Source organism: Notamacropus eugenii, chromosome 5, assembly GCF_028372415.1.
Source record: "Notamacropus eugenii isolate mMacEug1 chromosome 5, mMacEug1.pri_v2, whole genome shotgun sequence".
Lineage (NCBI taxonomy): Eukaryota > Metazoa > Chordata > Mammalia > Diprotodontia > Macropodidae > Notamacropus > Notamacropus eugenii.
Window position 1 is genome coordinate 342,065,604 of NC_092876.1, and position 125,511 is coordinate 342,191,114.

General features: G+C 38.1%; 1 protein-coding gene and 1 pseudogene across 1 annotated transcript; both read right to left on the reverse strand.

Moving 5' to 3' along the window:
• Positions 1 to 20,016: 20,016 nt before the first annotated feature.
• On the reverse strand, positions 20,017 to 101,077 carry LOC140506522 (protein mono-ADP-ribosyltransferase PARP14-like). Its single transcript, XM_072613794.1, has 17 exons — positions 100,757 to 101,077; positions 85,449 to 85,579; positions 82,816 to 82,849; positions 81,982 to 82,230; positions 79,797 to 80,033; positions 68,703 to 70,981; positions 65,090 to 65,323; positions 62,703 to 62,924; positions 59,821 to 59,899; positions 59,068 to 59,217; positions 50,130 to 50,192; positions 48,327 to 48,494; positions 44,092 to 44,298; positions 43,393 to 43,992; positions 40,216 to 40,349; positions 26,968 to 27,142; positions 20,017 to 24,238 (listed from the first exon to the last, which is right to left on the reverse strand). The coding sequence occupies exons 1-17, from the start codon at positions 100,944 to 100,946 to the stop codon at positions 23,949 to 23,951; spliced, it is 5,442 nt and encodes a 1,813-aa protein (XP_072469895.1). The 5' UTR covers positions 100,947 to 101,077; the 3' UTR covers positions 20,017 to 23,948.
• Positions 53,965 to 59,060, reverse strand: LOC140506524 (polyadenylate-binding protein-interacting protein 1 pseudogene; annotated as a pseudogene).
• Positions 101,078 to 125,511: the final 24,434 nt, after the last annotated feature.

Genomic DNA, 125,511 nt, shown 5'->3' on the forward strand with positions numbered 1-125,511 from the left:
TGCAAAGGCCTTGGTTTTGGATCTTTTCTTGTAATTCTTGTGAATTAATTTTAGGAAGGTTTTGTGATAAATAGTAAACCTTTTAAGGAAGGGAAAATATTTTTACAAAGAAATGTTTTGTAAAAATCTTTCGATTTTTATAAGACCTACAGAACTTGTATTTGTAATCTGATTTGTAATAACTTAATACTGAAATTTGTATTCAAACCTGTGAATCCTGCTTATATGGAGGTTTTATGAAGGTGGAAAGATTAGGGACAAGATAAGGAAGACTCCTGGATAGTGGGAAGTTCTGTGGTATTTTTTCTAAGACAAACAGCCTCCTGGCAGTCTCCTCATTCACGTTCAAAGTTCAGTCATTATTACATAGGGAATCCTTAATGGAACATAACTGAACTCAGAGTTGCCCAGACAGGTCTGGAAAAAAATGTTGACTCTTTACTATTGTCAAAGGAAAGGAGGGGCGCTAGCCCAACCTTGGGCCTCTAAGGCTGGAAAAACCCAGAAACATCACCCAAGTGGCAGGAGGCTACAAGGAAGCACCTTAGACTTGGGTCAACTTATTTGGTTAAAGTTCCTGCCTCTATGTAACGTGTATCCAGCAACATTGAAGTATATCAAATTGGTAAACTTTTGCATATGGAGTTCCTACACAAGGAACTGATTTTTTGCCAATGATCTACAGTGATTGGCTATTAGGACAAATTTAAGATTTAAGGTGTAAGTCCTGGTAAAATTTTTGATGAGTGAAACTTGCCATCTTCACTTTTGTTTAACTCCTTGCTAAACCTCAGGCCTGCTGCTTTTGCATCAATAAAGTTCCCAATGTCTACAGAGAAGGTCTAAGTGAATTCATTCACATTTTGAACTAGTTCTTCCATCTCTCTCTTCAACATAATGTTAGTTGGACTCCTATGACCTTCTCCTATCCATTGGGATAAGAGATAAGTGCTCTTTTCTTCGTTCTTTTCTCCAGACATTTCAGCTCCTACTTCTCCCCATCAGTGAGACCCCTGGAGCGCCCAGACACTGCCAGCAGCATCTGTAGCTCTGTTGACTTCTGGGTGGTCAGTTGAATTTGGATACTCGTATAAGGGGACTCCCTTGTGCTGGGAGTCGTGTTTTTTTCTCCCCTCTTCCTGGAATGCTGGGAAAAGAGGTGAGAGGCTGCTGGACAACTGCTTGGAGGGGAATTCAGGGAAGAGATCTTAAGGAAAAGCAGCTAGTGTTCTATCATAACATAGACTGACCTCAATATAATCTAGAAAAGTAATTTGTGAGGGGGATTTCTAAACAAAACAGTAGGAAATTTGTTCTCCAAAACTAAAAGAAAATGCACCTTGCTGTGCCTGAGCAGACTTTTTACCCTATGTTGTTCCCCCTGCACCTTGTTTTAACCTGTATTGTTCCTTTCCCTCCTCCTCCATGGGACAGTGGGGGAGATGAATAGGTGGACCTCTGTGCATGCTTTGCTTTGGGAGCCCCAGCCCCCCAGTTTCAGGGTCTCTGTACCCTGTGGGCCTCTGTACCTGGTTTACTGCCTAGATGTAAGCCTTCTCTCTGTCCCTACCCTTCTCTTCCCCTTCCTGAGGGATATGCATTTTCTGATCTAAGTCTCAAAAGTAAAAGAGACAACAAACTACAGATCCTCTCCAGACAAGACTGGAAGGCTGTGGGTTTAGTGGTTGGAGGACATGGACATGGATGGCAACTTTTAGGATACCAACCACTGCCATTGAGGTCACCAAATGGCTTGCCTCTCTCCACTCCAGACTCAGTTGGCACTGCATTCTGCACCCCATACTGATCACCTTACCCAACCTATTCTGGCCCCTGAAGTGGACTCTTCACCCCTGTTCAGCAGCAAACAGTTACTGAAGACAATGACCTTTGCCCCTTTTCCCTGAAAGAATTCTCCTACCTAGTGGTTGAGTGGGGAAATGATGTCTGATAGAAACAGTGCCCTAAGAGTTAAAATAATATTGATTGACTTTATGAAGTCTTTGGTGCCTTAAAGTCACCCCTTACCACAAAACTTGCTTTTGTCCTGGACCACATAATTCCTGGTCCCCATGCTTCATCCATGGGTGAACATAAAATTCCCTGTCCCCACCCCTCATCCTGGGGAATGGGATTTCCTTATCTTGTATCATTCATAGTCCTCATCCAGTGCCTTTAACTTGCAAAACTTCATCATCTTGCAAGACTTACCCTAGATCTCCATTCCCTACAAGGAAACCCTAAAATCATCCTATAAAATCGTCCTTTTCATATATCGCTGCCTCTGTTTAGCTCCTTGCTAAATCTCAGGTCCGCTGCTTTTGCCCCAATAAAGCTCCAATGGCCACAGAAAATAAGGAAAGAAGAAACTTGTCATCTGACATAAAAGCCTCTGGGACTATATTGTGTTCTGCTAGTCAGAAAAGAATGTGACTGTTACAGGTAGAGGTTTGCCTGAAGGGAAAATTCTGGCCTTAGCCTGGGATGGGATCCCTCTAGCTCATTTTTTCCTGTTGTGTTCCTCTGAAAAGGAATGTTTTCCCATCTGACTATTCCTGAGTCTGGCTACAAGGTGGAGATGATATCTAATTAGGTCCTTGCTTTTCATCTTTATGGCATGTTTCTGTAACCAAAGCAGGTAGTTTAAGATGTGATCACAAGGCAAGTACTGGAATCTTGACGGTTTCAATCAAATAATTGGGTAAACTAGTACTCTTGTATAGTGTCATGAAAGATAAAATCCCTGGAATAGGACATTCTTTCTAAATGTTATGGGAATTATTAGATAAAGGAAAGGAAATAAAAGGGTAAATGTGAGGTTGAATCATTGTTCCATAGAACAAGAGTGGTACTTAAAATTAACTGTAATAAATGTGTATCTGTATGAAATTGTAGAGATTAGGGGTGGTTGGGACCCCCAAATAGTGATATCCTGAGTCCTGCTTGAATGAATTCAACGCACACCTTGTTTCAGCCACAGAAAATCAGTTTATTAAAGTTTTTCGATATTGGGTAGACTCTTAAGGAATCTGAGCATTTGTAATGCCAGAGGGCAGATTGAACCTTAAGCCTTTATAATGCTGGTGTAAACAGGCCAGATTAAGTCTGAGCACTTTCATGGAAACAAGATGGATTTTGTTTACAGAGGGACTGGTGGAAGAGTCCAGGGGTAGCAGAGTGGTCTGGGGGTTCCAGGGATGATTGTGATGGGAGTGGACAGTAGCCTGGAGAATTGGGTTGATAGGATTAAGGGTGGGAAGGAGAAAAGTGATTTGGATATAGTGATAAGGAAAAGCTTATGGGCCTCAAAAGAGCCAGATCAAGTGGGTAAATCCAAGAAACTTTCAAGGTGAAGTTTTCCAGGGTTCCTTAGACAAATGAGATTAAAACTCTTTTGGGGTAAGGGAAAAAGGTCCTGCTTGGGCCCATGCTCCATTGGAATAAGGTCCTAGCAGGTTTCAAAGTAATGTGAGGATAATTGAGTGTTAATATAATTGACTGAATTAATTACTGAGACTAAATGAGAGACATCTTATGTTTGGGGAAAAGAATTCAGTATAAGTTTCTTAGAGGGAGGTAATCTCTCGTAAAATTTTGCAGATATAAATCTATTAGAACAATGACATGATTTTAATGGCAAGTTTATTAGGTAATTTTACCTAATAAAGTTAGGTAGATGTTGTTTCCCTGCTATGTTGCTACTCTTCATGGCTAATTCCTATAACCAAAAGCTTTGTAAGCATAATACCACATCTCTTAAATAACAGATTGGTAGGGGAACATCTGAGGTTATGATGTAACTCTGAGATTAAGCTACTAGGCTAAGGATTTTGGACCAACAACAATAAGTTAAGGTCATTTAATTCTTAGTTATAGTATGGAGGCAATCAGGTCAAGTGCTTGTAAAAACAACAAATCATTTTGTTACTTTTATCAGCCTTGTTACAATTAGCTAATGGTAAAGGAAGAATGCCTTGTGGTTTACTTTGTAAATGAGTTAAAAGAAGTATAACATGACCAGAAGTTGGAATTGTTTGAAGAATTGATATGCAATGTGTTAAAAAAAATAATTACTTATTATATTTGTGTATGTACTATAGCCTGTTATTGATCCCCTAGTGAAATCTCATCCTCCTGATGGGGGAATGAATGGTGAATTAATTTAAAATGTAAAAACTGTGTTCGAATGTGAATTTCTTAAGCATGACAATTGGCCAAAGTTCCAATTTTGATTTTGTAAGAATGATAAGGGTATACTGCTTAGGAATGGTAATCAAATTGTGTCAAGGTCAGTTTGACAGGAGAATGGACATCTGTATTTCTACGGAAATATAAAGGGAAGAAGATGCTGTTCTAGAAGTGGCTTTGAACAAGCATTCAAAGCAGAAAAATTCATCAGATGATGTTCCTTCCCAGATTGCTGTATGAGGTGAAACTTTGAAATGGACAATTCATTGATTTTCCTTATTCTTTCTAGTCTCTGTATCTGTACTTAAAAGAAGAGGACTGCCCCTTGTAATTTGTTAATGTGTCTATCAATTTCCCTCCCCTCCCATATTTACTTAAAGGGGAGATAGATGAATGAAAGAATTCAGATGGGAAGGAAAATGAGGAGGTATTAATTGAATTTAGGTGTGAAAACATAAATTTTTATAAGAAAATGAGGTAGTTTGTGGGAAACAAATAAGGAATTTTGTATCCACACCGTTAAAACTCTCAGCTTTCAGTGATAGCAGTTAATCAAAGTTGTGACCTACTATGGTTAGGTAAAACTTCAGAAACTTGTGCTCAGGCTTGTGCTATTTGAGGGAAAGCTGAACAGAGAGGAAAATATGAAGACAAATAGTCAGGAGGTTTCCCCAGGTCAATAGATGGTGTGGCAGGAAGACCAAACTTGGAACAGTATAAAGGGTTTGCATTGGTCTGAACAAATTGTAGTCTTCCTGTGGCCTTCCTTGGGAGCTCTCCATTCATTTTTTGAGGGGAGGTGGGAGGAATGAACATAAAAATTAATAAAGTTTTCCTGATTTCTCAAGTATTGTTCCTTGTTTAAAGTGAGCATTTTTCTCACAGTTGGGGGTTTGTTGGTCTCATTTCTCACAAGTGGTCTTTGTATTCATTAGAGTTCTTAAGTCTTTTCAGAGTTGTTTTTTCTTTACAATGTTTCTGATCTTGAGCAAATTGTTGTAGTTATGGTCTCATTAGCTCTAAAAATGCAGGAGTCTCTGAAATAGTCTCTTTTTTGTTTCTTATGACATAATCATATTCCATTACATTAATACTGAGATATTTTTGTGTGCATTTGTAATGTATGGTACTTTAATAAACCAAAGTTTGTTCACTTATTTTCCAGTTATCTAAGAAATAATCTAAACCACCCCTTTAAGATTTTAGTTCTTTTTTTTTCTCCCAGGTTCTTGTGATCCTTTCCTGCCCCCTCTCCTCCCTTTTCCATTCCCAATTCAATCAATGTTTGTTTTTCTTTTTCACATAGAAATTTACTTAGTTTCAATTTTCAATGTTCACTTTCACAAAATTTTTAATTTCAAAATTTCTTCCCATTTCCTCCATCCTCCCCACCCCAGGACAGCACATATTCTGATTACATTTTCCTCCAATCTGCTAGGGGAGGACCCTGCTCCCTTCTCACCCAGAAAAGAAAGTTTTTTCAATGACCTTTGAAGTGTCTTTGGAGTTTGTGGCTGGAGGGATCTGACAACTACCACTGCTGCTGAGGATATCACCCCAGAGGCCTATTCTGGTCCTGTCCTTACTGCGACACATGGCCAAGGCATGGCTGGGCTTTGTGGGCTGTGCTCTGCTCTGCACTCCATGCGATGGACTTTTTCTGTCAGCCTTCCAGGCTACCTTGGGCTGGAAATCTCTTTCACTCTGCCATTTTGTGGCTTTTGCTGCTCTAGAATTTGTTTAGAGTCATTTTGTACAAGTATTTTATGAGCTGTGTAGGAAGAACTAGAGTATGACGAACTTCCTACTCTGTCATCTTGACTCCACTCCCCAGAAGCCAAATCTAATGAAAATAAGGCTCACTTATTCCCTCTCATCTTCCTCCTCTTCCTCTCCATTGTTAAAGCTCTTTCTTGGCTCTTTTATGTGAGATGATTTACTACATTCTGCCTCTCCCTTTCTCTTTCTCTTAGTATATTCCTCTCTAAACTTAATTCTACTCTTTAGATTTCATTCCTTCATATTCAGTTCACCCTGTGCCTTCTGTTTCAGTCTTTTTCTCTCCCTCTGTCTCTCTCTTTCACTCCACACACATACACACACACACACACACACACACACACACACACACACACACACACACACACACACACACACTCTAACTATTCCAATACTGGAAAAGATGTCATGAGTTAAAAATATACTCTTTCCATGTAGGAATATAAACAGTTCAACTTGAATAAGTCCCTTATGGTTTCTCCTGTTTACTTTTTCATGGTTCTCTTGATTCTTATATTTGAAAGTTAAATTTTCTATTCAGCACTTGTCTTTTCAAAGAAATTGCTTAGAAGTCCTCTGTTTCATGGAATTTCCATTTTTTCCTCCTGAAGTACAATTCTAAGTTTTCCAGGGTAGGTGATTCATGGTTTTCATCCAATCTCCTTTGATCTCTGGAATATCATATTCCAGGCCCTCTGATTCCTTATTGTAGAAGTTTCTAAGTCTTGTATTATCCTAGTCGTGTTTCTACAACACTTGAGTTGTTTCTTCCTGGCTGCTAGTAATATTTTCTCCTTGACATGGTAACTCTGGAATTTGGCTACAATATTCCTAGGACTTTTCGTTTTGAGATCTTTTTCAGGAGGAGATTGGTGGCTTTTTCCATTTCTATTTTGCTTTCTGATTTTAGAATATCAGGACAGATTTCCTTGATAGTTTCATGAAAGATAATATCTAAACTCTTTCTTATCATGGCTTTCAGGAAGTCCAATAATTTTAAAATTATCTCTCCTTGATCCATCTTTCTTGTCCTTTGTTTCTCCAGTGAGATTCTTCACATTGTCTTCAAATTTTTCATTCTTTTGATTTTGCTTAATAATTTCTGTTTTCTCATCAAGTCATTAGCTTCCATTTGCTCCATTCTAACTTTTAAGGAACTATTTACTTCACCGAGCTTTTCAACCTCTTTTTCACTTTTGCCCCTTTTGTTTTTTAAGGCATTATTCTCCTTATTGGCTTTTGGACCTCTTTTGACATTTGGGTTAGTCTAATTTTTTTTGAAATTTTTTTATTATTTTATTTGTTTTGAGTGTTCTACAATAACTTCCACATATCTTAGATATTTCTCCTCCCTCTTCGTTTTCACTCCACCTCCCTGCTCCTTTCTTGAGACAATATACAGTTTAATATAACTTCTACACACACATTCCTATTAAATGCATTTTCACCTTAATCATGTTGCATAGAAGAATTAAAATGAATGGAAAAAAACATAAAAAAAAAAATCAAAATATAATACAAATGAAAACAATCTGCTTCCTTCTGAGATTGAATTCCATAGTTCTTTCCCTGGATGTGGAAGGCATTTTGCCTTAAGAGACCATTTGGAATTATCTAAGTCCTTACATTGCAATGAAGTGCTAAGTCTACTGGAAAAAATTTTTGAGGGGTGGAGCCAAGATGGCGCAGTAGAAAGACACACATATGCTAGGTCCGAACCCACAGCCCATAAAATATCTGTAAAAAAGAACTCCCAACAAATTCTGGAACAGCAGAAGCCACAGAACAACGGAGTGGAGGAGATTTGTATTCCAGAGAGCCCTGAAAACCTGACTTGAAAGGTCCATCATGCACCAGACCCGGAGCAGAGCCCAGGACTGCCTTGGCTGTGCAGCACCGAGAGGAGAAGATCTGAGCAGGCTTCAGGGACAGAATCTCCAGCAGCCACGCAGTTCCCTCCACCCACAGGTGACAAGAGTCAGTTAGAAGGTCTCTTTGGCTGGTCGAGAGGGGAGTGGGGTGTCCCCATAACTCAGGCCCCCTTGGGAGGCAGCAGTGGAAGCAGTGGCAGACAGGGGCTCCTCAAGTAGGCAGGAGCCAGGATCCATTGTTGAAGGTCTCCACATAAACCCCCGATGGAACTAAGCCCGTGTGACAGCCCTGCCCCCACCTTAGGACCTGAACTTGATCTCACACTGAATAGCAGCCCCACCCCAACCAAAGCCCTGAGGCTGGGAAGCAGCATTTGAATCTCAGACCCAAAGTTCTGGCCGGACAGATCTGGAGGCAAGGTGGTGGTGGAAAGAAAACTCAGAAGTCAAGTCACTGGATGCAAAAATGCCCAGAAAAGGGAAAAAAAATAAGACTATAGAAGGTTACTTTCTTGGTGAACAGAAAATTCCTCCCTTCCTTTCTGATGAGGAAGAACAATGCTTACCATCAGGGAAAGACACAGAAATCATGACTTCTGTATGCCACACATCCAAAATAAATATAACATGGGCTCAGGCCATGGAAGAGCTCAAAAAGGATTTTGAAAATCAAGTTAGAGAGGTGGAGGAAAAACTGGGAAGAGAAATGAGAGACATGCAAGTAAAGCATGAAAAACAAGTCAACACCCTGCTAAAGGAGACCCAAAAAAATGCTGAAGAAAATAACACCTTGAAAAATAGGCTAACTCAATTGGCAAAAGAGGTTCAAAAAGCCAATGAGGAGAAGAATGCTTTCAAAAGCAGAATTAGCCAAATGGAAAAGGAGGTTCAAAAGCTCACTGAAGAAAACAGTTCTTTCAAAATTAGAATGGAACAGATGGAGGCCAATGACTTTATGAGAAACCAAGAAATCACAAAACAAAACCAAAAGAATGAAAAGATGGAAGATAATGTGAAATATCTCATTGGAAAAACAACTGACCTGGAAAACAGATCCAGGAGAGACAATTTAAAAATTATGTGCCTACCTGAAAGCCATGATCAAAAAAAGAGCCTAGACATTATCTTTCATGAAATTATTAAGGAAAACCGGCCTGAGATTCTAGAACCAGAGGGCAAAATAAGTATTCAAGGAATCCACAGATTACCGCCTGAAAGAGATCCAAAAAGGGAAACTCCTAGGAACATTGTGGCCAAATTCCAGAGTTCCCAGGTCAAGGAGAAAATATTGTAAGCAGCTAGAAAGAAACAATTCAAGTATTGTGGAAATACAATCAGGATAACACAAGATCTAGCAGCTTCTACATTAAGGGATAGAAGGGCATGGAATAGGATATTCCAGAAGTCAAAGGAACTAGGACTAAAACCAAGAATCACCTACCCAGCAAAAGTGAGTATAATACTTCAGGGAAAAAATTGGTCTTTCAATGAAATAGAGGACTTTCAAGCATTCTTGATGAAAAGACCAGAGCTGAAAAGAAAATTTGACTTTCAAACACAAGAATGAAGAGAAGCATGAAAAGGTAAACAGCAAAGAGAAGCCTACTAAAGGGACTTACTAAAGTTGAACTGTTTACATTCCTACATGGAAAGACAATATTTGTAACTCTTGAAACTATTCAGTATCTGGGTACTGGGTGGGATTACACACACACACATAGAGACAGAGTGCACAGAGTGAATTGAAGAGGATGGGATCATATCTTAACAAAATGAAATCAAGTAGTGAGAGAGAAATATATGGGAGGAGAAAGGGAGAAATGGAATGGGGCAAATTATCTCTCATAAAAGAGGCAAGCAAAAGACTTATTATTGGAGGGAAAGAGAGGGGAGGTGAGAGAAAAACATGAAGTTTGCTCTCATCACATTCCACTAAAGGAAGGAATAAAATGCACACTCATTTTGGTATGAAAACCTATTTTACAATACAGGAAAGTGGGGGATAAGGGGATAAGCAGGGTGGGGGGGAGGATGGAAGGGAGGGAATGGGGAGGAGGGAGCAATTTGAGGTCAACACTCATGGGGAAGTACAGGATCAAAAGAGAGAATAGAAGTAATGGGGGACAGGATAGGATGGAGGGAAATATAATTAGTCTTATACAACACGACTCTTATGGAAGTCATTTTCAAAACTACACAGATTTGGCCTATATTGAATTGCTTGCCTTCCAAAGGGAAGGGGTGGGGAGGGAGGGAGGAAGAGAAGTTGGAACTCAGAGTTTTGGGAACAACTATCGAGTACTGTTCTTGCCACTAGGAAATTAGAAATACAGGTAAAGGGGTATAGAAAGTTATTTGGACCTACAGGACAAAAGAGAAGATGGAGACAAGGGCAGAGAGGGATGATAGAAGAGAGGGCAGATTGGTGATAGGGGCAATTAGAATGCTCGGTGTTTTGTGGGGGAGGGGACAAAAGGGGAGAAAATTTGGAACCCAAAATTTTGTGAAAATGAATGTTAAAAGTTAAATAAATTTTAAAAAATGAAAAAATAAAATAAAAAAATTCTTGCACACTGTGGTTGTTGCTGTGTACAAAGTTCTCAATGTTCTACTCCTTTCACTTAGCATCAGTTCATATAAGTCTTTCCAGGCCTCTGTTAAGTTTTTCTGTTCATCATTTCTTACAGCACAATAATATTTCATTATATTCATATACCACAATTTAGTCAGCCATTCTCCAAAGCTACTGACTTGATTTTTCATCATTTTCTTGCATCACTCTCATTTCTCTTCCCAATTTTTCCTCTATTTCTGTAACAGAAGAAACCCAACATACACAGGGCTGCCTTCTACCAGGTTCTTAGATCTGCATTCAAGAAATGAAAGGCAATTTTTGAGGGGTAACTATCACTTTAATGTAATACATGTATCAATCATTGAACCAAGGACATGTATCATTAACCTATTTCAAGGGAGTTAGCACCCGAACTTCAAAGACAATACTGAGAAATTAAAGATCAACAGACATGGCTTTCTCTGCTTGAATTCAACAGATAGTTGCATCCCAACTATCTGACCACACTTTCCAGGGAGGAAATCATGCATCTGCATTCTCAAACCTGGGGGGAGGCAGGGAGCTCCTTGGAGGCTTCTTGCCCTTACTTGGTCAAACAAACACTCTTAGAAAAACCAAGCCCCAAAGTTAAACCTCACCTTCAGAGTATTTATACAATTTTTAGAGCCAGAAGGCATCACATGCTTTTTGAGAACCAGTGCCTCATTAACAAAAGCTATGGACTTTGTTGCAAATCTTCCCAGGCCAGACAATGGGTGGGAAAGATCCTCCCCAGTCATATTTAAATAGAGGCATTGTTTTTCTTAATTATACTAAAAAAAATAGGAAAAGATCCTATTTTATTTGCAATTACAACTTCTGTTACTTGTTTATCAAAATCATCTTTGAGCTCTTCCATGGCCTGATACTAATTGATATTTTTCTTGGAGCCTCTAGATGCAGGAGCTTTGACTTTTTTGTTTACTTCTGGTTGTATGTTTTGATCTTCCTCATCCTCAAGGATATAAGAAAAAAAAATTTCGTTTTCTTTTAATAAACTTTGATTCAAGGATTTTATTTTGTTTTTTTAATGTTTATTTACTTATTTTTGGTAATTCATTTCCACAAAATTTTGAGGCCTACATTTTCTCTCAATCTCTCCCCTCTCCCCAACCACAAACACCAGGCATTCTAATTACCCCTTCCCTCAATATGATCTCCCTTCTATCACACCCTTTCCTTCCCTTATCCTCATCTTCTCTCTTTTCTTTCAGGGCAAGGTAGATTTCTATACATCATTATCTGTATTTCTTATTTCCCAGTTGTATACAAAAATAATTCTCAGCATTTGTTCCTAAAACTTGGAATTCCAACTTCTCTTCCTTCTTCCCTCACCATCCATTTCCATTGAGAAAGCAAGTAATTCAATATAGGCTACATATGTTTAGTTTTGCAAAAGACTTCTATAATAGTCATGTTGTGTAAAACTAACCATATTTCCCTCCATCCTATCCTGCCCCTCATTCACTCTATTCTCTCTTTGACCTTGTCCCTCCCCAGAAGTGTTTACTTTTATTTACTCCCTCCTCCCATTTACCCTCCCTTCTATCATCCCCCCCCCCACTTATTCCAATAGTGTAAGGTAGACTTTTCTACCAAATTGAGTGAGCATATTATTACCTCCTTAAGCCAAATGTGATGAGAGTAAGCTTCACTTTTTCCCTCTCACCTTCTCCCTTTTCTCCTCCATTGAAAAAGCTTTTTTTTGTCTCTTTTATGAGAGATAATTTGCACCATTCCATTTCTCCTTTTCTCCTCCCAATATATTCCTCTCTCACCCCTTTATTTTATTTTTCTGGATATCATCCCTTCTTATTCAGATCATCTGTGCTCTCTCTGTATATATATGTATATATATATAAATATGTGCGTGTATTTGTGTGTGTGTGTGTGTGTGTGTGTGTGTGTAATCCCTCCAACTTCCCAAATTCTGAGAAATGTTTCAAGAGTTACAAATATTATCTTTCCATGTAGGAATGTAAACAGTTCAACTTTAGAAAGTCCCTTATGATAACTTTTTCCTGTTTAACTTTTCATGGTTTTCTCGATTCTTATGTTGGAAAGTCAAATTTTCTATTTAGTCCTGCTCTTTTTATCAAGAATGCTTGAAAGTCCTCCATTTCATTGAATGTAAACCCTAACCCTAACCCTAAATGCATTTTTCCCCTGCAGTTTTATGCTCACTTTTTTCTAGGTAGGTGATCCTTGGTTTTAATCCTAGTTCCTTTGACTTCTGGAATATCATATTCCAAATCATTTGATCCCTTAATGTAAAAATGTCAAGATATTGTGTTATCCTGATTGTATTTCTACGATACTCAAATTGTTTCTTTCTGTCTGCTTGCAATGTTCTCTCCTTGATCTGGGAACTCTGAAATTTGGATACAATATTCTTAGGAGTTTCTCTTTTTGGATCTTTTACAGGAGGTGGTCTGTGGATTCTTTCAATGCTTATTTTGCCCTCTGGTTCTAGAATATCAGGGCAGTTTTCCTTGATAATTTCATGAAAGGTGATGTCTAGGCTTTTTTTTTGATGATGGTGTTCAAATTGTCCTGTAATTTTTATGTTGTCTCTCCTGGATCTATTCTCCAAGTTAGTTGTTTTTCCAAAGACATATTTCATATTATCTAATATTTTTTAATTTTTTTTGGCTTTGTTTTATAATTTCTTGGTTTCTCATAAAGTCCTTAGATTCCATCTGCTCCATTCTAATTTTTAAAGAACTATTTTCTTCAGTGAGCTTTTGAATCTCCTTTTCCGTTTGGCTAATTCTGCTTTTTAAAGCATTCTTCTCCTTATTGGCTTTTTTAACCTTTTTTCAATTGAGTTAGCCTATTTTAAAGGTGTTATTTTCTTCAGCATTTTTTAGGTCTCCTTTAGCAACTTGTTGATGCACTTTTCATGATTTTCTTATATATCTCTCATTTCTCTTCTCAATTTTTCCTCCACATTCTTACTTCACTTTTAAAATCCTTTTTGAGCTCTTCTATGGCCTGAGACCACTGCATGTTTCTTTTGGATATTGTCTTCTCTGATGGTAAGCATTGTTCCTCCTCATTCAAAAGGATGAAAGAAAATACCTGCTCACCAAGAAAGTAGCCTTCTATAGTCTTATTTTCTTCCCTTTTTGGGGCATTTTTCCAGCCAATTACTTGAATTTTGAGTCTTTAGTCAAGGGGCAGGTATACTCTGGGGACCTATATGTTCTCAGTTCCTCCAAGGTGGCACAATAAAGGAAGAGGAGTTTCCTCCTCCCCTGGCCTGAGTTCTGATCTGGCAGCAACCAGAAGCATGCTATTGTGCCCATGATCTGACAGCAGGGTTCCCTCTCCAGAGTCACCCCAAGCTCCACTGCCAGCACTCTTCTGCAACCCAGGATAGCCACTAAGGACTGAGATTCAGATCAGCCCCTCAATTCCCCCATGGTCTTTAAGTGGAGAGCTCCAAAAATTGCCACTGTCTTTGCAGTGGCTTCTGCTGGTGGCTCCAGACTGCATTCACTCCTCACTCAGGTGAAAGAGATTTCTCATTGACCTTTGAACATACCTTTGGTGTTTGTGGGTTAAGCAGTCTGGTAACTGCTGCTGCTGCTGGTGCCTTGAAGCCTGCTTCAGTCCTGTCCCTGCTGTGCAGCTTGGCCCACGCTGGGTTGTGCTCCACTCCTCTCCCAGTGTGATAGATATTTCCTGTCAGCCTTCCAGGCTCTGTTGGGCTGGAAATCTCTTTATCTCTTTCAATTTGTGCCTTCTGCTGCTCTAGAATTGGTTTAGTGTCCTTTTTTATAGGTATTTGTCTATGGTGCCTTTTAGCAGGATATAGTTTCCTTCCTTATCTCTTTTGATTAGATCTATTTCTGCTTTTGATTTGTCTGGGATTAGGATTGCTATCCCTGCTTTTCTTACATCAGCTGAAGTACAACATATTCTGCTCAAACCTTTGACCTTTACCCTGTGTGTATCTCCCTGTTTCAAATGTGTTTCTTGTAAACAACATACTGTTAGATTATGACATCTAATCCATTCTGGTATCTGTCTCTGTTTTATGGGAGAGTTCATAACATTCACATTCACACTTATGATTATAATCTGTGTATTTCCCTCCATCTTATTTCCCACTGTTTATGCTCTTAGTTCTCCCATCTCTCTTTCCCTCCTCAATAGTTTTCACTTTTCACCACCACCTGTGCAGTCTTCCCTTCCTCCTTTTAGCCCCCCTCCCTTTTACTCCCCTTCACATTTACTGCTTCTTCCCTCCTGTTTAGCTTCCCCTCCCCTTTCTTCCCCCTTCCCCTCCACAGCCTATAGAGCTAGTTACTTTATTGTTCCCTCCTTGAACCAAATCAGATGAGAGTACCTCTCAAACAATGCTCATCTCCCTCCCCTCTTTCCATCTACTACAATTTTGTACTTCTTCCTGTGATGTAATTTACCATTTTCTTCTTTCTCCTTTTCATACCTCCTGTTACAACTCCTTCACATGCTTAAATCTTATTTTTATCATCACATCATTTACTTTATACCCATTCCCTCTATGTATATTCCTTTTATATTTCATAACAGATGTGCATTTCTCAAGATTAAGAGGTATCATCTTCCCTTATAGGGAGGTAAACTATTTGACCAAATTGAGTAAAGAGCTTTTTGAAGTTTTGTTCCCCTTTTTTACCTTTATATGGCTCCCTTGTGACCTGTGTTTGAAGATCGAATTTTCTATTAAGTGCTGGTGTTTTTGTCAGGAAGGTCTAGAAATCCCTTATTCATTGTATGACCATCTCCTTGCCTGAAATGTTATGCTGAACTTTGCTGGGTAGTTGATCACTGGTTGTAGTCCCAGCTCCTTTGCCTTACAGAATATTGGATTCCAATTCCTGCAGTCTTTTAATGTAAAAGCAGCCAGGTGCTGTGTGATCCTGACTGTAGCTCCTCAATATTTGAATGCTTTCTTTCAGACTGCCTGCAGTATTTTCTCCTTCACTTGATAGTTCTGGAATTTGGCAATGATATTTCTTGGGGTTCTAAATTTGGGATTCCTTTTGGGAGGTGAGCAGTGGATTCTTTCAATGACTATTTTGCCCTCTGGATCTAGCACATCTGGGCAGTTTTCCTTGATGATTGCTGGAAGTTATTGTCCAGACTCTTTTTTTTTTCATTGTGGCCTTCTGGCAGGCTAATAATTCTTAAATTTTCTCTCCTGGATCTATTTTCCAGGACACTTGTTTTTCCAGTTAGATATTTTATGTTTTCTTCTATGTTTTCATTCTTTAGATTTTGTTTAACTGATTCTTGCTGTCTCATAGAGTCATTAGTTTCTACTTCCTCAATTCTAATTTTTATCATTGTTTTCTTCAGTTAACTTTTGCATCTCCTTTTCCATCTCTCCAATTGTTCCTTTTAAGGAGTTATTTTCTTCAGTTAATTTTTGTACTTTCTTTTGCATTTGTCCAATTTCCTGTTTGAAAGAGGTGTTCTCATCAGTGAATTCTTTTTTCATATTTTTAAAATCATTGGCCAGTTTTTCTTCTATTTCCTTCTTCAGCTGTTCCAGGAGAGCTATTTGTGCATGCAAGCATTTCATAGTCCCTTCTGAAGTTTCATATCGAAGTACAGTCTTACTGATGACTTCTTTGGTATTTGTGTTTTGGTCTTTGTCCCCATAGAAAGAGTCTATGGTTTTTTTGCTCTTGTTTTGCTTTTTTCTCACTCATGATGGTGATTGTTTGCTGTGACTTCTGGTTCTTTTAGTTAGAAGCTGCAGAACTTGGTGTTGATCTGACTGGTGTGAAAAAGCTAAGAGCAGGTGTCCTTTTATCTTTTCGTTTTGTGTTTCCATGATCAACCCTGAGGTTAGCTTGTTAAGTGCGGGGGAGGGATGGTCTGGTCATAGGAGATCTCTTCAGCTGATCTGAGGCAAAGGCAAGCTTAGGGGATGCTGATCTCAGTTGCCCTATTGTCTTCCCAGTTCCCCTGGAGTGCTGAGGCACCCCTGGATTCTAGTGTGAGTTACCACCCCTCCTGGGGCTCCTCTCCTTGCACTGAGGCTCACCTGGGTGCTAGTGTGAATTTCCACCCCTCTGGGAGCTCCTCTCCTAGTGCCTGGGTAGTAGTGTGAATTTCTACCATCCTGGGTCCCCTCTCCTTCCTGTTCACCTCTGCCCCAGTAGAAGGAATCCCCCTTAGCTACTTTTCTAGCCTCAGGTGTCATGAGACTATTTGCCCCCACTGCTGTTTCCACTGATCCAGGATTTTTCTGGGGAAATATTTTATGGTTCTTTTGAGGTCATCAAGGAGGAAGGAGAGAGCATTTGCTGATCACTCCACCATCCTGGCTCTTGGAAATTCAAGTAGGTGACTTACAGAAGTTTATCTGTGGACAGAAAGTCTCCGGAGCTGCTGTGGCTGAAATCTGGGGCTCAGTGGATGTCACTAGCTCAGCTCTGTTGGTCTCTCACCCTGCGCTGTTGCTCTGCCGGTTCCACCTGCAGCTGCCTCAAGTCTCCCTTGGGCCCTCCCGCTCCATTGTGATGGACACCCTGTGCTGTGTGCTGTGGGCTCACCCCTGTGGAACAGATCCTTCCCATCGACCTTCCAGTCTGTCCTGGGCTGTAAATCTGCCACAGTCTGTCTCCTATTGGATTCTGCACCTCCAAAATTTGGTCAGATTCTCTTTTTAGGGGTATCTGAAGGAGTTTGCCTAAGAGCTTAGATGAGTCCTTGCTCTCACTCCACCATCTTGGCTCAGCCCCCTACTTATTTCTTTATTGAACTATATATATTTCCATTTCTTGTTTTTTTCCCCCCTTTTTTGGGTATTTTCCCAACCAGTTACTTGACTTTTGGGTCCTTAGTCAGGAGTAGGGTATACTCTGGGAATCTCTAAGATCTCAGTTCCTCCAATGTGGCACAATCAAGTATGTACACTAGTCTGGAAGCCGGAAGAGATTATTGTGCCCAGAATCTTAGCAGTTACCTCTCCACAGCCACCTGGCCTCCAGTTCTGCCAAGCTGGCACTGGGGGGCTGGGATTCAGTCAAGCTGTGGGGGCAGGGCTGCCATTCAGTGTGAGATAAAGACCAGCTGCCTCAAGGCCTCCATACAGGGCTGAGGTAAGACTCAGCTCTTCAGTGCCCCCAGGGGTTTTTAAGCTCCAGAATGGGCTGTACGGGCTGCTGTCCAGCCTCTGTGGCCACTGCCTGCTGCCGGAGCTATGGGAAGGCCCTTTTCCCTTCCTGGCCAACTGAAAAACCTCTGTCACTGACCTTTGGCACCTGTGGGTTGAGGGATCTGAGGATGAGCTACTGTGACTGGAGATTCCGCCCCCAAGGTATCCTCCTTCCAGAGTCCTGTCGCACCATGCCGCCAAGGCTGGGTTGGGCTCTGCACTCTGCTCCGCGTCTAATGGAAGCAATGTTTTCTGTGGGCCTTTCAGGTCACTCTGGTCTGGAAATTTCCTCCACTCTGTTGTTCTTCACTTCTGCTGTTCCAAAAATTTGTTGATAGTCTCTCTCTACAGGTGTTTTATGGGCTGTGTGGAGGCAGCCTCCGTATGCATGTCTTTCTACTCCTCCATCTTGGCTCTGCCCTATATTTCCATTTCTATATTAAACTTTTCTTTGTCAGTGAGTTTTATCTGAAGCCCATTCTCCACTCCTTCGTCATGTATATATTCTTTCCACACACTCTACTTATAAGAAATTGCAAAGTCTACTCCCTTCTTCCTTTCTACACTAATGCATACACACACACACTCAGACTCTGTAATTTCTTTCTCTGGATGTGGATAGCATTTTCCATCATCTATCAAAGTCATTCATCAAACAGTGTGGCTGTAATTGTGTACAATATTCTCTTAGTACTGCTCACTTCATTCAGCATCAGTTCATGTGTGTCTTTCCCGGTGTCTCTGAAGTCTGCTTGCTCATGATTTCTTAAAGCACAATTATATTCCATTACATTCATATACTGCAACCTGTTCAGTCATTCCCCAGTTGATGGACATTCCCTCAATTTCCAGTTCTTGCCCACCACAGAAAGACTGATTATAAATATTTTTGTACATGTGGGTTCTTTCCGCTTTTGTTTGATCTCTTTCAGAATCAGCCCTACAAGTGTTATTGCAGGGTCAAAGGGTATGCACATTTTCATATCCCTTCAGGCATAGCTCCACTTTGCTCTCCAAAATGGCTGAATCAGTTCACAACTCCTCTAACAATGCATCAGTGTTTCAATTTCCCCATATCTTCTCTAGCATTTATAATATTACTTTGTTCTCATGTTAGCCAATCTGACAGTTGTGATGTCATTCCTAAGTGTTGTTTTGATTTGTATTTCTCTAGTCAATAATGATTTAGAGCATTTTGTTCATATGAGTATAGATATCTTTAATTTCTTCCTTTGAAATCTGTCTGTTCATACCCATTGACCATTTCTCAGTTGGGGAATGACTTCTCTTATTGTATAATTGACTCAGTTCTGTATATATTTTAGAAATGAGTCCTTTATCAGAGACATTGTTTGTAAAAATCCTTTCCCAATTTCCAATTTCCCTCCTAATCTTGGTTGCATTGATTTCGTTTGTTCAAAAACTTTTCAATTTAATGTAATCAAAATGATCCATTTTGCATTTCATAATCGCTCTCTCTTGTTTGGGAATTTTTTTGTAGTGCATTCAGATTTGTTAATTTACAGTCCAGCTCTCCTCTTCTGAATATGAAAAAAAGGAACCACATTCTGTAGGAACATATGGATTCCATCCTTCAATTTTTCGTTAAACTTTTTAATGACTAAAATCTATACAGAGTATTAAAATCAAACTTTAGGAATTATTAAAGACCAAAAATCACTTCAGTTATGTAAAACAAACAAATTTTGAAATGTGAGAAATCTTCTTTGGTATTGTAATGACTCACATAATGCAATAGCACCTTTGTCTTTCCAGACACAACTCTGTGATGGAGAAATGATCTCAGAGAGAGGGGATCAATGACTTCTCTGAAATGATCAAATTCAATTCAGTCATTTTTTAATATTTTCCCACTCTCTGTGACCCTATTTAGGGTTTTCTTGGCAAAGACCCCAGAGTGGTTTTCCATTTCCTTCTCTAGTTCATTTTACAGATGAGGAAACTGAGGCAAACAAGGCTGAGCGACTTTCCCAGTATCACATAATTAATACATGTGTGATTCAGAGTTAAACTCAGGAAGATAAGTCTTCCTGATTCCAGGCCTGGCACCTTATCCTTTCTGTCACCTAGCTGCCCCTATGACTACAACAAAATAAAGTATAGATTTAAATTGTAAAACAACCTCACAACAATTGAAAATGAATATCCAGCATTACAAAGAACAAGAATATCCTCAGAGAAAAATATGTAAACCCTCCCTTCTCATCTCACTTCTTTTTGGAGATTAAGAGTCCACAGACATGATATATTATTTTCAGATGTTTATATAGCATTGGCTTTTGCTGAATTTTTTCTCATCTTCCCTTTTTCTCTTTAAAAACATTATTTGTTATATGATATTGCTTTCTGGGAGGGAAGGAAAGGAATGCAGGAAGACATTCTGGTAGTATACAAAAATATCAAAAATTTATTTCGATTAGAAATCCATCCTCCAAGCCCTTTTGCATGACTCTCTTCATTGATGAGGATTGTTTAATATTCCATGTTTTGTGAGGGGCAGAGTTGGCAAGAACTTAGGGGAGAAAGTAGATCCTCTCTTCTGGCTTCCAGCTTCAATAGAGGAGACAAAGGGTGCTAGACTTGATTCAGGTCTTTGAAGAAAGAGAAAGACTCTGGGATGAAGTCAGCATGTAGAGGAGCCAGCACTCTTGATGATGTTCATAACCCCACATTGCTACACTGGAGACTTTGGAGAATTTTTCCTTAAACATATCTGAGACTCTTGATTGATCTGTGTTGTCTTGCTCCCACTGGGAGCACATTACTTGTTCTAATTCTGATCTTTGTTTTGTAATTGACACACACACTTTCTGCTGGTTTCCAGTAGATGGAATGGCAGAAAGCAATGTCACCAGAGAAGAGAAAATGGGGAAATATGATAACTACTGGGTGGGTCCTTTGACAAGAAATCTTCCCTTTTTTATCATGTAATTTGACATTAAATTAAAAATATGACTTGAGATCATTGACAAGATGGAAGAAATCAGTTCCTTTGGGGGCCATCCCTGAGCTGAGCTGGGGTTTAGCTCTTGATTATTTTTTTTAAACAACAGTTGAATAGATGATCTCTAAGATCCTATCTATCTCTATCTTGTAGGATCTAAGGGCATGTGTGCTTGATGGAAGTGAAGTAAATCTTTACAATTTCAAGCCAGTGGGACCAATTTCAGAGACACATCAGTGTTGCTCCCTCCCTGGGTAGTCTGGTAACGAGTACACTCTCCCTAGCTTGCACTGTCCCTAAAGTTTGTCAATGGCATCTCATTTTCTGTATTTTTTTTCAATTTTACTTTCAGTTCTGAATTATCTCTTCTTTCTGATCCCCAACTCCGTGAGAAGACAAGAAAAACAAGAAACTATTACGAATATGCATATTCATACAAGATAAATTCTTGCATTAGCCATGTCAAAAGAAGAAAGGATGAAAGAGAGGAAAATATGTTTCATTTTGTGATCTGAGACCATCAGCTCTCTATCTGGAAGTGGATAGCATGTTTCATTTTGAGTCATTTAAAACTGTGATTGGCTATTGTATTAATCAAAGTTTACATTCTTTCAAAACTGATTATCTTAAAAATACTGCTATTATATTAATTTTTGTGTTGATTCTGATCATTTTATATTGCCAACCTTCCCAGGTTTTTCTGAAACCATCCCCTTTATCTTATCCTAGAGCACAATAGTATCCTAGCACATTTTTATACGGTAACATGTTTAGACATTGTCCAATTGATTAGCAGGTCATCAATTTCAAATTTTTTGCCACCACAAATATACATAAACACACATGTGCATGTATATATATTATACACAGACATGTATATTTACATGTTCAGACACACATACATCTATTTATATATTTATATACACATGTATACATACATACAGAAGCACACACTCTACAGCTTTGTCTTTGTTGTTGTTGTTGCTGTTCTCTTTGAGATCCAGACTTAGTAATGGTATGATGGGTGAAAGAGTATGCAAATTTTTAATAGCCCTGTAAGTGTAGTTCCAAATTGTTCTCTAGAATGGTTAGCCTAGTTCACAACTATACCAAAAGTGCATTAGTGTACTTACATTTTGACTTTCCCTCTAACATTTATCAATTTCCTTTTCTGTCATGTTAGCCCATCTGATAGGTGTAAGGTGATATTTCAGAATTGCTTAAATTCCTCTAATTATTAGTGATTTAGACCATTTTAAATATGGATATTGACATTGGATTTCTTCCTCTGAAAACTATCCATTCTTATTCTTTGACCACTTATCAATTGGGTAACTGAGTCTTTTTCTTGTAATTTTGCTCAATTCTCCATAAAGGTCTCCATGAGACCTTTATGAGAGAAATTTTCTGCAAAGATTTTCCCTGTTTTCTGCTTGTCTTGTAATTTTAGCTAATTTAGTTTTGCCTGTACAAAATCTTTTTACTTTATTGTAAACAAAATGATCCATTTTTACCTTCTATGAACCTCTTTATCTCAACTGGTCTTTAACTCTTCACCTATCCATAGATTTAACACATCATTTCTTTCATGCTCCACTGATTTGCTTATGATGTCACTCTTTGTATCTAAATTGTATACCTATTTTGAGTTTATCTTGCAATGTGATTTGAGAAGTGGTAGAAGGGATGCTACTAGCAGCTGCTGGGCAGATGTTAGACCAATAACACCAGCAAACAGGAGGACTCCTAACACAGGTTTTGATCTGCTTTTCCAAAGGAAAGACAGTGTCAAAGGGAGTAGTAATCTTACTTTAATTAAACAATGAGAAAGATATATAAGTAGACAGAAATGAAGATCCAAGAAAGAATCCAATAGACAGGGCTCCAAATGTCTAAACAAAGTAATAGATACATATATAATAACCAGACCTGGAAGCAACAATATCTGGATTCATAAAGCCAGGGATACCCTTAACAATGTCTATTCAAAGTCTAGTCTGGCAAAATCAGAAAGAAATGTTCTTTCCATGAGTGAGCCCCAAAGTAAGATACCAGTTTCCTGATATATATACTTTTCAACTAATAGGCTCAGAGCCAGAAGGCATCACAACCTAGTGCCTAACTGGCTCATTGCCAAATGGTGTGAGAGCCTATGAGACTCAGCATGAAATGTGTCACAGATGTGAATTGGGCTGGAGTTCAAAGCTGCAAGATATCCACAATTAAAATAAATTTGTACTCTCACACCTAGGAACAGAGCTCCTATTCCAAGGAAAAAAGGGAACTCATGTGGTTACATAGGCCTAGAAATGACCAAGGAAGATTTTATATTCCCTAAACCTTTCAGAAGTTTCTCCACACCCGATTGCCACAAGTCTACTTTCCAGTTTTCTCAAAAGTTTTCTTGAATAATGAATTCTTGTTTCTTCAACTGGATCTTTGGGTTTATCAATCCCAGGCAATCACACTCATTTTCTTTTGTATATTATGTAGCTAATATGGTCCACTTATGAAAATCTCTGTTTCTTATCTAGTGCCAAATTGTTTTTCATGATTACAGTTCTGTAGTATAGTTTGAGATCTGGACCTGCTAACCTTTCCCCCAACTCCACCCCCTCCACTGTTATTCTCTAAATCAACCTGAAAATGAACTCTTATATTTAAAGGATTTGGTGGAATCTTTTCTAAAACCAGTCTGTTCATCATTTCTTATATCACATTAATGCTCCATTACAATGATGTACCATAACTTGTTTAGTCATTCTCCAGTTGCTGGGCATCCCCTCAATTTCCATTTCTTTACCACCACCAGCTGTTATAAATATTTTTGTACAAATATGTTCTTTCCCCCTTCTAAAATTCTTTTTGGGATACAAACTTGTATTGGTATTCCTGGAACAAATGGTATACACAGTTTTATAGTCCTTTGGTACAGTTCCAGATGGCTCTCTGGAACAGTTGAATCAGTTCACAACTAAACCGAGTGCAATTATTGTCCCAATTTTCCCACATCCCTTTGAAAATTTATCATTTTCCTTTTCTGTCATATTAGCCAAACTGATGGGTGTGAGGTTTTAATTCAGAGTTGTTTTAACTTGTATTTTTGTAATCAATTATGCTTTTGAGCATTTTTTTCATATAACTATAAATAACTGTTCTTCATTTGAAAACTGTAAGTTCATTTCCTTTGATCATTTATCAATTGGGGAATGAACAGAAGATGTAGAAATTAAAAATTTCACTGATTATAATGCAAAAAATACTAATTGTGGCAACACAAAAAAACATTGTGACCTAAAAAAATGTACTAAATCCTAAAACATGCTTCAGATAAGTACCTATACAATATGTCTTGGATGAGAAACCAAAATGTTATTTTCTGAAAGTAATGAGGTATTCTGGATAAGCCTGATTATCATAAAATATGACAAATAAGCTTGGATTTGTCACATTATCAGTGACACTGTCATATAGAACAATAGCACCTTGAGATGGCTTTCTTGGAGGGACAATGAATGATTGATTTCCACGAGTATAATCACCAGTAAGTACTCGCACATAATACATATGCTTCTTCCCATTGATATCTGGCTTGGAGTAGGTATCATGAGCTGAATATGAGGCATCGATAGCAAAATAAGTTCCTTTTCCCCACACGGCAGCTGTGAAAAAAGAAGAAAACATTTTAACAAAAGTAAGATTATGGAATGTGTATTTTTATACCATTTATTATGCCTGGACTCATGACCAAAGGAATAAAATCTTATTTCATTTTGTGGGGATGTTTTCTTCACAGTCATCACATTTAATCTTCCATTTTAATCCATAATCATATTTTTATGTAACATCCTTCCTTACTAAATTCCTTAAAGTGTGAGTCTTTGCCTTATTTAATCATTGCATTCCCCTGCTCTAAGAATTTACAAAAATCACTTCTCTAATAAATGTTTATTAAGTTGAATTCAGAATCTCCCTCATTAAGCTAATACCACTTTATAAGCTATCTAAGAGTCACTTTATACAAGCAAAACCTTTTATATAGACAATAACTACAACCAAGTAAGCAAAATCAATATAGTGAGTCAAGAAATCTCTAGTCCACCTCAAGCCTGGCAGTTGACAAGCATTTATTAAGCACTTATTATGTGTCAGACACGGTGTTAAGCGTGGGTATAAAGAGAGAGGCAGAACCATGGTGCCTGTCTTTAAGGAACTCACATTCTCATAAAAAAGATGGCATGCCAACAGTGATATACAAGATATATAAGAAATCAATGGAAGGGATTCTCAGAGGGGAGACCACAGTGGTAGGGAAGACTTCCTGCAGAATGTGTTATTTAGCTGGGCTCTGAAGGAGGTTTGAGAAGCCAGTTGGCAGAGGTAAGGAGTGAGAACATTTGAGGCATGGGGGATAGTTAGTGCAAAGACCCAGAAGTGGGAGATAGAATACAGTGTGTGAGGAATAGCAAGGAAGCCAGTGGAGCTGGTCTGGTAAGTGTGTAAAGTATGCAAAGACTGCAAAGATAGAGAAAAGCTAGGTTGTAAAGGCCTTTAAATGCACCAAAATATTTCATATTCAATTCTGGAGAAAACAGGGAGGCACTAATATTCACTGAACTTAGGAGTGGCATTGTTGGCTCTGAGGTTTATGGAAATCACTTTGATGGCTGAGAGGAGGATGGACTGAAGTGGATAGAAGCTTGAGGCAGGTAGATGAGAAGGCTACTGCAACTCTCCAGGAGTGTGTGATGAAGGCTTGACTTGGGGTGTTGGTTGTGTGAGTGAAGAGAGGGGAATATAGATGAGAGGTGTGAAAGCAGAAACATGACTTGGCAACAGATTAGATATGTGGGGCAGTATCATACTGTCAAAATGAAAGGACACAGCCTTCCTTTCTGTTGAAGGTTTAGAAATAGGCTATGTTGGTGAATGTAAGGTTTGTTTCAGGGTATTTGTTGCATCACAATTAAATAAAATATATTGATCAATTTTTATTAATTTAGCTTTCCAAATAGTTATTCACATAATGCAAAGAGAATTGACAATTCCTGTGAAATGGACACAAACAGAAAAATATACCTCACAGAAGTCCCTTAATTTACCACTGCAATTAAATCCCCTTTAGGTTCATATTATTGTGTATTTTAGTTACAACCTAACAATTGTTCATACTTTCTAGGTTTGATGATATTTTGGAGATGTGGGATGGTGTAGTGGATAAGAACAGGGGATATGGAGTAAAAGTACACCTGGTTTCAAATCCTGATGCAGAAATTTTCCACCTATGATCCTCAGAAAGCTCCTGAACTTCTCTGTAGTCCTATTTTTTCAAAAGTAAAATGAAGGGGCCAGACCAATTTGAAGATCCCTTCTAGCCCTGAATCTGTAAGTCTCTGATCACTCCTCTCTATCATGAAGATCACAACCCATCCATCCTCATTCTTTTCAACTCATGTTCATATCCTCCTCTTTGATGACCAGGTGACACATGCTTTTTATCCCCACCATATGTCTCTCTTTACACATGTGTCTCATCCACTCTCTTTTGAGTCTCCCATGATTTTGATTGCTTGGAGATTACTGTGTTCCATTATTTACAGCCATATATTATCAGGAAAAGGTTATTGAAGAAAAAAAAGTGTGTGTGTGTGTGTGTGTGTGTGTATGTGTGTGTGTGCATGCATGTATAGACACATGTACACTTCCTTAGGAAACCTAAAAGTGCTCTGTGATGGAATCTTGTTCATTTTTGGACTAAACTCCTTCTTACTCACCTATAGTTCCTACCTCAGATTTCTGATTTGATGGACTACCTCAATGGATGGAGACAACACAATCATCCATGTTAACCTGGCTGCACTACTTTCAAACTTCTCTGACTAACTTCTCCACCATGTCCCAGGAAGCTCATTATTGGAATAACCTCATCCTCCTGTAAGATCTCATCACTCTAGGAACTCCACCTCATTAGTACCCTCTGACTCCCTGGTTGGAAGTCGTGGGTGGGTAGGGGTGTCATAAACTTTGAATATCCACTTAAGGAGGGAGCTGAAGTAAAACATCTCATTTCTCACATAGCTCCACCATGTTCGGTCTTCTCCTGCTTTTCTATTCATGCCCTTTACAATTTCCATTTTGATTTATTTTTCTCCATTAGATTGTATGCTTCTTGAGGGCAGGGGCTGTTACTTCTGTGAGTGTATTTTTATCCCTAATGCTTAGCACAGTGCCTGATGTGTAGTATGTGCTTCATAAATGTTGATTGATTAGAAAAGAAAGCAGATTCCATGTTGACACACTTTAAAGTGTTCAGGTGGTGTGATATGAAAGTCACACTTCACCTTTGAACTTTTAGAAGCATTGCTTCAAAAATCACTGCTGCTTTACTTACCATTTTTCCCAGCATAACTGCGATTAAAACCATGGCTATTGACATGGGACACTGAGTCAATATCCGTCCCATGGAAAAGGCATCTTTCATTTTCTGTGTGTTTGTTTTGGTCATCCATGAATATTTTCTTGGTCATATAGAAATTCCAAAGTCTTATGTTCTGTATCCTCTGAATCTATAAATTACAAAAGGAAAATCACTTTGGAAATGAGCACAGTGTTAGGCATGATATACTCATGGAAGTGAATTAAAAAATGATCAATTCATAGGAATCCATTTTAGATTTTGTGTAGGGCAGTTTTTCTTTGAGTATTAAATAATGAAAATCAAGTTCAGTGCTATCTATTTTATTTTCCAGACATATTCATATATCCAGACAACTTTGTAAATCTAGAGTTTTGTATGATTAAGCTTAGAAAAGAAATATTCCATTTTTTGGCCACTTTCTTGAAATTATGGTTTGTTTTGAATTGCACATCCGATGTCTTTAATATAGGGCACTCCTGGTGAGGATCCTAATCAACACAGATGGGCATTTGCTTGGGAACACAAAGCTGTAGAGAGTTGCTTGGAGCCCTGAAAGGTCAAATGACTTGCCTGGATTTATACAGTCCATAGGTGTGAGAGGCTTAGTTTGAAACCAAGACTTCTTGACTCCATAGCAAGTTATCTGTCCATTACTCTATCTCTCATTGTCATTTTCAAGTTGAATAGTTTTTTAGCTCTTTTCTGATAAACAACATTTTGTAAAGGTTGGGAAAACGTATCCATCTTTTCCCACCCTGAAAATACACACAATCTCTCTCTCTCTCTCTCTCTCTCTCTCTCTTTCTCTCTCTCTTTCTCTCTCACATACACACACACACACACACACACACACACACACACACACACACATACACACAGTGACATGTAATTACTGTGCTCCAAAAGTTCAAAGACAAACCTTGAACACTATCCTAATGTACAAATGCTTATTTATTTTTTATTATAAATAGTATTTTTTTCCCGTTAGATGTACAATTTTCAACATTCATTTTTTTATAAGATTCTTAAGTTCCAAATTTTTCTCTTTCCCTACCTCCTCTTTTACCTCCCTCTTTCCCATGATGGCAAGCCGTTAAATATGTAATACGTGTGCATTCATGTAAAACATATTTCCACTGAGAATGCCTTTTTAAAACAGTTTGGCCTAGGCCTATGATCATGACTCATTGCATTTAAGTTTGTTAACAGATCTCAGGAGAGCTAGGGTCTATGACAATGGCTCACCCATCATAGCTACCAGTTCTAATATCTTACTATTTTTTTCTCTTTCTTTGAGTTAAAAGATAATTGAGGGACCACCATTTTGAGTTTGACAATAAGTTAGACATGAGTTAGAACAGAAACAGATTCTGTCTTTGATCAATAGAAAATAAGACATAGTAAGCATTTTTAGACAAAGAATACTTCACTGGGCAGTGCAAATTTTATAACAGCAGGTCATTTTAATTATATTTCTGCTAATTTCTGTTAATATTCAGTATTGCACTAAAATTTTAAGGAAAATTGAATTGCTTTTTAATATAAAAGGAAAATACTAACTTCTAATAAAAGTTTGGTATTTTTGTCTTTATTATTGTCTCTTTTTTCATATTTAAGGCATTGATGAGGGGGAGCAGGGCTGATTTCTATTTGTAACTATTTGGACTATAACACACATATGGTGCCAAAGATATCACATATATACAAGATCGAAAATAATTATCAAGAATTAGCAGTCTTGCTAACATTTTTGTTCATTTGCATGATAGGACATTTTGATGAGCTGACATTTGGAAATCTCTTTTGTCTTTTTCTTTATCCTAATTCTGCCCCTAATTTGTTCCATTGATACAAGGAGAGTCCAAAACAATGGAAAACATAAGAAACAGGGAGGGTAGATTTCTGGTTCCAGGAGCCAAGATGGCATAGTGATCAGTAAACATTCTCTCCCTCCCCTTGTTGACCTTGACCAACATAGAGATTATTTCCCAGGGAAAAACCCTGGAACAGTGGAATCAGCAGAAGGGGTAAATAGACTCTTAGACTAGGAGGTTAGAAAGACCACTAAGGAGGGTTCCTCTTGCTGTGGCCAAAGATGATGAGTGCAGGATCAGAGGTGTCACAGACAGTCCCACCTCAACAAACTGAGTGAAGATACTGAACCCCAGGATGTTGAAGCTAGCAACTGCCAACACCAGGATTGCAGGTGTGCCTCAGCATCCCAGTGGAATAGAGAAGACACTAGCACAGAAAGCTGAGCTTGCTCATGATGTAGCTCAGCAGTGGAGCCTCCAACATCCAGACCACCCCTCCTCCACCCTTAACAAGTTACCTTCAGGGTAACTGTAGGGAAACCCAAAAAGATTTAACCTGGCCTCTGCTTTCAAACACTAGCCAATTCCACACCAGTTAAGCCACCTCATTTCATTTCTAGTTGAAAGAACCAGAGCCCACAACAAACAAAGCCTCAAGTTTTAGCCACAAGAACTCTGGGACACACCTCCCTGTGCCACAGATGCAGAGATCTATCTTAAAAGCCAGGAAAAGAGTTACTATCATAAGTAAAAATCAAAGAAAAGAAAAGACCATAGAATCTTTCTATGGGGATAAGGACAAAAACACAAATGCCAAAGAAGTCAACATTGAGACTGTATTCCCATCTGAAACTTCAGAAGGGAGTATGAACTGGGTCAGAAGAACAAAGAGCCTTCTTGGAAGAGCTCTGGAAGAATTTTAAAACCCAAATTAGAGAAATAGAAGAAAAAATGACCAATTATTTTAAAAAATATGAAAAAAGAAATGACAGAAGAATTTAAAAGGAAAATTGGACAAATGGAAAAAGAAGTACAAAACCTAACTGGAGAAAATAACTACTTTAAAAGAAAAATTGGACAGATGGAAAAGGAGATGCAAAAGTTAACTGAAGAAAACAATTTCATAAAAAAAATAGCAACAAGCAAGTAGAAACTAATGAATCTATGAGACATTAAGAATCAGGGAAACAGAATCTGAAGAATGAAAAGATAGAAGAAAATGTAAAATGTCTAATTGGAAAACAAATGACCTGGAAAATAGATCCAGGAGAGAAAATTTACCAGAAAGCCATGATGAAAAAAAGAGCCTGGACAATATCATCCGAGAAATCATCAAGCAAACTTGCCCAGAAGTCCTAAATCCAGAGGGCAAAATAGTCATCAAAAAAATCCACCATTCACCTCCTGAAAGGGATCCCAAACTAAAAACACCAAGGAATATTGGTGCTCAATTCCAGAACTATGAAATGAAGGAGAAAATACTACTGGCAACCAGAAAGAAATAATTCACATATCAAGGAGCTACAGTCAGGATCACACAGGACCTTGCAGCTTCTACATTAAAAGACTGAAGGAATTGGAATATGATATTTTGTAAGGCAAAGGAGCTTGCACTAAAACCAAGGATTAATTACCCAGCAAAGTTGAGCATAATATTTCAGGCAAGCAGATGGACATTCAATGAAATAAGAGATTGCCAGACCTTCCTGATGAAAAGGCCAGAATTCAAGAGAAAATCTGATATTCAAACACAGGTCTCAAGAGAGGCATAAGAAGGAAAACTGTGGGAATAAAAATTGTTACACAATATAGGCAAAGTGTCTATATCCCTATAAGTGAAGATGATTATTGTTAATCTTGAGAATTGTGTGTTTATTATGAAATGTAAAAGGGAAAGACAGATAGAATGAGTGGCTATAAATTAATTGATGTGGTGGTAACGAATGTGATTTAAGGTGCAAAGCCATTGTAAAGGGGATGAGAAAAGGAAGAGGCAGAAAAAAATAAATTTCATCACATGAAAAAGCACAAAAATATATTATAGTAGAGGGAAAGAGGTGAGGGAGATGAGTATTTTTGAGTGGTGCTCTCATCTGATTGGATTCAGGAAGGGTACAACAAACTTGTTTAAGTGTAGAAATAGAAGTAACTCTATAGGCAATAGGAGGGGAAGGAGGAAAGAAAAGGGAGGGGAAGCCAAAAGTGAGGCAAGAAGTAGCAAGGGAAAAAGGGGATTAAAAGGGAGGGTGACTGAAAAAAAGGGAGGGAAGACTGAAGGAGGCAGTGGTCAAAAATTCAAACTCTATTGGTGAGGGGAAGGGAGAAGGGAGCACTAAAAGCATAAACAAGGGGAAAGGAGATTGAGGGAAAGACACAAGTAGTAATCATAACTGTGCCTGTGAATGGGATGAATTCTCCCATAAAATGGAGATGGATAGCAGAATGGATAAAAACCATAATCCAACAATATGTTGTTTACAAGAAACACATTTGAAAAGGGAAAATACACAGAGGGTAAATGTAAAAGGCTGGAGCAAAATTTATTGTGCTACAACTGATGTAAAAAAAGCAGGGGTAGCAATTCCAATCTTAGACAAAGCAAAAGCAGAAATATATCTAATCAAAAGAGATAAGGAGGGACACTATACTGTGCTACAAAGCACTGTGGACAAAGAAGCAATTTCATTATTAAATATATATGTTCCAAGTGGTATAGCATCCATGTTCTTATAGGAGAAGTTAAGGGAGCTATAGGAAGGCATAGAGAGCAAAACCATACTAGTGGCGGACCCCAACCTCCCCCTCTCTGAACTTGATAAATCTAAACATAAAATAATCAAGAAAGAAGTTAAGGATGTGAAAAGAACTCTAGGTAAGCTAGATATGATTGATCTCTGGAGAAAACTGAATGGGAATAGAAAGAAATACACCTTTTTCTCAGCGGTATGTGGCACATCAGCATAAAATTCAATTTCATCTGCCTTCATACTCAGCCAGGAATCCCGCATTTGTCTAAGCTTTGCTTGTACTTTGCTTTAGATGGAATTAAATGTTGCCTTCTTAGAGTTGGATGAACTGTCCTGCTGGTAAATCCTGTGAAGTTTTCATTTTTCATTTAGCAACTTCTTCATTTCCTCAACATATTCATCAAACCAGTCTTGGTGTTTGCAAGTGTTCTGACCCAGATGAGCAAATGCGGAGTTGTACACCAAATCTCTGAGAGCTGCCCACTCCTTTTCTGCCACTGTTGCCAGCTGTGTGTTGGCTCAATTTTTCCTTCAAGTCAACAGCAAACTGTTTACACTCAGAGAAGAACTCTAATTTTTTGACATTATTTCTTCTGGCAGTCTTTTTGCCTTGAGGGCAGCACTTTTGATTAATGAGAATATTTAGCTTAGAAAGGATAAGCCTATGATGAGTCCAGCACTCTGCACCACACATTGCCTTTGTCACTCGTACATCTTGTCTGTCTCCTTACAATCACATAATCTACTAGATGCCAGTGTTTGCTGTGAAGGGGCATCCATGAAGTTTTATTGAGTTTAGGTAAACAGAAGACAATGTTGGTGATGAGAAGGTCATGCAATGCACAAGTCTTCAACAATAAATAACCATTGCTGTTGCTGTTTCCAACTCCAGCCCTCTCCAGGACTCCCTTCCAAGTCTGGTAGTCTGAGCCTACTCTAGCATTAAAGTCATCCAGAATTATAAGCTTGTCCTCTTTTGGCCCACTGACAATAAGGGTCTCTTGGTCTTCATAGAATTTTTCTTTGACTTCATCAGGGTTTGTCATGGTGGGAGTATAGGTACTGATGATGATGGCATGGCATTTTCCTGCAAGAGGCAATCGTATTGTCATGAGCCTATCGTTCACTCCTTTTGGCAGGCATACCAGCTTGCTGATTAGAGTAGTTTTGATTGCAAAACTCACATCAGCTTTGCAGCATGCCCCTTCACTGCACCCACTCCAGAAAAAAGTGTATTCAGCTCCACCTTCAGTATGCTGGCCTTCATTTGCCAACTTTGTTTCACCCAGGGCTGCTATTTGGATGTGATACTTGTTGAGTTCTCTTGCAACAAGAGCAGTTTGACTTTCAGGTCTACTGGATTTTGTGCTGTCTATCAGTGTGTGAACGTTCCATGTGCTGATAGTGAGTGGAATCATCTTTGCAGATGTTTTCGTACATTTTTTTGTGTTTCGACTGCATAGTGGGATTCCCCGCCTGCTGTGGTAATCAGGTCTGGATTGGGTAAGCAGGCAATGTTTAGGGCACCTTTTCTAGCCCCCTTCCTCACACCAGGAGGTGAGCAGTGCGATCCTTGAAAGGCTGCTCAGACATCCAGGGGGCTGTGGAGTTCCACTGCTGCTTCCAATGCGAAACGACCCTATGTCATGGGCCGCCTGTGTGCAGGGTCATGACTACAGCTCCCAGTGTAACCTCACCTGCTGCTTCACCACTTGCCTGTAGCCACAGGACTTTGAGGCATAATGGGAAATGGTATGGGTGATGTCTTTTGATTCGTGTGTTAATTGGATTTAAGTGAGGCAGAGTTAGACAAAGTTGTCAGCCTCACTCTCTCCTCCAGAGTCATCATAGTCCAGTGGCAGGACAGAGTCAAAATGACTGGCGATGGCTCAAGCCAACTTGGTGTCTTTGGTGACTAACCAAGCTCTAAACGCTCCACATCGCCTGCTTCATCTGCCTTCATAGTCATTGGAACAAATTGTTGTCATCTGCCCTTTCCACCAGATAAAGTCTTCACATGTTTGAAGTAGACAGCCCCCTAACTCACCAATGGGTTTGAGAACTCTTGGTTACCTTCAACCTGGTTTGAACCATATGCTGAAACAGTTTACCAGGGTGTGGTTGCTATGCATGATGCAGTTTCTTGGAACCACAGGTGAGAGTTAGGTGGAACAGGTGGACACCAAAAGTGGAAAGAACCCTCAAAAGGGCTTGGCAGCCATCAAACCAAAAGTACTGGTCTCCCTGAACACACCCTACACCCCTATGGGACATCACAACTACTCAGTGCTGATGGAGCCACATTGATTAGTGATAAGGACATGATCCTAGAGAGATGGGCTGAACACTTCCATAATGTTCTCAACAGACTGTCATCAATCAATGCTGAGACCATTGACCATTTACCTCAGGTTGAGGTAAATCCCTCCTTAGCTGAATTTCCAACAGAAGAAGAGGTAAAGAGGGCCATTAGTCTCCTTTCATGTGGCAAAGACCTGGTGCTGAATCTATTCCAGCTGAGATTTACAACTTAGTGAGACCATTGCTTACAGAAAAGCTGAATGAAATTTTCCAGGTTATATGGCAAGAGGAGGTTATCCACCAGGAGTTCAAGGATGCCTCCATTTTCCATCTGTCTAAGGGTAAAGGGAATAGATTGTCCTGTGACAATCACAGGGGGATCTCTCTCTTAGTCATTGCTGGCAATATTCTTGCTAGGGTCCTCCTTAATAGAGTGATCCTTCACCTGGAAGATGGGCATATACCTGAGAGCCTATGTGGCTTCAGAAAGGGCCAAGCAATAGTCAATATGATGTTTTCTGCCCAACTATTCCAGGAGAAATTCCAGGAGTAGAACAAAGGTCTATACACAATGTTTGTAGATCTGACCAAGGCCTTTGACACTGTTAGTCATGAGGGCTTATGGAAAATTGTGCCAAAATTTGGTTGCCCAAATAAATTCATCAGCACTGTACATCAATTTCATGATGGCATGCTTGCCCTGGTTCTGGATAGTGGACAATGCTCTCACGCCTTCCCAGTCATCAATGGACAGAAACAGGGCTGTTTGCTTGCTCCCATGCTTTTTACCAAGATGTTTTCAACCATGTTGTCAAATGCTTTCAATGAGGATGAACACAACATCAAGGTCAGCTATGGTACTGATGATAAATTTTTCCATTTGAAAAGGTTACAAGTCAAGACCAAAATGGAGGGAGTGTTGGTGCATGGTTTTCTATTTGCAGATGATTGTGCACTCAGTGCAGCCTATGAAGCTGAGATACAACAAACTATGAATCAATTCTCTACTGCATATACTAATTTTGGACTAATAATTTGCACCAAAAAAAAACCAAACCCGAAAACAGATGCTCCATCAGCCACCACCACACCATCCATATGTGGAAACATTGGTTACAACTACTGGAGAAGTTTTGAATGCTGTGGATAAGTTCACCTACCTAGGTAGTGTACATTTCAGGGATGTTCACATTGACAGCAAAGTTGATGCACCCATTGACAGAGCTAGCTCAGTGTTTGGAAGGCTCCAAAGAAAGATTTCGGAGAGAAGAGGTATTAGACTGACTACCAAATTGAAGGTGTACAGAGCTGTTGTGCCCACCTCCTTGTTATATGCTTGTGAAATATGAACAGTCTACCAGCGCCATGCCAGGAAACTGAATTGTTTCCATTTGAGCTGTGTTAGGAAGATTCTGAGGATCACCTGGCCAGCTAAGGTACCAGACACTGAAGTCTTCACTCGAGCTGAACTACCAAGTATTCAAATTATGCTTCAGAGAGCACAACTCCAAAGGGTTGGCCACATTTTTTGAATGCAAAATGTATGCTTCACAAAACGACTATTTTATGGAGAACTTGCATGGGGCAGGTGATGACACGGTGGCCAGAAGAAACAACACAAGGACACTCTCAAGGTCAGTCTCATGAATGTTGGATTTGACTGTGCAACATGGGAGACACTGGCACAGGACTGCTCAGCATGGCGTGCCCACGTAAGAAAAGGTGCTGTACACTTTGAGGAAAGCAGAATTGAGAAAACACAAAGCAAACATAGGGTGTGCAAATTTGGGATATCCAACTCAAATATTTACATGGACTATTTGTGCCGAACCTGCGGTAGCGCATTCCAACAGCCTGACACACTGAAATTTCACTTTTCAATGGTGATATCATTTTGGTCCTCTTCAAAGATGAAGGACAACAACCAACCAACCAACAGGGCACATATACAAAAACTGACCATATGCTAGGCCACAAAAACCTCACAATCCAGTGCAGAAAGGGAGAGATACTCAATGCGTCCTTCTCAGTTCATAATGCAATAAAAGCTATATGTAATCAAAGACCATGGAAACATAAACCAAAAACTAATTGGAAAGTAAACAATCTAATCCTAAAGAATGAGTGGGTTAAACAACAAATCACAGAAACAATCAACAACTTCATTCAAGAGAATGACAATAATGAGACAACCTGCCAAATTTTATGGGATACTGCAAAAGCAGTTCTCAGGGGGAGTTTTATATCTTTGAGTTCCTACATGAATCAAATAGAGAAAGAGGAGATCAACAAATTGGGCATGCTGCTGAAAAAACTCGAAAAAAGAACGAATTGAAAATCCCCAAGTAAATGCCAAATTAGAAATACTGAAAATGAAAGGAGAGAATAATAAAATTGAAAATAAGAAAACTATTCAACTAATAAATAAAACTAGGATCTGGTTTTATGAAAAAATAGCAAAATTACTAAACATGGGGTCAATTTGATTTAAAAAAAGAAAGAAGAAAACCAAATTACCAATGTGAAAAGTGAAAAGGGTGAACTCACCTTCAATGAGGAGAAAATGAAAATAATAAGAAGAAATGACATTGCCTAATATATGCACAGAAATTCAACAATCTAAGTGTGATGGATGAATATTTAAAAAAGTACAAATTGTCCAGACTAACAGAAGAGGATGTTGAATACTTAAATAACCCCATCACAGAAAAAGAAATTGAACGTGCCATCAATGAACTCCCTAGGAAACAATCTTCAGGGTCAGATGGACTCAGAAGTGAGTTCTATCAAAAATGTAAAGAAGAGTTAATCCCAATATTAAATAAACTATTTGGGAAAATTGAGGAAGAAGGGATCCTCCCAAATTCTTTTTATGACACAAATACAGTTTTGATACCTAAACCAGGAAGAGTGAGAACAGAGAAAGAAAATTACAGACCAATTTCTCTAATGCACATAGATGTAAAAAATTTAAATAAGATTTTATCACAAAGAATACAGCAACTAATCATCAGAATAATACATTAAGATCAGGTAGGATTTATACCAGGAATGCAAAACTAGTTCAATATTAGGAAAACTATTAACATTATTGAGCATATCAACAACAAAACTAACAGAAAACACATGATTATCTAAAAAGATGCAGAAAAAGTTTTTGACAGAACACAACACCCATTCCTATTGAAAACATGGGAGAACACAGGAATAAATAGAACTTTCCATAAAATAATAAGCACTATCTAACCAAAACCTTCAGCAAGCATTATATGCAATGGGGACAAGCTAGATGCATTTCTAATAAGATCAGGGGTGAAACAAAGATGTCCATTATCACTCCTATAATTTAGTATGTTACTAGAAATATTAGCTGTAGCAATAAGAAAAGAAAAATAATTGAAGGAATTAGAATAGGCAAAGAAGAAACTAAACTATCACTCTTTGCAGATGATTTGATGATATACTTAGAGAATCCCAGAGATTCAAGTAAAAAACTACTTGAAATAATAAACAACTTTGGCTAAGTCGCAGGTTACAAAATAAATCCACACAAATCTTCTGCATTTCTGTATATTATTATCAAATCCCAACAGCAAGAGATAGAAAGAGAAGTCCCATTTACAGCTACAGTAGACACCATAAAACATTTGGAAGTCTACCTGCCAAAACAAATCCAGAGACTGTATGAACACAATTACAAAACACTGTTCACACAAATAAATTCAGATCTAAGTAAGTGGAAAAACATCAGTTGCTCATGGATGGGCCAAGCCAGTATAATAGAAATGACAATTCTAACTAAATTAATTTACTTATTCAGTGCCATGCCAATCAAACTATCAGAGAATTATTTTCTATATATAGAAAAAGTAATATCAAAATTCATCTGGAAGAACAAAAGGTCCAGAATATCAGGGGAACTAATGAAAAGAAATGCTAGGGAAGGTGGCCTAGATCTACCAGATCTCAAATTGTATTATAAAGGAGCAATTATCAAAACCACTTGGTACTGGCTAAGATACAGCAAGATAGACCAGTGAAATGGATTAGGTACCCAAGACACAGTAGTCAATGAATATAGCGATCTACTGTTTGATAAATCCATGCACCCCAGCTTCTGGGTTAAGAACTCACTGTTCAGCAAAAATTGCTGGGAAATCTGGATAACTGTATGGCAGCAACAAGGCATACATCAATGCCTGACACCGTATACAAGAATAAAGCCCAAATTGGTACATGATTTAAGTATAAAGACTCATTATATAAACAAATTAGTGAAGCAAGGAATAGCGTATTTATCAGATGTATGGACAAGGGAAGAATTTTTGACTAAACAAGAGATAAAAAACATTATGAAGTGCAAAATGGATAATTTTGATTACATTAAATTGAAAAGTTTTTGCATAAACAAACCCAATGCAATCAAGATCACAAGGCAAGCAGAAAACTGGGAAATAAATTTTGCAACTACTGTCTGTGATAAAGGCCTCCTTTCTAAAATATATAGAGAACTGAGTCAAATGTACAAGAATACATGTCATTCCTCAATTGATAAATTGTCAAACGATATGAACAGGCAGTTTTCAGAGGAAGAACTTAAAGATATCTATAGTCATATGGAATTTGACTGCAGAATGTAGAAGATCATTTTTTTTGTATTATGTTTCAGTTTGTTTTATGACTTCTTCCATTCAATTCTTCTATGCAACATGACTAATGGGAAAGTGTAGAAAGTAGGAATGTATGCGTTGAAACTATGTAAAATTGTATGTCATATCAGTAAGGGAGGGGCAGGGAGGGGAACAAATCTGAATTATATGGAAGTGATTGTAGATCTCTGAAAATAAATAGAAAATTTAAAAAAATAAAAATGTTCGAAAAAAAGAAATAGATTTCCATAAAAAAAGAAATTTTCAAGGAAAACTGCCCTGATATTCTAGACCAGAGGGTAAAGGGGAAAACAGAATTCACCAATCACCTGCTGAGATTCCAAAAGAAAAAATCCTAGGAATATTATATCAAAATGCCAGATTTCCCAGGTCAAGGAAAAATAATTTGAAGCAGCCAGAAAGAAACCATTCAAGTATTGTGGACACAGAAATCAGGATAACAAAAGACTTAGCAGGTTCTACACTAAGGCATTGAAGGGCTTGGAAAATGACATTCTGGAGGTCAAAGGAGATCAAAGAATCATCTACCCAGCAAAACTGAGTATAATACTTCAAGGAAACAATGGTTATTCAAAGAAATAGAGGACTTTCAAGTATTCTTGATGAAAAGGCCAGAGATGAATAGACAATTTGACTTTCAAATACAATAGTCAAGAGGAACATGAAAAGGTAAATAAGAAAAAGAAATCCAAAGGGACTGATTTAAGTTGAACTCTTCACATTCCTACATGGAAAGATGGAATTTGTAACTCGTGAGAACTTTCTCAGTATTAGAGTAGTTGGAGGGAATATAGTTCGAGTGGAAAGTGGTAAAAAAGATACAAATGGGGGAGGGGTAATCAGAAGCAAATACTTTTGCGGTGGGACAGGGTCAAAGGAAAGAATACAATGAAAGGCGGGCAAGAAAGGATGGAGGGAAATATAGTTAGTCTTTCACAACATGACTATTATGGAAGTGTTTTGTATCAGGATACATGTATAACCTAGACCAAATTGCTTGCTTTGTTAGTGAGGAAGGGTGGGGAGGAAAGAAGGGAGAGAATGTGGGACACAAAGTTTTAAAAATGAATGTGAGTATGGAGCCAAGATGGTGGAGTAGAAGGATAGACCTACTCTAACTCTACCCCCATATCCCATATAGTACATGTAAAAAATTACTCTAAAGAAATTCTAGAGAAGCAGAAGCCACAAAGCGACAGTGTGAAAGCGATTTCCAGTCCAAGACAGCCTGGAAAGCTAACAGGAAAGGTCTATTGCACAGAGGTCAGAGCAGAGTGCAGCCCAGGCTTGGTCACATGGCATGGCACAGAAAGGAATGGAGCAGGCTTCAGGGCATAGAATCACAGGCATCCACTGCGGTTCCCAAATTCATCAACCCAGAAATGCTGTTGTAGTTAACCTGTAAAATCAGGTGAATGGTAGTGCCATCAACAATTATAGAAATGTTGGAAAAAAGGGATGGTTTGGGAAGAAAGACAATGAATTCTGTTTTGGAGGCATTGCATTTGAGAAGCCTATGGGATATACAGCTGGAAACATCCAGTGTTGAGTGTTGAGGCCAACTAGCATACAGGAGATGATTTCCAACTAGATATATATGTGTCAGAGAGAAGAACATTGGTGAGGGCTAGAGATAGTACTGAGGAATGGAAGATTAGTAGTCAAGGCAATGATAAAGAGTAGGTTTACCTTCTCTATTGTATAGTTAACACATGTCTGACAAAACTGGTCTTTCACTTTCTCGTATTCTTCATGTCCTGGAGGTAAATCCACCAAAAGAAGGTCCTGGTCTTTCATGTCATCCCAGTGATTAGGGACCTCAACTGAAAGACAAATATTTGGCGATTAATAATTTCCTCCCACATGGAAGGATAGGATTATGTAATCTAAATTCCTAGGGCTCTCTGAAAAGCAGAATAACATCTGAATTCTTATGCATTCTCTTAATGCTAGGTTTTGAGAAATCAATTCAACTTAAGAAACATTAATTAAGCATTGATTACATGAAAGATATTGTGCTATTAAGTAAAAAAACTATATACTCATGTGACCTTTTGAGTATGTATTGACTTGTTCTGCTCACCCTGCCATCAATATAACACGTGAGTGATGAACAAAGTAATATATCAAATACAGTACAAATCTATTATTTTATTTATAACATCATAAAGATTGTATCCCACCTATAACTTAGTCTGAGAGTTGTCTTGGTACACTTCATTGACCTACCCAAAATCACACAGCTTGCAAGTGTCTGAAACAGGATTTGTATCTATGTCTTCCTATTTCTATCTCTCTCTACTATACTCTGCTGCCTCTCATCATTCAATTATTTCCATCAACTATTTTAAATCAAATTGTGTGACTTGCTACTTTATTTTAAAAACATTAGCATATACAATTTATCTAGAGTTCATCTTCCCCAAATATTTACCATGACTAGAGCTCTGGGTCTGAAATCAGGAAGATCTGAGTTCAAATTCAGCCTTAGATATTTATGAGTTTTGAGTTTCTGAGTCAATCACTTAATGTCTGTTTGCCTCAACTTTCCCAACTGTAAAATAGGAATAATAATGGCATTTCCATTCCAGGATTGTTGTGAAAATCAAGTGAGATGTTGGTAGAGCTTAAACAGTGTCTGACACATAGTAGGCAATTAGAAATATTTGTTTCTTTCCCTCTTCCACATCAGTTCTTGGATTCATGACAGTTAAATAGAATATGCAGCAATGTAATGGGTAAGGCTGGTAAGAAGGAAGCTGTTTTCTCTGTTTTATGTTGCCCATCTCTCTTTGTTTTGGCTGGTTCCTTAGATCAAATTATGTTAGTTGAATCTTCCTGGATGGTTTAGTCCTTCATGGTCAAGATCACTCTTTCACCTGTCTGTAATATTTTCTGGGGTAGTCTACTAAGCTGCAAGCTCCTTGAAGGCAGAGACTGTCTTTAGCTTCTTTCTGCATCCTTGGAGCTTAGTCCAGTGCCTTGCATGTAGTAGGAATAGAATAAAATTTTACTGATTGATAATAGACTCCTTTGATAATCTGAAAGAAACTATACATCCCTTCTCAGAATAATATTTCTACATGACTACAAAAAAAATACAAAATTACAAGGGAAAGGAATTACATTGAAATATAGTGATCAACATATTTTTAAAACTAAGTTCATAGATATCAGTGTAAGATCCCCTGCTCTAGGAAATGGGGCTGGAGTTCTGGATCTGTTTTTAACTTGTGGATGGGGCCTTCTGGAGAAGGATTCTTGTCATTCTCACTCTTGGATCATTTGCCTTTCCTGACCTGTTTCTCTAATTTTCTTTCTGACTTTTTTTTCTCAATCACTTCTTTTCCTAGATTCTAGCATTCAGATGATTTTTGCAACCAGGATTCACTCTCCACGAACTAAAGCATAAGTTATCCCAGGAAAGGGCCAACCTCAGGCAACACTTTCAAATATCTCCTGACAGGGACCAAAGATTTAGCAAGAGACCTCAAGGCATTTAGGCTAAAAACCTCATTTTTTGTAGAGAAAACTAAAGGAAAGGGGATGTAAGTAACTATGTTCAGACATGTAATAAGAAGTAGCAGCATTTGAACCCAGTTTGTTTGACTCCAGGTCTAGTGATCTTTGGAGGGCACTGCATTACCTCCCACAGAGTCACACTCCCCTTGTACAGCCTCATTCTCCTGCCACCTCTTTATCTATCCAGCCAACAGCGTGATCACGCTGCTCTTCCTGTCTCTCTTTCAAAGCTTGTCTTCTGGAAAAAAATCTGATGAACTCAGTCCTGCCCCTGTGTTCTGCTCTATATTTTGGTTGCCAGAGCTAAAATCTTGATCTTTATAGGTTCTTCCAGAAGAAATCTGTCTCCATGGTTATCAACAAAGCTGATTCAAGTTAAGAAGAACTGAGCAGAAACTAGATTACAAAGTTAAAATTAATTGATAATGTCTTTGGGGGGAGAGTTATACATTCAGAACTTTACTAGGGTGTAAACATCTGAAAAGATTACAGTTTTATTCCTCTCAAAAGGTGTCTGTATTTTATTAAGGTGCGAAGTTTTATGTCTGAGGAATGATTCAAAATGGATGACAGGCTGGAGGGGAAGGTTTAGGGGGTTTTGTTTTCAGTCCAAATCAGGGCTGTCAAACCCCAATAGAAATTAGGCTCACTAAACTACACATAAAGAACCCTGCAGGCCATGTATTGATTTAGAAAACCACATAACAAAATTATCTATGTTTATGGATTTTTGTTTATTTTGCTAAATATTTTTCAATTACATTTTAATCTGGTACTGGGAACTTGGTAATATGTTAGATACTTCTGCACAAGTGCCCCAAACTTCAGTACAGACAGAAGAAATGCTCATTTGGTTCTGAGAGAGAGGGAGAGTTGGGAAATAATGAAAGAGAGAAAGAGAGAGAAAGAAACTACAGAGTTCGGACATTTTCACTGTGTCCCCCAAACCTTCATTTCTCTTCCTTCTCATCCCTGCCTACCAATTTCCCTGGCTTCCTCCAAGTTCAGCTAACATCCCATCTTCCTTAGGAAGTCTTTATGAATTCACCTAAATTCTAGTGATTTCTCTCTGCTGATTATCTCCATTTTGTCCATTTTAACATGTTAGCTTTTTATTTTCATATTGCCACCCCACCAGATTTTTAGCTTTTTGAGAATAGAAACTATGTTTTACCTTTCTTTGTACCCCTCAGAGGCTTAGCACAGTACCTGTGCACATAGTAGGTGCTTGATAAATGTTTATTGACTTAATGACAGAGACTGGGAAAGGGAAAATTGAGAGAAGTGGGGGCATGGGAGGGAAGAAAGATAATGTTAAAAGAAATAAAGCAAAGCTGAACCTACCGTCAGGTATTTTGGTACGACGAACAGGGTATCTGTGTCCCTTTCCATTGGTAGCAAAGTTAGAGTTAAAGTCCACTGTGTAGTTTTCATTCTCAATTTTAACAACAATATTATTTTTTTTCCCTTTCCTTGCATCCTCTAAATGCAGATTAGCTATTTTGTCAAAAGGCTTGAAAATGCCGTTGTCATTATATTCCCATGTGATGGTTCTACTGAGCTCCTCAGCCTTAGAGTCTTCATCCATACGTAACTGTGTTCTCTTGATCATGACTTGAATTTCCCGGGAAGCCTCAAACACATCTTTGCTAGTTCCTGTGACCTCTATTTGAGACCCTCCAGGTTTCACATCAATGGTGATATTTAATCTATTTTGCAACTCATTGAGTTTATCGTATTCTTTTTCACCAAAGTTTTGGATGGGCTCTTCCGAGAAAGTACAATTTTGGTGTTCGCTTAAAATGAAATCTTTTATCCAAGAGATAGTGCTTTCAACGTTCTCCTTGCTTTCACCACACACCTGGAAAGTTGCTGATTTTTTAATTTTTTCCAATACCAAAGTATCTTGTTTTTTTGGAGGCTGGCTTGCAGGACTGAAAAGTGCTTTAAAAGTAAATGATAACATCATGAGAAATTACCCATAAAAGTTTTCAAGATAAATCACATAAGGCACATGAATATTAAAGAAAATGTACAGCTTACATTTTATCTTAGAAAACAGAGAGGTTGAGGTTTGTGGCTGAGATCTTACTCTTTTTTTCATAGCATCATGAAATACTTCCAGTAGCTGTGGCAAGAAGAGGACCACTTTCACTTTTTTCACTGACTGGCCAGGTCCTTTCTGTGCAAAATGTTCAACAGCATCAGTTATAGATTCAGCAACATTAGTAGGGTCTTGTCTGGCCTGTCCTGAAAAAACAAATTAAAAAATGGTAAGAACAACAATAAATAACATCTTGCCTTTTCTTTTAGTCTCCCCCTGCCTCAAAGCACTATTTAAAACTTGGTAGGTTTGATTCTTAATGGATAAATGCTCCTTCCACCAAATCGGTCATCACTATTGGATTCACTGTCAGTTTCTCAAATATTGTGGACTAAGCTCCCTCTCTTCTGGGTCCTATAGAAAACTACATTCTTGCCTTTTGGAAGCCTATAGCTCAATTAGCAATGGCTACAGGAAACTGAATGGTTCAAAGTCAGAACTTGGCAGTTCCCTGCAGTCAGATGCTCATTTCATGTCCCACCCTCTTAGGTAAGTAGTCTTTTGGTTGTCAGTAAATTGTCCTACCCTGTGAACTCTGAAAACCATGTAGAAAATTTATGAAGAAGAGAAAATGCCCAATGGGTTGAACCTCTGCAATGCATTTTAATGACAGGACATAAAATTTCTTTGCATTAGTTTAGTATAAATAATTGGTATTTTGGCCATTCAGTTATGCAAGATTCTTTGGGAGATACATATCCAACAGTCTGAAATGCATTTTTATGGGCCAGGTACTGGGGGTATACGTTTGCAAATGAAACAGCATTTGTTTTCAGGGCATTTCTGTGTTACTTAGGAAAATGTCAAGTAAAATAGATATGCAAATATAAAATACATACAGTGCAAATAATATAGTTTTGAGTTTTATAATGTGCTTTGTGAAATTGTTTAATTTTTCTCATCTCAACAGCTCTTGGAAGTAGGTGGTATCATTACCTTCATTTTTAAAAAGAGGAAACTGAGGAAGATGCAGACTGAGGTGGAATATGAACTCAAGTTTTCATGAATCCAAGCCCAGAGATCTATCCCTTGTGACACCTAGCTGTAACTGATCTGGAGGGAGAGTACTAATGCCAGGAGAGAACAGGCAAGGTCTTGGGCAGATAATATCACTTGAATTGAGACAATGGAAGCTAGGGATTCTAGAAAGCACAGGAGAGGAGGGAGGGGAGAGAATTCTAGACATGATCATAGCCTGTAAAAGGGTATAGAGGAGAAATTATTATGTGTGGGGGCCAATAGGTAGGTTACATTTACATAAAATGTATGAAGAGCAAATCATTTTATACAGATAGACTGAAGCTAGACTGTAAAGTCCTTTAAGTGCCAAATGAGGGATTAGTATTTTATCCTAGAGTTAATAGGACCACCAAGGTTTTTTGAATGGGGAAGCAAAATGTTTGTATCATTATCATAGATCATAATATTTAGAATATCAATTGGTCAGTTGTGTTGAAAATGGATTGAGGAGAGGAGAGGCTGGATATGGGAAGATTAGTTTGAAAGCTAGTGCTGTGATTCAGGTGAGAAGTGTGGGGACCTGACTTTGGGTGAGGATTATGAGAGAGAAAGGAACAAATATCAGAGATGCTATAGAGATAAGATCAATTAGATAAGTGTCAAGGTTTACATTTGAGTTTTACAAAATCCATAGTACATGATGGGGAAGGTTTAGCTATACAGCATTTCAAAAGTATCTAGTTTGAACAGAATACAAGTTCAATACGAGGGAACAGGGTCATAGGAGCTGAAAACAAAACCAAAAAGTCAATCTTAGGTATTGATAGAGGAGGAAGTCAGGCAATTATCAAGCACCCACTTTGTGCCAGGCATTGTGCTAAGCGCCAGATATCAGCAAAGCGGTTGCTAGGTGATGCAGTAAGCATGACCTTGGGCAAGAAAATTAATTCCAATCACCTCACGAAAGAAAGAGAAAAATAGAAAGAAAAAGACATAGAAATGAAGAGAGGTTAAGGGAGTGTTCTGTTCTCAAAGAGACCACAAACTAATAACGTGCAAATAACTATGTAGACATAAACAATATACAGAATAAATTGGAGGAAATAAGAGCAGTAAGAACTAAATATTAAGAGGGATTAGGAGAGGCTTTTATTTAGACGATGAGATTTTAGTTTGGGGAGCCAGAGAGATGAGGAGGGAGAGCATTGTAGGCATGGGAGTCAGCGAAAATGCCTGCAGTCTGGAGATGGCTTGTCTTGTTTAACCAACAGGTAGACAAATATCACTGGATCATAGAGTTCATGACGGGGTATGAAGTGTAAGAAGACTGGAAAGATAAGGGTGGGGCAGGTTATGAAGGCATTTAATATCTCTGACAACTGAGTGGGAAGAGACTTGTGGGATGTCTCCTTTTCTCTGATCATTTATTATTTGAATAATGAAGGTCACCTCTTTATCAGAGACTGGAGGAAAGGAGGAAACAGGGATGGTGAAGTCCAGAAGTTGTCAGAAGACCAGAGTAAAAGAGGGAGCTCGTTGCAGCTGGTCTTGATTCTTTCTGTAAAGTAGGAGAGAAGATCCTCAGCTCAGAGAGAGAGGGGGAAAAGATACCATGAGAGGGCTAACAAACAGAGGAAAGATCTGAATGGCTGCTGTGATGAGTGAGAAAAAGAATCTTTTCAGGAGGAATAATAGGACTACATTCCTCCAGAGAAGTCCCCATTGAGGCTGGATACCATAAATTTGTGGTGAGCACAATTGTGTGATAGCATTCTTCTTGGTTCAAAAGCAGGTAAGGAGGAAAGGAGGAGGCAGAAGATGGCAGCGATACAGGTTGGAGTGATCCATGGCAAGGCACAATTGTTACCAGGGAGTTACAGGGGAGTTGAAAGTAGAAGATGGTGGAAAGTTCAACTGCTTCACCCACCAAATTTATCCTCTAAGGGTTATATCAATAAATGTCCAAAAATCATAGATTTTTATGAACAAATCAAGTGTCAAATATTTGCCCTTCCCACAAGCCGTTATCACCAGAGAGGAAGACTTGTATGAAATGACACAGAGAAAAGCTAGCTGAGCTTGAACAACTAGATACACTGTGCCAATTAAAAAGTAATTAAAGTCTACCCAGGGAACCCACAAAACTCTGCTCAATTATAACCTCAATCTCAGCACCATACTGTCTTACTGTCACTTCCTGGTAACAACTGATAAACACTTTTTCTAGGAATGTACTCTGTTGGGGGATTGCTTGTGTGTACGCTGGAAAGTGCTTATTGTGCACAAAAAAACTTTCAATTTTTAAAAAAACTTTAAATGCAAAATCGTTATTATCTTTGTTATCAACATTTTTTTCAAAAGAATAAAGAGTATCCTAGGGCCATACATAGGAAAAATTGCAGGAAGAAAAGAAGGCCATCTGAAATACTAGTGTAGGAATCCGCGTATGAGGTGATGAGGGACTGGGTAATTGACAGGAAGAGTTGAATATGAGGAGGTGAATCTTTTTATTATTATTACTTGCTTTCAGGCAAGTTCCTCATCTTCTGTAGGTCTTAGCGAAAGATCATGAAATTAGTCTAGAATTACATAATCTCTTCTCACTATAAAAAGTCTATAATTCAAGGATAAGTTCAATATGTTACCTGAAAAGCTTTAGGTGGCACTAAATGGAATTGTCTGATAAAGGAGAGATTAGACTAGGGCTGAAGGTGTTCACAGGTTGGAGCTGCTGATTGACAAGTCACCTGCATGGAGGTAGACACTGAAAATGAGAATGAATGAGTGAATCATCTAAAAGGGTAAATATGTGAGGGACAAAGAGTGAAGAGGAGGAAGCCAAGAAGTTAAATCAGAGAAATGACAGAAAAGGAAAGGAGGCAAAAGAAGAGATAGTGAAACAGACTGAGAAATGGATTGATTTATTTTCTTTCCATTTTTTCTGTCTCTCTTTCTCACCTTCATCTTCATCCCTAAGTCTTACTGTTTACCAATTTATCTTTCTCTCTTTTTCTTTTTGCTTATTCATAGCTTAAGACTAGAGGCAAATCACAACAGTGGCCATAATCACCATGGTACCCAGAGTGAAAAACCATTGCCAAGACCTAAAATAGATGAACATCACTGCCATCACTCTCATATAGAGTTGACTTAAATGATAATCTTTATCAGTCGATATGTAATCTAGATGATATTCTGATAGGAGGCTACAAACCTGTTCCAATGGCTGGGAGGGAAATGGACATATATTTCATTTGTTCACATTTCTTCAGGACTTCAGAGAGGCTGTTCTTGACATCATTTCCCCCAATAACATGAATTATTTTCTTGCACCTTAGATTTCCACCCTGTGTTACTATAAAATTTTTGGGATGATTCGCAGCTAGAGAACAGAAGACATAAAGGTATGAAACATTAGCTAAACAGAAACTTTTGGACAATTGAGGATATAGGATAATTTATTTAGGTAAGAAGGGCATGAAACCAACAATCTCAGTTTGCATAGCTCCTTTGATTATCTAATATTCTTAGTGAATCTCAAAGATGAAAGATACCTTAGGAGTCAGTAAAATACTGTCCCATGCATAAACACCTTTAAAAGCATCATGGACATAATTATCCACCCTCTACTTAAATATTTCTAGAGATGGAAGGCCAACTAAGTTATAAAGTAATCCATTTCTTTTCTTGCTTTTTTTTTTATCAGTTCCAATATGGTATACTAGAGGGAGTGTTGCCTTTGGAGTCAAGGGATCTAGTTACAAATCCCACCTGTGGTACTTATCACCTGTGGCTCTTTGGGCAAATCACTGAACCTCTCTGGGCCTCAGGTTAGTCATCTGGACATAACAGGTGGTGGACAAGATGGGCTTTGAGGTTCCTTCCAGTGCTAAGTCCAGAATTTTATGATCAATTAGTTTTCCTTAAAAATCTAGTAAATGTACTGTGGCATAGTGGAAAGAACAATGACTTTAGAATCAGAAAACTTAGCCTCAATTACTGCTTATGCCATAACTTTGGGCAAGTCATTTAGCCTTTCTGGGTCTCAGTTTATTTATATGTTAAAATGAAGGAGTTGGACTAGGTGACTAGTATTATTTGCTCTATATCTAAATCTATGACCCTATAGTCACAGTCATAGTCAATAAGCTGGCTACAGTGAAGTGTATCTACCAAGACAGCCATTGCCCTCAAGGAACTCACAATCTAACAGTGTGAACTTCTTCCCATTGGTCCAAGCTTTTCCCTCTTGTAGGATGTGGAGTCACATCCCTCTTCCACACAAGAAGACTTCAAATACCCAAAGACAATGACCATGCCATATCCCACTCCTAAGTTTTCTCAAGGTAGAGTTTAAAGCATGAGAGGCGATCTGGGGAGGGCTGTGACAGGGCTCTGAGTAATTTGGTCACTATAGATATCTCCTGGGCTCACTTGTATTAAGATTTCATAATTACCCTCAAAAAATTAGTTTGTGTTTTTCTGCTATACTTCCCAAGCAACACCCAAACACATCTCCAGACCAATTAAGTTTGTTGATTTGTTAATAGAAAAGAAGTCTGTTATTCAGTTTTGATATTATGGTACCAACATGGACAACTGGAATTGACAAGACTTTTCTTGCCTCTTCATACTGACTTTAAATATTTATATTGTTGTAGAACATGAGACTATTATAATGTCTGATGCCTTTTGAGGTAACAATCTATAGAGACAATGCCTTTAACCCCCAAGAAGAGTCTCTAATGGTGAAAGTTTTAGATACTGTTAGATACTAGGTTGCTAGGGGAAATGGGAGACAGAGGGAGCCTTGTGGGTGTCAGTGGTTGTTGCCTACTATAGTCTTGCTCATGTTTTAAAGGAAAATTATTATAAGCCAACCTTGAGGACCCCTCTCCCATGGAACACTGGCTCTCAAAGGATTTCCGACTTGTTTCCAACCCATCTCACATCCTCTCACTACCAGTTATTTCACTTGCACTGAATTATGGCTACAACAGAAGCATTCTTACTATACCTAATGCAGCACACTCTGACTCCACATCTGGCCCAGCAGCTTCTAAAATGGCTTTGGAAACCCCTAGAAAAAAGAGATGAATATGAATGACATTTGATACATTCAGATCCCATGAGTTCTTTCTCTGGAGGTGGATAGCGGGAGATGTTCTTGTCAAGCACTTAAAAGTAAACAGAAAAACCATTTCATGAGATTCTTGGTCACTTTATACTGCAGTGCATATAATAACTCTTTTCAAAGAGAATCACTGTTGAAATAATTGAAGTTTATGCTCCAGCATACACAGGAGAGAAAATAAGGTTTACAGAGAACACCCAAAAATGTTCAGTTCACATAAATACAGAAATTACACATAACACAGTAAATGAGAGTGAAGATCCAAAAAGATTTTGGCACATAGTACGCTGGGCATATGAATGAATGAAAAAGTATTTATTAATCACTTATTATATGTCAAGCACTATAGTAAATTGGGAATGTAAAAAGAAAATTAAGATCATCTCTGCCCTGAAGAAGTTTATATTCTTTTTTTTTTTTTAAAAAAAAAGACTTACATGATTTTAATGAATAAATGCTTATTTAATTGAATAATTTCTCTGGTTCATTGTGTTTATTTTACCCCTTGTAAGGTTATATACTCAGTTTTGTTAGGTAAGTTATTCAGGATTGTATTCCTAGACACTTTGGCTCCTACAGCATCATATTCTATGCCCTTGAATCCTTTAGGGTGATAGCTCCTAAACCTTATGTGATCCAAACTTTGACTTCACTGTATTTTGATTTTCTTTTTGTTTTTGGATGCTTGCAGTATTTTCTCCTTGACCCAGGATATCTGAATTTTGGCTATAACATACCTCAGAGTTTTCATTTTGCAACTCCTTTTAGGATAAGTGGATGTTTTTAAATTTCTACTTTGCTCTCTGCTCCAAGATATCTGGGCAGTTTTCTTTAATAATTTCTTGAAATACTATGCTAAGGCTCTTCCTCTCTATGCATGGCTTTCTGGCAGACAAATAATTCTTAAATCATCTCTCTTTGTTCTACTTTTCAGGTAGGTTGGTTTTTCCTGAGAGAGTTGACATGTTATTCTTTCTGATAATTTTTTGACTATTTTTCATTTTTTCTTAATGTCTTATGGAATCATTAGCTGCCACTTGATAATCAATTTTTTTAGAAGTTAAGAAGTTTAAGAGCTTTCTTCAGTGACGTTTTGTACCTCTTTTAGCATTTGGTCAATTCTGACTTTTAAGAAATTATTTTCTTCAATATTTTTGTACCTCTTTTTCCAAGTTGTTAATTCTCTCTTCATAATTTTCTTCCATAACTCTCATTTCATTTCCCACTTTTTCCTCTATCACTCATTTAATTTTTAAAATAATTGTTTTTGCCTTAAAAAAACCCTGTCTTAACGTTTTCTATGAATTCTTATTGATCTTTCATCCAATCTGTATTGTTTTTTTTAATTTGAGGCTTTTTTTGTAAATGCTTTCAAGTCATTGTATTCTTCTGAATTTGTGTCTTGAGCTTTCCTGTCACCTTAATAGCTTTTTACAATTCATATTTTTTATTTTTTCTTCAGCCTTCTTCTTGATCTTGGGCTTTGTGTTAGAACTGGTACCTCTTTACCTCGGGGAGGGGAGAATGACTGACCTGAACTTTTGTTTTTTATGTCCTGCTATTGCTTTCACAGCTCATTATGAGGGCTCAGAATGATGTGATCTTCAGAATGATGTGATCCAACCTGCCTTCTTTGTGCTCTTGTCTTTACTCAGGTAGCATTACTGCTGCTTTTTCATGCTTTGTTAATGGGGGACAAAGCTGCTAGATGACACTGAACCCTGGGCTTAGTCCTAGTACAGAAGTGCCCTTATGTCCTGTTCTCCCCAGATGTTCACTTGCCTTTACTGTTCCTGGATACTGGGTTGTTCCCCACCACTGCTTCCATAGTCACAGCAGATGCCACTGCCACTGTCTGGTGTTCCTTGCACTGTTCTCCACTCCTGGTCAGCCTCAAACCCAGTATCTGTGGACCTCTCTTTCTATTTTTTTATGCTACTCTGGGTTGGAAAAATGGCTCATGAATTTTTCTCAGATTTTCCACCCAGATTTTGAAATATTTTCTATTGTCATTTTAGCAGATATTTGGAGGGAACATTGGCAGTTATGACCTCCCACTTCACTATCTTGACTCTACTCTTCAAATTAAATAATTTTTCCAAATCTTACCTGAGTTTTAAGAACTTTAAATTTTTTATTATGTGCTTAATCATCAAAACCCCAAGCATTTCCATATACACAGAAGAATTCAAAAAAGACATTCATGTAATATTGGTCACAAAAAAACCAACCCAACAACAAGGTTCTGATAAGTTTCATACATCACTTTTGAATCTGCCTTTCTTGTCTATGCTTCCTTCTGTAATGACTTCTGTACTGTTTGGCATGCTTTAAAAAAGTTTCATTGGTCATCTTTTTTTCTTTTCTACTTTTTCTCTCTCTTCCCTTCCTCCCTACCTTCCCTTTTCTTTTCCTTGATCAGGATGTTTGTTTTATATGTATTTACATCTAACCTGTTGTAATATATATTAACTATCCCTACCCTACTTTCTCAATTGGATTTTATGTTTTTTTTTCTGTCCCAAACCCTGTTTCTATGTGTGTTCAAACCTCTTTTCTTTCTCTCTCATAAAAATGAGGTTCATATGATGCTCACATATTCCTACTCCTGCCTCTGTATTTGTGGATTTTTTCCCTTCATCTCATGTAACTTACTTATTTGGAATAGCAAGTTCCATTCCATCCTTCCTATTATCAGCACCACTGTCTTCCTCTTACCCTCCCTTCTTTTTCTCCACTCAAAGCTCTCAGAATAGAACCAAAAGCCCACCCCAAATCTGCTTTTCTCATTGAATTCTTATTACTATACTCTTTAGAGCTGTTGAGTTCCTGAAGAGACACTTGTTTCTTCTCCATCATTACAATATTAGCACTGCGTTATCATATAGCTCCTCCTAATTGCCCAAATGAATTTATGTTTTTAAGTTTTTCCTGAGTCTTGTGCTTGCATGTCAAACTTCCTACTCAGTTCTAGGCCTTTCATCAGAAATGCCTGAAAGTCTTTTGTTCCATTAAAGGTAATTTTTTTTTCTTCTTATAGGATTTTCGGGATAAGTTATTCTTATTATAAGTACTTAGCTTTTGCCTTTAGGAATTTTGTATTCCATACTCTACTTTTGTTTTTAGTAAATGCTTCCAGGTCTTGTGTGATCCTTAGTGTGGTCCTTTGGTACTTGAATTGATTCTTTTTGGATGTTTACTTGCAATATTTTTTCCTCTGTGAAGTGCTAGATTTTGGCGATGGCAATCCTGGTACTTTTTGTATTTCTTACAGGATGAAATCAATGGATTTTTTTCTGCCTTTTTTTGATCTTTGATTATAATGCAAGTGGGCAACTTATATTTATGATTTGTTGAAATGTAATATAGACTTTTTCTTTCATCAAGTGATTCAGGAAGTCCAGTGATTCTTTCTTTGACTTGTTTCCCAACTCTGTCATTTTTCATCGCAGACATCACATGTATTTTTAAATTTAAAAAGTAATCTAATACTTGCTACTTGATGGAATAATTGACTTCTATTTGATCTATTCTAATTTCCAGGAAGTCTGCTACTTGAAAAAAGATTGCCATTTTCAGTTCTAAGTTATTTATTCCCCTGCCAATTCTTTCCTCCAGAGTTTTTTAACTTTTACTTCTTGCTTCATTTCTTCTTGAATGTTGTCCTTGTGGAAAATGCATTCCCTTCCCCACCCCACCCCCCCTTAAGTCTCTCCTTGCAGTTTTCTTGACATTCCTCACTACTAGGCTCGATTTGGGGACATGTTCAGATCTATAACAAATCTTTATTTTAGTGGAAATGTTCTTCAGTTTGTTCTCTCTAGCCTTAGTTCCTGAATTGGGGCTTTGTGGAAAGTTTTGCCTTCTAAAACATTTTTGAGTGGGGATAATGACTCTGCTTAGTTTTACCCTGGATCACCTGGATTCCTCAGTTAACCTCCACCTAGATTTTAGAGTTCAGAGCAATAGATCTTCAGGACACCCTCTGGCATCTCAGAACTCAATTCTCAGTGTCTGCACCAGGATGAAAGTCATCTGGTTAGAAAATATTCTAATAAGTTGAAATTTCATAAAGATAAATGGGAAGGCTTACATGGATTCAAAGAAATCACCTTCACATGTACCAGATGAGATCAGCTTCATAGCAATGTGTTCTGAAAAATTTCTTTGAGTTTTAGGAGATATCAAGATCATTATGAAACTACTATCTCAACCAAAATGGTTAAAGTGATTTGTTTCATTAGAAAAATGTGGGAGTATGATATGGAGGAAGAAGGAGATGATAGTTCTGAGATTCCCTGCTCTGACCAAACTAAATCTGGAATATTGTGTTCAGTCAATGATGATACATTTTGGGAAGAATGGTCATAAACTAGAGAAGACCCACAGGAGGTTAATTTAAACTTGACATTGGGTGAAACTGTGTAATAATCAGTGCTCTCCAAGAGTAGAATGGGATGCTCTATGAAGTGCTGGTTTCCTATCAAGTGAATGGCTGCTTGTCAGGTATATGATAGAGGGGATTCTATTCAGTGGCATGTTGAAATACTTGACCTGAGGTGACTTCCAGTTCTGAAATTCTATTATCCTATGACCTAGCACAACGTCTTTCACATACTCCAATACTAAGTGTGATCACTTGAGAAAATTCTTGACACCCTCTTACCTTAATCTTTTAAGGTATTTGGATCTTACATCTAGGACTGGAAAGGATCTCAGGGACCATCTAGACCAATCCCTTCATTTTACAGATGAGGACACTGAGGCTTATAGTAACTAAATGTTGTCTCTAAACATGTAGAGGTAATGTTAGAAGTAGGATTTGAGGGCCATATGTTTCAGGAATTAAATTTCTACAGTGGGAGAAAGTCTGGGACAACCTGCATCAGTGGATCCAGAGTAAAAAGCAGGACCAGGAGAACAATATATACAAGGCAATAACATTACAGAGACAACTTTGAAGTATAATCAATGCTGTGGGCAACCATGATGCCAGAGGGACATTGAAGAAGCATGCTATGACTTCCTGACAGACAGGTGATGAACTTAACATGCAAAATAAAAGATATATTTTTGTGGACATGGACCATATGGAGAGTTGTTTTTCTTGAAGGTGCATATTTCATATACAGGTTTCTAAAAAGATTTGTGTGTAGAGAAAGAGGGAGAAAAAAAGAAAAGAAACAAAAAGACAGAAAAAGTGGCATTGAAGCATTTTTTATATTGCATAGAAAATAACAAAAGAAGACCAGAAAGTATCACAGACAAGTAGAATACTTTGAAAGTCACATATTGAGATTGTTATATACTTGAACAGAAAAGCAGTTGTATACAAGAGAAGTTCAAATTTTTGTGTACAGTGCTCTTTTTTTTATTTAAAGAAAATCAAATTCTACTTTATTTAAGTTTTTTAACTGATATGCTCAACCAATAGTCAGAAAATTGAGTCAGAACGCTAACTGCAATAAGTGGAACAAATAAATGTTCCAAATATGGTACAGTGCATTACTAATAGCAACACATAACTTTTTAAAAACCTGTATAAAAATATTCTATCATCCTAAGTAGTAATTTGTTTGCATATGTAACATTAGTTGAGAATGGTTGCAAACTTAGAAGGCTTAAGCTCTTTTCATGATTATGACTCATCTTTGAGAACCAATTTTTTAGTAGATACTTAAATCTAAAATTTTATTAAATAAAAGGTTGCTACACTTATATAGTAATGTATAAGCTAAAGTTTATTTTTTATCAAGGAAGTCAGTATTTTATTAAGACAAGCTTCAAATCAGCAAAAGTTTCCTTAAATATGTCACATACTTCAAATAAATTTTCTTGCAGCCAAAGTCATCCATAATATGTACATAATAAACCACACACACATAATTTAAGTTATAGGAAATAAGTTTACTTATTTTGGGCAGATATTGTTAACTTAAAGTAGCATTCATCATTAACTTAACCTTAACTTTGTATAAATGAGATATGTTTCCTTTCTTACTTCTGTTTTGCTAATCACCATATCTCAGTGGCCTAATCAATCTAATATCATTTTACTGAATTTTAATGTTTTCTCTTATCCTCTGATTCTAAGCAAAATTGTTCATTAGCTTCTTGTGTTTCTAGGTCTATCGCATCAACAATGTCATCCAAGTATGAATCTCCAGCCTCTGATAATAAGTCTGTTCCATTTTCTTTATAATCTGGGAAGAAATTCTCTCCCTAATGTCACTCCTCAAAGTTTTCTTGAAAATCACGATCAACAGCCATAAAAGGAATGCCAGCAGATGTATAAAATAGTGTTAGTCCATATATAAAACAATTAGGATCATTTTCAGGTGTTAATTCTCTATATGTGAAAATAGCATGAATTCTACCCTAGTTACTTGACCAGAGTTCTACTAGCTTCATAACCAATTCTATTATAACTCTGCTGCAGTTTACTTCTAGGATAATCTTTCTAATTCTCTGAACCATTTCTTCCATCTCTGTCTTTCCCTTTTCCTTCCATGCATCTTCCAAAACTCATCCTGTCAGCCTCAGTAGTTTTACTGGACAGGTTAAATTGTTGCCCATGGGATTAGAAAAAAGGACAATCAGCAACTGCGAAAGAGCAACCTGAAAAATTTCTGCTCTTGCGACCTGCCCCTTTGTTCCCTTCATCTCTAGGTTAAGGTAAAGTTCACCCAAGTAGTACAAAAGAATGACATAATTTTCTGGCAGCTTCCTCCTCTTTGGCAGCCCGATCTTTGTGGTCACACTCTCTGCATCTTTTAAGTAGTAACTGCCAGAAATGTCTACTTTGTGGACTAAAGGTTAGATGAATAGACAAATAATTATACAATTCTGCCTATTTTTAAAAGATGTGTGGCACTATTGTGGACGGTTGGAAGATGAGTTCCACGAGGTCTTATAAAGTATCAACAATAGTGACCCAGTTATTAAGAGTTTCTTTAAATTGATAAATTTCAGTTTCAAAACTTCCTGGTTGTTCTGAAAAGTGATTTAAACACTCCTTTATGTATTCTCTAAGGATAGAATTAACCATCACATACATCTTTGTAGGAAAAATCTGTATAATTAGAAGTAAAACCTGATGGAGAAAATTCAGGGCATTTGAAGATGAATTTGAGATTAGTCTAGGTGCTACAACCACCTGGGGTTTAGTCATTGTTGAGGTACCTGGAAGATTTTATCTTGTGAACTAGGTGGAGCCCTCTTAGGCTTTGGACATTCTGCAGGAGACTTGCCTGGTCTCCAAAACATACTTACAATAGAAGAAAAAATGTGAACATGGGTATGGCATTAAACACAGATCAAATTTTCCAGAAAATATTTTAGGCTGCTAGGTGCCACAGTGGATAAAATAGAGGACTGGGAGACTGAGCTAGAATCCTGCATCAGACACTGCCCAAATGTAAAACCCTGGACTAATCACTTAACTTCTCTGGGTCTCAGTTTCCTTGTATGTAACAATAGCACCAACTATACAGGGTAGTTGTAAGGATTAAGTGAATTAGCATAACTAAAGTGTCTTACAATCCTTAAAGTGTTATGTAAATGCAAGTTATTGTTATTATTATAATCACAGTCTTTTACTGCACTTGAAGAGATAGCTGCCTTTACAGCTAAGAGGTCAAAGAATAGGAACAGGCAGTTTTCAAAAGAAAAAATGCTAGTTTTGAACAAACATAATAAAGAACACTAAAATATGAAAGAATACATTAGCAATGATCAAAGTGTCAGGTCAAAGGTTTCTTTTCACACTTAAAAACTGAAAAGATGACAAAAGATGAGAATAATCAATGTTGAAAGATGGGAATAATTAATGCTGGAAGGGCTAAAGCAAGATAGGCCCACTGATGCATTGTTTGTGGATTATCATTTGGTGGAGACATCCTGAAAAGTATTTTGAAACTGCAGTTTTTTAAAACAAACCTGACTCAAATTTCTATATGCTTTGACCCAATGATTCTGTTGCTAGACATATATCGCAGTGGAGTCAGTTACAAAAAGAAAGGTTGCATAAGCACAAAAAATTTCCTGCAGCACTTTCTGTGGCAGCAGAGCACCAGAAACAAAGTAGATTGCCATTGACTGGGGGATGCAGTATATGAATGCCATAGAGTATTACTGTGCTACAAGAAACTCTTAATATGAAAAGTATAGAGGAGCATGAGAAGACATAAACTGATACAAAATGAAGTAAGCAGAGCTGGGTAAACAATATACATAATGAATACAACAATATAAATGGCAAAGACAAAAATAGCATCAAAATAATCAAAATTTTGGGGCTGCTAAATGATGATGATCAATGTTGGCTCGAAGGAATAGATATGAGGTGACATCTCTCACCCTCTTTTTGCAGAGGTGGGGGGCCATGGATTAGAAACACTGCATATAATGTCAGATTTTTTCAATATTATTAGTTTTACTAAACTTTTTTCCACTTTAAAATTTTTTTACTATACGAATATTTCTTTCAGAAAAGGTGAAGAGAAGGCTATAAGAGAACATTTTGGTGATGTTAAAAGATATAATAAATAATTATTTTTGAGAAAGAAGAAACAAATAGTTTCTACCATCAAAGAGCTACCAGATAGAAGCAAGGCAAATGCAGAAGTGTGGAGATCAGCTATGTATGTTACTCTGGTCTAAGAGGGACTATGTGTAGGAGTTTGGGTCCTTGGGCCCAGTCATATACACTACTAGTATGTGCCAGTCCCCCATTACACTGCATGACTATTAGAGATTCATGATACATCACATTATAATTACGTTAGTCATTATATTGGTGTAAATTATTCAAACAAAATACCTTGTTTGAGGACAAATGTCTTGTTTGTTGAGTTTACAATAACATCAGACTCTTCCTTAGTGATGTCCCCAGAAGCAACCTGGAAGGTAAGGGATCCAATCTTCCTTTCATATACTCCCAATTCAGGGCTAGAAATAGTGTCAAGTAAATCTAAAGAGAAAAATAAGAACTCAAGGACCAAATATGACTTTGTGACTACGATTATCAGATTCCATTGTATGCCTCTCTCTTTCTCTTCCCTCTTCCCTTTAAAATAATCTCTCTACTTTTTCAAATACTCTTATGTTTAAAAGCTCTGGGTGAAAAATAGTTTAAAATAGCATAAAAGTCATACATAACACTAATTACATAACCAAACTGGATGAGCTATAAACATCTAGCTGGTTAAGTCTCCATTAATCTATATGGAAATGATTTTGACCAGTCTGAGAAAAATATTGGTCTCATTCCATATCATTCAATAAAATGGCTTCACACCAGATAACTTGATCTGACTCATGATTGATAAAAATCATTAGCGCTTAGCATAGAGCCTGGCACACAATAAGCACTTAATTTTAAAATGCTTGATTTATCTAACCATCATCTATATATCTAGTATTTCATATGATTAGAAATATTATACATGGTTTTATATCTTCCTATTACTTCTCTATTTTTAATACAAACAATCATGTTTGTCTGCATTTTGACTACCACTAAATTATTAGTAAACAATGGTAAAAAATTTTTAAGAAAATGACTTTACTAGACCTTGCATATCCCTGGTGTTGGAAACTCTGCCACTGCTAGTATTTCCATCAGTATATTTAGTGAATTCTCTTTCAAATGCCTGGAAAAAGAAATGCACCTACTGAATGTAGCAATTCTCAGTATAAATATGAATGAGATTTTTTAGAGAAGCATAGGCACCATGAAAATAAGGACATATCTCTATGGCTGGTGATTACAATGACACATTCCCAAGAGAAATTTCATTTCTGAAAGCTCATATAAAAAGCCCTAAAGGATGCTAGCAGTTAAGGAGCAGAGTCAGAATTTTATTCCAAAGTGTGCTGCAATAGAAGTGAAAAGATCTGACCTAGATTTGTGGCTTTTTGGCTTACTTCCTGTGTGATCTTTGACAAAGCACTTAACATCTTTGGGCTTCAAATTCATAATTTATAAAATGAAGAGTTGGACTAGACGACCTCCAATGACCCTTCTAGCTCTAAATCTATGATCATATAATTCAAAGATCATACATAAATCTTTAAGGAAGACTTAGAACATTTTTTTTGTATGGTTGTTAATAGGTTGGATTTCTTCCTTTCAGAAAATTCTTTCAGAAATGCTTGTTCAAATTCTGTGAACATTTAGTCATTACGTTCTTATTTATTTGGCTACCTTACTTGTATAGTATGGATATGACACTTTCATCAGAGACATTTATGGGAAAGTTTTATTTTTAAATTTTAACTAGTGCTGTCTTTGATTATACAAACTTTTTATTTTTATGTACTCAAATATGTGCGTTCTTTCTTCCATGGTTTTGAGCTTTTCCTCTAATTATAGTGGGGACAGTATTTTATTCATTGTACCTCTAATTTATTTATGATGTACCTTCTATATCTGCCATGTATCAATTTAGAACTTTTCTCTGTGTGTGGTATGAGAGGCAGTTCTTAAACTGATTTTGACCAAATTATTTTCTAATAGTCTGAGCAATTTTTGTTAAGTAGTGAGGCCTAATCCTAGTAGTTAAGACCTTTAGGTTTGTTGGTTTGTTGAACTACTGTATTTGTCTGTTTTTATATATATTGCATATGTCATCTGTTCTATTGGTCAATCTCTCTCTCTGTCTCTCTCTCTCTCTCTCTCTCTCTCTCTGTGTTTCCCTCTCTGTGTCTCTCTGTCTCTGTGTGTCTGTCTGTGTGTCTCTCTGTTTGTCTCTCTCTCGGTGGTTGTTGTTTCTGTGGTATGCAACTCTTTGTGACCTGATTTAGGGTTTTCTAAGCAAAGACCATTTCCTTCTACAATTCATTTTACAGATGAGAAGCTAACACTCAGGAGGGCTAAGTGACTTTTCCAGGATCACTCAGCTGGGAAGTGTCTGAGGCTAGATTTGTATTCATGAAGATTGATCTTCCTGATTCCAAGCCCAGTGCTCTATCCACTGCACCACTGTGATGATAATTTCAGGTTAATGGTGGATTAGAAGAAGAGTTAAAGATCTTCCCCACCCATTAACAGGCCTCAATACCTTTTGCTAATTTCTGTAGAGGCACTGGGTCAGAAGGCCGTGCCCCCTGACTCTGAAAAGTGTACAAATCTTCTGAGGTGATGTTGTATTTTGGGGCTGTTTTTGGAAGAAGGTTCCTGTGTCAGATGAGACTCTGGAAAGCCTCTAAGGAGACCCTTGGCTTTGAAAATCCAGATAGTGCTTTTCTCTCTGGTTACTACGTATGCATGGTCAGACAGTTGGATCTGTCTATTGATCTGTGATGTATATATTGTTCAATGTCAGGCGGCTGAAATCCCTGTCTGTTGATCTTTATCTCTCTGTATTTTCTCTGAAGTTCAGGGTGCTGACTTTTTCCCCTGAACTAAGTGAATGATACATGTGCTTGATTAAAGTGATTGCTGACACCTCAAAAGTTGCTTTCCTTGCAGAAAAGCAAATCTAAGAAACTATGATAGCAGGTCATCCTGTGCATGGCAGGGTGCTTGCTTTTAAAACCACTTAACTGCTCTGATCTTTTAACCAGTACCCAACAGTTTTGGTGATAGTGCTTTGATTCCTAGTTCAAATTCTGGTGCTGCTAAAGCTCTATTCTTCTGTTTTCTTCATTATCTTCCTTGAAATGAATTTTGTTAGTATTTTTCCCAAGTTCTATAAACTAATCCTTTTAGAGACTTCTTGGTTAACCACTGACCAAGCAAATAAATTTAAGGACTATGCTAATTTTCATTATATAGCCTCAGCGTACTCATGGATAGTTAATATTTTTCCAATTACTTAGACCTGTCTCTATTTCTCTAAAGGGTATACATTTTATTAATATAGTTCCTCTGTGTGACTTGATAGGTCAAACTGTCAAATATTTTACATAAGCTGTAGTCATTCTGAATGAAATTTCTCTTCTAGCGTGAAAGAAGGGTATTTGATAGGTAGTGTTTTCAAAGTGGATTTTTATATGCATGTGTTTATGTATATGAAAATGCATGTACATATATGTGTATACACATATTTATATACACATGTTTATACAAGATAACAATGTATATACTACATTTATACATATACACATTATATGCATTCATATATGTATTTATATATAAAATAGAGACATATATAAACACACATTCAAAATACTTTTCTATCCTGAAGCAGTTATAAGGTAGTGTTTCCATAAATTCCTCCATCTTTCCACATATTTATGTATAAATACTCACATACATATTATATGTATAACAAATATATTTTTATCTATGTATCTTATAAATACCATCTCTTAAGTCTTCTACCATCTCTTAGCCTTCAAGAGAAAAAGAGCATATACATTGATAGGTTGAAAACACATTTTTTAATTTTGCTAGAGGCATAGATTTAAAATCTTTTTGGCAACTGAATTCCAAGAAAATTCCACTATTACCTGAATGTTGTTAATATCACTGGGATGCAACAGAAAGCACACTTCTTTTAGCTTCTTCAAAGACGCTGAATTACTTAATTTGAACACCTGGGAAAGGATTAATTCTGCAAAAATGGTTTTTGGAAATCTCAAATTTCCTGTTCCAATTGCTGGAAAAGTGATTGATGTTAAAGATAGGGAGGCAGTGGTTAACAGGCATTCAGTGATAATGTCTTCCATGATCTGAAAAATAGCAAATATTTTCATGTAAATCAGATACTAGCATAAGAAATGGGGGATGCTGCCAAAGGAGAATTAGGTGTGCTCTCATGCCTGAAAGGACACTCAACTGTCAATTGGTCTTTAGGGGTGTGTAAGTGTTGGAGAATGACACATGTAATAGCTAGTGATAAGAGGAAGAAGAGAGAAATAGAACTTTTAATAACTCTGACTTAACTCGTTTTCTTACTGCTTTTGTGAAGAACTAAAGGAGTTAGAAGGGAAAAGGAAGAAAGAAGAAAGAATGGTTCAGAGCAGCCACCTCAGAGGACTGACTTAGTGGTGAGCTCCATCTATTACTGCTTAACTGACAAAAATATCTGACAGATAAGATATATATGATTGAGATTCATAAATTCCTTCAGTCTAAACAGAAGACAAAAATATGAGAGAAAAACCCAAAACCTTCAAAAGAAACAGTTGAATGATAGAAATGTGTCCTACCTAGATGCAGGGAAGAGCCTGCACACTACCTTCTGAGACCACTACTTCAACTTATGTAATAGTGAGAGGTAGTGATGGTGGTGCCTGTCTCACATCAACAGGAAAAAAATGAAAAACAAAACAAAACAAAGAAACAATAAATTCATTGGCTCTGAAAGAAGCCACAATGTGCTGCCTTTCCATCTGCCCATCTGCTTAATTTTGGTACAGAAAGCAAGGAAAAAGATTTCATGATGGTTTCATGAATTCTTCTTCAAGAAGAAACAGAGTGGGACCAAAGTGAATCTAGTTATCAGAATTAAGTCTGAATCTGTTCCAAGGTTCTGATGAACTAGAAAATGCAGTTAGTCAGAGTGACTTTTGTGTGTGTGTGTGTGTGTGTGTGTGTGTGTGTGTTTATGTGCATGTTTAAAATATTTTATTTATTGAATGAACAATTTTAAATACATGCAAATAAACAAGTGTTAAAAACCTGGAGAAAAAAGAAATAGAATAATTGAGGAAAATTCAAAGTACCCTCCAGAGAACTCCAAAGGTTTTGAAGGTGAGAGGAGTACAAAATTAGGAATAAATTAAAACTCCAAAAAGCTGTATGCCCACATCACTGACTCTGCCATTCTCCTCATAGCTCATATGCCCTTCTTTCCTTCATGTAATATGACCAATACCAATAGTACAGTTATTACTACAAATAGCTTATGACTTTATGTTCTTTACGGTTATTGACAGAGTTAATTTCATTGCTGTATATACAACAATGATGGATTCTCCTGTGACTGCTAGTTTGAGTTCCAAAGACACATTTAAGCCATGATGATGCTGAAATAAAATTATGCATGCCTCCAAATTGGCTGGAGATAGCATCATAATAATGATGATGACGATGGTGATGATGATAACAAGAAGAAATGATTATAATGATTACATTTTGTAGCACTTATGGTATGCCAGGAACTGTGCTAAGTGTTTTACAAATCTTAATTTCATTTGATTCTCACAACAACCCAGGGAGGTAGGTGCTATTATTAATCCTTAACTTATGGATGAGGGAACTGAGACAGGTATAGATTCAGTGACTTGTCCAGGGTCAAATAGCTAGTATGGATCAGGAGTCAGAGCAGAACTCTGGTCTTTCTAACTCCAGGCACAGCATTCTCTCTCCATTGCAATACTTAGCTGCCAACTCTTCTGCTTTCATTGAAAGCTATTCATAATCCAACTGCAGGGTATATTTCTAAGCTTACTGGATATGATACCCTTTCATATACTCTGTAGCCAAACCAGACTACTGTCTGTTCCTTGTGAATGACAATAAATCTCTCACTTCCATGACTTTGCACAGGCTGCCTCTTCATGCGTGGTGTACACCCTTAGCTCATCTCCATTTCAAGGAATCCTTAGCTCCCTTCAAAATTCAGCTCAAATGCCACCTTCTGTGTGAGGCATTCTTGGGCCTTTGCTGCTGGTTCCCCTTCGTCTCCAAATTACTTTCTATTTTCTTTCTTTACACTTTCTGTTTACTTACACACATACATGTGTATTACATTCTCCTGATAGAATGTAAACATGTGAGGGCAAGGACTGTCTAATATTTGTCGTTGTATTCCCAGCATCCAGCACAATATCTGGCATACAGTGGGTGCTTAATAAATGCTTGTTGATTGAGAGCTTTAACATTTCTCTACCTTTTGTGATTTCCCTGCTCCATTATCCCAGGCAGGAGCCACCACATGGAGCACAAATTTGCAGCCCAGATTATAGCCTTTTGTCAGGAGAACATGGCCTGTTTTCACTGATGTTTCTCCAAATGTACTTAATTCTTCCTGGAGTTCTGAGCCAGCTTTCCTCAATAAGGCCAAAGAAAGTGGCCCATTGTCAAGACGAAGATCCAAAGAGATGGAATTTACAATAACATCTGTCTAAAATAAAAACAAATCATGTTAACAAAATCACATCAATAAATCTTCATGTGCAAAGCAATGTGAAAGATGCCAAGATGTATACGAAATAGTTCCTATCTCCAGAAAGCTTACAGTCTATTTGAGGAGTTAAGACCAACATGTAAAATTTAAGTTGAAGTCAACATATAAGTAAAGACATAGAATGGTATAAACTTAATTGCTTAAAAATTATTCCACTAATAATTGCTATTGTATAGAGGAAGGGAAGGGAAGAAGGAAAGGAAAAAGCTTTTATTAATAAAAGCTCCTATTATGTGGCAGGCACTGTTTTAAGTGACTTGCAAATATCTCTGATCTTCACAACAGCCCTTGGAGGGAGATGCTATTATTCCCATTTTACAGTTAAGGAAACTGAGGCATCTCATCTTCTATAGGAAATCTTTCCCTACCTGGAACCAAGTAGGCACTTAATAAGTATTTATGGACTAACTGAGGATGGCAAGGGTTAAGTGACTTTCCTGGGTGCACAAAGGTAGTAACTGTCTGAAGTCAGATTTGAATTCAAGTCTTCCTAACTTTAGACCCAGCACAGCAACTGCTGAGTCACCTAGCTTCCCCTGACTCCCTGCTACCTCCACCCAGCCCAACAGTAGACTGCTGAAATATAAAGTAGCATCACCTCCCACAGTGGAGGGAAGCCATGAACATTTCCCTTCCCCAACTAACTCTCATTGTCCCATTGTCCAGCATCAACTGCACTCAAGATACCCACTGTCATCTGGACACTGATTCTCATGGTATTTATCTCTGTGGAATGCAATCCAGAGCCCAACTCCACTCTAATCTTTCCATACACTGTCTTCTTGCCAGGGGACCATCCATTCTATCATTACTCATCAGGATCTTTGAGTTTTGCCACTCAACCTACTACTTCTCTTGGCTAAATACTACCTGAGTTTTCATTCTGCTATGAACCAAATAGTATAATAGTGACCTAATATGAACCCTCATTTATTTGTTCTTTCCCACGTTAGAATATCAACTCAATGAGAGCAGAGACTCTCTTGATTTCCTATTTGTGTTACAAAACTGAACACAGTGCTTTGTACGTAGTGCTATAATAAATGCTTTTCCGTTCCATTCCATCATTTCAGACTGGATAACCTGGGGCAGCTTCGTGGGATTTGAGCTGGGCCCTGAAATAGTAGCACTTGTTAATCAGATGAATACAAAGGGAAAAGGTAAGAGTAATATATTTTTAGGTGAAGGGCTTGAGTTTTAATCTTTTCAAATAAAAAAAAATATATATATAAGAACAAAAGCAAATCTTTAACAGACATGTGTTCCAAAGAAAAATTTAAATGTTAAAAAAACATATGAGAAAAACACCATTATTTTAATAAGAAGAAACAGACTTCATTCCCATCATTGAAAAGTTGATGTAAAAAAACTGTGAATGTTGGAGTCTCTGTGGGAAGCAATGCATACTGATAGGATAAGGGGAGTTAGATATTTCCAAACATATGGGAAAATAATTTGCAAATATGTGAAAACAGACAATAAACTGTTCAGACCTTTTGTGCTAGCAAAATTATTGTTGGGTTGAGACCTTATGGAGGTCTTAAATTCCAAACAGAATATAGTAATCATAGCAGCAATCTTCCTGGTAGCAAAAAAAGGGGGGAAGAAACATTTGAGTAATAAGGATCCTATGAATATAATAGAATATTATTATCTCATAAGAAGCAACAAAAATGAGGAATTATTTTTAAAAAATACTTAGCATTTATGGGAGCACTTTACAAATATCTCATTTGATCTTCACAACAACTCTGTGAAGCAAGTGCTCTTACTATCTCTACTTTAGGGATGAGTAAATTGAGGCAGATAGTGGTTAGGTGGCTTGCTATTTCTTGCAAATTCCTTGCTTGAGGGTCTATTTGAACTCAGGTCATTTTTACTTCAGAGGCAGTTCTCTATCCACTGTGTACTTAGGTGCCTCAAGTAAAACATGGTAGGACTTTTATCAACTAATGAATAACGAAGAAAGAACAAAACTGAACACAGAGCTTTGTACATAGTGCTATCATAAATTCTTTTCCATTCCATTCCATCATTTCAGATTGGATAACCTGGGGCAGCTTCGTGGGATTTGAGCTGGGTCCTGAAATAGTAGCTGGAGAAAGGTAGTGGGTAAGGAGAGTAATGCAAAAATGGAGAAAGGAAGAAAAAGAAAGCATTGATGAAACATTTAAGAAAACTTAGACGTAAGTTTAGATGTGGAGGGAGACAAGCAGGGTTGTTCTGTTATAATAGTGCTAAATGTAATATACCTTTTTTAAAAATATCAGCTAAATTACACATAAGAGAAGTTCACAGCTTCATATATAATTTTTTGTGTCTCTATGTCAACCTGCTAATGTTCTTTGCTACTTTTGAAGTTGTTAATGAAGAAGAAAAACAATTTTTAAAGAAAAACTAAAAAATCTGACTGGGGCAGCTATATGGCTCAGTGGACAGACTGGTGGCCCTAGAGTCAGGAGGACCAAAGTTCAAAACCAATCTTAAACACTAGCTGTATGACCCTGGGCAAGAGGTTTAACTCTGTTTGACTTAACTTCCTTTATCTATAAAATGAGCTGGAGAAGGAAATGGCAAACCACTCCAGTATGTTTGCCAAGAAAACCCGTAAAAAGGTCATGAAGAGTGGGACATGATTGAAAAAATGGAACGACAATAAAAAATATGACCTGCTTTTTAACAAAAAAAATGTTTCCTTCTCTAGAATAGATACTTTCTAGATAAAGCTGGGCAACTAGGTAGTCAAGTGGATAGAGGGCAGGACATGGAGTCAGAAAACTCATTTTCCTGACTTCAAATCTGGCCCCAAACAATTTGCAGTTGTGAGATCAAGTTACTCAACTCATTTGCCTTAGTTTTTTAATCTTTAAAATGAGTTAGAGAAGGAAATGGCAAATTACTCCAATATCTTTGCCAAGAAAACCCCAAATGAAATCACACAACTGAAAAACGACAAAACTAGATAAAGTCAGCTCTTGGTTAGTTGCAACAATGGAAAGGGATTCATGTCGGATCATGTAAAATTTCTCTATGAAGGCAGCATGGTATCATGACTAGGCCAATGGATTTGTAGATAGGAAGAACTATGTAGAAATCTGCCTTCAACACTTATGAGCTATATGACCCTGGGCAAGTCAATGGACTTATATTCAACTTCCACATGCTAAAGGGAGTAGAATTTTAACCTTAGACTAAATCTGCATTAACTTTACAGAGATCATATGCTAAAAGTATATATGATCCCAGTTACATATGAATCAGGTCACTTAAATTTCAAAATAATCTTCAGTGGCATTTGGTAAATGGTAATACCCACCTGCACATCCTGAACATCCCCTTTCATCAAGTTGATGCTTAGCTGTTCACTGGTTTGGATAGAGTCCAACACATTAATAAGTTCAGTACTTTTTCTCAAGGTGGTTTTCTGGTTTTCTAATGGTGTACAGGACAGTGAATTGGTACTAGAAAATGCATCTTTAAAAATGGTCCTCACTGCTTCGTATAAAGCCTGAACTGTCTCCTCAGATGAATCAACAAGGTGAATCTTTTTCAAGCTATGTTTCTTCTGGGAGTTCTGGAAGTTTTCCTTGATGGACAGAATGATGGTCTCTGCACACTCTTTTAAGGGGAAGCCAAACACCCCAGAACTGATAGCTGGGATGACTATTGAAGTGTGCCCATTAACTCCACCTAGATAAAGAGACTCAGTGATAGCATTTTTTAGTAGCTGTACACATCTGTGAGCATGTTCTTGTGTCCACCTGGGGCCAACAGCATGAATCACTTCCTTATATGGGAGCTGTCCAGCAGTTGAGACAACAGCACAGCCAGGAGGAATCTTGCCCCTTTCCTGGATTATCTGGTCACAGGCCCTCTGTAGCTCTGGGCCTGCTGCTTTAGAGAGTGCAGCTGCCAGGCCTCCATAGTGCTGTAGGTCCTCATTTGCTGCATTCACCACCACATCTGCTGAGAACTGGGTTAAGTCACCTTTCTGAACAGTTAATAAGATGCCAGATTCTAAGGTTATCTTGCAATGGACCTTCTGGCCATCGGTTCTGCCTCCACTGTTCTCATCTCTATCTTCTTGTAGCCAGACTAAACAATTATACCTCTCTTTGACTTGCTTTGTACAATAATCTTCTTTGTCTTTGAACAAGTATTTGGCTGCTGGTTTATCAATGATAAAATTTCTAACATATAATGAATCTAATGTTTCTTTAACCATGGACATTCCTCTTACCACTTCTCCTTTCGGACCATGCAGTGAAATGCCTCTTTGCTTGCCCAGGGTTTTGAAATCAACCTTCACTTTTTTTTTCTTTAGTTTTTTCCAGATTTGTTTTTTCTCCTCCTTCATATACTGGATAACTCCTAGAGAGTTCACAGAGACAAACTCCTGTACTTCTGCATTTTTTTCTATAAATTCATGAAGTTTCTGATAGCCTTCACATACTGGACTAACACAACCAGCAATGATTATCTGAACACCAGTGTCTGAATTTTGCTGTTCTATTATCACAGTCCTTGAGGAACAGTTGTATTTCTCATTTAATTCATCAGTGAGTTTTTTCCACCGAAAATCATTAAGAATTCCACCTTCTACCACACTAATGCATTTGAAGTCCAAGACTCTTTTCATATGTTCTTCAGCTTCTGAAAGAATTTGGAGAGAGGAGCCATACAGCACAACTGCTTCACCTTCCAACTCATAAGCAGCAGGAATTTTCTCTGCTCCAAAAAGAGATTTAGAGAATGTCTCACAGTTTACCTGCTGCAGAAACTGAACGATCTGAGGAGGAACATGGAGGGATTTCTGAGCCAAGCTATGCATCTTCTCCAGAATTTCACTCTTTGCTTTGTACACATCTGTAGCCAATCCACTCAGACAAATGCTCTTTGTGAATGCATTGTAAGTGACTTGCAATTCTGGGTATTCCTTGTGGAGAGTCTCTTCTAACCCATTCTTGCATAAAATGGAAAATCTTCCAGGACACATGTTCCAGTTCTCACTTATGCTTTGCTTTTCCCTTTCTATATTTTCAATGAACCTTTCTATTAGAGTCCTCATTTGTGGTTCAATTCTTTGCACATCCTCCAGTCTCCCTGCTATGACCACTGTCTCCTGAAGCTTATCAAATTCAATAAAAATGCTCTTATTTTCCATGCTGTCTCTAATGGCTTCCCACATCACTGCATCTACATTATACTTCTTAACCTGATATTCAGACATGAGGCAAGAGAATCTCATGGAAACATCCTCACTCCATGTCTTGATTATGTTGCTGCTTGTTCTCCTTTGGCTGACCAAGGTGGCTGAAGGACTTAGTATAATTTTTGAGTCTTTACCATTGGGTCTAGGCCATGTTAGCTCACAATGATTGCTCTCCATGGTGCTAGTTATCTCTCCAATTATTTGATCATCTTTCTGTAAGAACTTCAATAGATAAGGGTCCACTGGTATTGTTAATGTTTCTGGTAGCTTCACTGGTGGCTTTGCCTTTCCATATAAAGCAGTACCCAAACTATGGTAGTATGGGAACATCGAAATGGGATTGCTTTTGAAGAGGAGATTCTTTGTCAATATGGTTTTAACAACTAAAAGAAAAATAAATAAATAAATATAAATTTTACAGCTCCTAAAAGTTTAATTAAATGTGTTGCATCTAAATTCAGGTAGAATTTGTCTTTGTATTGAAATTGTGAAATTTATTGCCATTATTCTAAAATAGTGCTCACTTTAAAGAGACATACTAATGCAACACAATTATTCCACTTAAAGAATGAGCTATATTCTCCCAATATTTATTTTAAAATGGAATTCTCTCAAGGGATTATTTTCCTGTTCAAGCCCATTAAAACACTGAGGAGTTAGGGTTTACTCTGTAAAAAAATTGGCTATTTTGATATAAAAAATATTCTTTTTAACAACATTTTTAAATAAAATTTTGAGTTCAAAATTTTATCCCTCTCTCCTTTGCTTCCCTGTTCTCTAAAAGACTTGGCAATTTGATCTACTTTATCTATGTACAATTATGTAAAACACATTTCCATAATAGTCAAGTTGTAAAAGACAAAACAGTTTACAGGATAAATACAGTTTGAAAAATTTAAAAAAACAACAAAAAAGTGAAAATAGTTTGCTTCATTCTGCATTCAGTTCTTTCTATGGGAGTGGATAGCATTTTCCATAATGAGCCTTTTGAAATTTTCCTAGAACACTGCATTGCTGAGAAGATCTAAGTCAATCATATTTGATCATCACAAAATATTACTGTTACTGTGTACAGTGTTCTCTTGGCTCTGCTCACTTCAATTTGCACCAATTCATGTAAGTCTTTCCAGGTTTTTTTCTGAAATCTACCTGCTTATCCTTTCTAATAGGACAATAATATTCTACTACATTCATGTACCACAAATTGTTCAAGCATTCCCCAAATGATGGACTTTCCTTCAATTTCCACTTCAAAAAAATCATTCTTAAGAATGCAATAAGTATTCCCGTACTTGTTTAAAGGGAAATCAATCATCATCCAAAAAGATGAATGCAGTGAAATTCAAAACAAAAATAATATATTAAGAAACAAATTAAAAATGCCACAGTATCTGGTGGAACATCACAAATTCTGGCTGTATATGATCATCCACCCTAAGCACTGCCTAATGGAATGCTTTGCTCTCAAGGCAAATTCGTGGTTGAATTTTTCCACCTTCACACTTCTCTGTTTACACATAAGTTAATTGTCTTCTTTATTTTGTGCTCCCCCAAGATCATGCAGATGGTCAATAACAGAGGTGTAGTTTGAAACCAGGTCCTTTAGCTCTGTGTGTAGTATCCTTTCTCCCAACCATGCTGCCTTCCTCTCCTGAACCTGTTAGCCTTTTCCACACATGTTTAGAGAGTAACCTACATTTCTTACTGTGATAATACCCAAAGAGATAATAGTACTTAAAGGCTGAAGTGGTTCATTCATTAAACATTTATTGTGTCTACAGGCACAAGATACTGGACCATGATCTTATTCAGGGCAAGAGATCCTAAGGCTCTGACATCATTGTTACATTATGCAAAGCTCATTTCAAGTCAGGGACTTGGAATCAGCAGGCCTGGGTTTGAGCTCCAGCTCTGACTCCAACTATCTTTATTTTCTCATTTGTCAAGTGGTAAGTCTCAATACTTTTGAAATTACTTCACAGGTAAGAATAAAAGAGAGTCCTCTATAAACTCCAAAGTGCTAGGTAAATGTGAGCTGGTATTATTATGTGTGATGATAATAATAAAGAAAAGAAAAATATCTTCTGAATAGAAGATATTCGTCAGACAGATCCCAATATAATGACTCATTTAAACAATAAATGCCAATAATACCAATGCCAATGATAATAAAACACCAATGAAATGTCAGTTATTTAAAAAAAAACCTTGGTTGGGTCAAATTTTGAGGCTCTTAGAATTTCTCGAGTAGAATCCAGAAGTATTCACTGTTGCACATTAGCCAACAATGGAGTTCATTAATTAGGAGGCTAATTAATAAGCACTTGAGTTAACACAGGCAACACAGGAGGCATAGATCCCTCTGTAAGTGTTGGAATGTGGTAATGTGACCAAAAGTGAATTTATGATTTCACAAAATTCTTAAAAGTCAAGGATTCTGCTGAGATACAGTTCTGCTGCAAGTGTAGCTTCAGCTGAATTTCACAATGTCTTCTCAATATGATTCTGAACTTCCTTAGGCACATCTGTGTTAGGCACCACGGTCAACAATTAAGTGTGGCAGACCTCTGTGCAGAGGTACATGGTATATGCTTGGCACAGTACCACAGGTAGTTAGGGTATTTTGGGGTGAATGTGACTGGTTTTTGCAAAGGGATTTAGAAGCAGTATCAAATTATAGATATGATATTGGCCTCCTTGTACTTCTACCAACAAGGCACTCCATCTCTCAGCTCTGGGCATTTTCCTTTGCTGTCTGCCATGCTTAGAATGCTCTCTTTACTCTTCTCTGCGTACTGGCACCCACAGCTTTCTTTAAGTCCTAACTAAAATCCTGTCTTCTACAGGAATTATTTCCCAGTATCCATTAATTCTAGTGCTATCTCTCCATTGCTAATTTCTTATTTATCCTACACATATCTTGCTTGTACACTGTTGCGTGCTTGTTGTTTTCTCTGTTAGACCTTGAGTTCCTTAAGAGCAGGGATTGTTTTTGCTTTTCTTTGTATCCTCAGCACTTAGTAGGTGGTTATCCTGGCACATAGCAGGTGCTTAATAAATACTGATGGATACACTGAACACTGACATAGGAGCAGAAAACTCTTCTGAATGGAAAGTGTTGAAGCTTTTCTGCTGACACACACATTACTTCTAGGTCAGTCACTAGCTATCCTTAGAAGCCCAAAAAGAAGTTCCCAGTTGGTAATCATTTAGGCTTCTTCTCCCCTCTTCTTCATTTCCTGTCATTCACACACCTTTTGCCACTCTCTCCTTCATCCCTGTCTCACATGATGAAGTAGACATTCCTTCCCAAGGCTTACTTCTCCATTTATATAAGAGATCTCATTTCATTCCATCTACTCTATCAGATTGCATTCTCTCTTGTCCCCACTCTTCCACTTATTTTCATTCTCACCGTGTCTACAGGTTCATTTGCTACTGCCTACAAACGTGGATTTTTCTCTTCCCTCCTGAAAATATTCTCCCCTCAACTGACTCTTCCTCACGGCTGTCCCATATCTCTTCTTCCTCTTGTATCTAATCTCTTCAAAAAGGCTCTCTATAATAGACGCCTACAATTTCTCTCCTCCCACTCTCTTCTAACCCTCTTATGATTCAGCTTCTGGTCTTATCATTCCACCAAAAGGACTCTCCAAAGTTACTGATGATCTCTTAGTTGCTGCATCCATTGACCTTTTCTCTATCCTCATTCTCTTTGACCCTGTTAACCACTCTCTTCTTCTTGAGACCTTTTCCTCTCTAGGTTTTTGGGACACCATTTCACCCTGGTTTGCATCCTCTCTATCTGCCCACTCCTCTGTCGCTTTAGCTGGATCCCTTTCCAGTTCACATCCTCTAACAGGGCTGTCCTGGGCTCTTTTCTTATCTCCCTCCATACTTATTTCATTTGGTGATCTCATAAGTTCCCATGGATTCACTATGCTGATGATTCTCAAATCTGCCTATATTGCCCCAAATTCTCTGTTGCCCTCCTATCTCACATCTCCAACTGCCTTTTGGACAACTCAAACTGAATGTCCAGTAATCCTATTAGACTCAATAACATGTCTAAAAGTGATTTCACTATTCCCAAACCTGAACCATGCCCCCCTGCTAGCTTCCCACATTGTAGATGACAATACCACCTTCCCTGTTCCTCAGGCTCAAAAGTTAAAAGTCTTCTTGGAGTCCTCACTATCTCTCACCCACCCAACCAAATCCAAGATGTTGCCAAGACCTCTTGTTTTTAACTTTGTAATATCTCTTGAAAAGCACCCCTTTTCTCCTCTGCTTCTGCCACCACTCTGGGGCAGGCCCTCATCACCTCATTCCTGAACCAGGCAGTAGCCTACTGGTGGGGTCTGCCTGTCTGAAGTCTCTCCCCACTCCAATCCATTCTCCATTTCACCACTGTGATTTTCCTAAAATGTAGGTCTCATCATGTCATTCCTCCCACCACACACAGTAACCTCCAGTGGCTCCCTATTGTCTTCAGGAACAAACAGAAAATCCTCCATTTAGCATTCAAAGCCTTTCATGACATAGTCCTCTCCTACCTTTCCTTCTTACTCCTTATTCTGCAACATGTACTGAATGTTCCTTAGACAAGATATGTCATTTCTCAGCTCCTGGCCTTTTGTCTGGCTGTCCCTTATGACTTGGAATGCTCTCCTTCCTCATTCCCATCTACCAACCTCCCTGATTTCCTTTAAATCCCAACAAAATTCCCTTCTTTGACTGGAAGCCTTCTTCATCCTTTCTTAATTTTATTTCTTTTCATCCTATATATAGCTTACTCTGTATATATTTACTTGCAAGTTGTCTTCTCATTTCTGTTACAAGCTCCCTTAATGCAGGGACTATTTTTTGCCTGTTTTTATAGCCTCAGTGCTTAGTACAGTGCCAGGCACAGAGTACACAGTTAATAAATTTTATTACTAGATTAACTTTTCATTACTTTTTAGGATTTTCATGAATTTAGAGCATTGTCCTATGCTCAAAATACCTCCAGGTGAACTGGCAGGATCCTTTACTGTTCTGAAGAGGAACTAGATCTTGGGAAACTTTACATGGCCACAAATGTAACATACAGGGTATAACTTATCCTGGGACTAGAAAAAAGGCCATTTCTGGAATCTTTACTAGGAAACCTTGATCAAACTGTACATAGGGATTCCCACATTACAGGTAGCAAGAGAATGTATAAGGGAAAAAGTGATACCAAATACTTTCTAAGATGCCATCCAACTCAAGAATCCTAGGATTGTTTAATGCACATACAGTGTGATATTAGGGTCCAGGACACCTGGGTTGTAGTGCAAGGGCCAACAATGGATAACTGTGACATGAGACAGGTAAAAACTGCTCTTGGTATTCTTTATTTGATTTGCCAAAGAAGGTCATTGTCTTTCACTAAGGTTCCTCATGGTGCTAAAATATCAGGGTTTTTTATACCTTTTTGTTATTATTTAGTCATTTTCAGTCATGTACAACTCTCCATGACCCCTTCCAGGGTTTTCTTGACATAGACACTGGAATGGTTTACCATTTTCCTCTCCAGCTCATTTTGCAGATGAGGAAACTGAGGCAAACAGGGTTAAGTGACTTGCCCAAGGCCGCACAAGTAGTAAGTGTTTGAGGCCAGATTTCACCCAGCCAGGTCTTCCAGACTTTGGTGCACTATGGGGCCACCTAGTTGCCTCTGAGGAATAGCTAATTAAAAAAATAACTGTACTGGGTCATTTATGATGAAACAATAGGGATAGGACTGAACCTGTGATTTCTTTGATATAGAAAATACTTAGATGGAGAAATTCCCCCTCCCAATATAGGTTGGCACCTTCTTTGCAATTTATAAACTTAGAAGGTCATCTGGTTCACTGAGAGGTTAAGTGACTTACCCAGGGTCAAACAGCCAGTATGTCTTACAAGCTAGACTTAAAGTACTTGGAAGTCCTTAAAAAAAAGGGAATAAGGTGATCACTGGAGATAATTTTCTAAAACATTTCCCTTCTGTCCAGAATTGGTAGGGTGAGATGGAAATAAAAAGCTGACCTGCATATGCTACAGCAGTATGCCTAGAATGAGTTTATGCAAAAGAGATCTAAGTCTCTTCCCCTTGTGGAAGCAAACTGCATTAATGTCAGTATCAAAAGACACTGAAGGATAATATAATCAGTGTTCTGGTCTGAAATTCTCTGCCTAACTTAAATCAAAGAACTTCTTGTAACCTGAAGTCCTGCTTTTCACTTGTATCAAAGACTTACAGTATTTTCCTAGAATACAAAAAAAATCTAATTCAGGAAGGAATTTGGATTCCTTTAAACTAAACTTATTAGGAAGAGAGTTTGTCTTTTCTTATGGTGAATAAGAGGAGGAATTTCATTTGATTAAACTTCCCTCAGACACTTGACACTCACTAGCTGTGTGACCTTGGGAAAGTCACTTAACCCTAATTGCCTCATCCTGGGTCATCATCCTGATGAACATATGGTCACTGGATTCAGATGGCTCTGGAGGAGAAGTTAGGCTGGTGACCTCCACAATCCTTCCTCACTCACAACAAAGTCAAGTGCAAGTCATGTCATTATTTCTCTGATGGCATGGTCTTCTTCGGCAATGAAGGACAAACACACACAATCCAGTTGAGAGAGGTTATCTACATGTTCATCTCTGACTAAACTGAAAGTTCAGTATTATCTGGAATTACGCAGAATTTAAGCAGGAGGTGGGAAGATGGCACAGTGGATGAGGTGCTGGGTCTGGAGTACAGAAAGTCTCAGTTCAAATGTAGCTTCTGATCCTAACTGTGTGATCCTGGGGAAGTCACTTTACCCCAATGCCTCAAAAAAATTATTTTATATTGTATATTCAAGGCATCACCAAACACAAACAATACCGCACAGAAAGAAAAACTAAAAAGAATATTGATTATGAAACCTAATAAACATTCCTTAACCTCTGTTTGCCTCAGTTTCCTCCACTGTAAAATAGGGGTAATAATAGTTGTGCCTACCTCCCAGAGATGTTATGAGGAATGAGATAGTATTTGTAGCTTAGTGCCTGGCACAAAGTAAGTGTTGAATAAATGCTAGCTGCTATTATTATTATCTGAACCACTTTCCAAATGTTAAGAATTTTCTATTCTGGGAACTCTGACCTATTGTGATTTTAGTAATACATTTTATCTCATAACTCACTAACCTAGCAGAGGAAGTACTCTACAGGAACCTCAGGGCCATCTGGCCCTCAGGCTAAAATGAGCTCAATTGGAATAGCTTGGAAGTTGGTGCTCAGTGCCCAAGGCTGTACAGGTGGAAGCCAAAGGGAAAATTATTCAATTCAGCTGGTCTAGCAAGAGGAAGAAGGAACTACCCCATTATCTGTTGGGAGAGGAAATGAAAGAATGAATACTCAACTAACTTCACTGCACAAGAAACCCTGTGGGTTGAAGTTTTGATCAAGGTAAATAAGAGAGGTATCAGTTTGTTCACCTTTGACCTGATTGAAAGTGGAATTAAGAGGGAGTGATTGATTTTACCATGAAATTTCTTTTGTATTAATATTATTATTGTTCCCTTTAACTAAACAAAAAGACCCAAATATTAGCTGCATGCCTATTTTTGATTTTATCATGAGATTTTGCCTTTTATTTCATGATGCCTGTAAAATGGAGGAATAAATTGTTTGGGATGAAGAGAATTTCAATTAACAGGGTGAACTCTGCCCATCTATACTCTTTGAAAACAGAAGTATTTTAAAATTAATCATCATCTGACAGCGTTTTTTTTTTTTTAATCTTAAAGCACAGATTTTTTTCTTCCATGCCCTGTAAGTTCTTGTCCTATATGAGTGGAAATGTTTAACAGAGGGAGGTTTAGTGGATATGACACATTCTTGCAGTCAGGAGACTTTAGCTCATATTCCAATGAGGGTTTTACCTAGTTCTGTAACCATGGCAAAGCACTTTATGTAGCTGAGCCTCAGTTTTTTTATCTACAAAAATGAAGATTAATACTTTGAACCACCTATAGAATTGTGAGAAAAGCACTTCAGGAATTGGAATGTGCTTCCCAAATCTGACTTCCTATTGGGGACATTTAGCTCATGTGTTTTCTTCATGTAAGAAGTACAGAGGGAATTAATAAGGAAGAAGTGAAATTCCCATTACCCCACTTTCTCTAGAGCCAACCCAACATCCTTCTTTTCTCAAAACATATGGCAGTCTTTCTGTTGTAGGCTGACACTAGGCAGAGGGAAGCCCACCATAAAAAGTCATTTATTCACTCCTTGTCTTAGCAAAGAGATTAAAAATGGAGTAGGGAAGAGAGAGACAACTTCAGAGTTAGGGCAACAGGGTCCAGATCCCACTACTAGAGATGTGACCTTAGGCAAGTCACTAAATCAGAGATTGCTAAGGAAATCCCCTGAAACTTATAAATTGCATAACAGGTGTCATCGTGCATTGGGAGGAAATGTCTTCTGGTGAAGTTCCCTATGCCAGTGATAGCACAGGTTCAGATCTTTCCCCCACCCAAAATAACAGCATAAGCCCAGGAGAAAAGAATCAAAGAGTGGAAAACACAAATCAGTTATCTGAAGTGTTGTGGATTCATAAAGACAGTACTTCAAGACATCCAGAGAAGTCTTTCCATATTCCAAGGGGAAAGCTTAGCTTTCCTGATAGTTCCACATAAAGTTCTCTTTCATTAATCATCCTACTTCCTCCTCAGTTTACATAGCCTAACTCTAAGCTCAGTCCCTGAAGTGACGTCATTGTCCAGTGGGTCAAATGCAAGACTTCATCTTCTGATACATGCTGCTAGAGTGACCATGGGCAAGTTATTCAGTCTCTCTTGGTGTCAGATGTCTCATCTGTTAAATGAGCATAATAATACTTCTAAGCATGCCTTAGTGGATATAGGACTAGCCTTAGAGCCAGAGCTGGATTCAGATCCTATTTTAGAATGCATACTAACTATTTGAATATGAGCAAATTAAACTCTATGAACTTGTTTCCTCATTTGTAGAACACATATACTACCTATCTAAAAAAGTTGCTGTGAGGCTCAGATAATGTACAGAAAGTGCTCTGCAAACTGCAAAACATTATATAAACTTCAGTGTTGTAACAATCAAGTGGATGCCAATTGATTAGGAAGGGGAAAGCAGAATTAAATTGGCAGTAGATATTATTACCTTGGCAATCAGAAAACTCAATCAGAGCTGAATTGTCCTTCGGGAAACACTGGACTTTGGATATTGGTCCACCTCCATTATTGGGGTTCTCAAAGAAAAGAGTGATGTAACTTTCATTGATATTGGGGGGCAGGTTTTCCACCAGGATGGTTCTTGTCTCTTCCAGTGGTTCTACAAAAATCTTTTTCTCTTGGACTATTCGGTTTTGAGAACAACGGTCAACAAATGTCTTTGTATCTGTGAAGAAAAACACAGAGATCGTTAGTATATTATTAAACCTTTTGTCAAGGAAGAAAACTAATTTAAAATGTGCTTTATGTAGAGTGACTGAAGTGAAGATTCCTTGGTGAGAATTCACACTCCTAAAAGAACCCTTAGGATATAATCCCAGTTTTAGAAGGGGAACACTTCTATGCTGGTGTTGTACTTGGAAGCTCCTGGATAAGCAGAGTAGAACTCTTCTGAAAGAGATCATCCATTGACCCTGCACCAGTTACTATCCACTTCAACCATTACTAACAGTTACTATTCAATTCAACAAATATGTTTTTAAAATACTCATTATGCTGCAGTACTGTGCTGGGTGCTGGAGGCACAGGATGATCAATAAGGCAAGGATACTGATTTCAAGGCATTTACAATTTAACTGGAGGAAAATATACTACTACATGAACGTAAATAGACAGATATACTCCATAAGTAACTATACAATAGCAAAGTGGGGCAAGAGCTATGAGAAGCAATAAGAGGAAGAGAAGGTTTTCAGCTGCGTGAGTCAGGCACAGCTTAGTGGTCACAATAGCCCCTGAGCTGGGTCTTAAGGAAAGGGAGAAAGTTAAAAAAACAGAGCTGGAAAGAAAGTATCCATGCCAAGATGAGGATGACCAGAGCTGAGATACTGAGTTAGAAGTGGGTGGGATGAAGAAAGGGATAGAGAACGGTCTGCTCTGACTAGATAATGTAGTATACAAAATGAATTGATAAGCTAAAAATGTAACGATAAGCAGAAAAAATGGGGTTCAAACTGGGGCACAAAGATGACAATTTTGTTCTGTTGTTGTCATTCAATTATTTCAGTCATGTTTGCGTCTTCTTAATACCATTTGGTTTTCTTTTGGTAGGGGGGTAGGGTGAATGAAGATAATGGAGTGATTTGACATTTCCTCCTCCAGCTTATTTTTATAACAGATGAGAAAAGTGAGGCAAACAAGGTCAAGTGACTTGTCTAGGGTCACACAGTTAATAAGAGTCTGAAGTCAGAGTTGAACCAGGGAAGGTAAGTCTTCCTGATTACAAGCCTGGCACTGTATCTGCTGAGCTACCTAGCTGCCCCTAGGTATCCATACCAGAGCACTCCAATTTAGAGAAATCACTAATTTACATTTGATTTTTCTGCCTTCAACTAGTTTCACAATAGCTGGGATCCTCAGATTCTGGTCTCAGGGGTCACTTCCTGTATAAAGCTTTTTGTGCTTCTAAAAGTTCTTTCTTTACCATCCTTGCACTTTGCACAGAACTAGCTGTTTGAACCTTGGTCAGTTAAGTCTCTTTGAAAACCTCACTCTCCTCATCTGTAAAATGGGAATAAAAATAGCTGCAGAATTTTCCTTAGAGTGTGAAGTTCAAAAAACCTAATGGAAATAAAAGTGCTTTTCCAATCTTCAGATGTTCTATAAATGTCAGCTACTATACTTCCACACGTACACATAGAGCTCATAATGACAAAGTCCTGTTTCCTATTAAAACACACCAGAACTTTGGAATCAAAACAATGTACCTTACTACCATGTTGATAAATGCAATAACCTTTCTTTGGATAGTAGATTAGAGTGGAAACAGACCTTAAAGGTCATCAAGTCCAACCTCCACATTTTACAGATGAAAAAGTTAAGTCTCAAAGACATTAAGTGGTGTCCCCAGGGTCCTAAATCTAGGTTCTGAGATAGGGTATGAACTCAGGTCTTTGTGTGTCTAAATCCAACATTCTATCCCCTATTACCTAAGCTATCTATCCTCCTACCTATCTACATCTTCAAAGATTTCACTTATTGAGAGGCAGAAAAAGTATTAGAAATGACTAGTAAAGGTATTCAAAGATGGCCCATTTCTTTGCTAATCAGAATTTCAAGGCATGACATAAAGACTGTTTGGGGGTGCATATTTTCTCATTTTTACTCAGGCTTACCAATGTGTTTCAGAAAGGTTAGCACAGCAGTTTCTGCTTCTGGTATGATTTCTACTTCAAAATCTCCTTCACTTTCTGACAAACCACTAATGTTCTCCACCAGCAAAACTAGGAGACACTCATTTTCTGGAACTTGGAGATTTTTAAGTGCAACCAAAGAAGGAACATTTTCAGAACCTTTGCACAGGTCCTCTGTCTCATCCATTCTTCTGCCCAGGGGGAGCTTTGTGTCCTGGTCTTCTGATACATCTAGTTTTAAGGACACAAAAACATCCCTAATTAGGATTGCAAACGTTATTACCAGAATGCGAAGTTATAATGCATGCTGCTCTTCTTATCACTTTCTAATATTTTGAGTAAATCAGTTGAAAACAAATGTTCTCTATAACCAAAAAGAACAAGGAGCTTCTCCAGAAAATCCAACAATCCCTCAGAGAAATGTTTACTTAAGGTTAAATTTTCAATTTCCAGTCCATGGAGTTTTCCCTTATGCCCACTAGTGAAGAAAATGCAGTAAAAAACCAGAGTAACAGCTGGACTTCATCCATGGGCCATAGTTAAAAAGAAAAAACAGCAACAACCAGATCTTCTCAGGGAAAGAAGGAGAAACATAGTTCGGAGGAAGGACAGTTTAATGTGGTGTAATGAACTAGCAAATTGTATTGAAACTAACACATTCAGATTTATTTGCTGGTTCTTGCCATTCTTGCCTTGCAACCATAAGTCATTCATGTAGAAGACAACTCAAAATCATGTAAGGAATTCTGACATTTAGGGAAGAAAAACAATTTACATGTTGTATGTACATCAAACTAATTCAGGAGTAACTGTTACCTTGTTCTTGGGGTCTTGATTTGATCTTGGACTCCTAAAGACCAAATAAACAAAAAAAAATAACAAGTATTAGGGAGAATACCTTTCCACTTAGAAGACATGGCTGGGATCAGCCTAGAATACATGCAAGAAATAAATATACTCAATTCTGTAGCTGTCTAAGTTCAACAAATTCATAATGCAAGTAAGACATAAATCCTTCTGTACCTATTCATTGGTCAGCTTATACCTTAAAGAACTGTTTTCACTTGTAGGGGCCATATTTGAAGAGAGAACATGACAAACTGGGGATAATTTTTTGGAAAGTTTTTAGAAGGGAAAAGAACGGAACAGAGTTTAGTAGCCCAAGAGAAGAAAACAGGAGTAGAGACTAGACTATGGAGAAGCACAAGAGAGGTGTGGGCAGAACATGGTCCCTCACACTCTAGGTGAGGTTTCCTGCCAAGATGACTTATTGAAATAGTTAGACTACTTAGTTCCCACATTAAAGTACTTCTGCTAAACCCTGAAGTTCTCAAGAGATTGAATAATGATTTTTTATAATGATCTAATAAAAACCATATTAAATGACTTCTTGCTCACCAGAGTTGCATGTTACCTCACCCAATATCCAAAGGCAACAAGAAAAGTGACTTCCACCAATGCCTCTGTGAGCAGTGATGGGCCTGACACATGCAGAGCTGACAAAGTTTTGAGGCCAGAGGTAACAACAGTAAGGTGTTCCCCAAGAAAGCTGTGCAATGTCCTGATCTGGGGTGCCAGAAATGGCCCTCAATATTCATTGCTCTGAAACTCAAAGATCCACGGAGGGGAGAGCGTCAGCCTTCAGAAAGTAGAGGTCAGTATAAAAACTCAGGTGACCTAGAGGAAGACTCAGCAGAATAGGCCACATCACCCAAAAGCCCAACAATGGGGTGGAGCTGGCATTAAGCTCTAATTCAGGAATTAGAGATGGCAAGATGAGTAGATCAAATATAAAATATAACCTCTATCAAAATTATTGCAAACATAAATATTTCCTCCCAAAAGAAGGAGATAGTAGCTTTAAAACAACCACTAGTGGAGACTCAGATGAAACAATGAATTTTCCACAAGGACTACCTACATAATTCCCTAACAGAAGTGGAGGAGGAGACAATTTAAAAAATGTTTTTAAAGCTCTGAAAGAAAGAATAGGAAGAGGAAATAGGAAGTCTTCTCTAAATAACAGATGGTGGCACAGTGGATAGAGGGCTGGACCTGGAATTAAGAAGACCTAAGTTCAGATGTGACCTCAGATACTTTCTACCTGGCTGAGTCACATTACCTCTGTTTGCCTCAATTCCCTTACATGTAAAATGGGAGTAATGATAGCCCCTGCCTCCCAGGCTTGTGAGGATTGAATGAGATAATTATTGTAAAGTGTTTTAGCATAATGCGTCCATATAGTAAGTGCTAAATAAATGTTAGCTATTGTTATTATGAAACCCAGAATAGATGAAACAATAGGTAATATTGACAAGGGGCAGCTAGATTAGAAGAAAATCAAAATACTGAAAGCAGAAAAGTTGTGATACCCCCGGCCCCCAAGAAAATGGCACTAGAAAACAGGTCAGGGTGGAATAATTTAGAATCTTTGGACTCCCAAAGTGATAATAAAAATAAAAGGTTTGGATGTCATTTTAAAGAAAATTCATTTCCATGAAAACTGCCCAAATCTGTAGAACCAGAAGTCTAAATAAAGATAGAAAAAAATCCATCATTTTTGCCTTGTAGAAAACTGAAAAGGAAAAAACTCAGCTATACTAAAGTCAAATATTCAAAGAGCTTAAGTGACTTGCCAGCTAGCAAGTGTCAGGCTGGATCTGAACTCAGGTCTCATTGACTATGCTGTACTTCTATCTTTTCTCAGTCATGTTGACTGTCATGGAAATTTGTTTTGCTTGTTTATGAATTATTTTTACAAGGGGCTTGTTTTCCTTTTGTAATGAGGAAGAGAAGGGACAGAAAAATAAATGCTTGTAAACTGAAAAATAGAAACAGTATTTTAAAAATTGAATTCAGCTGAGTTCAACTGAATGTCCCATAGGTAGTTCTCCATACATCTTTTGGGTTTGAAACTTGTAATATTTGTTGCTTTTTCCTTCCTGTAAATATATTTATCCCACTTGCAGCTTCTTCAGTTCAACAACCATGTATTAGGCACCTATTTTGTGTAGGTACTTGACATATAAAGAAGAAAATGTTCCTACCATCAAACTGATAAAAGGATAAAAGAGGAATAAGTAAATACAAAACAGATACTAAATAATACAAAATGATTTTAGGAAGTAAGGACAACTAACGTCTGGAAGGAGGAGGGTGAGAATCAGGAAAAGTCTTGTCAATGAGGTGGGACCTGAACTATGACTTGAAGGAAGAGATGGTTCTAGGAGGCTGAGAAGGACCAAGGAATGTGCTGTCTTACTTTTCTATTCCTTCTACAATCTTATTCTAGCTTCTTAAGCCTTATAAGCACTTGCTATTTTCAACATGACCAAGAATTCACACTTCTCTCTTTCATATCTTTCTAATGCTTCCAGGTAGTGAATCCCTGCTGAAATGCATGAAAAAGTACCCCACTTTGTTTTTGATCATATATAAGATATATTTACACTTCTTGAGATTTCTTCTTCCTTTCCTTGATTGGCTTCCTTTGCTGTAGGCAGTCTGACAGTGAGCTTCAATTTTTCTTCTCCTGGCAAGTCTAACTCATGATTTTCTCTCTTCAGGACTCGTTGCTTGGCTGAAAAAGATGTGTGAAATCAAGATTATAATGTGGTGAGCTTTAAAAAGGAAAAAATGTTGTACTGGTTTTAAACCCTATTTTTATTTTTTATTTTTGCTTTATACCTATCAGCTGTGTTTACAAATGTCATTCCCCTTCCTTTCTGCAGTGAAGTATACCTTGGTACAATGAATAAAAAATAAAGAGAAGAGAAAAGCAGTTTGACAAAATCAACAAATTGTGTCTTGTGAATTCTGCAATATTTTATACCCATTGACCTTTATAAAGGAACGAAGTGAATTTTCTCAACACTAAATTTGGTCATTATTACAAAGGAAATAACATACTAAAATATTCATGCTTTTTAACTCAGGGATTCCAGAGTTAGGTACATACTCCAATAGTAATAATGATTATAGCTAACATATGTGTAGCACTTACTATATGCGAGGCACTGTGCTAAGCACCTTATAATGATTATCCCATTTGATCCTCATAACAAGCCTAGGATTTAGGTGATATTATCATCCCCATTTTACAAATCAGAAAGCAGGCAAACAGAAATTAAGTGACTGCCAAGGTCACACAGTTAATAACACGTAAGTCCAAGTTTAAACTCAGGTCTTCCTGACTCCAGCAAAGCATGTCAAGCATGTCACTGATAAAAAAGTAAGTCTCCATACACATCAAAGTGTTGAGATTATTACTTCTGTGGAGGTATAGAACTGAAAATAAAATAGATGCTTGTTGGGAATGAGTAAACAAATTGTGATATAGGAATTAATGAACTATTGCTACGCTATAAGAAATGACAAATGTTAAGAATACAGAGAAGCATGGGATGACTGTGAACTGAGGGAAAGTGAAGGAAGCAGAACCAAGAAAGAATAGATAGACAATGACTACTACAGTATAAAGTGGAAAGCACAACCACCATAAAACAAGTTGAAAAATGAATATAGCAAACAGAAGGAATCAGACAAGCAGAAGAGATTTGAAAGTTATGGGGTGAATTTATTATATTCTTAGAAGAAAGACTAGCTCTTCATATGAGTTTCAAAGTTTCATGTTGGCCCCAAAGACGAGATACGAGAAGACAACCCTGATCCACTCCTTTACAAAGGAATTCAAGTTAAAATAACATCAAAGTTCTACTGTGTACCCTTAAGGTTGGCAAGGTTGACAAAAGAGAAAATGACAAGTGTTGGAGGTGATGTGAGAAAAGAGGCATACTGACAATACTGGTAACATTGTGAATTGGTTCAGTTACTCTGGAAAGCAATATGAAATTATATCTCCAAAATCAGTAAACTCTGCATACACCTTAGACCCAGCAGCATAACTAAACCTATACTTAAAAAAAGAAGAAGAAAACGGTCTTTATATACAAAAAATATTTACAGCAGCTCTTTTTTGTAACAAAGAATTGGATCACTTCTAGAAAGGGAAGGGGAAAAAGATAGCTTTTATTTAGCACCTACTATGTGCCAGCACTGTGGTAGGTATTATTGCTGTTATTGTTTTTACAAGTATCATCTCATTTGATCCTCCCAATATCTCTGCCAAGCAAGGGCTATTATAATCCTCATTTTACTACTGAGGAAAATGGAGACTGACAGAGGTTGAATGAATTGCCCAGGGTCACATGGTTACTGAATATTAGAGGCAAGATTTGAACTTAAGTTTCCTTAAGGAAGACCTCAGCTCTCTCCTTTGCACTACCAGATGGCTCAGCTGGAGACTTGGTAGTTTGAAGATATCCAGGTCACTTCAATGAAGCCTAAAAGGATATCAGTGAATAGACATAAATGGGAGTCAGAAAGCAGAACTGCTTTTCCACAGTTTTAAGAACACAGAGGGTCTTGGGAAGGACATGGAAGGAGAGAAGGAAGAATAAAAAATAACGGGATAGAACATAACCAATAAATAATAAGACTTAATTTTAAAAGCATGTTATGAGATATCTCAGTTGATCTTAACAAGCTTGTAAGGGAGATGCTATTATTGTCCTTGTTTTACAGATATGGAAACTGAGGCAGACAGAAGCTAAGTAATGTGCTCTTAGTCACACTGTTAGTGTCTGTAGTAGAATTTGAACACAGGTAAAAGTTCAGTGCTCTATGCACAGTGTCACCACCTAGCAGCTATTAGTAAAAAGGAATACATGAAATTTGCTTGGAAAGGTAAGTTAATGTCAGGCCTTGAATGCCAACCTAAGTCACTTATATTTCATCCTATAAAGAGGGGAACCCAATTTCTGATCCCCTTATCTCAGTCTTGCCTCTAAGTGCCTGGATTTGAGCTAAGCATCAAAGGACAGGTGGAATGGGGAAAGGGAAAGAGATGTGATATTATATAATATTCTCTACCTCCCCACTCACCTTCCATCTGTATCTATGAATTCTTATTCATTTAAATTCTTTCTCCTTCAAGATCCAGTTGTGTTCTCACCTTTCAAGAAAGCCTCTCAGGAAGAACTTCCAGGACCCAAGATGGCAGAGTGATCAGTAATTGCTTTCTCCCTCCACTTGTTGACTTTAAAGAGCCCAGAGAATATTTTGTCAGGAAAAATCCTGGAACAGTGGGATCAGACAAAAGGGTAAACAGTCTCTCAGACTGTGAGGCTAGGAAAATAGCTAAGGAAGGTCCCTTTTGCTGTGGCTGAAGGGGACCAATGCATGACCAGAGCTGTCCCAGTCAGCCCCACCTCAGCAAACTAGGAAAAGATTCTGAGCCCCAGGGGGGTGAAGCCCACAATCACCAACACCAGGACCCCAGGCATGCCTCAGCACCCCAGGGGAAGCAAGAAGACACTAGCACAAAGGGGTTCACCAACTGCTGAGCTTGTGTATGCTCTACCTCAGCAGAAGAGACCTCCTGTGACCAGACTACCCCTCCATCACACTTAACTCAGTTGGCTCCAGAAAAACTCCTGTGAAACCCAGAAAGATTTCACCTGGTCTCTGCTTTCCAGTTCCAGTCAGCCAAGCACCAGGTAAGTTGCAGCATTTTAGCTTCTAGCTGAAAGAATCAGAGGTCACAACACACAAAACCTCAAGTTCTAGACACAAGAACTGTGGGACAGAGCCCCCTGTGTCTCAGAAGCAGATATAGGCTTTAAAAGTCGAGAAAAAGGTGATGATCATGAGTAACAAGTAAATAAGAAAAGAAAAGGAAAGACCATCGAATCTTTTTATGGGGACAAGGAGCAAAACAAGAATATCAAAGAAGGCAGCATTAAGACTGTACTCACATCTGAAACTTCAAAAGGGAATATGAACTGGTCTGAAGACCAAAAAGCATTTTTGGAAGAGCTCAGGAAGGATTTTAAAAGCCAGATTAGAGAAATAGAAGAAAAACTAACCAGTGATTTTAAAAATATGAAAAAAAAATGACAGAAGAATTTAAAAAGAAAATTGGTCAAATGGAAAAGGAAGTAGAAAACCTAACTGGGGAAAATAGCTTCTTAAAAGGCAAAATTGGGCAGATGGAAAAGGAGATGAAAAAGGTAACTGAAGAAAATAATTTGATAAAAATTGGAATTGGGCAAGTAGAAGTTAAAGACTCTGTGAGACATCAAGAATCAATCAAACAGAATCTAAAGAATGAAAAGATAGAAGAAAATGTAAAATATCCAATTGGAAAAACAAGTGACCTGGAAAATACATCCAGGTGAGAAAATCTAAGGATTATTGGTCTACCAGAAAGACATGATGAAAAAAGAGCCTGGGCAATATCTTTCAAGAGATCATCAAGGCAAACTGCTTAGGAGTCCTAGATCCAGAAGGAAAAATAGTCATCAAAAAAAATCACCATTCACCTCCTGAAAGGGATCCCAAACAAAAAACACAAAGGACTATCATTTCCAAATTCTGGAACTATCAAGGGAAGGAGAAAATACTGCAGGCAGCCAGAAAGAAACAATTCAAATATCAAGGAGCTACAAACAGGATCACATAGGACCTTGTAGGTTCTATATTAAAAGATCAAAGGAATTGGAATATGATATTCCATAAGGCAAAGGAGCTGGGACTACAACTAAGGAACAATTACCCAGCAAAACTGAGAATAATATTTCAGGCAAGGAGATCGACATTCAAGAAAAAAGGGACTTTCAGATCTTCTTGATGAAAAGGCCAGAGCTCAATACAAAATCTGATCTTCAAACTCTGATTTCAAGAGAGGCATAAAAAGGTAAATAGGGGAAAAAAGTTGTTCTTCATTACGGGTAAACTGTTTACACCCATATAAGAGAAGATGATACTTGCTAATCTTGGGAACTATATATTTATTATGATATATAAAAGGGACATACATAGAAAGAGGGAGTGGGTATAAAGTAAATGATGCCATGAAGAAAATGTGACTTAAGGGTACTAAGAAATTGTAACAGGAGATGTGAAAAGGAGGAGACAGAAAAAGGTAAATTGCACTACATTAAGAGGCACAAAATTATCTTACAGTAGAGGGAAAGAGGGGAGGGAGATGAGCATTGTCTGAGAGTTACTCTCATCTGAGTAGGTTCAAGGAGGGTACAACAAACTCAGTTAAGTATAGAAATATAACTAGCTCTATAGGCAGTAGAAGGTGAAGGGGGAAAGGAAAGGGAGGGGAGGCTAAAAGGGAGGTAAGAAGTAGTAAGGGAAAGGGAAGTAAAAGGGAGGGGGAGTGAAAGAACAGAGGGAAAACAGAGGGAGGTGGTGGTCAAAAACTAAAACTCTATTGTGGAGGGGAAGTGAGAAAGAAGAACTAAAAGCATAAATGGGAGGAAAGGGAATGGAGGGAAAGACACAGATGGCAATCATAACTGTGAATGTGAATGGCATAAACCCTCCCATAAAAAGGAGACAGATAGTAGAATGGATTAATAATCATAATCCACCAATATGTTGTTTGCAAGAAACACTTTTGAAACAGGGTCATACACACAGAGTAAAGGTGAAAGATTGGGGCAGAATATATTTTGCTTCAGCCAATGTAAAACAAGAAGGGTAGCAATCCTAAACTCAGACAATCGAAAAGCAGAAATAGAACTAATCAAAAGAGATAAGGAAGGAAAATATCCTGCTAAAAGGCACCATATATAATGAAGCAATTTCATTACTAAACATATATGCTCCAAGTGGTATAGCATTCAGATTCTTCAAGGAGAGGTTAATGGAGTTACAGGAAGAAATAGAAAGCAAAATTATACTAGTGGGGGACCCTCTGTAAACTTGATAAATCAAGCCTCAGAATAAACAAGAAAGAAGTTAAGAAGGTCAATAAAACTCTGGATAAGGTAAATATGATAGATCACTGGAGAAAACTGAATGGGGATAGAAAGTGGTACATGGCACATATACAAAAATTGACCATATACTAGGCCATAAAACCTCACAATCCAGTGCAGAACAGCAGAGATAGTCAAAGCATCCTTCTTAGATCAAAATGCAATAAAATTATATGTGATAAAAGGTCATGAAAACATAAACCAAATATTAATTGGAAACTAAGTAATCTAATTCTAAAGAAGGAGTGGGTTAAACAACAAATCATAGAAACAATCAGTAACTGAATTCAAGTGAATGACAATAATGAAACAACCTACCAAAACTTATGGGATACTGCAAAAGCAGTTCTTAGGGGAAGTTTTCTATCTTTAAATGCCTACATGAATAAAATAGAGAAAGTTGAGATCAATGAATTGGACAGGCAGCTGAAAAAGCTAGAAGAACAAATTGAAAATCCCGAAATAAATACCAAATTAGGAATACTGTAAACCAAAGGAGAGGCTAGTAAAATTGAAATTAGGAAAACTATTGAACTAATAAATAAAGCTAAGAGTTGGTTTTATAAAAAAAAACCAAACAATAAAATTGATAAACCTTTGGTCAATTTGATAAAAAAAAAGCAAGAAGAAAATCAAACTACCAATATCAAAAATAAAAAGGACAAACTAACATGTAATGAGGAGGAAATAAAAAAAAATAATTAGAAACTACTTTTCCCAACTGTATGTCCATAAATTTGACAATGTAAATGAGATGAATGATTACTTCAAGAAATATAAATTCCCCATATTAATAGAAAAGGAAGTTGAGTACTTAAAAAATTCCATCTCAGAAAAAATCAGATAAACAGGCCATCACTGTACTCCCTAGGAAAAAATCTCCAGGACCAGAAGGATTTACAAGTGAATTCTATCAAACCTTTAAAGAACAGTTAATTCCAATACTATATAAACTATTTGGGGAAATTGGGGAAAAAGGAGTCCTCCCAAATTCCTTTTATGATACAAATATGGTTCTGATACTTAAACCAGGACAGAGAAAGAAAATTATAGACCAATTTCTCTAATGAATACAGATGCCAAAATTTAAAATAAGGTATTAGCAAAAAGAAAACAGCAACTTATAGTGAGAAGAGTATATTATGATCTGGTAGGATTTATACCAGGAATGTGGAAATATTAGGAAAAGTATTAGTATTATTGATCATATCAACAACAAAACTTAACTAATGGAAACCACATGATTATTTAAGAAAATACATCACCCATACCTACTGAAAACACTGGAGAACATAGGAATAAATGGAACTCTCTATAAAATAATAAGCAGTATCTATCTAAAACCATCAGCAAGCATTTTATGCAATGGGGACAAGCTAGATGCATTTTCAATAAGATCAGAGGTAAAACATGGATGTTTATTATCACCACTGCTATTCAATATGGTAATTATGCTAGTTACAGCAATAAGAGAAGAAAAAGAAATTGGAGGAATATTAGAATAGAAGAAGCAGATGATACGATGATATACTTAGAGAATCCCAAGGAATCAAGTAAAAAGCTACTTGAAATAACAAACAACTATACCAAAGTTGTAGGTTACAAAATAAACCCACATAAATCATCTGCATTTCTATATGTTACTAACAAAGTCCAACTTCAAGAGATGGAAAGAGAAATCCCATTTAAAGCTACAGTATACAATGAAAAAATCTGGGAGTCTACCTGCCAAACAAACTCAGGGACTGTATGAACACAATTACAGAACAAAACATTGGTTGTTCGCAGGTAGGCTGAGGTAATATAATAAAAATGACAATTCCACCTAAATTAATTTACTTATTCAGTCCCATACCAATCAAACTAGCAGAGAATTATTTTGCAGGGTTAGAAAAAATATCAAAACTCATCTGGAAGAACCAAAGGTCCAGAATATCAAGGGAAATGAAAAGAAATGCTAGGGAAGGTGGCCTACCCCTACCAGACCTCAAATTGTATTATAAAGCAGAAATCATCAAAACCACTTAATACTGGCTAAGAAACAGAGGGGTAGACCAGTGGAATAGGTTAGGTACTCAAGACACAGTAGTTAATGAATATAACAATCTACTCTTTGATAAACCCAAGGACTTCTTGGGATAAGAACTTGGGATAAGAACTCACTGTTTGACAAAAATTGCTGGGAAAGCTGAATAACAGTGTGGTGGAAACAGGGCATAGATCATTGATTAACACCATACACAAGATCATGTGTACATGATCTAGTATAAAGATTGATTCCATAAATTAGGGAAACCAGGAATAGAATATTTGTCAGGTTTATGGAGAATGGAGAAATTTTTGACCAAACAAGAGACAGAGAACATTGTGAAGTGCAAAATGAATCATTTTGATTACATTAAATTGAAAACTTTTTGCACAAACAAACCCAATGCAACCAAGATTAGAAGGGATGCAGGAAACTGGGAATTTTGCAACTAATGTCTGTGATTTAGGTGTAATTTCTAAAATATATCCAAAGCTGAGTTAAATGTACAAGAATGCAAGTCATTCCCCAATTGATAAATGCTCAAAGGATATAAACAGGCAGTTTTCAGAGGAAGAGATTAAAGATATCTATAGTCATATGAAAAATGCTCTAAATCACAAATGATTAGAGACATGCAAATCAAAACACCTCTGAGGTACCACATCACACCTATCAGATGGGCTAACATGACAAAACAGGAAGATGATAAATATTGGAGAAGATGTAGGAGAGTTGTTCTAGTTCATTGCTTGCTGGTGGAGCTGTGAGCTTATCCAGCCATTCCGGAGAGCAATTTGGAAATATGCCCAAAAGGCTACAAAAATGTGCCTACTCTTTTACCTAGTAATAACACTGCTAAGACTCTCCGAAAGAGATCATAGAAATGGGAAAGGGTCCCACATGTACCAGCATATTTATACCAGCTCTCCTTGTGGTGGCCAAAAACTGGAAATCAAGTGGATGTCCATCAACTGGGGAATGGCTGAAGAAGTTGTGGTATATGAGTGTAATGGAATACTATTGTGCTATAAAAAATGATGAAGAGGAAGACTTTAGAGAGGCCTGGAAAGAGTTATATGAACTGATGCTAAGTGAAAGGAGCAGACCTTGGAGAACTTTGTATACAGCAATAACCACAGTGTGTGAGGAATTTTTCTGGTAGCCTTAGTATTTCATTGCAATGCAAGCACTTCAAAACTTCCAGTGGACTCTTGAGGCAAAATGCCTTCCATATCCAGAGAAAGAACTATGGAATTGGATTGCAGAATGAAGCAGACTATTTTCTTTTGTATTATGTTTTGTTTTGTTTTGTTTTGTTTTATGGTGTCTCTCATTTAAATTCTTCTATACAACGTGACTAAGGTGAAAATGTATTTAATAGGAGACTATGTGTAGAAGATTGCTGCAGGGAGGGATGAGGGAGGGGCGACGGAAGAAGGAGGAGGGAGTGAGGGGGAAAAAAATCTAAGATATATGGAAGTGATTGTAGAAAAATGAAAACAAATAAAATAATTATAAAAAAAAGAAAGCCTCTCCATCAAACGCTTCCCATGAGCTGAGAGTAAAATCCCTCACTTACACTGTCATTTAACTTGGACTCTAGACCATTCTATCTTTTTTAGTCCTGACCTAAGATTTCACTGGTGAAGAATATTCCCCCTCAAAGGCACTCTCTACTGGTTAATTAAATGGGAAGATATTTTCCATTCACTAATAGGCCTATATGACCTGCCTGGCTCACACTGAAGCCTGAGCCACATGAGTCAAGTCACATGGAACAAGAAAGTGTGGAGTAGGAAGGATGGAATAGTAAGAGGCAGAGCTAGAGTAGAGCAAAGAGGAAGTTAGTCAGAGAGCAATCAGAGCTGGGAAAGGCAGCTGGCTAACATGAATGAGAAAGCTTGTTATTTTGTTTAAGAGAATTGGTTTGTAGGAAGCCTAACAGAGGGAAAGCTTGGAGCTCGTGTTGCCCTCTGCATTGTTATTGTGTATAGATATTGTTGTTACTATGATGGATTCGGCTTACTTGCATCTGAATAAATGCTTTGTCTCTGTCTTCCATGTGGAAGGTCTATTGTATTATGAGATTCAGAATTGGGCAGGCATATTGATGGCCACAGCAGGGGCTGTGAATATCGCACTGCTGCTACACACTCCCACTTCAAAAGCAATCAGCACTTGCTTAGAGTGGCTGAGAATAGTGCTCAGAGGCACTGAGAGATTGAGGGACAGAATCACTGCCAGGATGAGTCAGTGACTGTCAGAGGCAGGACTTGAACCCAGATACTCTCTAGCCATATGTTGCCCCAAACTCCCTTGGCTTTGTTTTTATTTTAGTTTTTGCTTTGTATTATAATTTTTTCAACAGGTGAGTGAATTCATGATAAGGAGCAGTAGATAATGTTATTATTGCTGGATTCTTCTAATGCTTTATTTCCCAGACTGTCAATCTAGCCTTAATGAGTTTCTGTGATTTTGACACATTCTCCTCCTAGATTAAAACAAAAGGAGTGTTTCCCCCTTCAGTCCCTCCCTCAGTCAGGAGTAAATCTAGCAAGTGTAGAAATCCCCCTCCAATGTCCAATGGTCACCTAAGTGTTGATACTGTGCCTGGGCCATGCCTGCAATTGCCCAACCCAAAGACAAAATTTCTCTAAGTGGTAGGGTTAACTTTAAGGTCATTAAGGACATTAAGTTCATTGATTTAGAGTTATAAGTTGTCATAGTAACCTAAATACTGAACAAACCAGAAAGAACTGATTTAAACAAAAAAGAAAAGGGCTTAGGCTGCCACCTGGTCCATCCTCTTCATCTTACAGATAAGCTTGAGCTTCAGAGTTTAAGTAAAGTGCTGAGTATCACAGTGGCTGTAAGGGGAAAAGTAGTGAATCTAAGCCAGGGCCCCTGCCTGAGATTGGGTTCAAATCATGGCTCTGTCACTTAATTTACTTGGAAAAATCCCCTCTAACACTATGATTATGTCTTCTGTTTCTCTCTACTCTGTGGCTACTGTGACTTTGTACTGACTGTCACCTATGAATGGAATGTTCTTCCACCTCACCTCCACATCCTAGCTCCCTTCTAGACTCAGCTCAGACACCACATCCTGCAGCAGATTTTTCCTGCTCCTTTTCCACCCTGTTCTTCCCTTTCTTTTGTCCTTTTCATTTGAGATCGACTCCAACCTACTCTGAATATATCTTGTAAGAACATAGTTGTTCGTATGTTTTCTCCCCTAGAAGATGATGAATTTTGGAGGGCAAAGACCATATTTATTTGTTTATCCTGAACTTATCACAATGTCTAGAATGCAGCAAGTATTTAACAGCACTTGTTGACTGCCCTGACTTTCTTCTGACCTCAGTTTCTCTATCTGTAAAATGGGAGAAGTTAGACAAGATGATCTCCAAGGGGTCCTCTTCACTTGTGGCATCTGATAAGCTTATCCATCTCTTTATCCACCCCTCACCTCATTTCAGCATGGACTCCAGTCCCTTCCCAGTACTACCGTTCCTCATTTTGAAAGAGGAGAAAGAACTCAGAGGGTCTCATCTGCAGTGTGAGCACACAGCTTCTTTCTTATCTCTGGGGGTGGTGGGGGAGAGGGGGAATCCTGGAAGTAGCACTGCAAATTCTTTAGCAACTTCTTGGGGGAAGGGGTTGGCATCTCAGGGACCATCCAGCACCAGAGGGAAAGAATCTGATGCCTCCACCCTCCTCTTCAGCCCTGTACTTAATTGCCAGGCTTTTCAACTTTCTCTTTCATTTTCCTAGAAAAGTCCCTCCCTAGTTCAGTTTTTGCACTGTGACTGTAAACAACTTCCCTGTGACTGACTGCACTAGCCAGTCACAGGCAGGAAGCATCCAGCTTCCCCTTCATCAGCAGCCACAGCTTGGCCTTTCATACCCTTTTGGACTCCAACTGTCAGAAATTAGACTTTACAGCACTTCTCTCTTGTGCAAAACAGCAAAATGGAATTGCCCTTCCACACCATGTGTGAACTGAATTCAGTTTCCTGTTCCACTAAAGACAAGGATAAAAAATGCATGAGGGGGAAAAAAGGCAATTCAGCAAAATCAACTAACACATCAATCAAGTCATGGATTCCCCCCCTCATCATACCACCCAATATGATCATGTCTCTTCCTTCCTTTAAAAACCCTCCTACTTCAGTCAAATGCTAGAAAATTCCAGCACAGTGCTTGGCATGTAGGAGGCACTTAATCAAGGTTTTTTGACTGACAGAAAGCTTACATTTGATGTGTCCACTTCCTTTCCTCTCACTTCCTTCTAAACCATCTGAGATCTAGCATCCACTCTCATCATCCACTTGAAAGTGCTCTATACAGTTACCAATGATCTCTTAATTGCCAAATCTAAGGGCCTTTGCTAAATTCTCATCATTTTGGAGCTACAGCCTTTGACAATGGTGGTCACTCTCTTTTCCTGAGTACTCTCTACACTTGACTTTTATAGCATAGCTTTCTTCTGCTTCCCCTCTTACCTGTCCAGGTCAAACCTGGTTGTCCCCCAAGGTTCTGTCCTGGGCTCTCCTCTTTTGCTTCAGTACTATTTCACTTGCAGATCTCATCAGTACCCATGGACTTAATAATCACCCCCGAGTATATGATCTTCAGATTTATTTATCCATTCCTAACCTCTCTCTGGACTCCCCAGCCTCTTATCAACAATTACCTACCAGACATTTCAAATTGGATCCCTGTGTGCATCTCAAACTCAGCATTTTCAAAATAAAACTCATTTTCACACCAAAACCCTTTCTCTTTTTAAATTTCCTTACTATCATCAAGTACATCACCAGTCCTTCAGTCTCACAACCTAGGTATCATCCTCAGTTCCTTACTTGCAAGCCACCCCCTCCCCAAAACATCCCATCAATGGCCAAGTCTTGTCATTCTACTTTCATAGCATTTCCCATGTCCCCTCATTCCATCTCTCTACTCACACAGCAACTGTCACCCTGGTGCAGTTCCTCAAGACCTCACACTTGGACTATTGTAAGAACCTGCTGGTTGCTCTACCTACCTCCTGTCTCTTCCTCAGTCCACTTCCACCTGCCAAAATGATCTTCCTAAGCTCAGATGAACATGCAACTCTCCCCTATTATAAACTCCAAGGGCTCCTCTCACCTCCAAGACAAGTATAAAATTCTGTTTTTTTTCTGGTCCCTTCTCATCTTTCTCCTTTTCTCAGACTTTACTCCCCTCCTTTTACTAGTTCAGCTTTACTAGCCTTTTTGTTCCTTAAGCACAACTCTCCATCTCCTGAATCAGTGCCTTTCCTGGCAGCTTCCCAAGTCTGAAGCATTCTTCCTTCCCACCTCTGCCTCCTAGTTTCTCTGGTTTCCTTCCAGACTCAGCTCAAATATTACCTTCTGCTGGAGTCTTGTCTGCCTCTTCTACCCCTCCAAGTCAATCACTCTATGATATAGTTAAGTTCCAAGGCTGAGATTTAAATCTGCTTTTTTACATAAAAAGGGAGTGTTGGTGGCAAAATTTGTTCCCCCATTACATTTATATTGTATGTGCTTTAATTTAGGAGTAAAGCTTCATGGTCAATTATTTTAAGATATATGATACTCAGGTATTACCTAAGCCAAACAAGTTATATGCAAATATGATTACAGAACTTGGAATTTCTATGCCTTCCTCTCTTCCAGCTTTCAGGACAGGAACCATTTCTTCCCCACCTATATAGGACCAAGCCACAGGAGCAGGAACCTATATTTTATATTTCTATCAATCTTTCAAACTTTATGCTTTGGACAGATCTCTGAAAACATTCATAAAATCATAGGCTCTTACAATTTTTAGGAATTTCAGGGAACTTTCCAGAGACTGACTCATCCAAATCCCTTAATTTTCTGATGAGAAGACTGAGGCCCAGAAAGGAGAAACAGGAAGAGGAGGGTGACAGGGACAGAGAGACAAAACCTAGAAGAAGAAAAGGAAATGAGATACTCAAGGAAAAGAAGAAGGAAACTGGAAAACTGGAAAGGATAAGAAGATAGAGTTCCCCCCTCCTAGTATCCTGCTTTTTCAGTATCCTGACTTACCAAATGGATAATTTTGCTTTCTTTACAAGAAAGCTTACTATTGATTAGAGAAATGCAAATCAAAACAACTCTCAGGCACCATATCACAGCCATCAGATTGGCTAACATGACAAAATAGGAAAATTATAAATGCTGGAGAAGATTCCTGGGATATTTCCTGGGGAAATTGGAACACTAATGCATTGCTGGTGAAGTTGTGAACTCATCCAACCATTCTGGAGAGCGATTTGGAACTATGCCCAAAGGGTTATAAAAATGTGCATACCTTTTGAACCAGCAATACTATTTGTAGGGTTGTATCCCAAAGAGATCATAAAAATGGGAAAAGAATCCCACATGTACAAAAATACTTATAGTAGCTCTTTTTGTGGTGGCCAAGAACTGGAAATCAAGGGAATGTCCATCAATTGGGGAATCATTGAGCAATTTGTGGCATATGAATGTAATGGAATACTATTGTGCCATAAGAAATGATGAACAAATGGACTTCAGAAAAACCTCGAAAGACTTATATGAATTGATGCTGAACGAAATGAGCAGAACCAGGAGAATATTATACACAGTAACAGCCACAATGTGTGAGGACTGTTTATAATTGATTTAGCCCTTCACAGCAATGCAAACACTTAAAACATTCCCAACAGACTCTTGAGGCAAATTACCATCCACATCCAGAGAAAGAACTATGGAATCAGAATGCAGAATTAAGTAGAATATTTTCTCTTGTGTTATGTTTTGTTTGGGTCTGTTTTTTCTCATGGTTTCTCCCATTCATTTTAATTTCTCTATGCAACATAACTAAGGTAAAAATGTGCTTAATAAGAATGTATGTGTAGAACCCATATAAGATTGCAACTGTCTTGGAGAGGCAAGGGGAGAAAATCTAAGACTTATGGAAGTGATGGTAGAAAACTGAAGCTTCCCAGAAACTGATCCACAAATAATGACCTATATGAGGCACAAGTGGGAGTAAACTAATCCTGAAAAAATCCAAGTTCTAGCCCATTCAGTTAAGGTTTGGGGAACACAATGGATAATGAGAACCCAGATGCTCCAGACATAATCTTGGTTCCTTTTTCCCTGTCTTCTTACCCTGCCTCCTTCCCGAAACAGCTCAGGTCTCCCTCAATTGGCAGTTCTCTTTTCCCACTGAGGTGTTTCAGACAGCTTGTTCCAAGAGTTTGTTGGTAGAAGGGTGGTATTGTTGGGAGATTTCTGGCTTTCCAACAACATGGAGGTGAAACCACATAACTGATAAATGTATATTGACCTGGTACAAAGAGGATGGATCCCTCATCCTCCTTTGGTGGTAATCCTGAGTTCCTGAATGAAGGTGAGACACAGCCCAATTCCAACCCCAGGAAAATGAAGAGTCCTCTAAAGGGGCAGAAATTGAACCAACCTGTAGGGGATACAAGGTGGTGCTGCCGCCAACGTCAGGAAGAACTGATTCCCCAATGTGGCTTCAGATACTTATTAGTAATGTGACTATGGACAAGCCACTTAGCCTCTGCCTCAGTTTCCTCAACTGTAATTTGGGCATAATAATAGTACCTACCTCCCAGAGCTGTTTCGAGGATTAAATGAGATATTTGTAAAGAACTTAGCCTGTCAAATGTGCCTGGCACATGGTAGACTTTATATAAGTGCAAGCTATTATTATTCTTAACCCAAGCCCTGTTTCGCAGTGCCCCTTCTCCTCGCCCAGTCTGTCCTCCACTTTGGTGCCCTCTCCCAGTTCACCCCGTCTTCCCGCCGCAGCCTTTCTTCCCACTCCAGTCTCTGTCCAGAGGCTCCCCCAGCCCCTTTCTGCTCACCTTCTCTTTCCAAAAATTCTACACAGAAAGTGCCTTCGGTGGGGCCGGCTTCGATCGTGCACTCGCCTCCCCCGGACTTCTTCGGGCTCTGGAAATACTTTTGCAGTTTCCTCTCTATTCCAGAACAGAGCTTGGGCACCAGGACCAGGACCCGGTACGGCGGGTCGGAGGCTGTGCCTTCAGCGGCCATCAAGGCAGGTGTAAGCTGGGAGCCGGGGCTGCGACGTTTGTTCGCTGTTCTCTGGAGGAAGTAACTGGGGAGCAGAGAGGGCAGAAGCGGGGGTGCAGTCAGCACTCTCTCCTTGCTCTTTAGACCAACTTCTCTCTCCACCACCCCGCCCCGCCCCGCCCCAGATGACTTGCAAAGTTTCAGTTTCATTTCCCCAAAGCTCCTTTCTTATTCCCCACCTTCACAATCGATTTCTCTGGTTCATACAGAGGATAAGCAAAGGCTGTGCTGGGGTCCTGGGGCGGGAGGAAAGAAAGATCATCCTGGACCTGGCAAGCAGCACCTTCTCTAGGCTCCCCGCCCCAGCCCTTCCCGGACAAACACATCTCTCGGACCAGGACCCCCTTATCACTGCCATTTAGGCTGATGAGAGAGCGCTTGGAAAATGGGGTCAGCTCTGCTTTCAGGGTCTTATTTTGGGGAAGAGAATTCACATATAAAGCTGTCAAAATACCAGAAAACTCAAAGCCATCAAAAGCACCTACTCGTGTCTCCTCCTTTTCAAAAAAAAGGCAGCCCGTGTTTATTGGTAGACTCTCATTTAGAATTCAGGCAGCTTTACAGGGCCACCCAGGTGCCCCTTTCAGGACCAGAGCTTTAGTCTCTCAGATCACAGATTTAGACGTAGAAGGGACGTTAGAGATTAGCTAGTTCAATGCCCTCTTTTTCAAAAGGAGGAAAATGAGACTTAGAAAAGTTATTATTCACAGAAAGCCCCACTGGGAAGGGAATAAACATTTCTGTAGCGCTTAGGGTGTGTCAGGCACTGTGCTAAGTGCTTGACAAGTGTCTCTTTTGATCCTGAAAACCCTTTTGAGGAGGTGCTTGTTATTCTCCCATTTTTCAGTTGAAGAAACTGAAGGGAATAGGTTAAGTGTCTGGTTTAGGGTGACACACTGGCTTAGCTCCTGTCTGAGTTTGGATGGGAGTTCAGGTGTTCCTGACACCAGACCCAGTGCTCTCTCCACTGCCTAGCTGTGTCTAGGACTAAGGAGTTGAGCCAGTATTTTCAAAGTCAGATTTTTGCATTTCATTCAGCACTGTCCCCCTCATCTCCATCTGTTCTTGTCACTCACTCCCTATCCAGGGCCTTTGAGCAAGTTTCCTAGGTTTGATATCGATAAGGTCCAGGGCCAAATAAGGGTCTATTTGTGTTTAGTCCTTTTCCTTGGAGATCTATCTGAGGAGAGGAATATATCCATGGAATCTCAGTTGTATACATATATGTGCACACACATACATATATGTATAATGTATGTGTCTGTGTGTATATGTATATGTGTGTGTGTATATACATATATACACACATATGTATGGAGTACGTCAAAAAGAAGCCCAGAACAAATTGTTCCTTCTCTTCCAAAAATGTCATTTCCTCCCAGAAAGTGAACTATGTCTTGCTCTTGAGGGGCAGCAGAGAGGCTGAGTTCAAATCTGGTCTCAGATACTTCCTAGCTGTGTGACCCTGGGCAAATCACTTAACCCTATTTGCCTGAGTTTTCTCCTCTGTTAAATGAGCTGGAAAAGGAAATGGCAAACCACTGCAGTATCTTTGCCAAGAAAACCCCACATGGAGTTTTGATGAGTTGGACAGACTTAACAACCATGAATTTTCTCTTGAATTAAGTTGTGTTGTACCACTTGTCTTCTGGGTATAGGAATGAACATTGCATACCATAAGCACTTTCACATAAAACTCTATGTATTCCATTGTATAAAAATTTTTTGGGGGGTGGAGAATAAAAACCATATACCAGTCAATATATGGTAATAACTTAAAAAATACTTCGAAGGTTTTTATTTTCCTTCCATCTGGTCTTATGATTTAATTAGTGTAGGAAAACTAATTTCCATATGTAATAAGTGGATGTAATTTAGATAGGTCCCTGGAGCTTGGAGATTCTTTGGCCTTCTCATATGCCTACTAAGAGATTCAGGGAAGATTTTAATCCAGGGTTTCTTTACTCTAAGCTGGCTCTTGATCCTTCATGCCAGTCTACCTTTCAACAGTATGCTTACAAAGTGCAATTTTAAAATACATCATTTTGTTTAATACTTAACGACCTCTATTAGGTAGTTAGTACAAGCATTATCATCCTGATTGTATGGATAAGGAAAAAAACTCAGAGAAGTACAGTGATGAAGTAATTTGTTTAGGGTGACCCAATTAACGGCATATACAGAATGAATAATTTATCTTAAACTTTTTATTCACAATTCTTTTTTTACAATCACAATTTCTAATATTTTCTTCAAATTCAGTTGGTGAGAGATAAAGGCATCTTAAATAAATAAAAAATGTCTTGGGGGAAAGTTTTCCAAAATTTTCAGTTTTAAATTTGAGGTTTCACATTATGAAGTCATATCAAAGGTATTAACCTTACACTAATATGTACTCCTCGCAAGAAGACATATACATCCCCTAACAAAAAAGAAAAAATAACCCAACAATATATTAACAGCCAGTAGGATACACACATACACATCTTTATCGGGTGTGTCCTGCTTTGTGTATATGCAAATATAAATTTATGGAACAAATGAGTCCTGTTTTGGACATATTGAATTTGAGATGCCTTTTGGACCTTTAGGTCAGGATGTACAAAAGAAAGTTGGTGCTGTGGAATTATAGTCCCAGAGAGAGACTAAGGCATATGTGTCAAATTTGAGAAACGTGCACAGGGATGGTAATTGGATCCAACGGAGCTAAGGACACTGGATACTGCCCAGTGAAATAACATAGAGAAGAGAGTAGAGAATTCAAAATAGAACTTTGAGGGACACATATCTACTGGGCATGACAAGAATGAAGATCCAGTCAGGGAGACTGAGGAGGGGAGTTAGGAGAAGAATTAAAAGATGGCAGTGTGATAAAAAATTCCAGAGACTAGAAAATAGGAAGAAAAAAAAAAGTGATCTATAGTGTCAAACATTGCACAAGTCCAGAGGGTTGAGAGGACTTTAAAAACATCATTAGATTTGTTAAGGAAGAGCTCATTGGTAATTTTTGAGAAAGCAATTTCAGTTAAATGATGAAAAAAGGAGCCATATTTTCATTACAAGAGAGGAGCAAGAAAAGAAGGGGGATCTATCTAGTATCTACAGCCTTCTCAAGGAACTGAGCAGAAAAGGGAAGGAGAGAGATGGTACAAAAGGGTGTTTTGAGGATGAGGTGGAGGGAATATTAGCATGTTTGTAGACAAAAGGGAAAGAATTAATAGATGGGGAAAATGGAAGATTACAGAGAGTAGAGATCATGGTTGTGTCATCACCTAGAGAAGATGAGAGTGGATGGGATCATGGGTGCATGAATATGGTTTGACCACAACCAGGAGAAGGACCATCTCATCAGAAATTGAAGTAAAGGAAAAGGTAGTAAGGAAGAATAATGTCACAAGGTGTCAGATGTGGGAAAAGAGAGAAGTTTCAGCTAAGAGAATACAAGAGGGGTGCTGTGAGAAGTGTGAAAGAAACAAGGAAGGTTTGGAACATCAAATTTCTTCCCCACCCCCCAAGTCCCCTTACCTCTCTTCTCCTCTGATGCCCTCCATGCCCTTCTTGAGAGCAAAGACTGCCTCATTTTTGGTTTTGTATCCCTGGTGGCCTGGCCATAGTAGCTCCTAATACATTGGATGAATTGGATTGGTTGAATTGGATTATTCTGAGGAATGTCCAGCATTCTGAAGTAGCAAGCCTGCCATATTTGGTTAGTAACTTGAACGTGTAACCTCCAAATGCCTTCCTGAATGGTCCTCTAGGCCCTCTCTTCTCACCAGGAGACAATTGGCAGCATGTAAAATTGACCTTTTATAAAGACATCCAAAGAATTAACAGAAGAAAAGAGTGGGGTAAAGAGAGCCAATCATTTTGTATCTTTGTATCTCTAGCACCTGGCACAGTGCCTTATATGTATTGGACATTTAATGAACAGTTGTTAATTGAAAGAAAATCTTTGCTCAGCTTTGCCCTCAATAATGAAATAACCACAGAAGAGAAAACTGAAAGGAATTTAGTAAGCATCCCAAGGCAACGAGGCATTGAGAGTGACTGGGTAACAATTTCAAACCTCCAGCTCCTTTTATACGTAATTTCTCACAGTAAGAGCAAGATATTCCTGATAGGTACATGTTACCCAAAGGGGACAGGCCATTGTGTTTCAGCTCCTTCCCCACTGCTGCCTCTTAGGGAAAGGAGATGAGAGAAGGGATCAAAGTACTTGTTGCCTCTCCCAATGGACTGGTTCATACACACTCAAAGACATTCAAGAATGGAAATCATGGCATCACTCAAAGTGATCCCACAAATTTCAATATGTTTCGGAACTGATTGCATCATACATATATATATATATATGTGTATATTTATATATGTATTTATACACATATATGTATACATATGTATATGAATTAGCAGAGTTAGATAATGGTACAGTTCTCAAGTTTTCCAGTTTTCAGACCACTCTGGCAGTGAGGAATACTATGGACCATTAACCCACCCATTTCCCTCTGTTGTTCTCAAAGAGAACCAATCATATTCCAAGGGTGATATCTCAACTTGTGGGTGAATTGGATTTAAGTGAGGCAGCGCCAGGAAAAGTCAGCCTTACTCTGTCCTCCAAAGTCATCTAAGTCCAGTGGCAAGAAAAAAGTCTAGAAAATTGGCAATGGCCTGAGATGCAGTGGGTCACCCTGATCTTTCTAAATTAAGGTCTTTTCCAGGCCTGAGTTTATCTGAGGCAATGCCCATTTAATGACTCAGGGTTAGATAAGACTTGAGACAAAAGATGGCCTAATCCAAGATCAAAAATACATCTATCTGAGAGGAGAAGATTCTCAGAGTTTCTGGTCAGGACAGAAAACAATAGCTATTTATACTCATTCTACATCACCAAACCTAAACAAGAAGCACCTCATCTTGGGTTGGAGCTATTATTGGTCATTCAAAGTGATTTGATTTGACACAGATGATAAAAGGATAGCTGGGTGGCTCAGTGGATCAAACTCCAGTCTTAGACACTTACTAGCTGTATGACCCTAAACGTATCCCTTAACCTTATCTGCCTTAGATTCTTCATCTATAACAGGAGCTGGAGAAGAACTAATATTAATAGAATCAGAGATATAGAACTGGAAGGGATTTGAAAGGCCATGAAGTCAAAGCCTCTACTTTACAAGTGAGGAAACATATCTCCCAGAAGCTGGAAGAAGATTAACCAGTAAAAAGGTGTAAGGTTAATGGGATATAAAATCTTCCCCACCCAGTAATAGGCCTCACATGGAGCCCTGACCACAGAGCCAATTAGGGTCTGAGCCACAGGGATTCCCACACCTTCTCAATTAAGTGCTGATTTCCAAGCTTCTCAGCACTAAGCCAATCAAGTTTTTGATTGGAAACAGTCTATATTGTATTGCTTGGAGGGAAAGGTGTGGGCAGAAAGAGAAGCAGGTAGAGAGCAAGCAGGTGGAGAAAGAGACAGGTGGAGTGAAGAACTTGCTCAGGAAACTTGTTCCAGGGAGGAGAAATGACATAACTCCCTGGATTGGTGATGCATACCTTACTAAATCTTCCCTTCTGCTATCCCGATAGGAATATTTCAAATAAATATTTTGATTTTTGTCTTGGAGGAAGAGAGTTTGTTACATTTTGTGAACCAACCACAGAGATATGCATGTATTTTCATAGTAGTTGCTAGGGGTATCACATTGGCATTACAGAAGGTGGCAAAGCCAGGATTTGAAGTCAGGTTCTTTAACCCTAAATCTAGTCTATTTTTCACTGTGTGCCTTGTGTGACACCTAACATCAAATATTTCTTGATTTTCTTTTCTCTCCCCCCCCTCATTTTTTGGTAGAATATTTTAAAATATATTTTACATTAATGTAACCTTTTTGCCCTTCCCCCCCTGACTATTTGTGTTTTTTAGTTGTTAATCAGAAAAAAATCCCGGATTAGAATGAATGTATTTGAAAATCTAGCCAAACCTAATTTTGCAAGAAGGCTTCATCATATCAATACTTCCTTGCTTCTTTGCCCTCCTCTTCCCCAGTCCCTGGTGATCATCTTTACAAAGTTAATGATTAAAACAACCTTGATAATGTTCTTTTCTTTTTAAATCCCAGTATAGAATTAACTTTGAGTCTCTACTTTCTCCTTCATGATTTCAAAATTATTTTTTTGATTCCTTTTTTAAAATTAGGACAATAATACAGATTTGACTCCCTTAGGATATCTGGAATCTATGAGATCTGCCAAGCTGAGAGAAGTATTTTCTGCTGTTTCTTCTTCTTGTCATGTAATGGAACTCTAAGGTTAGTGAAAATAGTACTAAGGTATTATCAGTAAAGACATACATAGGAGAAATAGTATAACTGGTGTGAAAATTTATTTTTATTAGTAATCAATATCTTGGAGACTCAGAGCTTCCCTTAGTCCCCCTCTTCCAAAGCTCAGCTTCTTCTTCCAGACATTACTGAGGTTGTATTGAGTCTCCACACCCTGGTCAAACCTCAACCCATGGTCTGAAGTAATTTAATCAATGGTACAGGAAGCTCCATTTCGTTCTACTCAGCCTTGGGTGGAGACAGATTCTTTTGCCTAGATAGCCCAAGGCTGGGAATGGTCTAGTATGGTTAGGGGTTGTTCTGATAGAAGAAATATTTCCTCTGTTCTGAGGTAAAATGATGATGGAGTGATACAAGCCCTCCATGAAAAGGTGTATAAATTTGTATACCCCAACCCCCAAAAGGGCTCTGTTCCAATACAGCAGGACCCCCAATTGCATGCCTCCCCATTTGAAGAAAAATAAATATGTGGATGGACACAACCTGATCATGTTTGTCTTTCTTAGACCAAATTTGCAGAGATTGACACTGTTCTCTAAAGCCAATAACCATCTTGTTATGAAATGCTTACAAGTACATTTCTTTTTAAGGCATTACCTATAATTACTTTTAATTGACTTCTGCCATTTTCATCTGACTATCAATTTTCGTTATATTCTCTCCCCACAGGACTTGGGAGAATATCCTCACATCTTTCTCTAGGTGAGTGAATCCCAAAACAACATCATTAATCCTGACCTACCTAAGATTCTGTCACATTTCCACTTGGATTGAACATTTTCTTGGAATGCGCTTTTGTTATCCCAAACTCAGCATTTCCATATTAATCACCTTGGACTTCTGTGAAAGATCATCATGGAGGCCATTTGAGGCACTTAATAAATTCTTATTGATTTTTGATCTCATGCTGTTACCTCCTTATCAACTCTAAGCATTTCTGCATAAATCTACCCATTTACCCTCTCATGCCCCTCAGGAAACCTGCCTTCTTACCAGGGCTTGATTATAAGTTCAAAGGTCTTGAGCTATAAAGGGCAGTAGAGATCATTGCTTTCCAGATGAAAACTGTCTAGAGAGATTAATAAATTTGTCAAAACTCATACATAAGTGAAGAAAATGGAACATCAGACATTTAAACAAAGGTTCACTAACTCCAAATTTAGCCCTTTTTAAAATGCACCTTGTGAGCAGGTCCAACTAGATCTTAAATCTGGAACTGGGGACAGCTAGGTGGTGCAGTGGATAGAGCACCTGCTATGGTTATGGCATAGCTTACCGAGAGGAGCAAGTCTTATGCCTGGCCAGCAGGCTGCTCGTCCTCCTGTGGAGCTTTCGAGTAAGAGAATGAGGCGGGAGAGTGGGTCAGTGAAGCAACTCCGATTTATTCAAGCAAGCACTCTGATTATATAGTCTCTGCCAGCTAGCCCAGTGAACCATGGTAACACACCTAAACAAACCCGAAGCTATAGAAATGAACACAAGCTGGAACTATAGTGACAAAAACAAACCAGGGGTGGAGCCGTCCCTTCCAGCGCCATCTTGTTCACCCTTCCCTGATCCAGACTCAGTTTACCTGATGTCCGTCAGAGTGGCGTCCCAGATGGTGTGGCGGTCAGCACCCCTTACAACTCCCCCTTTTTGTTTTAGACCTGATGACCTTCATGGGTTTGTACATCTCTCAGCTTGAAATGATTTTCAGTAAGCATCTTCATTGTATCTTTTACAGTTCGTAGGGCATATTTGAGACATGCTGGTATAAGACATATAACAATCAGAATAACAATACCTCCTGACAACAATGGACCTAGCCAATTAAACAATGAGGTGGAATGACCAAAAAGTTGCATCATGTCTGAAACAAAATTTTCAGGTGTTAACTTTTTTGTCCCTTGAGTATTTATATCCAATGCCAATTTTTCCAACAGTTTCATTTCACTTGAAATGTTGGTGAGTGTTAAACCATGTAACTGAGCTCTTATTTCTTCCCAATTAAATTCAGTATCATTGTACAATTTGTTCATCATACAAAAATGACGATATCTGTAATCACATCTTAAAGCTAATTGTGTTTCTATGGCCTACAGTTCATCCCCAATTGCTATTATATCATTTCTTAACATTAGAATGGCCTGATAAAATTTGTGATCCATCTTCAATTGTTCCCTAAATCCCACTGATACATAATTGTGCAAACACCAAAGATAGCCCTTCACCAGTCCTGTAAAGTTGAAATATCTACTAATGTCCAAAGGTCCAATACTGGTCCTCATCCTGGCTCACTGTTAGAAGCAGTAAGATACAGCTGACTAATTTCATGGCTCAGGTGTTGCAGTTTCTTCTTCTTTCTCTGGCGGACTCCCTGTGATTTCTTCCCCATGTTGTACTACCCGTGGTCTTTTCACTGGTACCCAGATCTCCTTGTCTCCTGTAAAGATACAAGCATAACCCTTGCCCCAAGTTAGTATGGTATGTGTTCTAGCAGTCAGTCTGAGCTGACCATGTATTTCATGGCAGGCATAAGACCGTGTCCATCGAATTTTAAATAATCGATAGTGTAAAGTGCCAATTTTAATTGATCATGTGCTGTGGACCTGGGTCCCTAAGCTCCCCCTTTTTGTTTTTGGACATATTGTTTTATGGTGCGGTTTGCACATTCTACTATGGCTTGTCCTGTCGGGTTATAGGGGATCCCAGTCACATGAGAGACTCCGAATTCTGAGAGAAATTTTTGGAAGGCCAAAGCAGTGTATGCTGGGCCATTATCAGTCTTTAATAGTCTTGGGACGCCATGGGCGGCAAAACCTTGAAGCATATGACTACACACATCCTTGACTGCCTCTCTGGTGCGTAGAGTAGCCATGATGAAACCGGAGAAAGTGTCTATAGACACATGGACATATTTAAGCCTCCCAAATGAAGCTATGTGAGTCACATCCATTTACCAGATATCATTAAGATGTGATCCCTTAGGATTGTACACTCTGCATGGCATCAGTGGCTGGAAAGGAATGCATGCTGTGCATGATTTTACAAATATTATCTTTCCATGTAGGAATGTAAACAGTTCAACTTTAGAAAGTCCTTTATGATAACTTTTTCCTGTTTACCTTTTCATGGCTTTCTTGATTCTTATGTTGGAAAGTCAAATTTTCTATTCAGTCCTGGTCTTTTTATCAAGAATGCTTGAAAGTCCTCCATTTCATTGAATGACCATTTTTCCATGCAGTTTTATGCTCACTTTTTCTAGGTAGGTGATTCTAGGTTTTAATCCTAGTTTCTTTGACTTCTGGAATATCATATTCCAAATCCTTTGATTCCTTAATGTAAAACTTACAAGATATTGTGTTTTCCTGATTGTATTTCCACAATACTCAAATTGTTCCTTTCTCTCTGCTTGCAATATTCTCTCCTTGATCTGGGATCTCTGGAATATGGATACAATATTCCTAGGAGTTTCTATTTTTGGATCTTTTACAGGAGGTGATCTGTGGATTCTTTCAATATTTATTTTGCCCTCTGATTTTAGAATACAAGGGCAGTTTTCCTTGATAATTTCATGAAAGGTGATGTCTAGGCTCCTTTTTTGATGATGGTGTTCAGATTGTCCTATAATTTGTATAGCTTCTCTCCTGGATCTCTTTTCCAAGTCAGTTGTTTTCCAATGAGATATTCCATATTAGCTTCTATTTTTTAATTCTTTTGGTTTTCTTTTATAATTTCTTGGTTTCTTATAAAGTCATTAGCTTCCATCTGCTCCATTCTAATTTTGAAAGAACTATTTTCTTCAGTGAGCTTTTGAACCTCTTTTTCCTGTTGGCTATTGTACCTCTTAAAGCATTCTTCTCCTAATTGGCTTTTTCGACCTCTTTTTTCAATTGAGTTAGCCTATTTTAAAGGTGTTATTTTCTTCAAAATTTTTCAGTTCTCCTTCAGCAACTTGTTGACTCGCTTCTCATGATTTTCTCATATATCTCTCATTTCTCTTCCCAATTTTTCCTCCACACTCTTACTTGATTTTTAAAATCCTTTTTGAGCTCTTCCATGGCCTGAGACCATTACATATTTATTTTGAATATTTTAGGTATGGAAGCCTTCACTTTTGTCTTTCCTGGTGGTAAGCATTGTTCTTCCTCATTCAAAAGGAAGAAAGAAAATACCTGCTCACCCAGGAAGTAGCCTTCTATAGTCTTATTTTCTTCCCTTTTGGGGGCATTTTTCCAGCTAATTACTTGAATTTTGAGTCTTTTGTAAAGAGGCAGGTATACTCTGGGGACCTATAAGTTCTCAGTTCCTCCAAAGTGGTACAATCAAGGAATAGGGTTTACTCCTCTCCTGGCCTGAGTTCTGATCTGGGAGCTACCAGAAGCACTCTGTCATGCCCATGAACTGCCAGCAGGGTTCCTTCCCCTGAGCCACCACCAGCTCCACTGTCAGCACTACTCAGCAACCCAAGATAGCCACTAAGGACTGAGATTCAGATCAGCCCCTCAATTCCCCCATGGTCTTTAAGTGGAGAGCTCCAAAAATTGTCACTATTGCTGTAGTGGCCTCTGCTGGTGACTCCAGACTACGTTCACTCCCCACTCAGGTGAAAGAGATTTCTCACTGATGTTTGAACATATCTTTAGTGTTTGTGGGTTAAGCAATCTGGCAACTGTTGCTCCTGGTGGTGCCTTGAAGCCTGCTTCAGTCCTGTCCCTGCTGTGCAGCTTGGCCCACGCTGGGTTGTGCTCCACTCCTCTCTCAGTGTGATAGATATTTCCTGTCAGCCTTCCAGGCTCTGTTGGGCTGGAAATCTCTTTATCTCTTTCATTTTGTGCCTTCTGCTGCTCTAGAATTGCCTTAGTGTCCTTTTTTACAGATATTTGTCTATGGTGCCTTTTAGTAGGATATAGTTTCCTTCCTTATCTCTTTTGATTAGATCTATTTCTGCTTTTGATTTGTCTGGGATTAGGATTGCTATCCTTGCTTTTCTTACATCAGCTGAAGTACAACATATTCTGCTCGAACCTTTGACCTTTACCCTCTGTGTATCTCCCTGTTTCAAATGTGTTTCTTGTAAACAACATATTGTTAGATTATGATGTCTAATCCATTCTGGTATCTGTTTCTGTTTTATGGGAGAGTTCATAACATTCACATTCACACTTATGATTATAATCTGTGTATTTCCCTCCATCTTATTTCCCACTGTTTTTGCTTTTAGTTCTCCCATCTCTCTTCCCCTTCTCAATAGTTTTCACTTTTCACCACCACCTGTGCAGTCTTCCCTTCCTCCTTTTAGCCCCCCTCCCTTTTACTCCCCTTCGCATTTACTGCTTCTTCCCTCCTGTTTAGCTTCCCCTCCCTTTTCTTCCCCCTTCCCCTCCACAGCCTGTAGAGTTAGTTAGTTTATTGTTCCCTCCTTGAACCAAATCAGATGAGAGTACCTCTCAAACAATGTTCATCTCCCTCCCCTCTTCAAATCTACTATAATTTTGTACTTCTTCCTGTGATGTAATTTACCATTTTCTTCTTTCTCCTTTTCACACCTCCTGTTAAAATTCCTTAGCATGCTTAAATCTTATTTTTATCATCACATCATTTGCTTTATATCCATTCCTTCTATGTATATCCTTTTTATATTTCATAATAGATGTGCAATTCTCAAGATTAACAGGTATCATCTTCCCTTAGAGTGAGGTAAACTATTTGACCAAATTGAGTAAAGAGTCTTTTGGGGGGTTTTTTCCCCTGTTTACCTTTATATGCCTCTCTTGTGACCTGTGTTTGAAGATCAAATTTTCTTTTAAGTTCTGGTGTTTTGTCAGGAAGGTCTGGAATTCCCTTACTTGGTTGAATGAACATTTCCTTGCCTGAAATGTTATGCTGAAATTTGCTGTGTAGTTGATCACTGGTTATAGTCCCAGCTCCTTTGCCTTATAGAATATCAGATCCCAATTTCTGCAATCTTAATGTAGAAGCTGCAAGGTCTTGTGTGTTCCTGACTGTAGCTCCTTGATATTTGAATGATTTCTTTCAGATTGCTTGCAGTGTTTTCTCCTTAACTTGATAGTTCCGCAATTTGGCAACTATATTTCTTGGGGTTCTAAATTTGGGATTCTTTTGGGAAGTGAGCAGTAGATTCTTTCGATGAGTATTTTGTCCTCTAGATATAACACTTCTGGGCAGTTTTCCTTGATGATCGCCTGGAAGATAATGTACAGACTCTTTTTTTCATCGTGGCTTTCTGGCAGGTCAATAATTCTTAAATCTTCTCTCCTGGATCTGTTTTCCAGGTCAATTGTTTTTTTCCAATTAGATATTTTACATTTTCTTCTATCTTTTCATTCTTTAGATTTTGTTTGACTGATTCTTGCTGTCTCATAGAGTCATTAGTTTCTACTTGCCCAATTCTAATTTTTATCATTGTTTTCTTTAGTTAACTTTTGCTTCTCCTTTTCCATCTGTCCAATTGTTCCTTTTAAGAAGTTATTTTCTTCAGTTAATTTTTGTACTTCCTTTTCCATTTGTCCAATTTTCCAAGTTAGGTTTTGTGCTTCCTTTTCTATTTGTTCAATTTTCTGTTTTAAAGTGGTGTTCTCATCAGTGAATTCTTTTTTCATACTTTTAAAATCGTTGGCCTTTTTCTTCTATTTTTCCTCATCAGCTGTTCCAGGAGAGCTATTTGTGCATGTGAGCAGTTCATAGTCCTTTCTTAAGTTTCAGATGAAAGTACATTCTTACTGATGATCTCTTTGGTATTTGTGTTTTGGTCTTTGTCCCCACAGAAAGGTTCTATGGTTTTTTCACTCTTATTTTGCTTTTTCTTGCTCACGATGGTGATTGTGTGTTGCGGCTTCTGGTTCTTTTAGTTAGAAGCTGAAGAACTTCATGTTGAGCTGACTGATGTGAAAAGGCTAAGAGCAGGTGTCTTTTTATATTTTCGTTTTGTGTTTCCATGATCAACCCTGAGGTTAGCTTGTTAAGTGTAGGGGAGGGATGTTCTGGTCATGGGAGATCTCTTCAGCTGAGCTGAGGTAAAGGCAAGCTCAGGGGATGGTGATCCCAGCTGCCGTATTATTTGTCTAAGAGCTTAGGTGAGTCCTTGCTCTCACTCTGTCATCTTTGCTCCACCCCCCTACTTATCTCTTTATTGAATTGTATATATTTCCATTTCTATATTCAACTTTTCTTTGTCAGTGAGTTTCACCTGAAACCCACTCTCCACTCATTCATCATGTGTATATTCTTTCCACACATCCTACTCAAGAGAAATTGCAAAGTCCACTCCCTTCTTCCTTTCTACACTAATGCATACACACACACACACACACACCACACACATATATGTAAAGTAACTCTGAAAGTTTTCACACTGAATAAAAGGTAAAACAAGGGTATGTCTTTCATACCCTATTACTTGATGTCATAATGGAAGTCTGACCACAAATATTTTTTTTATTTTTTATTTATTTTTATTTTTATTATTTTTTAATGTTTAACAATCACTGCCATACAATTGAGATTTTATCCCCCCCAAATCTACCTCCCACTACCCCCCTCCCTCCCCACGACTGCATGCAATTCTGTATAGATTCTACATATACTTTCCTATTGAGTATATTTTCACTATAGTCATGCTATGTAGTCAGACTAATATAAATGAAAGAAATCGTATAACAAATCAGAACATGATACACAAACACATACACATACACAAACATGATCTGCTACATTTTGTGAGTGACTTCCATATTTCTTTCTCTGAGTGTGGAAGGCATTTTGCCTTGAGAACCACCTTTGGGATTTTTTTTTTCTTATAAGAAGTTTTTGCGTTCTTACAAAATTCCAAGTCCACCAGAAAAAACTCTCGCACGCTGTGGTCATTGCTGTGCACAAAGTTCTCCTGGTTCTGCTCCTTTCACTCAGCATCAGGTCATATAAGTCCTTCCAGGCCTCTCTGAAGTCTTCTTGTTCATCATTTCTTATGGCACAATAGTACTCCATTACATTCATATACCATAATTTATTCAGCCATTCCTCAATTGATGGACATCCCCTTGACTTCCAGTTTTTGGCAACTACATAGAGTGCTGCTATAAATATTTTTGTACATGTGGGACCCTTTCCCATTTTTATGATCTCTTGGGGATATAGTCCTAGTAGCGATATTGCTGGGTCAAAGGGTATGCACATTTTTGTAGCCCTTTGGGCATAGTTCCAAATTGCTCTCCAGAATGGTTGGATGCGCTCGCAGCTCCACCAATAATGAATTAGTGTTCCAACTCTCCCACATCCTCTCCAGCATTTATCATTTTCTTATTCTGTCATGTTTGCCAATCTTATAGGTGTGATGTGGTACCTCAGAGTTGTTTTGATTTGCATCTCTCTAATCAATAGTGATTTAGAGCATTTTTTCATATGATTATAGATATCTTTAATTTCTTCCTCTGAAAATTGCCTGTTCATATCCTTTGACCATTTATCAATTGGGGAATGACTTGTATGATTATACATTTGAGTCAGTTCTCTATATATTCTAGAAATGAGGCCTTTATCCCCAAGCTTAGCTGTAAAAATTCTTTCCCAATTTACTACATCCCTCCGGATTTTGGTTGCATTGGGTTTGGTTGTGCAAAAACTTCTCAGTTTAATGTAATCGAAGTTATCCATTTTGCATTTCATATTGCTTTCTATCTCTCCTTTAGTAAAGAATTCTTCCCTTCTCCATAGATCTGATAAATACACTATTCCTTGCTTCTCCAGTTTATTCATGGTATCATTCTTTATACCTAAATCATGTACCCATTTGGACTTTATTCTTGTGTACGGTGTCAGGTATGGGTCTATGCCTAATTTCCACCACACTGTTATCCATTTTTCCCAGCAATTTTTGTCAAACAATGAGTTCTTATCCCAGAAGCTGGGGTCCTTGGGTTTATCAAACAGAAGGTTGCTGTATTCCTTGCCTACTGCATCTTGAGTGCCAAGTCTATTCCACTTGTCTACCTCTCTGTTTCTTAGCCAATACCAAGTGGTTTTGATAATTGCTGCTTTATAGTACAGTTTGAGGTCTGGTAGCGCTAGGCCACCTTCCCAAGCATTTCTTTTCATTAGTCCCTTTGATATTCTGCACCTTTTGTTTTTCCAAATGAATTTTGATATTATTTTATCCAGCTCTAGAAAGTAATTGTCTGATAGTTTAATTGGTATGGCACTAAATAAGTATATTAATTTAGGTAGAATTGTCATTTTTATTATATTAGCATGCCCTACCCATGAGCAACTAATGTTTTTCCACTTACTTAAATCTGACTTTGTTTGTGCAAAAAGTGTCTTGTAATTGTGTTCATATAATCCTTGGGTTTGTTTTGGCAGGTAGACTCCTAAGTATTTTATACTGTCTACCCTAGCTTTAAATGGGATTTCTCTTTCTATCTCTTGCTGTTGGACTTTGTTGCTAATATATAGGAATGCAGAAGATTTGTGTGGGTTTATTTTGTAACCTGCAACTTTGCCAAAGTTGTTTATTAATTCAAGTAATTTTTTACTTGAATCTCTGGGATTCTCTAGGTAAATCATCATATCATCTGCAAAGAGTGATAACTTAGTTTCTTCTTTGGCTATTCTTATTCCTTGAATATCTTTATCTTGTCTAATTGCTACAGCTAACATTTCTAGTACCATATTGAATAATAGTGGTGATAATGGACAACCTTGTTTCACCCCTGATCTTATTGGGAATGCATCTAGCTTAACCCCATTGCATATAATGCTTGCTGAAGGTTTTAGATAGATACTGCTTATTATTTTATGGAAAGTTCCCTTTATTCCTACGTTCTCCAGTGTTTTTAGTAGGAATGGGTGTTGTATTTTGTCAAAAGCTTTTTCTGCATCTATTGAGATAATCATGTCGTTTCTGTTAGCTTTCTTGTTGATGTGATCGATAATGCTAATAGTTTTCCTAATATTGAACCAGCCCTGTAGTCCTGGTATGAATCCTACCTGATCATAATGTATTAATCTCATGATAAGATGCTGTATTCGTTTTGCTAAAATCTTATTTAAAATTTTTGCATCTATATTCATTAGGGAAATTGGTCTATAATTTTCTTTCTCTGTTTTGTCTCTTCCTGGTTTGGGTATCAAAACCATCTTTGTATCATAGAAAGAATTTGGGAGGACTCCTTCTTCCCCAATTTTCAAAAATAGTCTATGTAGTATTGGAATTAACTGTTCTTTAAACGTTTGATAGAATTCACTTGTGAATCCATCTGGCCCTGGAGATTTCTTCCTAGGGAGTTCATTGATGGCTTGTTCAATTTCTTTTTCTGAGATGGGGTTGTTTAAGTATTCAACTTCCTCTTCTGTTAATCTGGGCAATTTGTATTTTTTAAAATATTCATCCATCTCGTTTAGATTATCGAATTTGTGGGCATAAAGTTGGGCAAAGTAGTTTCTAATTATTGTTTTAATTTCCTCCTCATTGGAGGTGAGTTCACCCCTTTCATTTTTAATATTAGTAATTTGATTTTCTTCTTTCTTTTTTTAAATCAGATTGACCAAAGGTTTATCAATTTTATTAGTTTTTTCATAAAACCAACTATTGGTTTTATTTATTAATTCAATAGTTTTCTTAATTTCAATTTTATTAATCTCTGCTTTGGTTTTCAGTATTTCTAATTTGGTATTTACTTGGGGATTTTCAATTTGTTCTCTTTCTAGCTTTTTCAACTGCAAGCCTAAGTCATTGATCTCCTCTTTCTCTCTTTTATTTATGTAAGCACTCAAAGATATAAAACTTCCCCTAATAACTGCTTTTGCAGTATCCCATAAGTTTTGGTATGTTGTCTCACTATTGTCATTCTCTTGAATGAAATTGTTGATTGTTTCTATGATTTCTTCTTTAACCCAACCCTTCTTTAGAATTAGATTATTTAGTTTCCAATTGATTTTTGGTTTCTCTTTCCATGGCCTTTTATTACATGTAATTTTTAATGCATTATGATCTGAAAAGGATGCATTGATTATCTCTACCTTTCTGCACTGGATTGTGAGATTTTTATGTCCTAGTACATGGTCAATTTTTGTAAATGTTCCATGTACCACTGAGAAAAAGGTATATTCCTTTCTATTCCCATTTAATTTTCTCCAAAGATCTATCATATCTACCTTATCCAGAGTTTTATTTACCTCCTTCACCTCTTTCTTGTTTATTTTGAGGTTGGATTTATCTAGTTCAGAGAGGGAGAGGTTGGGGTCCCCCACTAGTATAGTTTTGCTATCAATTTCTTCCTTCAACTCCCCCAACCTCTCCTCTAAGGATTTTTATGCTATACCACTTGGAGCATACATGTTTAGTCATGATATTGCTTCATTGTCTATGGTGCCTTTTAGCAGGATATAGTTTCCATCCTTATCCCTTTTGATTAGATCTATTTCTGCTTTCGCTTTGTCTGAGATTAGGATTGCTACTCCTGCCTTTCTTACATGAGCTGAAGCACAATATAATCTGCTCCATCCTTTGACCTTTATCCTATGTGTATCCCCCCGTTTCAAATGTGTTTCTTGTAAGCAGCATATTGTTGGATTATGGCTTTTAATCCATTCTGCTATCCGTCTCTGTTTTATGGGAGAGTTCATTCCATTCACATTCACAGTTATGATTACAATCTGTGTATTTCCCTCCAACCTCTTTCCCACCATTTGTGCTTTTAGCTCTCCCGTCTCCCTTCCCCTCCTCAATAGTATTCACTTTTCTCCCCCTCCTCCTGCAGCCTTCCCCTCCTTCTTTTAGCCCCCCTCCCTTTTACTCCCCTTTACTCTTATTGCTTCTTTCCTCCCTTTTAGCCACCCTCCCCTTTCTTCCCCCTTCCCCTCCTACTACCTATAGAGCTAGTTAGGATTATCTACTTAAGATTATTGTTCCCCCCTTTGAACAAATCAGATGAGAGTACCTCTCAAACAATGCTCATCTCCCTCCCCTCCTTCCCTCTACTATAGTTTTGTACTTCTTCCTGTGATATAATTTGCCATTTTCTGCTTCCCCCTTTTCACACCTCCTATTACAATCCCTTCTCATACTTAAATCATATTTTTGACATGACATCATTTACTTTATGCCCGTTCCCTCTACATATATCCCTTTTATCATAATAGCTACACAGTTCTCAAGATTAACAGGTATCATCTTCCCTTATAGGGAGGCAAACAGTTTGCCCTAATTGAGTAGCAAGTTTTTGTTTTTGTTTTTTCCCCTCTGTTTACCTTTTTATGATTCTCTGGAGACCTGCATTTGAAGATCAAATTGTCTATTGAGTTCTGGTGTTTTGGTCAGGAAGCTCTGGAAATCCCTTATTTCTTTGAATGACTTTCTCCTTGCCTGAAATGTTATGCTGAACTTTCCTGGGTAGTTGATCCTTGGTTGAAGTCCCAACTCCTTTGCCTTATGGAATATTGGGTTCCAATTCTTTCGATCTTTTAATGTAGAAGCTGCAAGGTCCTGTGTGATCCTGACTGTGCGTCCTTGATATATGAATTGTTTCTTTCTGGCTGCTTGTAGCATTTTCTCCTTCACTTGATAGCTCTGGAATTTGGCAACGATATTTCTTGGGGTTTTGAGTTTGGGATCCCTTTCAGGGGGGAAATGGTGGATTCTTTTGATGACTATTTTGCCCTCTGAGTCTAGTACTTCTCGGCAGTTTTCCTTGATGATTTTCTGGAAGATATTGTCCAGACTCTTTTCTTCATCATGGGTTTCTGGCAGGCCAATAATTCTTAAATTTTCTCTCCTGGATCTATTTTCCAGGTCAGTTGTTTTTCCAATTAAATATTTTACATTTTCTTCTATCTTTTCATTCTTTAGATTTTGTTTGACTGATTCTTGTTGCCTCATTGAGTCGTTAGTTTCTACTTGCCCAATTCTAATCTTCATCGTATTGTTTTCTTCATTTAGCTTTTGCATCTCCTTTTCCATCTGAACAATTTTTCCCTTTAAGGAGCTATTTTCTCCATTTAATTTTTGTACTTCTTTTTCCATTCGACCAATTTTCCCAGTTAGGTTTTGTGTTTCCTTTTTCATCTGATCAATTTTCCCAATTAGGTTTTGGGTTTCCTTTTCCGTTTGATTAACTCTTCCTTTTAGGGAATTATTCTCTCCAGTTAATTTTTGAACTTCCTTTTCCATTTGTTCAATTTTCCTTTTCAAAGTGATGTTCTCATCAGTGAATTCTTTTTTTATAATTTTAAAATCATTGGCCAGTTTTTCTTTTATTTCCTTCTTCAGATGTTCCAGGTGATCTAGTTGTGCTTGCGAGAAATTCATAGTCCCTTCTGAGGTTTCAGATGGAAGTACAGTCTCAGCTCTGACCTCTTTGCTGTTTGTGTTTTGGTCCTTATCCCCATAGAAAGATTCTATGGTTTTTTCACTTTTCGTCTCCATTTTCTGATTCATGATGTTGGCTGAATGTTGTAGCTTCTGCTTCTTTCAGTCAGAAGGTACAGATCTTTAAGTTGGGCTGATGTGTGTCTAGGCTAAAAGCAGGCTTTTGTTTTTTGTTTCCCAGATCAACCCTGGGGTTAGCTTGTTAGGTGTGTGGGAGGGGAGGTCTGGTCACAGGAGATCTCCTCAGCTGACCTGAGGCAAAGGCAAGGTCAGGGGATGGTGATCCCTGCTTCGCTATTGTCTTCCCTTTTCCCCTAGATGCTAATGCGTGTTCCCACCCCTCCTGCGGCTCGTCTCCTGGCGCTGAGGCTTGCCTGGGTCTCAGTGTGAATTTTCTCTGCCCTGGGTCGTCTGTCCTTCCAGATCGCCTCTGCCACAGTAGGAAGAATCCCCCTTTGCTATTTTTCTAGCCTCTGGTGTTATGAGACTATTTGCCCCCTTCTGCTGTTCCCGCTGATCCAGGATTTATCTGGGGAAGTTTTTCATGGTTCCTTCACGGTCATCAGGGGGGAGGAGAGAGCATTTACTGATCACTCCGCCATCCTGGCTCCTGGAACTTCAAGTAAGTGACTTACCGAAGTTTAGTCTTCAGGCTGAAGGTTTCAAGGGCTGCTGCGCTGATATCTGGCGCTCAGTGGCTATCACTGGCTCGGTTTGGCTTGTCTCCTGCTCCGCTGGTTTAGCCTGCCACTCTCGGGCTTCTCAGGTCCCTTCCGCCCTGCTGCACTGACCGCGCTGTGCTGTGCGCTGGGGACTTACCCCCGCGGAACAGATCCTTCCTGTGCACCTTCCAGTCCAACCTGGGCTCCGAATCTGTCAAAGTCTGTCACCCACTGGATTCTACACCTCCAAAGTCTGGTCAGATTCTCCTTTCAGAGATATCCAGAGGAGTTTGTCCAGGAGCTTGGGTGAGTCGTTGCTTTCACTCTGCCATCTTGGCTCCGCCCTCCGCAAATATTAAAACAAGAAATAAAAGGTACAAATTAAAGGGAGTGAAGAGGAAATGATTATTTCTTTTTGCATATTATACTAATGGTTCATTTGGAGGCAATGTGGTACAATGGAAAGAAGTTTGAAGGCCTGGGTTCAAATCCCTCTTCTGAAACTTACTTTTGTGACCTGGGACAAGTGCTCCCTGACCCTTCTTCTAAAGCATCAATTATCATTTACTCAGTATTTATTAAGTACATAATATGTGCCAAGCAGCTCTACTAATCTCTGAGGATTCAAAAAAGCAAAAGATAGTTCCTTCCCTCAAGGAGTTCACAGTGTAAAGGGGAGGCAAAAAACAAACATATACAAATAAGTTATTGACAGGAAAAATGGGAAAAAGGAAAGGAAAAGCATTAAAATTATGCGGGATTGGGAATAGCTCTCTGTGGAAGGTAGAATTTTCATTGGGATTTAGAGGAAGGCAAATTGTCAGAGATGAGGAGGGAGAGCATCCAGGCAAGAGGGAAAGCCAGAAAGAAAGACTCTGGCATAGATGGAACAGTCAGGAGGTCAGTATCACTATATCAAAGAGTATGTAGGGGTAAGCAAGGAAATAAGGTGTAAGAAGGCTGGAAAGGTGGGAGGGGTGTAGATTATGAAGAATTTTGAATGCCAGAGACTTTTATATTTGACCCTCACGGCTATGGTGAGCTTAAGAAGTTTATTGAAAGGGAAGAGAGGTTTGCCTTTAGGACAATCACTTTTGTGACAGAATGGAGGATGGAGGGATTGGGAGTGACTCAAGGGAGGCAGGCCCACCATTAAACTATTGTAACAGCTCAGGCTTGAGGTGATAAGGGCATGAACAACAATGGGGGCAGTGTCAGAGGAGAGGGAGGTAAGGGAAGAACATTGGAGAGATGCTCTAAGGGCGAAATCATTAGTCCTTAGTAACAGATTATATTAGGTGGATAAAAATAAAGAATTAAGGATGATTTCTAGATTTGGAGTTTGGGAAGGGGTTGTTCTCTACAGTAATAAGTGAGTGGGCCAGGGTGGATGGGAGGCTTTATGGGAAAAAATAATGAAACATACACACACATATGTATATTTCATATATATACATATATATTATATATATATGTATATATATATAAATCGTGGGAGAGGTAGGAGAAGATACAAGAGTAGAAAAGATGAGAGTGAAGAGTAAAGATGCTTTTCCTATAAATGTTATATACATTTGTATATACTTTTCTTTAATAAACAGTTGTCAAAGCTTGAAAATGGAAAATGAAAGATAAACTACCTGATCATACATTTAGGAAAGATAGTGCAGTGTAGAGGATAGAGAGCTGGTCCTTGAATCTAGAAAACCTGGGTTCAAGTTCAGCATTTAGCACAATGCCTGGTTCAAACTGTGATCTTCAGAAACCTTTGTTTATTGGAAACCAGAAGTCCTATTTCTCAAAGCTTAATGACTGTGTGAAGCCTTCCATTCCCCTCACCCTCAGACAATTCACTTAACCTCACTGACCCAGGCAACACTCAAATCTTTTTTAAGATTCAGATCTGCATTTCTTGTAGAGGTTTCTTCCCTAGAAGATCTCTCTTTGTGGTTGTTCTGTACTTTAAATCATGTTGGATTCTTTAAGACCCTATTGGTGCTTTTCTTGGAAGATACTGGAGTGATTTGTCATTTTCTTCTTCAGTTCATTTAATAGATGAGGAAACTGAGGAAAACAAGATTAATTAACTTCCTCAGGGTCCAACAGCTCATAAATATCTGAGGCCAGATGTGAACTCATGAAATCCCTCCTGACTTCTGGAGTTGTGTTATGTCCTCTGAACCAGCTACCTGTCCTGTAGAAGTTCCCCACACTAATGAAATTACAGGGCTGGACAAAACAAAATTTTAAACACATATTTAGTTGGAAGGATATTTGCAATTCAACCTCATTTGGACAGGTAAGTAATATAAGTCCCAGAGAGATAAAAATAACTTACCCATCATCACGTAGGTATGTAGGTATTGGCAGAACTGGGATTCAACGCAGGGGTCTTGATTTAAAATTTAATTCTTTTCCTCCATTGCTATGACATGATCCTACTTAACATTTAATTTTTAAAAAATGACAATTCTGTTTTTCTACATAGTTTGTATAAATTTCATCTGGCATCTGGAGTCCTCCAAGATGATTCAGGATTTTATTTGTAGCCTATGATATTGGACTCACAATTAAAAAATAATAATTTATTTATTTCTAGTTTACAACATTCAGTTCCAGAAGCTTTTAAATTCCAAATTTTCACCCCCTTCTCTTCTATCCTCCCCAAGATGATAGGCAGTCTCATATATGTTGTACACATACATTCACAGTAAATATATTTTCATGTTTGTAATGTATTTCAAAGAAGAATTATAACCAATGAATGAACCATGAGAAAGTAGAAACAAAACAAAACAAAACAAAAAATCGAATAAATAGCATGCTTGCTCTACACTCAGATTCTGTAATTTCTTTCTCTGCATGTGGATAGCATTTTCCATCATCTATCAAAGTCATTCATCAAACAATGTGGCTGTAATTGTGTACAATATTCTCTTAGTACTGCTCACTTCATTCAGCATCAGTTCATGTATGTCTTTCCAGGTTTTTCTGAAGTCTGCTTGCTCATGATTTCTTATAGCACAATAATATTCCACTGCATTCATATACTGCAACCTTTTCAGTCATTCCCCAGTTGATGGACATTCCCTCAATTTCCAGTTCTTGCCCACCACAGAAAGACTGATTATAAACATTTTTGTACATGTGGGTTCTTTTCCCATTTGTTTGATCTCTTTCGGAATCAGCCCTAGAAGTGTTATTGCAGGGTCAACGGATATGCACATTTTTATATCCCTTCAGGCATAGCTCCACTTTGCTCTCCAAAATGGCTGAATCAGTTCACAACTCCTCTAACAATGCATCAGTGTTCCAATTTCCCCATATCTTCTCTAGCATTTATAATATTACTTTGTTCTCATGTTAGCCAATCTGACAGTTGCTAAGTGTTTGATTTGTATCTCTCTAGTCAATAATGATTTAGATAATTTTGTTCATACGAGTATAGATAGCTTTAATTTCTTCCTCTGAAATCTGTCTGTTCATACCCATTGCCCATTTTTCAGTTGGGAATGACTTGTCTTATTGTATAATTGACTCAGTTCTGTATAAATTTTAGAAATGAGGCTTTTATCAGAGACATTGGTTGTAAAAATCCTTTCCCAATTTCTAACTTCCCCCCTAGTCTTGGTTGCATTGGTTTCATTTGTTCAAAAACTTTTCAATTTAATGTAATGAAAATGATCCATTTTGCATTTCATAATCTCTTGTTTAGGAATTTTTTTTATTTTTTTTTTATTTAACTTTTAACATTTATTTTCACAAAGTTTTGGGTTACAAATTTTCTCCCCTTTTCTCCCCTCCCCCCCCCAAACCCAAGCATTCTAATTGCCCCTGTGACCAATCTGCTCTCCCCTCTATCCTCCCTCCCCGCCCTTGTCTCCGTCTTCTCTTTTGTCCGGTAGGGCCAGATAGCTTTCTTGACCCCTTAAACTGTATTTCTTATTTCCCAGTGGTAAGAACATTACATTTGATCCTAACACTTTGAGTTCCAACATCTTTAGCTCCCTCCCTCTCCCCCCCTTCCGCTTGGAAGACAAGCAATTCAATATAGGCCAAATCTGTGTAGTTTTGCAAATGATTTCCATACTAGTTGTATTGTATAGGACTAACTATATTTCCCTACATCCTATCCTGTCCCCCATTACTTCTATTCT

Bases quoted from the DNA above. Each gene is read 5' to 3' on its own strand.
- LOC140506522 (XM_072613794.1), bottom strand. From the start codon at position 100,946: ATGGCCGCTGAAGGCACAGCCTCCGACCCGCCGTACCGGGTCCTGGTC. The intron at 44,299-48,326 runs GTTTGTAGCCTC...TTGTTTTTTCAG, and splicing joins CCTCCCAGCCATTGGAACAG to GACAGGCCAGACAAGACCCT. The intron at 24,239-26,967 runs GTAAGTAAAGCA...CTTTTTTCACAG, and splicing joins CAGTTATGCTGGGAAAAATG to CTGCCGTGTGGGGAAAAGGA.